Genomic DNA, 144,179 nt, shown 5'->3' with positions numbered 1-144,179 from the left:
GGCAAACGCGTTGGAAATGTTTAGGGTAATAAAAGGGTGAGTTAGGGCAGGCACGGATCACAGGCCACCCACCATCAGGGTGTTCCTGTGGGTTGAGGCATCAGCTAGGGTCCTCATAGGGAAAACTTCTTCCCACGTGCATCCCGATTCTTTTTCCTCCCCTTTTGTAATTGTGATTTTTTTTTTGATTGACAGATTGATACAAGGTTCTGTATCCCATTGTTGGTTTGAAGGACCTGGAAGTGAATTTTTTATCTATAAAGTAGTATTAAAGGTTAAGTTTTATATTCATGATCTCTCCATTTTCATTTCTGTAGTAATTGATATACATTGAGATATAGTCTTGTGACTTTATGTGGTTTTGTTTTTGATTTACAGTAGAACAATGTACCACAACTCCAGAGTCTGCTAAATCTTTATGGTCTTGCCTTTTCATGAGTGTAAACATTTATATACGAGTTTTCTAGCTATAATGGGTATTCATTGCCTTTAAGAGCAATATTGAATTATATTCACTGTAGGCCGAGGTAAGTCCATAGGAAGATTACTGCGCTGTTCAAAGAGCTAGTGTTATTGTAACAATCTATTATACATTTAGACAGTTAGAAGATACACGACACCTGCAGATGTAGAGGCTTCATTGTATTTTTTATCTGAACATGAATTCCACAGTGTAAGAATTGTCTAGATGTTCCTCAAAGTATACATTCATGTATCAAAGTTTATCCCTCGGCTTTGAGACAAAGCCTCCAGATGTCAGAGGTGTGTAGTATAAAAAATGTCAGGCATTATTATTATTATTATTTATTATTTAAGCGCCATTCATTCCATAGCGCTGTACATATGATAAGGGGTGCACATACATAATACAGACAATTGCACTAATCATAAACAAAATGAGTTACAAACTGGTACAGAAGGCGAGAGGGCCCTGCCCGTGAGGGCTTACAATCTACATGGTATGGGAGAAGGACACAGTAGGTGCGGGTTAAGTTGGTCATGGCGGTATAGAGGCAGCAGGGTCACTGGTTGTAGGCTTGTCTGAAGAGGTGGGTTTTCAGGTTTCTTTTGAAGGATTCCACTGTAGGTGAGAGTCTGATATGTTGGGGTAGCGAGTTCCAGAGTATGGGGGATGCACGGGAGAAATCCTGGAGTCGATTGTGGGAAGAGGCAATAAGAGGAGAGGAGAGAAGGAGGTCTTGTGAGGATCGGAGAGTGCGTGTGGGGGTGTATCGGGAAATTAGCTCAGAGATGTAGGGAGGGGACAGGTTATGGACGGCCTTGTATGTATTTGTAAGTACTTTGAAGTGAATTCGTTGGGCAATGGGGAGCCAGTGAAGGGATTGGCAAAGGGGAGAGGCAGAGGAATAATAGGGTGAGAGGTGGCTTAGTCGGGCAGCAGAGTTGAGGATAGATTGGAGGGGTGCGAGAGTGCTAGATGGAAGGCCACAGAGGAGAATGTTGCAGTAGTCTAGGCGGGAGATAATGAGGGCATGTACAAGTATTTTCGCAGATTCAAAGTTAAGGAAAGCGCGGATGCGGGAGATGTTTTTGAGTTGGAGACGGCAGGTGGTGGAAAGGGCTTGGATGTGCGGTCGGAAGGAAAGGGCAGAATCCAAGATCACTCCAAGGCAGCGGGCTTTGTTGACTGGGGATAGTGTGCAGCCATTGATCGTGATAGATAGGACTGTAGGGGGGGTTGAACAAGATGGGGGAAAGATTATGAATTCTGTCTTATCCATGTTAAGTTTAAGAAAGCGAGAGGCGAAGAAGGATGATATAGAAGATAGACATTGTGGGATTCTAGATAGTAAGGTGGTGATGTCTGGACCAGAGAGGTAGATTTGTGTGTCATCAGCGTAGGAGTGATACTGAAAGCCATAGGACTCTATGAGCTGTCCCAGGCCAAAAGTGTAGATAGAGAAGAGCAGGGGTCCTAGGACAGAGCCTTGCGGGACACCAACAGAGAGGGAATGAGACGAAGAGGTGGTGCGGGAGTGGGAGACGCTGAATGTCCGGTCTGTGAGGTATGATGTGATCCAGGAGAGGGCCAGGTCAGTGATGCCAAGAGATGAGAGAGTTTGCAACAGAAGGGAGTGGTCAACAGTGTCAAAGGCAGAGGACAGGTCAAGGAGAAGGAGGACAGAGTATTGTTTCTTGGTTTTGGCTGTGAGTAGGTCATTGGTGACTTTGGTAAGGGCAGTCTCGGTCGAGTGGTGGAGTCGGAAGCCAGATTGTAGGCGGTCAAAGAGGGAGCAGGAGGAGAGGTGGGAGGACAGTTCTGAATGGACATGTTGTTCAAGTAGCTTTGAGGCATACGGAAGAAGTGATATGGGGCGATAACTGGACAAGAAAGATGGGTCAAGTGAAGGTTTTTTGAGGATGGGTGTAATGGTAGCATGTTTAAAAGCAGAGGGGAAGACACCAGAGTTTAGTGATAGGTTGAAGAGATGAGTTAGGGCTGGGATAAACACTGCAGTGAGGTTAGGGATGAGGTGGGATGGGATTGGGTCAAGTGCACAGGTGGTCAGATGAGATTTGGAGAGTAGAGTGGAGAGTTTACCTTCTGTAATGGTAGAGAAGTGGGTTTTGGGAGAAGAGGACCGAGCAGTTGTGTAGAGGGTCTGTGGGGACTGTGTAGTAAAGCTTTCTCTGATGTGGACTATCTTTTGTTTGAAATATTTGGCAAAGTCCTCAGCTCAGAAGAGAGGAGAGGGTGGGGGCGCTGGGGGACGGAGAAGGGAATTAAAAGTGCTAAAAAGTTGTTTAGGGCTGTGGGACAGGGAAGATATGAGAGATGAGAAGTAAGCCTGTTTTGCATCAGCGAGTGAGGATTTGAATATGAGGAGGGATTGCTTGTATGCGGTGAAATGATCTTTAGAATGGGATTTCTTCCATTGCCGCTCAGCAGCCCTGGAAGCTTGTCTGAGTTTTTTGGTCAGGTTGGTGTGCCAGGGTTGTCTGTTGATTTTCCGGATTTTGTTGTGTGTGAGGGGGGCAACAGTGTCCAGAGCTGTACTTAATGTGGTGTTATATAGGGTGGTAGCAGCTTCTGGGTCTTGGAGGCAACAGATGGTAGAGAGTGGGAGAAGAGAGTCAGAAAGCAAGCAAAAGTCAAGCTGTTTGAGGTTCCTGCGGGGGTGTGCTAGTGTGTGGACTGGGGGAGCTGCAGAAGAGACCAATGAAGAGAAGGTGAGTAGATTGTGGTCGGATAGGGGGAGAGGCAAATTAGAAAGGTTAGATAGGGAGCAGAGGCGGGAAAAGATCAGATCCAGAGTGTGACCATCTCTGTGGGTGGGAGCTGAAGACCACTGTGATAAGCCGAAGGAGGAAGAGAGCGACAGGAGTTTAGAGGCGGCCGAGTGGCAGGTGTCAATAGGGATGTTGAAGTCACCCATGATGATAGTGGGGATGTCGGCAGAAAGAAAGTGTAGTAGCCAGGTGTTAAAGTGGTCAAGAAATATGGTGGCTGGGCCTGGGGGGCGGTAAATGACTGCTACTTGAAGGTTGGAGGGAGAGTAGATGCGAACAGAGTGTACTTCAAATGAGGTGAGCGTAATGGAGGGTGGCAGTGGAGTTGGGCTGTAGGAGCAGGTGTCTGATAGGAGAAGACCAACTCCTCCACCATGTTTGCAGCCAGGGCGGGGGGTGTGAGTGAATTGAAATCCACTATAAGAGAGTGCAGCAGGGGAGGTGGTGTCTGAGGGTGTCAGCCATGTCTCTGTGAGACCCAGAAAGGAAAGGTTTTGAGAGATGAACAGTTCATGGATGTATGACAGTTTGTTACAGACGGAGCGCGCGTTCCATAATGCTCCTGCAAGAGGAACTAAAGGCACAGGGGTCAGAGGAATGGTTATTAGGTTTAAGGGGTTGTAGAAATTTGTAGACGGAGATTTGTAGTGGGACATGGAGGTGATAATGGGGATTTGCTGAGGGGGTCCTGGATTTGGAGAGATATCACCAGCAGTAAGGAGAAGCAGAGAAAGTGTTAATAGATGAGAATAGGAGAGGGCATGAGGTGTCTGTGTGTGTTTGGGAAGGAAGTGTTTTATGTTGGCAAACAGGTTTGTGCAAGCGGTCAGATGAGAAGGTAAGATGGACGAAGAGATGAATAGTTCCTTGCTGGGTGAATGGATGTGGGGGTATTTCAGGAGGTTATGGACAAGTAGGAGGAGTACGAGGAAAAATTTAAACATTGTTTGCATTGACTATGTCTGTAATTACCTGTGGTCCAATTCTGGTATAATTCAGTCTGTGCACTTAAAAAGTTGCACTTGAGAGATGTTGCATGTGGAAAGACCAAGGTCTGGAAGACCTAAGACCTTAGATTTATACCACTCAGTGATCAATCAGGTGTGACCAAGAGGGGAGGGGGCTACATATGGCCAAATCAAGATAGCACCAGATACAGGGGTGAAATAGTCAATGTAAACAAATACTCAATAAATCCAGCAGGATAAGAGACATTAATAGTTCAATGCAATCATACCAAGATTTAGAAGGAGAGATGAGAGGGGGTGGACAATATCAGACTGGAAAAGCTGGGTGTAGCAGTAAGCTTCAATGCAATCATACCAAGATTTAGAAGGAGAGATGAGAGGGGGTGGACAATATCAGACTGGAAAAGCTGGGTGTAGCAGTAAGCTTCAATGCAATCATACCAAGATTTAGAAGGAGAGATGAGAGGGGGTGGACAATATCAGACTGGAAAAGCTGGGTGTAGCAGTAAGCTTCAATGCAATCATACCAAGATTTAGAAGGAGAGATGAGAGGGGGTGGACAATATCAGACTGGAAAAGCTGGGTGTAGCAGTAAGCTTCAATGCAATCATACCAAGATTTAGAAGGAGAGATGAGAGGGGGTGGACAATATCAGACTGGAAAAGCTGGGTGTAGCAGTAAGCTTCAATGCAATCATACCAAGATTTAGAAGGAGAGATGAGAGGGGGTGGACAATATCAGACTGGAAAAGCTGGGTGTAGCAGTAAGCTTCAATGCAATCATACCAAGGCATGTATGAGTTAACCCTTAATGGTATGATGTTTATAGCTTATACAACATGAGTAGTATTTTTTGGCACCATATAGAGGTGAATTCTGGGTACTGCATATTATTGTATATTATTGAGATTTACGTTGTCTTATTTTTTATTGTATTCTAAATTATTGTATAATAAATCATGTATATTTTGCATAGATGGTTGTTCCCTGTTTTCTTTTTTACTGATTGCACAAAATAATTAGGTTTTCGATTGAACTCTTGGAGATGTTTATGTCCATCTCACGGATCAATATCATTAGAATAATTTTTCTTTTGATCCATCAATTCTTTAGTATTTTTTTTTTTATATGAAGCATTTGGTCTTTATATAACCCGACATTGCGCAGGCAAGTGGGGGTTCTGATTTTCCTTTCTAAGAATCCTACAAGCAGCTGTCTCTAAAAAAATTCTTGTTCTTCTAGACTCTAGTCTCTTGACCTCCACTGTTCCTGTTAACTGCCATTTCTTAATTACATTTCGAACTGAGAAAATGGCAACCTGAAAACACTTTGCTATCTTCTTATAGCCTTTGCTTGCTTTGTGGGCCTCACAGTGTTAGTCAGGTGCTTAGAAGAACCCATGGCTGCTGTTTTGGGACAAGTTTCGAGATGTCTGAGTATGTATAAAGCTTTGAAATTTTCAACACCTGGCCTTTCCTAATGATGGTTGTGAACAAGCCTTAACCCTAACAGGCTATTAAAGGTCTGAGACCTCGGTCAAAGTTATCTGAGCTCTGAAATCTCCTTGGGTTCCTATACTTTTACAAGGTACTCCTTTTCATTTTTCATTCTCAAATACTACAAAACGAAAATACTACACTGATATTGCTGAAAATGTTGAAAAGTGTGTTTCATCTTGACGTCCGAGTTCTCAGTGTCCTGTAAATTCCGCGCGTGCGCTGTCCCGTTTAGTCTACGGCAAAGGCGCAGTGAGGAAGCCGGCAGCAGTAGCGCATCCTTCACTTACTGCGCCGAATACTAAACAGGACGGCGCAGGCACGGGATTTACGGGACACTGAGGAGAACTCGGACGTCAATCAATTGTACATGGGCATGCCAAAGGGTGAGAAGACAGAACCACTAGCACCTAGAGGCTCATTAGCATATTATAAAAGTCTTTATTTTGAGGGAATGGCGGCAGGCAGGGAGTTAAAAATCATACTGCAGGATTTCAGTGATTGCCGAATATGCAGTTCATACATGAACTTTCTACTTGCTGCCAGCACGTTGCCTTAGTATGAAATGTCAGAGTAGTTAAATTGTCAGGAAGAGAGTAAATAATTAAATCGGCCGATAACAAAGACACAGACAATGCTTGCTTTATCTAAGGAGATCTGAAAGACCCCTCCCAAATATCTTTATTAATATACCTTTTGATAATGGGAATAACTGGGAGTTTCAAGGCGGTTAGAATACTTAAAATCAGACATGGCAGATTACATAATTACACGTGATAACATATTGGCAATATCTCATGGTTTTAAAATAGCTAAAAGTTAATTTGTCTGAAACTGGACACAAATTGAATAAGAATACAGACCATCTGGAATTTCTATTCTAGGAAAGAAGATAAACATTTCCTAGAATCCCTGAGAATATTTGGTACATATTAGGTCACCCTCCGTCTTGAGCAATTTTCACCATTGTACTCCATATCAAGTGAAATACTCTTCCTTTCCTTACAAACTTTTACATATGACCTTCAGAACGTATTCTAGGGCCAAAATGTTGTGCAACAGTGAAATAGATGATAAAGTTCATAAAGGATACAAATAGAACAAAATTAAGGTTCAGCTATACTGATATATATGTATAAACCATAGGTGTATAAGATTAGCATCGACCATTACTCTCACATTACTCCCCTCTTTTTATCATCATTCCACTGGTTTTTTAGATAATCCCTACCTCCCTACTAAAAGAAGCCAATTGTATAGGATCATCTTACACAAAGTACAAGAATACTAATTCTCATAGGTGATTGGGATAACCAGTATCCATCCAGATGATCCTGCTTCCTATACTATCCTTTCTATCTCACCTACTTATACCCATACAACCAGTGGAATCCTATCTTAAAGAAGCATACAATGAGAGCTCATTCACATAGAATTCTGAGGGACCACTCTAGGCTTTTCTGAAAAAAAAAAAAAATTGAATTAATCTACCTAACTAAATGTGTCCCTACAACACTCTGATATTGTTGACTTGTGTCTGTAATTTCTTTTTTCCCCTCCCCATGACAGCACCACAGAGAAAGGGATCCACCCCCAGGGACAGGAAACCTACAGAATAAAAAGGTGGAGCCTCTCTACCCTGTCAGTGGTTTCCTGTCCCTGGAGTGGGAGACCTACAGTTTCTTTTGCAGGTTCTTACCGTTGGTCTTGTATTCCTAGGGGGGCCCTAGAGGGCTGACTGTATACTGCCGTCCATCGCACTGTAATAGCAGGATGGCAGGACCCTAGGATACAGAGGTGCTCCAGGCAAGCTTACTTGAAGGCTGGTCTTTCACCTCCAATCTTGGTGAAGGCTCACTCCACTCGTTCTGCTTCCACTTCTTGGGCTGAAAGGTCGGGTGCTTACATAGAACAAATATGTAGGGCTGCAATCTGGTCTTCTCCCAGTACTTTTTTCCAACACTATTGTTTGGATCTGAACTCTTACTCTGATCTTTCTTTTGGTAGGAAGGTTTTACAAGCGGTGGTCCCTCCCTAAGGAAGGGTGTTCTGCTCTGTAATTCTCTCTGTGGTGCTGTCGTGGGGATGGGAAAAATTATGATTACACTTACTGGTAATCAGATTTTCCAGACCCCACGACAGCACCCTTCATTATTCCCTCCCTGTCTTGAGTTCTGGGTTCTTTCCTTCCTGAGCACAAAAATTAAAATTAAAATTAGTTTTGGTTATATTGATGTTATTGCTTGAATAATTGTTAATATAAGTTGGAGTCCCTCTCTTGCTCTGAAATCCACTGACAGGATAGAGAGGCTCCACCTTTTTATTCTGTAGGTTTTCTGTCCCTGGGGATGGATCCATCTCTCTGTGGTGGGGTCTGGAAATCCGATTACCGGTAAGTGTAGTCATCATTTTTTCATACATATCGAAGACACATGCTCTCAGATCATAAGCCAAGCTCAGAATGGCATCTGACAATCAGGCCAAGCCTTCCCCCCAGGGTCATGTGATCCTCCATCTTCATCCCCTCTGCTGTTTCCCCCAATTTTCACAGTAAAATGACACTGGTGCCGTTTTGCATGATTTGTCCGAAGCAGGTCACCAAAACTTTGGATTCGTTTGGCAGCAGATTTTTTGTGAAATCCGTATTGGATCCAATTTGTTCAGAATCGATTCACTTATCTCTAATACAAGAATCAGCAACCTCTGGCACTCCAGCTGTTCTGAAACTACAACTCCCAGAGTGCTCAATATCACTTCTATGAGATCTAGAAGAACAGCCAAGCATGTTTCCATGCTGGGAGTTGTAGTTTCACAGCAGCTGAAGTGCCGAAGGTTGCTGATCCCTGCTCTAATCTCTAGCAGGTTTATGGTATGAAACAGGGGTGGCCAACTTTACAGACACAAAGAGCCCCCCCCCCAAAAAAAAAATATGACCACCAGGAGCTACAAGCTATACATTTAGAGTCATCGTATTTTTCGCCCTACAAGATGCACCTAGGTTTTAACAAAGAAAAATAAGAGAAAACAAATATTTGTCATCTCATCTGAGGTCTGATAAATATATTTTTTCTTATTTTTTTCATTAGCAGAGAAAAAAAGATAAAATATATTTTTCATCAGACTCCTAAATTAGATCCTTAATCCTTATCTGACCTAAATTAGATCCTTAATCCTTATCTGACCTAAAATAGGATCCCCAAACGTCATCAGACCTCCAAATCAGACCCTCAAAATAAGACCCCCAATGTTCGGATCAGACAACACAAATCAGGCTCCCAGTGTCAGACCCTGAGTGCTCAGATCCCCCCCATGCTCAGATCCCCCCCCCCCATGCTCAGATCTCCCCCCCCATGCTCAGATCTGCCCCACCCATGCTCAGATCTGACCCCCATTGCTCAGATCTGACCCCCATTGCTTAGATTAGGCCCCCTCACATGCTCAGATCAGACCCCCATTGCCCAGATCAGGACTCCCCCATGCTCAGATCATAACCTCCCATGCTTAGATCCGATCCCTATGCTCAATTCTATAATTTAAAAAAATGTCTTTCCTGATCAGGCACTGGGCTCCTGCTCGGGCACCTGCTACTCTGCAGGTCTGACATGCTCTCCACTGTGACCTGATGAGCACAACGTCAGGTCATAGTGTGTGTCTCCATGTACTAAGTTCTTACACTGTGTGCATCAGGACATAGGGGAGAGTGAGATGGAGCTGCAAAGTAGCAACAGTGCCCGATCAGGAAAAGAGATCTGAGCATGGGGTGGAGAGTGAGCCTCCTGACTGCTTCCCGGCTCCACAGCTAGAGCCGCACTTTAAGAAGCAAAGGTTGGCCACCCCTGGTATATAAGAACCACCATAGGCAATGTATATCAAATGTGTTTAAACGACACATGCAGAACCTTAATGTGTAGTCCTACTAATTGCAGGAGGGTAGCAGTATTTTGTCAGAGATGTGGCTGCTCTTTTGTTGTGAGTTCTGTTGGTAACAGTAATGCTGACAAGCTGAACCTAAAGGCTAATGTATTATGTTAAGAAGATTACTACATGTACTGGAAGCTGAAGGTTGAGACTTACATTTGTAATCAGTGGGAAAAGCAAGATGCATGAAAACTACCATCTATTCAAGGTATGGTAAGTTACTAACTTTTCATCATTGTACATGTGTCTGAATATGTAACCAGTGTTCATGTAAGGAAGCAGATATAATACTATTTGTGTTGTGCTTATTTGTTACTTTTTAACAAATGGTAATATGGAGGCCAATATACATTTCATCTCACTATTAAACTAGAAATGATTTAGGACCCAAGCTTTCTTACCATATAAACGTACATGTCTGAGGAGGCAATGTTCACACACTATATAATGTTCATACGTCTATGTGGTATGGCTCCTGCTACTCAATGTAGATCAATAATCATGTTGCCTAATCTGGATTAAATAATCTGCAGCAGTCATTATTATAGCATTAGATTTTTTTGCTTGCTGACTGTAAGGCTACTTTCACAGTAGCGTTTAAGTTTTCCGGTATTGAGTTCCGTCATAGGGGCTCAATACCAGAAAAAAAAAAGGCTTCCGTTTTGTCCCCATTCATTGTCTTTCAATGGAGTTAATGACGGATCCTGCTTGGCAATGTTAAAGATAATACAACCGGATCCGTTCATAATGGATGCAGACGGTTGTATTATCAGTAACGGAAACGTTTTTGCTGAACCCTGCCGGATCCAGTAAAAACGCTAGTGTGAAAGTAGCCTAATTTAGGTGCTTTATTTTTATTTTTGCAACATGCTGTAGATTTTAACTTGAACTTATTTCAAATTCTGAAACTTATCAACATTTAGATCTACTGAATGATCTGAATATCTTCTAATTTTCATATAGTAAGTATGGCAGTAATGCAGTTTAATTTTTTAATGTTTACATGTGTCTGTGCATGAAGCAGTATGCTGCTACTTGTAGTCCTTGCTTGCCTTTGCATTGTAGCATGTACCTGAACTCCGTTTTATACATAGTTTGGAGGTGCTGGTCCAACTCTCTTTTGCATTCTACTCCATATTTACCATTATTATTATTATACTTATTATATTCTCTATGATTTAGAATTGTTGCATTTTCAATTACCCCTCCTGCACTGATTGACAGGGACAGGCATGTGAACAAGGACAGGCCCTGAAATATTGCGCATGAGCCAGCAAAAGTACAATCGACGTATGCAGAGTTTGGATCTCAGAGCGGGGACAGTTCGGATCTAAACTGCATATATGCCAGCTGTGCTCTCACCAGCACACGTGTGAGATTTCAGGATCAGGCATTTGAACAGTGAGGTTGCCCTGCCCTGTCAATCAGTGTGGGAGAGGGGCTGGCAATGGGAGGGAATGTGAAGCAGTGCTCAGAGGGGCTAGACCAGCCCCTTGGTGCTTCAAGATCCTCATTAACATAAAACTAAAAGTACAAATTTCTCTAAAATGACACTCAGCATTACCAACCATACCAGGCAGTATGCCTGGTTTACTAGAGTTGATCATGTTGATAGATGCTTTTCAACCAACAAGAGGATTTTCACATGCGGCAGATTATGTTGCTACTGATCAGTTGAATTAATCTGAATGGAGCTTGCAGCAATCCATAGGCTTCCAACCAATTCAACCTCATTCAGATGAATGAAAATAGATTTTTATTGGCAAAAATTTCTACAACAAAATCTATTTCATGTGGAGGGACCCTGAAGGAACTGTCAGGTTTCCTTTTTTTTGTACCTGGGATAAGGAGGAGGACAGTGCTTTCTGAGTTACATAATGACAAAAAATTAGGCCCTTGAGAGCTTAAAGGGTTTCTGTCATGAGAAATAACGTTATGTAGCTGGCTGACATTAGTGATGTGCTAATGTCAGCTGAACATACCAGTATGCTTTATAACTCCCTGCCTGCCACCGTTCTCTTAAAATAATGACTTTTAAAATATGCTAATGAGCCTCTAGGTGCTATTAGGGCGTTGCTTCAGCACCTAGAGGCTCGGTCTACACACCCTTTGGCATGCCCAGGTCCAGTTGATTGACTTTTCAGTTCTCCTCAGTCTCCCGTAAATCCTGTGCCTGCGCCGTCTCATTTAGTATTCGGCGCAGTGAGTGAAGAACGCGTTCCTGCTGCCGGCTTCCTCACTGCGCCTGCGCCGAAGGAAAGAAGCTGGCAGCAGGAGCGCGTCCTTCACTCACTGCACCTGCGCTGAATACGAAACGAGACGGCGCAGGATTTACGGGACACTGAGGGGAACTCGAAAGTCAATCAACTGGACGTGCCAAAGGGTGAGTAGCCCGAGCCTCTAGGTGCTGAAGCAATGCCCTAATAGCACCTAGAGGCTCATTAGCATATTTTAAAAGTCTTTATTTTAAGAGAATGGCGGCAGGCAGGGAGGTATAAAGCATACTGGTATGTTCAGCTGACATTAGCCCATCGCTCATGTCAGTCAGCTACATAACGTTATTTCTCATGACAGAAACCCTTTAAGGGTATGTTTACATGGAGTTTTTTCTACATAGATTTTGCCCCCCAAAAAACACACAGGAAATACTTGCAATTCATTATATCTAAATGATGAAGTACATGGAAGATATACTATTTTGGACTGTAGTATTCAGGGTAAATTGCCGTGTTGGCACTGTGCGATAAATAAGTGAGGCTTGGGTTGCAGTTTGGGCACTCGGTCTCTAAAAGGTTCACCATCACTGCTATATATTAATATTGCAGTAATCGAATTCAGAGTAATCCATGTTTTCACTGTTTGCATAGGTCGTTGCACATGGAGCAGGATGCTATCACATGTAGTATATGCTTTTACATGTTAGCCATGGTATCATATACCTGTACTTTATTTCATACTAGCAGAAGGACCCGGCTTCGCATGGGTATATTTCATATATTTCATTTAATGTTTGTGTGTGTCGTTAAAAGATAACAACAGTATCCACTATAACAGTGACCTCCACAGCACCCCGCCCCTTTAACAGTGAACTCCACAGTCCTGCACCCCTTAACACTGCCCCCCCCCCCTCCCACAGTGCCCTGGCACTTTAAAATGGGACCTCCACAGCAGCCCATCCCCTTAACTCTGACCTTCACATAAGCCCGCACGTTTAACAGTGATTTTCACAGCACCCCACTCCCTTGACAGTGGCCTGCTCAGGGGCCAGCCCCCTTAACAGTGACCTCCACAGTATCCCGCTCCCTTAACAGTGACCTCACAGTACCCTGCTGCCTTAACAGTGACCTCCACAGCAGTTGCCCCTATATTTCATTTAATGTTTGTGTGTGTCGTTAAAAGATATCGACAGTATCCGCCGTAACAGTGACCTCTACAGCACCCCGCCCCTTTAACAGTGAACTCCAAAGTCCCCCACTCCTTAACACTGAACTCCCCACAATGTCCCGCCACTTTAAAGTGGGACCTCCACAGTAACACATCCCCTTAACTTTGACCTTCACAGCAGCCCACCCCTTTAACAGTGAGTTTCACAGTACCCCACTCCCTTGACAGTGACCTCCTCAGGAGGCCCGCCCCTTAACAGTTCCCTCCACACTACCCCGCTCTCTTAACAGTGACCTCACAGTACCCTGCTGCCTTAATAGTGACCTCCACAGTGTCCGTCTCTTTAACAGTGACCTACACAGCGACCTTCCCTTTAATGCTAGGGCTACACGACGACATGTGTCACGCCACATTTTGTCTGAACAATTTTTATAATATTAGGCTATGGATTTTTCTTTGACTTTCCGTCACAGTCGCAGCATGTCACATGTCGCAGTGCAACACCATTGACTATCATTATAAAAATTGTCGCACGACATCAATGTCGAGCGACACATGTAGCAGTGTAGTTGTGCCATATGTGTCGCGCGACACATGTCGTTGTGTAGCCCTAGCCTAAAGCTGACCTACAGCAGTGAAGAAAAATGGCTGGGTTGTTATGGAAACCTGGAGTAAAACTGTGTTTATAGCAGTGTGGATTTGAAGAGAAAGACTTGCAGGCTTGTATTGGCTAATGTGGGTCATTTTTGGGGAATATCTCAGGTAAAACCTACCCGGACACCTGATTTACCTGTGTGCCAAATTTGGTGAAGATCGGTCCAGTCGTTTGGTCGCGCATAAAGAACACAGAAACTCTTTTTAGACTAGCAGAAGGACCCGGCTTCGCACAGGTATATTTCATCTATTTCATTTAAAGTTTTTGTGTCATTAAAAAATATCCACAGTTTCCCCCATAACAGTGACCTCTACAGCACCCTCCCCTTGAAAAATGACCTCCACATTTCCCGCCCCTTTAACATTGACCTCCACAGTGCCCGCCCCTTTAACAGTGACCGCCCCTTTAGCATTGACCACCCCTTTAACAGTGACCTTTTTAGTGGCCGCCCCTTTAACAGTGACCTTCAAAGTGCTCGCCCCTTTAACAGTGACTTTCACAGTGCCCGCCCCTTTAACAGTGACCGCCCCTTTAACAGTGACTTTCACAGTGACCACCCGTTTAACAGTGGCTTTCACAGTGACCGCCCCTTTAACAGTGACTTTCACAGTGACGCCCTTTTAACAGTAACTTTCATAGCGACGGCCCCTTTAAAAGTGACTTTCACAGTGACCGCCCCTTTAACAGTGACTTTCACAGTGACCGCCCCTTTAACAGTGACTTTCACAGTGACCGCCCCTTTAACAGTGACTTTCACAGTGACCGCCCCTTTAACAGTGACTTTCACAGTGACCACCCGTTTAACAGTGACTTTCACAGTGACCGCCCCTTTAACAGGGACCTTCACAGTGACCTCCCCTTTAATAACAGTGACCCCCCCTCCTGTATTTAACTTATTGGTGGCCAGTGCAGCCCCCCCTCCCCAGTATTAATTATAACCAGTGCGGCCCCCCTCCCTCTATATTCATCGGTGGCCAGTGCGGATTCCCAGTATTAAATATGACCAGTGCGGCCTCCCCCTCCCTCCCTCCCCAGTATTAAATATGACCAGTGCGGCCTCCCCCTCCCTCCCTCCCTAGTATTAAATATGACCAGTGCGGCCCCTCTCCCTCTATATTCATTGGTGGCCGGCCAGTGCGGATTCCAAGTATTGTGACCAGTGCGGCCTCCCCTCTCCCTCCCCCCTAATTAAAATCACCCCCCCATCATTGGTGGCAGCGGAGAGTACCGATCGGAGTCCCAGTTTAAATCGCTGGGGCTCCGATCGGTTACCATGGCAGCCAAGACGCTATTGCAGTCTTGGCTGCCATGGTTACTTGGCAATAAATACAAGCATTATACTTACCTGAAGAGCTGCGGTGTCTGTGTCCGGCCGGGAGCTCCTCCTACTGGTAAGTGAAAGGTCTGTGCGGCGCATTGCCTATCGCACAGACCTGTCACTTACCAGTAGGAGGAGCGCCCGGCCGGTCAGACATCGCAGCTCTTCAGGTAAGTATAATGCTTGTATTTATTGCTAAGTAACCATGGAGCCAAGACTGCAATAGCGTCTTGGTTGCCATGGTAACCGATCGGAGCCCCAGCGATTTAAACTGGGACTCCGATCGGTACTCTCCGCTGCCACCAATGATGGGGAAGGGGGGAGTGATTTTAATTAGGGGGGGGGGAGAGGGGAGGCCGCACTGGTCATAATACTTGGAATCTGCACTGGCCACCAATAAATATAGAGGGAGGGGGAGGCCGCACTGGTCATATTTAATACTGGGGAGGGAGGGAGGGGGAGGCCGCACTGGTCATATTTAATACTGGGAATCCACACTGGCCACCGATGAATATAGAGGGAGGGGGGCCGCACTGGCTACAATTAATACTGGGGAGGGAGGGGGGCCGCACTGGCCACCAATAAGTTAATTACAGGAGGAGGGGGGGTCTGCCCCCTGCTGCCTGGCAGCATCTGCCAGGCAGCAGGGGGCAGTCATGTACACAGTTCTCAGTATATTCTAATATGAAGCGTCCCCATCACCATGGGAACGCCTCTGTGTTAGAATATACTGTCGGATCTGAGTTTTACGATGTAACTCAAATCAGATGGTATATTCTAACATAGAGGCGTTCCCATGGTGATGGGGACGCTTCAAGTTAAAATATACCATCGGATCGGAGAAAACGCCGATCTGATGGTATATTAATAGGGACTCCTGACTTTACATTGAAAGTCAATGGGGGACGGATCCGTTTGAAATTGCACCATATTGTGTCAACGTCAAACGGATCCGTCCCCATTGCCTTGCATTGTAAGTCTGGATGGATCCGTTTGGCTCCACACGGCCAGGCGGACACGAAAACGCTGCAAGCTGCGTTCGGGTGTCCGCCTGCTGAGCGGAGGCTGAACGCTGCCAGACTGATGCATTCTGAGCGGATCCGCATTCACTCAGAATGCATTGGGGCTGTACGGATCCGTTCGGGGCCGCTTGTGAGAGCCTTCAAACGGAACTCACAAGCGGAGCCCCGAACGCTAGTGTGAAAGTAGCCTAATTAGTCTGTCATTGTAATTCATTTTGTAGGACTAGGCCCAAGAGAGGAAATTCTGAGCGTAGGTTCCCATCATAAGAGGCCACCTACCTTGTTTTTGGTGGCTGGACCTTGGCATGTCAACTAAGGTAGCGTGCATGTGTATGTTAATTTTTATTTATTTATTTTTTATGCAAGACTTTAAAAGGACTAACTTCTTCCCACCCTGCACTGTAATACTGCGGTAGGTACTTACTAAGTACATAATTCACACAAGCCACCATTCTATTAATGTGCAGTGATGGGAAGGGCTTCATGGCTGGGCCAAAAGCAGGCTGTTTTCTTAAGGGGTTAAGGTGAATCAGTAGAAACTCACATTATGTACTCACATTATCTATCTTAGGAAAGATTCTAACGTAGAAAAGTTATTTTTAATAAATTAGAGTCCTTGCCCATCTGTTGGACAGTGAGGAACAGCTGAGAGTTCTCATTTCCTTTTTAGTGGTGCCCAGATTTTATTTAAGGGCTCATGCACACGACCGTGGTTTTTGTCCACATCCCATCACCCTTTTTTTGTGGATCGGATGCGGACCCACTAACTTCAATGGAGCCGCAAAAGATGCGGACAGCACGCCGTGTTCTGGCCGCATCTGTATGTCCATTCTAAGGCCAGGCAAAAAAACAATAGAACATGTTCTATTCTTGTCCATATTGCGGAGAAGGATAAGACAGCAATACAGAGGGCAGGATGTATCATTCTGTAAAAAACAGAACACACGGCCAGTATCTGTGTTATGTGGATCTGCGATTTGCAGACTGCAAAAAGAGCAACGGCTATATGCATGGCCCTAACATTCAACTTCCCAACTAACCTGACCTCTCTGTATAAATAGAATTGTAGCCCAATTATCCCTTTTTTACAAGATATTTCTAACTGGAATGCAATGCTCCTGTCTTTCTTAAGACAAAGTTAATTACAATAGTTGCTATATCATATCCAAATGCCACCCTTACTGCTCAGTCAAATATTAGACTACTTCAAAAATTATTTCGAATTTTCATTTGGGAGGTGGTGTGAATGGGGGATAACCTAGCAGCTAATATCCTTTTTGCGATTGATTGCCTCATAGATACCCAATTTTAGGTTGAACATTGAAACGGATTTTACATTTACCCCTACTCTAATCTACTACTCGATCCACAATAATATCATGGAACAACGAGAGGAAAAATAGGTGTATTGGATGGTCCCATTTTTTGGTAATCCAAACTTTCTCCAAGTTAAACCTCATGGTCAAAGGGATATTCATTAATTGTGGACCTTCTGGACCATAAATATGCAGTTGTAAACTTATCTCCTACCCACAGCATAGGTTGGATACCCACCAATCATGAAATCAGGCGTCCCCTGCCCCCTGTATGAATGAGGAAACAGTCGAGCATGCACACTGACACTAAATTCATCTCTACTGGACTGCCAATGAGAAGCATAGGACAGCGCTTGGATGTTTCCCTCTGGGTTGTAATCCAAGCATTTGACGTGTACACCTGCCATGACCATGCTTACATATGGCAGGCATCTTCCCCACCAATAAAAATCCTACTTTAAATGGTTATTGGTATTGTTGGTTATATATATTGCCTGGGCTTTATAGTGCAGTAGGTGGTCTGATCGAGCAGACTGATCTAGCAAAACAGCTGATTGGTGGGGGGTGGGGGGTGTCAGACACCTAATGATCAGCTAGTGATGGCCATCACTTAAAAAACACTGTACAATCCCTTTAACATCCATCTATTAACATTATGTGATACATTTTCTCTTCTCATTTTTCACTTAGTGATTGAATTATAATGCAATTATTTCAAGACTTTAGCATCAGATGAACTTAGACATCTCGGAGTCAAATCCCTGATACCACCTGAAACAGAAATCATTTTGTAAACTTAATGGAACCAAGTAAGTTTTGTGTGTTAGAGGCAGCAATGCTGCTATTGTACAATTGTGAGGTGTAAGAATAAGCATAACTTGAGGCTTTTGGTGCCACAAAGCAAAACCTATAACAGGGCCCTCACCTTCAATGCATCAACTCCCAGGTGTACCTGCTACCACCCAACCCCCCTATATCTATACCCTAAAGGGAAGGCTACGCTACAGCTGCACTATTTGACCTATTATTAGTTCTCCCCTATAGATATACACTCACCTAAAGAACTATTAGGAATACCATACTAATACGGTGTTGGACCCCCTTTTGCTTTCAGAACTGCCTTAATTCTACGTGTCATTGATTCAACAAGGTGCTGATAGCATTCTTTAGAAATGTTGGCCCATATTGATAGGATAGCATCTTGCAGATGGAGATTTGAGGGATGCACATCCAGGGCACGAAGCTCCCGTTCCACCACATCCCAAACATGCTCTATTGGGTTAAGATCTGGTGACTGTGGAGGCCATTTTAGTACAGTGAACTTATTGTCATGTGCAAGAAACCAATTTGAAATGATTTGAGCTTTGTGACATGGTGCATTATCCTGCTGGAAGTAGCCATCAGAGGATGGGTACATGGTGGTCATGAAGGGATGGACATGGTCAGAAACAATGCTCAGGTAGCCCGTGGCATTTAAACGATGGCCAATTGGCACTAAGGGGCCTAAAGTGTGCCCAGAAAACATCCCCTACACCATTACACCACCACCACCAGCCTGCACAGTGGTAACAAGGCATGATGGATACATGTTCTCATTCTGTTTATGCCAAATTTGGACTCTACCATTTGAATGTCTCAATAGAAATCGAGACTCATCAGCCCAGGCAACATTTTTCCAGTCTTCAACAGTCCAACTTTGGTGAGCTTGTGCAAATTGTCGCCTCTTTTTCCTATTTGTAGTGGAGATGAGTGGTACCCAGTGGGGTCTTCTGCTGTTGTAGCCCACCCGCCTCAAGGTTGTGTGTGTTGTGGCTTCACAAATGCTTTGCTGCATACCTCGGTTGTAACGAGTGGTTATTTCAGTCAACGTTGCTCTTCTATCAGCTTGAATCAGTCAGCCCATTCTCCTCTGACCTCTAGCATCAACAAAGCATGTTCGCCCACAGGACTGCCGCATACTGGATGTTTTTCCCTTTTCACACCATTCTTTGTAAACCCTAGAAATGGTTGTGCGTGAAAATCCCAGTAACTGAGCAGATTGTGAAATACTCAGACCGGCCCGTCTGGCACCAACAACCATGCCACGCTCAAAATTGCTTAAAGGGAACCTGTCACAGGGATTTTGTGTATATAGCTGAGGACATGGGTTGCTAGATGGCTGCTAGCACATCCGCAATACCCAGTCCCCATAGCTCTGTGTCCTTTTATTGTGTAAAAAAAACTATTTGATACATATGCAAATTAACCTGAGATGAGTCCTGTCCCTGACTCATCTCAGGGACAGGACTCATCTCAGTTTAATTTGCATATGTATCAAATCGTTTTTTTCTACAATAAAAGCACGCAGAGCTATGGGGACGGGATATTGCGGATGTGCTAGCGGCCATCTAGCAACCCATGTCCTCAGCTCTATACACAAAATCCCGGTGACAGGTTCCCTTTAAATCACCTTTCTTTCCCATTCTGACATTCAGTTTGGAGTTCAGGAGATTGTCTTGACCAGGACCACAACCCTACATGCATTGAAGCGACTGCCATGTGATTGGTTGACTAGATAATCGCATTAATGAGAAATAGAACAGGTATTCCTAATAGTTTTTTTAGGTGAGTGTATGTTTTAAATAAAATGTTCTCTTTGAGTAAATCCTGAGGTTGCTGCCAAATGTTCAGGTTTTGTGATGCCAATTTAGAAAGCCTAAATCAGGTGTGAATCATAAAAGAAAGAAAGTAGAAAGGACACATACTACTTCTCTTCTTTTTGAATCTACCCCTAGTTTTGGCTTTCAAAACGGCATAAAAAAAAACTGAACGTGTGGAGCACCCTTAGTGTTCTCTGAAAGGTAGGATCAGTCACTGATATTATGTGGTTCTTGCAGTAAGTATCCTCTGCTCAAGCCATGAATTCTGCAGGAGAACAACCCCGACCATCTTATTCACAGACCCGTGAGCGACTTGTGCGGGTTGTTCCTTCTCATTTCATATGTTCACTTACATGTGGAGGTCGTGAGTGCCGCTTTGAAGGTCCGGAGGACTGGACTGTGGAACAACAAGCCATTCGAGGATTGTACTCATCATGGTGAGAAACTCCAAAAGAATAAATGTAAAAGTAGTAGTGTTAAAAACATTTATGTACTCTTCGATTAAGGCATGGTGAACTGGCATTTGTAATTTGCATGTGTGGTGCTGTAAGACAGGGGCGTAGCTAAAGGCTTATGGGCCCTGGTGCAAGAGTTCAGCTTGGGCCCCCCTTCCCTCAGTGCTTTGTGGCCAGGGGCAGGGGAGCACATAGTCTTCCTACACCCTTCCCCCTTCCCAGGACAAATTGTTGACCTAACCCCTTCCCTCCAGCAAGAGGACTAACTTGAACATTCTGGGCCCCAGTGCAAAATCTATAACAGAACCCTCCCAGCATGTATTTTCTATAATACAGGTGTTTTCTTATGTGGCATAAGGGTCTTTGGCCCCGTCAGGCTCCTGGGCCCGGTAGCAACTGCTACCTCTGCACCCCTTATAGCTACGCCCCTGGTAAGACTACAGGACTATGGTGATGCTACTATAGATGAAGTCAGGGTTGAAACGTTCATGACTGTAAGTCACCGTGAAGCTCAGGACTACTAAACAAGCTGCTCTGCTTTGATGCATATTACATTCCTTTCTTTACCTATAGTAATATACATAGAAGCAAAGTTTTGCAGCTTCTACTTCTTGAAATGTGAACATTTACTAAACTAAATAATATTCAAGGCTGTCAAACATTACCTAGCAGAAGATGGTCTACAGCAGTGGTCCCCAACCTATTTTGCACCAGGTACCAGTTTCATACAAGACATTTTTTCTGCGGACCGGCAGGGTGGGAGCGGGGGTTTGGTGCGGATGTTAATCATGTACATAATAAAACACAATAAAGTACATATTACAGAATACGTGGCCAACATTGCCAATAATAATATTTTATAAAGGACTTTATAAAGGATATTTTTCCTGCGCAGTAAAGGTTGTAACGGAAAAATAAATAAAAACACACAATTCGCTTTTTTTGGTCACCTTGTCCACCCAAAGAATTAAATAACAGGAATCAAAAAGTCATACCCCAAAAATGGTACCAATAAAAACTGCAGTTCGTCCTGCAACAAAAACAAGCTTTCATACAGCTCTATAGACAAAAATATTAAAGAAAAGTTATAGCTGTCAGAAAATGGCACTGTAAAGAAAAGGATTTTAAAACAAAATAAAAACTGTACACATTTCGTATTGCCGTAATTGTATTAACCCGTAGAATAAGGATGTCATGTCATTTTTAGCACACATTGAAAGCTGTACTATCAAAAACAAAAAACTTTGTTGGAATTGTAGTTTTTTCAATTTCATCCTACATATTTTTTTCCCCATTTTATAATAGAAAACATGGTTAATTAAATAACACCATTAAAAAAATACAACTTGTCATGCATAAAATAATCTCTTATATGGCTATGGGACCGGAAAATTGAAAAAGTTATGGCTCTTGGAATGTAAGAAGGATGAAACAAAAATGGGCTTGGTCTTTTATGTGTGTGTATAAGCACATCTGTATACCTATATTTATGTTATTCCTGTTTTAGGATTACAGATGAGATTCTAGCAACAAGCCGTCCATCAACTCGTCTAATTCAGGATTACAATATCACAGTGCAGTTCCTCAAGTAAGACCATTGTATACAAAAGAAGGCTATTGTAATAACTGGTAATACAGTATTGCATTAGAAATAAATAAAAACTACCTCATTCACAAGTTCCTGTTACAACATACGGTACATTGTTCATAGCCGTATTTTATAAGTTATGCTTGTTGCCCAAGGTCTGTTTGCTAAAGAATGACAACATGTTACATAATAGCTGCTCAGATGTGGCAGTGGCACCTAGCAAAATCTAGACATCCACAGTATTACTGTATTACAATATCTCTTTTAATTAAAGGTATGGCATACGGTCTCTGATCAATGCACAGCTTCCTTGGGAACATGGGCACTGTGGAGATTCTCTTGATCCCCAGAGTGGTTTTTCGTACAGACCGCAAGATTTTATGGACTCTGGCAGTGAGTGCATCTTCAGTTGTAGTATGTTAAAAAAAAACTTGGTCTTTGAGTATAGTTTTATATGCATAGTGCATATTTTTCTTTTGTAGATTTAGGATTTTTTTTTCCATTATTTTAATGACTCATCAAATGTCACTGCTATGATTAAGAGTTTTCCTACCCTAGATACAGTTCCGTTTCCCCATGACTTTGTGCTGACACCCATTTTGGACAAAGTACCGTAATTACAGGAGCACATGTACTGTATGTCATTCTTAGTGCAAAGGGAATACAGGACCAAGAATTTGAAAAGCACCAGTGAGACCACTTCTGTATCATACACCACTGTTCAGCATCTTTTAACGTACATAGGCATAGGTTATAGCTCAAGTCCTACATCAGCCTCTGACTGGCGTACACTTCAGTTTCTGGTGCACTAAGGACCAGAAATGCAAGTAATTTATTAAGAGGCATTTGCTTTATAATAAATTAGGCGCATCTTACTCGGGGTGCACCTAGCCTTTCTGCTGGCGAAAACAGAAATGGCGCCCCACCATGCCAATTTCTTAACCTAACCCCTTTGCCATAATGAAAGCGCTCATTGCCCATGGCCCTTCCGCTGCCCCTCTCCCGCCCCTACCTGGTGCCTCATCTTGCCTCATTGGTGATGCACCCCTGATCTTACTCCAGCACAGGGGGATTAAAATCGGCATATTGGAACTCCAGTCTTGCTAAATCTCCCCCTTTGTGGTGCCTCTAATGCACTTTAAAAAAACATAAGTGAAGTGATAACTTTATTCCGTGGGTCACTATGATTACAGCAAAAATACCTTTTTTTTTTTTTTTTGCTCTATAAGATGCACTTGACCATAAGACACACCTAGTTTTTACAGAAAGAAAATAATTTAAAAAAAAGCTATTTTTCCTCAGACCACAGAGCAGACCCCTAATTAACACCAGACCCCCAGTCTTCATCAGACCTCAGATCAGACCCCCAATCTTCATCAGATCTCATATCAGGCATAAAATAAATAAAAGAACTTACCTCTCCTGCTCTGGATAGCGCCGCCACTCAGGAGATCCACCACGCTCTTCTTACAGTACTGCACTGTGACCTAATGTCACACAATGTCAGGTCATAGTGTGCGATTACAAGCACTACGTCCTGGTGCTGTCTGCAATCAGGACACAGAGCAGCAAAGACAGAAGACCAGGGAGTGGCGAGTAAAGCCAGCACCGGGAGCACTGTATTCACTGCTCCGCGGTCCTATGTGTACTAATGAGCGCTTCCATAATGGAAGCACTCATTAGTATTCGCATTTTAAGACGCACTGACATTTCCCCCCTCGCTTTTGGGGGGAAAACTGCATCTTATGGAGTAAAAAATATGGTATATAGTTTTCTTATGTTTTTCTTCTTTTGCACACTATAAATGTTATTTTTGAAAATGATTTGTTTTTGTTCCTCCGTTTTATTTTTTATCAATGGAGATGTGTGAGGGCTTGTTTTTTTGTGGGATAAGTGCAATTTTGCTGTACATACAACTTTCTCCCATTGAGAGCAGGGTGCCAGCTGTATAATACAGCTAGCACCCGCAAGTGATGGAGCAGGCACAGCAATGCTCCATCACTGCACCATAACAGTACTAGCTGCTGCCACAAAGCTCTATTTACAGGTACAGGGGAGGAAAGGGGTGGATTGCATCTGTATAGTATGTTTCACTTTACGTTTATAAATTGTTTCATGTTGAGTAAACCATATCTTTGTTTATAAACCCCTTTCCACCCTGTGCAATAACAATACATGTAATCTACCTGCAAAGTGACATATTTCCACTGCGCAATGATGACAGCTGTGCCATTACTTAATATTGCCTTCTGTATTATCTAGAGTTCAAAGAAAATATTATGTCAAGAGAGGTGACCGGTTCTTGTTAAAGTCCAAACTTGGCCTATATCTGGAGTTAATCATTGCCCATGCTTCTGAATATCCCTAACTTCTATGTCATTACTACATTGCCTCTTATCACACTGTGTGTACTCTTGTCATTGGCATTGCTAGTGACATTTTCCATGCATGATTTTTCTCCAACATGTCACTCTGTTTCTTACAGTATCCTTTTATAATTTTGGGCTTCCTGATTTTGGTGTGGTCCCTGTGCCAAGAGTTCTGGACGCAGTGAAAGTTATTGCATTTGCTCTACGAGAGGGAAGAGTAGCTGTGCACTGCCATGCAGGCCTAGGCCGCACAGGTATTATTTATGAAATCTCAGAATCTATAGAGAGAAAGTAATATTAAAGGGGTTGTCTGGGCTTCTTCCATTGATGACCTATCGTCAGGATAGATCATCAATATGAGATCGGTGTGGGTCCGACACCTGGCACCCCCGCCGATCATCTGTATGAGGAGACGGCATGCGCAGTGGGCACGTGCCATCTCCCTTCTCGCTTCCTGTTCACCACTGCTGTCTATGGCAAAGACCATAGACAGCAGCAGAGGACACCCTTTTCACTGCAAAGGGTGAAATCTGCACAAACAATTAATATGCTGTGGATTTTAAAATCTGCACGGCAGGTCAATTTCTGCACGGAAAAAAAAAGCTAAGTGTACATGAGATTTTTCAAATTCTCTTTGGTTCTCTGCAGTTTTTCCATGAAAATCCACGTGCAAAAACCACATGTATTCTCTCATACTTTATTCTGAAAAGAAAAGTCACTCCCAGTGTGACAGAGCTCTGTTCTGCTGCAGCCACAAATGTAATACACAATAAATACAGATATCAATGTCACTGCCCATGGAAAGCATCTTGATTTGCTCCAGAATTTGTGGCACCCTCTTGCTGCTTCAAATATATAAAATGTATGTTTCATTTACAACATGCTAGACATAAGATTTGTTTAGACAACTTCTGCACCAACTTTGTGTATAGTCCTATTTTGTGCTTTGTCTTGTCTCAGCGTATGGGACGCAGTGGGCTCTAATTAAACTAATGAGACTGCGCTCCTTGGTTGGTTCACATTGTTAATAGCTTCTCGGCATTGCCGGTGCCGCACAACCATTAACAATGCAGACCAACTAAACAAAACTAGTTTAATTAGAGGCTTCTATGGCCAAGTGGTACCTGACCACAGCACAGCCACGTTGCAACTGCGCCATGTGGTTGTACCCTTAGACAGTTTTTGGCATGTGTTAGACACAAACTATGCCAACTCCAAGGTATTATAAGAACTTTTGTAACATTTGGATAGTATAAAATCTCTATGGCACATTTACACAAATAGGGATATCTGTCTCTTTCCCATAAAATCTTCCAAAAGTTCGGAGGTATGCACCCACTTCCCTCCAACACCCACATCTATTAATAATGTTAAAGCAAAGTTAAATACAGGGGGTCATTTACCATACCCCTTTGCAAGTTTTCTAGGATAAAAAAGTTGTAAACAGTCCTTGCCAGTTTCCAAAAAGGGGGTGTGATGTGGGCGATACATTTACTATAATTTACTCCAGTTTACTCCACCCACATCATAAATTAAGCGCATCCTCTACCAGCACAGAGGGATATCAAGACCGGCATAGAAGTGCTAGTCTTGATGAATGACATCCACAAAGTAGATTCAATGTTAAATCCACCTTTAGATAAACTTCCACATGCCATTAGTTACTAATAGTAACAGCATAGAGCTGAGCTTCAGTTACCCTGCGCGGCCACTACACAGAGGATGGACTGTGCTTCCAGCTCTGTCCTCTGGCTTTTTTTTTTGGCGACTGCTGACAACAGCTGATTGGTGGGTGTTGTACCCCCACCAATCTGATATTGAATCTGATATTAAGGATAGGTCATCAATATCTACAGTGGAACCTACACAACCACTTTAAGCTGTCCTTTAGAAACATGACTAATCATTATAATTGCCAAGGAGGTACTTTTCTTAGGGTGCATACTGCATTCACATAACCTTATGTATTTTGTGGTCTGCAAAAAATATGGCTGACGCCTGTGTGACATCTGTTTTATTTTTGGACAAAACCCATGAAGAATAAAACATACTCTGACTTTTTTGCGGGGCCACAGAATGGACATACGGATGTGGACAGCACACAATCTGCTATCTGCATTTTTATGTGGCCCCATTGAAATGAATGGGTTCGCATCCAATTCGGAAAAAATGCAGAGCAAAAATACAATTGTGTGAGTGGGGCCTTATAGACCGTAAATCAAACAATGCCATCACTGTTGCATGTCTTTAGCTTATAACAGTGCTGCTTGCCTAGAAAGCAATGCTAGTGTTAATAGCTATTATATAGTAATATCTAGTATCCAAAGTTTTGATCGTTAAATTGCCCATTGGTCTTTTCTGTGGCACCTGGTAGCTGGAGTTTTACGATATGCCTTAATTACAAAAGTTTTTCTCTCTTTCTTTCAGGGGTGCTTGTTGCATGTTACTTGATCTATGCATGCCGTGTTAGCGCTGCAGATGCTATTCGTTTCTTGCGTCTTCGTCGTCCTGGGTCTATACAGACTGGATCCCAAGTCTCTCTTGTTTGTGATTTTGCAATGTTTCTAAGTTCACAATGGACGGTTTTTCCAAATGGACCTCCTGGCTATCCCACCTTCACCTTGCCTCAGTATCTGGTCCGCCAACGTCACCTTCTTCATGGACAGGAAGCTAGGAGTTTGCGTCATCTTCCAAAGCCTTTGGTAGTGATATGTCGCAGATTGGCCCAGCTGGCAGGTGGTAGGAGGGCAAGAGGCCCATGGGTGGAATTGGAAAGAGAGACTGCTCATAAACTTCTACGCCAAGTCATTACCAAAGCAGCAAATGACCGTCAGTGTAAGAAGGTTCACTCACCGGTCTGTGAAAGTGAAGACACCGAACAGGAAAGAAAAGGAAAAAGGAGACAAGGGCTCTTACAAAGTCAGATCAGCTGTGACACAGGAATCCTGCATCTCCTGCTGACTAGTGACGTTCCAGTAAGTAAGACCTTATGCACATGGCAGGGCCTTGTGCAAGTACCTGTATGGCGGCGCAGAGAATGCCTTCTCTCTCTACAATATGGAGCCATAGCCACTTTGTGTGTCATTGTATGGGGACCTTAAATAAGAGTCTTCTCCCCAGAATATCTATATGATATGGCGTACAATTGAAACTGGAGGCATGTAGAGGCACAGTATGGCCTCAAAGTCTTGTATGTGTGCTGTATAATGGCTACGTATAACTGGGGGGTTGTCTCCTGCTTTCATGCATAATGCAGAACTCATTATTTACACAGGTGGATATGGTGAACAATGGGCAGTGTGAACCTGATCTTGTGAAAATGTCAGGATATGAAGTATCAGAGCCAAAACCTCCTGAGACTATACAGAACAAAGTGGAAACCAATGGCCCAGTAGTAAGTTATACAAATATACTGTATTTGTGAATAAATCACTTTATACCTTTCTCTGAAAAATATAGCCTTACACGTCCTTCAAAATAATAAAACCTATAATAAAACTTCCATGAATATTCCTTAGTCCGCACACTCGATGACTAGTTATAGCAGCAGTTACAGTGCTACAGAACTAGACATGCTTTTAGGACAGAACGTTACAAGCTCATAGCATGGCCAACGAGAGTGCAACATAACACTGCCAATCATAGTGCCCACATTCCTTGATTGACAGCTAACTGCATGACTAAGCTTACAGGGGAGGCTGTCAGTCACTGAGTAGCACTGTCCACATGACATGTCCGATGCATAAAAATAGACAGTATATATCAATCTGCTTAGCTTCTTCTGCTCTATGCAGGCTCGGACTGACCCACAGGGGTACAGGTGGACCCCCCAATCAGGGACATTTACTGTGCTACATACTCCACTTTGGTGATGAGAAAAGGGGTTGTGGAGAGGGCAGGGAGGGGTTGGCATAGCAGGCCTGGCACATTTATCTTTATTTACTTTAATTTTGTGGCAGAAATAAATACAGAAATCTCCAGCAGCTAGGAGGCTGTCTTAGATTGTAGGATGTGCCAAATCTATGAGAGGTGTATGCCTCTGCATAACTTTGGTGCGTCCTCCGGTGGCATAGGAGGAATTATGACCCGCTAAGAAAACCTGTGTCTTGAGAAATGTCCCCCATCCTGTGTATATTGTTCTTATTATTGCACCTCTGCATTGCCTACTTGAATTAGTACACAAGAATTTCTGCACAACTCCATGCGACAAATGTATACCCCTATTCCTGCATTGTGTGCCAAAAACTATAGAAAAATATTGCAATGATATTTTGGCACCTTAGGGCAAAATTATTTGAACATTGTGTGACTGTATTATTTGGGTCCTGTCTAGTTAACCATAAGGATGGGTGCCAGTATACTATTGCGCACAGGCCACCGATCACCCTTAGGGTATGTTCACACAAAAGATTTTCAAAATGCTCTGAAAAAATCAGCAAGGAATCTGCACTGATTTTCTGTGCTATTTTGGTACAGCTTTCCATTCATTTCAATGGGGGGCTCAGCATGGACCAAGATGGGGCATGCTGCTACTTTCTTCCACGCTGATTTTTTCAGCATAGAAACAAAGCAAGTTCTGCCTACCATTGAAATGAATGAGAGGCTTTTTAGAGGAGTTTTCCAGACAAAAAATACGCATGAAAAAAAAACAGCACCAAAAACATGGAATGGGAATGTACATGAACGTATTTTCTTTCCCTGCCCGTTGCGTTTTTTTTGTGGACCGTATACGGAGCCATCAATTTCAATGGGTCTGCAAAACAAAACGGAAGTTACTCTGTGTGCATTCTGTTTCCATATGTCCATATTTCCGTTACGCAAAAAAAAACATGTCCTATTATTGTCCGCATTACGGACAAGGGTAGGACTGTTCTATCAGGGGACAGTTGCACACTGACGTCATCTGTATTTTTTGCGGACTGCAAAATACATGCGGTCGTGGGCATGAGGCCTAAGCAGAATTTAAAATCCTAGAAAAAGGGAACCTAAGATTTGTTATGTAGCTAAGGATATGAATGGCAGATATTACCAAACACACCTTTCTTTCTGTATTCACAGTGTAGTTCAGGTAATATAAAATTTGGTCTGTAAAATTCACATCATAAACATACGCCAAAGAATTGTGCTTACTGAGAGATAATATATATTTTCCGTATTTACCGTATATGTATGTGACGACTGTTTCTGACTGTTAACAGAGAGACGAGGTTGCAGAGCCATGTCAGCCTATTACTCCACACCATGCTTTGTGCATTGCAGAAGCCATGGCTGAACTGGAAATCCAAGAGTTAATGGTAAAGCAGAGAGTGGATTATCTGCAGGTCAGAGTGCTTATTTATTGATATCTATATACTTTTAGGGTTACATGCACACGGGTTCAGGTTAATGGGCAAAGGATCCGCACGAATTTCCATGCAGATTTCTGTGCATTACCATACCAAAAACGGCAATGCATGACTGTGTTTGTTTGTTAGGATTTGACGCGGCTTTTGTCTCAGCTTTCACCCTTCCATTGAGAAGAGTGAATACCGCACATAAGGTCCGCAAACATAATTGACATGCTGCGGATTTCTAAATCCTCACGGCAGGTCCATTTCTGCATGGAAGAAACGCATTTGTGATTGCATTTGACATGGGTAGAGTTAGGGCTGTTTCACACGAGCGGATGCCGTGCTGGTAATCCGCTGCGTGAAAGAGTGCCAAGCCCCGTTCCGGACAGCAGAGACATGGAGCATTAACATGATTGATAATGCTCCGTGCCTCTCTGTGATCTTTTTACTACAAAATCACGGTGACAACTTTATCTCACTGTGATTTTGTAGTAAAAACGTCACAGAGAGGCACGGAGCATTATCAATCATGTTACTGCTCCGTGTCTCTGCTGTCCGGAACGAAGCTTGGCTCTCTTTCACGCAGTGGATAACCCACACGGCATCCGCTTGTGTAAAAGAGCCCTTAGGGTGTGTCCACATTATATTTGAAAACCTTGTCCTGCACGTGCACCAGGGGGCTTTCCAGTGAATATGCCAAAAGTCTCCATAGGGCCACAATGATATGGTGTATGGTGCAAGTGGCTTTTGGCATACGCACAGTCAGTATGAGTCTGCATACCTGAAATAGGTTAGTAAATTCTGCCATTATTTTACAACGGGAATCCTAAAGCTACACATACCACTGTATACCAATACAGCAGTATATGTTAGGGTCTGCCAATGGAAGGCATACGTTAGGAAATGCTCGGATGGAAGGCTTAAATGCAATGTAGACAGTCTTAAATATATTTATTTTCCTTTACTGCTGAATGCTAGTTGCATGCAATGTATAATTTAATGCTTGAAAAATCACTGAGCTTCTGCTTAAACAAAGCTCTTTAAGTGAATGAGTGGAGCTGCAGTATAAATCATGGAAAAGGGACAAATCAGAAGGCTAATCAACCTTGCTCCACATCAGATCACTATTACGGTGTTCATTTTAGGACATGGTCAGATATCATGAACAATGTACACTATATTAGATTCATTTTTACAATGCAGCTAGGCTGCAGTCACTGATCAAAGCTCTGTGGGTATATACTGTACCATTAAAATCTCATACCATGTATGCCAAATGTATAGCCCTGGCTACACTACAGGATCCTTTAAAAAATAAAGTCATACTGATGCTTGCCGATTGAATGTATTCTGAAAAGAAACTTTTCACAAATAATTAGGCCCATTGGAAGCTATGGACCTACTCTACTTATACATGGAGAGATTTCCAAGCATATATATAGCCAACATACAACACAATCAGGGTGTGAACATAACCTAACAATTCTAAAGAAGATAAATATATCAAATAATATACATTGCTGATATTGCATTCATTCATGATTTTTTTTTTTTTACTCAATTTAAACATGCAGACCCTTGTGAATGAAGAGGGAGCGTGGGCAGAGTTGTCCTCAGAGAGCAACCCCAAAATCCTTAGCACTTTGATGTGGGATTGGCTACAAAAATTATCGGTGGGTTTTCTTCTCGATGAGACCTAGATCTTTCCTTTCCACTAATTTGTATTTCTTATTTTCTATCTCCTTTTCCAAGTGAATGTTCACCTTATTATACCATTCTACACATTTTGAGCTATAAATTATGTTTTTTACGAAAAATTTCCAGCAGTTCGTTCTTGTACCACAGTGTATCTGCATCATCCAGCAGAGCAGCCTGCTCAGTCTGTAGCCCTGTTCTTTGAACTCTTGACTGCTCATAAACAGTCATTACAGGTCAATTCTTGTAAATGCCCCTGAAGGTGTCCACAGCCTTAAAATATCACTGTATAAATCCTGAGGCAATAAACTACCCCTATTGGTGAAATTTGATAATGTGTATGAGTTTTCCAGGACTTACCTATTGGTGACCTATCCCTAGGACAGGTCATCAATATCAGATAGGTGAGGTCCAACTTCTAGCAACCCTGCTGATCAGCTGGTTTTACTAGCTGCCATTTCAGAGCCAGGCAGCAGGACTACTCTGCTCCATACGCTGAGTAGTGGCCATGCCCGGCTGCTGCAGCACATCTCTAATTCAATGAGAGCAGCACTAAAGTAACCAGGCATGGCTTCTACACATTGCACAATTCCTGGTTACAGCACAGCAACTAGTAAAAACAGCCAATTGATAGGGTGCTGGTTGTCAATCTGATATTGATTACCTATGCTAAAGTCATTCATAGATAAGTTCTGGAAAATCCCTTTAATAATTCTATAGCTGTGAGTGGAAACAGGGAATTTGGAAGTCTAGATTAAAGATTATTATAAAGGTATAGAATAACGTTGATTATCACTGAATTTTGAACCTATTTTAAAAAAATGGTGTTGAAGGTTGGACATCCATACAATCTTTGGTTTAGATGACCAGGAAAACGGCTTTCTTGAAGAGGCATCTATGTCTTTGTAATGTGGCAGAAAATGAAAACCTTTCTGCATAAATAGAAATAATTACCAAATTCAATTTGCATCACACAACATATGGATTTAAGTACCCCTCCATCTCCTCACATCAAGTGATGCAAATCTTTGAATCACAAGCTGTAGAATAGTCATTTTTATCTTTTTACTCAATGCTGCATCATACATTATATTCCTGCAATTGGAACTACATACATGACAATACATACCTGCTTTTTTATTTTATTGATTCTGCGTTTGCCTTCAAGGAACCTGTACTGAGTCAAGCTGATGTGAATGTCTTTTGTGATGGGGATTGGAAAGAAAATCTGAAGAAACTGAGCAGGGTAAGACCAGGTTTTGATATTAGTGAATAGCTGATTGCTGCTGGACTAAGATGAATAGTACCCCTTTAGTGTTACTCTAGGACAGAGATGCCCAACCTGCGGGCTGCGGCCCTCCAGCTACTGTACAACTCCCAGCATGCTTGGACAGCCTACAGCTATTAGAGCATGCTGGGAGTTGCAGTTTTGGAACAGCTGGAGGGCCGCAGGTTGAGCGTCCCTGCTTTAGGGTGTGGAGGGACACAGGTAGAATATTCTGTTCAATGTCCCGGGAGTTTCGTACATGGGTTCTGTTCTAATTTTAAATGATGTAAAGAATGGTAATCAGAGATAATATAGTACAGTATATAAGCAATCTGAAAATTAGAAGCTAAATGGCAGTTTCTAATTTTCATAGATAAATATAGCAGTAATGCAATTTACATTTATTCATGTTTCCAGTGTTTGCATGTGTCTTTGTGCATAGCAGTGTGCTGCTACTTGTAGACAGGGGCGGACTGGGAACTTAGAGCAGGCCTCATGTCGTAGGCAGATCCAAATTGAACGAAGGCAGGCCAACACAAGTAGGCAGGGCCTATAATACTGTAGTGCAGCACAAAATACAGCCTCAGCAGAACCAAATAACACAGTGCCACTGGTCAGGTACATAGGTACCTGATGCTCCTAAATTAATTAAAGCTGAGAGGATCAGATTGTTATGTACCTGGCCAGCAGACATGAGGAGGGCTCAGGCAGCCCCCTGGGCATCAGCCCACAGGGAAAATTTTCTGTAGGGTCTATGGCCAGTCTGCCACTGCTTGTAGTCCTTGTTTGCTTTTGCATTGAAGCCATTATATAGTGCTCCTGAACCCTTTTTCACATTGTTTGGAGGTGCCTACAATGACCTACATAAAATTGTCCAGTCCACATAGGTGCTATAAAAGAACGTGGTTGCCTCCTCAGTGGTCCTGAACTACTTTGTAAATTTGAAGGGGTTGTCCAGGACAAGAAAAACATGTCTCCTTTCTTCCAGAAGCAGCACCACCCTTGTCCATGGGTTGTGTACGGTATTGCAGCTGTTAAATTGAAATAAATGGTTTTGAGCAGCAATATCCCATGGAACCAATGGACAGGAGAGACACTGTTTCTGTTTTCTAGGACTGGACAACCACTTTAAGCAGCAAATTTGAGGCACTTACACTGCCTTTCTCTACCCTCAGGGTTCTGCAGTGGAGAATTATTGGCTGAAGCAATTGATGACTGTTGTCTACTAATACCAAATGTAAAAAAACAAAGGCTGCAGCACATTCAAAAATTCCATAGCCCTTGATAAAGACCCATATGCAGGTTAAACGTTGACATTATTTTGCTGGAACAATAAAGTCTTTAGATGTTTTACACCTGCTCTGCATTGCATATGATCACTTCTATTAGGTCAGATATGTTGCCTTCTGGTGTAAAAAATCCAGGACTGTCACTGGGGTTGGGTCCAGGAGAGCTTGTGACCATACTGGTTATACGTAGTTGACACTCTGTTCTAATAGTTTTTAAAGTTAAAGGGGTTTTCCGGGAAACGACCTTTCCCCTAAAATGATTGAAAAAACATTAATATGATTAAATTCCTAAATGCTTTTAATTTATAATGCCTCATTTTTTTTCTAAGGGGCATTCAGTAGAGCAATTAAAATGGCCACTGTCACATTCCTTTACATTGCATCCGTCCTAATGAGTTAGAATACAATGCAGAGCAGAGAACAGGAGTGTATGGAAGCTCCTTCTCTGCTTTATCAGTCCTGTAAAACAGTATATTATCTACAGATCACAGTTGTCATCTGTGCCTGCCACGGAGCTCACCTCACCGGTACTCACTGGACTGATGGACCAGACACACACTGCTGTGGGGGAGGTGTGTCATTACAAATACTTCCCAGTGTGAGCTCTGTGGCAGGCAGAGAGATAATATAGTGTTTTACAGGGGCTGATAAAGCAGAGAAGGAGCTTCCATACACTCCTGTTCTCTGCTCTGCATTGTATTCTAACTCAGGCCATCCTGCTGTCATTAGGACGGATTCAATGTAAAGGAATGTGACAGTGGCCATTTTAGTTTTTGGATTGATTACCCCCTAGACAAAAATGATCCATCATAAATTATTAAAGGCTTTTATGAATTTATTCATATTAACATGTTTTTTCAATATTTTCATTTTTTTCCCCCATAGAACTTTATAATATTTTATAACTTGATTGTATTTTACAGTGTCAAGGGGAGACGCTCTGCTGTCTTCTGCAGTGTGTTAGCAAACTGCCCTCACTACCAATTGATTTGGAAGAGCTGGTTTTATTGAGACTTGTCAAAGCGCTAACAAAAGTAAGTTTAAAATGTTTTAAGAGTTTCATCTAACAGTACATTAAATGTATTCCACTTAGTGGTTCACGTTTATCAACCCATACTTATCTTAAAAGTGGTGTCTGGGAATTTACTATTAATGGCCTATCATCAGGCTGATCAACAGGCCTGCAATAGCTGGTTACTGCAGAGCTGAAGTGAATGGGTCAAATAGAAGTGCAGTGGCACTGTCTAGGTACAGGAGATTGGTGCACGTCCTAATGAACCTTTCTGCCATAGGGTTAGACTTCAAGAACTTCATACAGTAAAAGGATAGCACTTTCAGTTCAATGCAATTATGTTTTTTTATTGGTAATTTTCATCGTCCACCGGTGTGCATTAGTCACATGTGTGTTACTGCAATGTTTTCGGTTTGTGTTCAGTGCCCTTTAAGCTAGTGTAGCTTCCTGAATGGCATGGTGGGATTGTGTCAAGATTCTGATGCTGCAGTACTTCCAGGATCTGATTACATGATTTTTGGCTAGACTTGCTTCTGGCACTGTTTATATAGGATTTCTGGCCCAGTTTCTAGTGGGAACTCATTCTCACCACAGCTGTAATTTTTGTACTAATGTATTTTGCTGTAGTTCTTATACATTTCATATATGTCTGAATTGTGTTTGTCTTTCTTTTATAGCAACCACCAAATTCCCCCCAGTTGTCACCTACTGTTCTATTCCAACTGCGATCCATTGTACAGGAGATAAGAGCTCATGGTGTCACCCGATTAAAGCGCAGAGCTGCAGAATCAACACATTGGAGGCAACTTAATGCAGAGATAAATGAGGAAAAGATCAGTTAATGGATGCATGGAAGGCGACATGTACTTTGGAAAGTAATTCAACATTTTTAATATTATACATAGTAGCGCCAATTACTTAAAGGAGTTTTTTCATAAAGATAATTATTTTCAAATGGAAGCTGTCTCCGTAATCAGGTGTGGTCCAGTTTCTCTACCCCCCTCCCCCCCAATCCATCAGCTGTTAACTCCTGGAGAAGACATGTCTGACCAGAGGAACTTTGTATGGAGGAGAGGAAAGTGGAGAAGCGATGAATTCATTGTGAGAGCCAGAGATATGTTGGGAGTTGTAGTTCTTTCATCTCATACCTTCTCCCTGTAATGTCCACTGATATCACCTAATAACATCCTGGACATGCTGGGTCCTGTGTATGATGTCCTCCTTTTGGGGGTTATGAAAGTGGTCACACTAACTGCGGAGCTTATTGTGAAGCTCATTGGTGAGCAGCAGTGAACAGCAATTGCTTCTCCACCAGACAGCTCCGTCACACACTCCAGCATTGACGGACACCATCCACGCTACCAATGAGGAAGCAGGAACACTGTGACTACTGGACCATTTACCTGTGAGCGCTACCGCCACCTCCTGACCCTGGGCCCTGGCTAGCCTAGAACTGAAGCCTAAGCAGTCAGCACTGACTGCACATGTGCAGGCGGCCTTAATGTGTTTTTCAAGTTTTGTATGACATTCATTTTATTACTCATTGGTGGTCAATTGGGTTGGAAACTTACATAAATGACTGAGGTTACTGCATTAGGATACCTGAACACAGTGTGGATTACGCATGGTTTTTCCACAGGGATTTTCTTGCAGAAAACCCACAGCATAATACAGTGCCAGCAAAATGAATAAGATGTGGCAAATCTCATGTACACTTTGTATATTTTTTACACATGGAAATTGACCTGCCGTGAGGATTTTAAAACTTTTTTTTGTGTTTTTTACAATAGACTTCAATAAGGTTTTTAACATAAACAGAAAATCCACAACAAAAACCACATAAGGCCTAGTTCATAACACTTCAGTTATGTCGGGCGGTAATAATTAAATTAAAATGATTAACCATGAAAAAAATAAAATTTATAACATTTGTCATAAATTCTTAAAATCATCACCTGGTGAATTGTAGACAACCTAATCGATACAATTCACATCTGAGTCCGACTATTTCCTCAGATAATAAGCTCTTTTTGAAATTACGTTAATGATAAAACTGTAGTTCTGCAATATACAATAATACACGGGTATTATAAAAATATGCACATTTATTGGTTACAAGATTATAAACATAAATAAGGAAATAAACACAATGATACATGCAATGAACATATTCAGCGTTGATATAAAGCATTACAAGCTTTACACACAATACAGTGGAAATAACTTGTCACATTATAACCAAGCTATTATTAGGTTAGGATATCTAAATAGGAACATACGTTATATACATTACTTCGGTTCAGAGAAAACCTCATGATATCAGGATGGGCATGTCTAATCATAGACCTTAATATGGAATGCTAAATACATTCCACCCCCCTCTAACCAACTACACATCACATGACTTCCAGAATGGGCAAATCCATCCAAGGATATAACTTAGAAGAGATAACTGTATCCTTCCGCCCCATCCTGGACTATTTTCACACATATGACTTTGGTAAGACTATTAAGACAAATAACAGGGATCTAGGATCTTTCCTAGACCATATCTTAAATGGGAAGGACTTGAAACAAGTCTTTCCTGTGGGAATCCATCACTTATCTTGGCGAAGAATATTACTATCAATATACAATATATATGCAATCATTTAATGCTGTGATACATTATGAGTCTTGATTCTTCTGCAGGTAGAATGAAACCTCACAATATCCTAAGACTACATCTCAATATGGACATGATCAATTCATTTATTTATTCGCCAATCTAGATGGTATAATTTCACCCACACTAACCAATTAGTCTTAATAAAATGAAATATCATTCTTTGTGTCTCTTACCAAGTCCTAGTAGGAATCTGACTTCTGCTCCTAGGAAAGCTGGGTGGTCCATCATAGCGCATCTCACCATGGCTCTTATCTTGATAGAACCCTCTTTCTTTCTTTCTTTTCTTTCCTTTTTTCTTTTCTCTCATGTGTGCTTCCTTATCCAAAAACTTATCAAATGATCACGCCCTTCCAGATTAGGGTTTTCCAATCACATCGGATGGGTGTGCTCATATGGTAATGATCCTATGAGATCATATTTACCCAGAATGCAAAACAGATGATCACTATATAGATCTATGTGTTTTTGATTCATTATAAAAGTATATTATAAGTATATCGCACCCCTCTGTGTATCACACCTATCGATAGCACACCTATACCAGTCCTTAAAAGGACTTGTGGCCCTATTAGCTAGCGTTTGGTGTCCCTAACAGTCTGTCCCTGCTCCACACAGCAACCTCTCCCTACACTGGCAAAACACTGAATGTAAAATGGTGGCCAGATCAGGTTTATTTATAAGGTAGGGGGTATGTCCATGTGCTGAAATGTCTCAATCGGCTGTCCTGTACCACCTGATAGATGTGTCATGGGTCAAAGTTCTTCACAATGTGAAAGAATATGGCGGACGCGAATATCTCCATATGTTCGCATGTTTGGCGAATCGCGAACACGCAAAGTTTGCCGTGAAACGACCACCGGGCGAACAGCAAGGCCATCTCTACATATCATCATAAATCAATATAATGCTATGCGATCCTATCAGTGCTACATAGGTCAGGACAGGAGCTCTCGCAGACACTCTACAAGATCAACACATTGAATTCGCTCGTGTGAAACCAGCCTAAGGGCTCTTTCACACTTGCGTTGTCCGGATCCGTCGTGTACTGCATTTGCCGGAATTACACGCCAGATCCGGAAAAACGCAAGTGAACTGAAAGCATTTGAAGACGGATCAGTCTTAAAAATGCGTTCAGTGTTACTATGGCAGCCAGGACGCTATTAAAGTCCTGGTTGCCATAGTAGTAGTGGGGAGCGGGGGAGCAGTATACTTACCACCCGTGCGGCTCCCGGGGCGCTTCAGCATGACGTCAGAGCGCCCCATGCACATGGATAACGTGAATTATGCGATCACGTCATCCATGCGCGTGGGGCGCCCTGACGTCACTCTGAAGCGCCCGGGAGCCGCACGGACGGTAAGTATACTGCTCCCCCGCTCCCCACTACACTTTACCATGGCAAACAGGACTTTAGCGTCCCGGCAGCCATGGTAACCATTCAGAAAAAGCTAAACGTCGGATCCAGTAATGCGCCGAAACGACGTTTAGCTTAAGGCCGGATCCGGATTAATGCCTTTCAATGGGCATTAATTCCGGATCCGGCCTTGCGGCAAGTGTTCAGGATTTTTGACCGGAGCAAAAAGCGCAGCATGCTGCGGTATTTTCTCCGGCCAAAAAACGTTCCGGTCCTGAACTGAAGACATCCTGATGCATCCTGAACGGATTTCTCTCCATTCAGAATGCATGGGGATAATCCTGATCAGGATTCTTCCGGCATAGAGCCCCGACGACGGAACTCTATGCCGGAAAAGAACAACGCAAGTGTGAAAGAGCCCTTAGGGTCCATTCACAAGTCCCCAGTGTTTTGTGGAACCGCAAAACACCGGGTTGGGGTCAGCACCCTAATATAAATGCCTATTCTTGTCTGCATCTGCGGACAAGAATAGGACATGTACTATTTTTTTGTGGAGCTTCGGACAAGAAGTTCGGAACAGAAATGCGGATGCAGACAGCCCACTGTGTACTGTCCACATCTTTTCCGTCCCCATTGAAAATGAATGGGTCCGCACCCGTCCCGCATAATTTCGGAAAGGATCTGGACCCAAAGTGCGGACGTCTGAATGGAGCCTTATAGTGACTTGTATGGTTCTGGTGTGAGTAGGAGAGAGAATTTCTGATCTCAGTGACATTACCTTGTTAGCAGAACACAATTGGCAGGGCTCATAGCTGGCATTGTTTTGCATTTAGTTGCATGGACTGCTTTATGTAGGTGTACGCCTCTTAATAGATTAGGTGTGCTCCACTGAGCTTCTTAGTAACACTGGCGTAGAAAAACATCAGCCCTAGGGCTCATGCACACGAACTTATTTTCTTTCCGTGTCCGTTTAGTTTTTTTTGCGGACTGTATGTGGAACCATTAATTTCTATGGGTCTGCAAGAAAAACAGAAGTTACTCCGTGTGCATTCTGTTTCAGTTTGTCCGCATGTCCATTACTGCAAAAAAATAGAACGTGTCCTATTATTGTCCAACTTGAATGGGTCAGTGATCTGTCTGCACCACAAAAAATAGAACTGTTCTATTGTTCTATGGTGCGGAGGCATGGACAGAAACCCCACTGAGGCACTCCTTAGTGCTTCCGTGGGGTTCCGTGCCTCTGTTCCGCACCGACCTTCCAGGTTGTGGACTCATTCCCAGACCTATTGCGGGCCGCAATACAGGCACGGCCAAATAATGGCCGTGTGCATGAGCCCTTATGCATAAGATTGCATAGTATCAGTTTTTTTTTACAGGATTCTGTTGCATTAGTTGTCATCCGTTTGAGCCATTTCCATCTGAGATCCGTTTTTTTAGACAGAAAAAAAGTACTGCATGCAGGACTTCTTTCTCATCTTTAAAAAACGGATCTCAGACTCAAACTGATGCAACATTATTATTATAATTTTTTTTTTTTTACAGGATCCTGTTTTTTTTTTCTCTCTCTCTCTCTCTCTCTCTCTCTCTTAGGCTACTTTCACACTAGCATTTTACTGGATCCGGCAGGGTTCAGCAAAAACGCTTCTGTTACTGATAATACAACTATCTGCATCTGTTATGAACTGATCCGGTTGTATTATCTGTAACATTGCCAAGACGGATCCGTCATGAACTCCATTAAAAGTCAGGACAGATCCGTTTTCTATTGTGGCAGAGAACAGATCCGTTTTCTATTGGAGGACAGAAAGCAAACTACAACATCTTGCAGTTTTGCTCTCTGGTATGGGAACACAACTAAACGGAACGAAATTCATTTTGGAGCATTCAGTTTTGTCCCCATTAACAATGAATGGGGACAAAACTGAAGCGTTTTATTTCCAGTATTGAGACCCTATGACGGATCTCAATACCTGAAAACTAAAACGATAGTGTGAAAGTAGCCTTATCCTGATGGATCGGAACAACGGAAAGCATAACGATGATATGTACTCAGCCTAACACATTCTACATAGAACTATATTGGTAACATAATTCCTTTGAACATATGTATAGGTGTCGATAATGCTTTAAACCAAAGTATTTCCTGTAATGTTTAGTAAAACATCAAATAGTAATTATGTGTCCTTTATTACTGTATTTCAAAACATGACATTGAGCATCTCTTGACATGGAAGGAATGGTACAACATAGATTCATAAGAATAGATGCTCCAGAATCATTATTGGGAATGCAAATAGTTACTATAACAGACATGTCAGGAGAGGATACAGCTCCTCTTTAAAGCCAAGCAAGGCATTTTTTGCTGGTGAGTTATATGTTTTACCTAATTGGCTGATCAACAGAATACAACAAATCTTTGTAAATTTTTGAAACAAAACTATTTTAAAAAGTTAAGCTGTTACAATAATTCCACATAAGTTATTATATATCCTTAAGGTGAAACTTGGGGCAAATTTTTAGAAACTGTAAAACTGTCCTAGGGTCATGTAACATCCCTCTTCTATTAATTCCTTTACTCTGGTCTCTTAAATTTAAGCCACACTCATTGCTACGCTATTGGCTAAAGTTACACCTCACCGACTTCCTGCTCCCCAACTATTGGCTGAAGTTACACCTCAGACTTCCTGCTCCGCTGCTATTGGCTGAAGTTACACCTCACAGACTTCCTGCTCCGCAGCTATTGGCTGAAGTTACACCTCAGACTTCCTGCTCCGCTGCTATTGGCTGAAGTTACACCTCACATACTTCCTGCTCCGCTGCTATTGGCTGAAGTTACACCTCACAGACTTCCTGCTCCGCAGCTATTGGCTGAAGTTACACCTCACATACTTCCTCCTCTGCAGCTATTGGCTGAAGTTACACCTCACATACTTCCTGCTCCGCAGCTATTGGCTAAAGATGCAGCTGCCTCCTGTTCTGCAGCTGTTAGCTGAAGATGCACCTCACAGACTGGGTTGAGCAAAGCACTCTTTGGATCATATATCTGAAGTCGCTTTGGTCAAAACTTCGTTTAAATGCTGTATGGAGATTCATCTCTGTACAGCATTCAAATGAAATTCGTTATCTCTGAAGTCGCTCGAGACTTCTTGGAATAATTTCAGCATTCGATTATTCAACTTGAAAATGTTAAAACTGGGATCCGAAGTCAGTTTCGGTACTCGGGTACCTGTAGGTACCGAAGCCTACTTCAGATCCAAGTTTTAAAATTGTTTTCAAGTTATAAAATCGAAGTCCCAAGTTATTGTGAGATTATGAATTTCACCTCAGCGGAGCCCATACATTTGAATGCTGTATGGAGACGGCTCTCCATACAGCAGTCAAACAAACTTTTGACTGAAGCGACTTCATATCTATGATCCGAAGTGTGCTTCACTCAACCCTACTCACAGACTTCCTGCTCTGCAGCTATTGGCTGAAGATTCACCTTACAGACTTCCTGCTTTGCAGCTATTGGCTGAAGAAGCACATCACAGACTTCCTGCTCTGCAGCTATTGGCTGAAGATCCACCTTACAGACTTCCTGCTTTGCAGCTATTGGCTGAAGAAGCACATCACAGACTTCCTGCTCTGCACCTATTGGCTGACGATGCACCTTACAGACTTCCTGCTTTGCAGCTATTGGCTAAGGATGCAACTAACAGACTTCATGATCTGTAGCTATTGGCTGAAGATCAACCTCACACACTTCCTGCTCTGCAGCTATTGGCTGAACAGTCTGCGAGGTGCAACTTCAGCCATCCGCAGCGGAGCAGGAAGCCATGTCAAAGAATGAAGTGGGGTGGGTCACTTTTCCTATGTAGCCATTTTGTTACTTCTTGAGGTATTTAGAACTTATAGGGGGTAATTTACTATGACTCCCTATGCATGTTTTTGGTGTAAAAGTCACATGGCCCTGTTTTCCAATTTTTTTTAAATGCAAATGTAGCTTAATTTAGCATTTTTATGCTGGGATGGCAGAGGTGTGGCTATCAGCCTTGGTAAATTCATTTACATTTATCTTTTTTTTTTTGGCGTGAATGACAATTGAAATCTATTCCATTAAAGGGCTGGATTAGATCAAGCTTGCATGCTTTGGCAGTGCAGGGGATATCAAGAACTGGTGTAAAACGCTGGTGTTTAACCCCTTAGGGACCCATGACGTACCGGTACGGCATGTTTCCCGAGTCCTTAAGGACCCATGACGTACCGGTACGTCATGAGTTTAAATTGAGATTGTGGCGCCCCAGGGGTTAATCCGCACAGGATGCCGGCTGAAATCATTCAGCCGGCATCCTGTCACAACGCCTGGGGGGGTCATATGACCCCCCCGTATCGGCGATCGCAGCAAACCGCAGGTCAATTCAGACCTGCGGTTTGTTGCTATTTCTGCTGTTTCTGATCGCCGCGGTCCCTGACCGCGGCGATCAGAAACTTTAGTGTGGCACAAATCTATAGTGATCACCCCCCCTGCACCCCTGCATGATTTTAGCCTGGTGGGAGGTGCAGGGGGGGGTGTTGCGGGCGGTGTGGGCGGTGCCTCCCGCCGAATAATCGTTGGCACATTGCTGGCACCCTGGTATAAACGGCTGACATCTGTGAATGGATGTCAGCCGTTTAACCCTTTCCATACAGCGGTCCGTACGGACCACTGTATGGAAAGAGTTAACAGTAAGATGCGGCTCCCTCCCTCTCCCATCGGGGGGCTGCTGTGCCTTTGCAGCCCCCCGATGGGAGAGGGAGAGAGCCCCCAGACAGCCCCCCGAAGCCCCAGTCCTTACCCTTCCCCGTCTGCGAAGTTGTGGCAAACGGAAAGCATAGATCTATTCAGTGTAAGTAAAATACAGTGCAGAACCCTATATAGGTTCTGTACTGTATTATGCAGACACCAGACCCACTGGATCTTCAAGAACCAAGTGGGTCTGGGTCAAAAAAAAAGTAAGAAAAAGTGAAAAAAATTTGAAAATCAAAAAACACATTTATCACTAATTAAAAATGAAAAAAATAAAATTCCCTACACATGTTTGGTATCGCCGCGTCCGTAACGACCTGATCTATAAAACGGTCATGTTACTTTCCCCGCACGGTGAACGCCATAAAAATAAAAAAATACAAACTATGAGAAAATTTAAATTTTGCCCACCTTACTTCCCAAAAAAGGTAATAAAAGTGATCAAAAAAGTTGCATGTACGCCAAAATAGTGCCAATCAAACCGGCATCTCATCCCGCAAAAAATGAGACCCTACCCAAGATTATCGCCCAAAAACTGAAAAAACTATGGCTCTTAGACTATGGAAACACTAAAACATCATTTTTTTTGTTTCAAAAATTAAATCATTGTGTAAAACTTACATAAATAAAAAAAAGTATACATATTAGGTATCGCCGTGTCCGTATCGACCGGCTCTATAAAAATATCCCATGAGTTAACCCCTCACGTGACCACCGTAAAAAAATAAAAATAAAAACGGTTTAAAAAAAGCAATTTTTTGTCATCTTACGTCACAAAAAGTGCAATAGCAAGCGATCAAAAAGTCATATGCACCCCAAAATAGTGCCAATAAAACAGCCATCTCATCCCGCAAAAAATGAGACCCTACATAAGATAATCGCCCAAAAACTGAAAAAACTATGGCTCTTAGACTATGGAGAAACTAAAACTTTTTTTGTTTTAACAATGAAATCATTGTGTAAAACTTACATAAATAAAAAAAAAGTATACATATTAGGTATCGCCGCGTCCGTGACAACCTGCTCTATAAAATTACCACATGATCTAACCTTTCAGATGAATGTTGTAAATAACAAAAAAAAAAAACGGTGCCAAAAAAGCTATTTCTTGTTACCTTGCCGCACAAAAAGTATAATATAGAGCAACCAAAAATCGTATGTACCCTAAACTAGTACCAAGAAAACTGCCACCTTATCCCGTAGTTTCTAAAATGGGGTAACTTTTTTGGAGTTTCTACTCTAGGGGTGCATCAGGGGGGGCTTCAAATGGGACATGGTGTAAAAAAAACAGTCCAGCAAAATCTGCCTTCCAAAAACCGTATGGCATTCCTTTCCTTCTGCGCCCTGCCGTGTGCCCGTACAGCAGTTTACGACCACATATGGGGTGTTTCTGTAAACTACAGAATCAGGGCCATAAATAATGAGTTTTGTTTGGCTGTTAACCCTTGCTTTGTTACTTGAAAAAATATATTAAAATGGAAAATCTGCCAAAAAAGTGAAATTTTGAAATTGTATCTCTATTTTCCATTATATCTTGTGCAACACCTAAAGGGTTAACAAAGTTTTAAAAATCAGTTTTGAATACCTTGAGGGGTGTAGTTTCTTAGATGGGGTCACTTTTAGGGAGTTTCTACTCTAGGGGTGCATCAGGGGGCTTCAAATGGGACATGGTGTCAAAAAACCAGTCCAGCAAAATCTGGCTTCCAAAAACCAAACGGCGCACCTTTCACTCTATGCCCCGCTGTGTGGCCGTACAGTAGTTTACGGCCACATATGGGGTGTTTCTGTAAACGGCAGAGTCAGGGCAATAAAGATACAGTCTTGTTTGGCTGTTAACCCTTGCTTTGTTAGTGGAAAAAATGGGTTAAAATGGAAAATTAGGCAAAAAAATGAAATTCTCAAATTTCATCCCCATTTGCCAATAACTCTTGTGCAACACCTAAAGGGTTAACAAAGTTTGTAAAATCAGTTTTGAATACCTTGAGGGGTGTAGTTTATAGAATGGGGTCATTTTTGGGTGGTTTCTATTATGTAAGCCTCGCAAAGTGACTTCAGAGCTGTAGTGGTCCCTAAAAATTGGGTTTTTGTAAATTTCTGAAAAATTTCAATATTTGCTTCTAAAGTTCTAAAACTTGTAACATCCCCAAAAAATAAAATATCATTCCCAAAATAATTCCAACCTGAAGTAGACATATGGGGAATGTAAAGTCATCACAATTTTTGGGGGTATTACTATGTATTACAGAAGTAGAGAAACTGAAACTTTGAAATTTGCAAATTTTTCCAAATTTTTTGTAAATTAGGTATTTTTTTATGCAAAAAAAATAATTTTTTTGACTTCATTTTACCAGTGTCATGAAGTACAATATGTGACGAAAAAACAATCTCAGAATGGCCTGGATAAGTCAGTGTTTTAAAGTTATGAGCACTTAAAGGGACACTGGTCAGATTTGCAAAAAATGGCCAAGTCCTTAAGGTGAAATAGGGCTGAGTCCTTAAGGGGTTAATAAATGACCCCCATGGTGTACAGAACAGTTAGAGACCAAGGTAAAAAGGGTTGATGGCCCTAGTATGTTACATTTCAACCAAATATGGAAATTTACCTGGAGTTTCACTTTAATATAATTTTATATATTAAGCTTCTATTATAAAATGACATGAATAAGATACAGTTGTAAATTGACACTCAGCTGATCTCCCCCTCCCGGAGTACAGTTTCTCCATTCTCTTCCTTCTTAAATTTACCATAAATAACATCCCTAATAAGAGACGGAGGGATAAAGGCAGGTTGGTGTAAAATGCAAAGAGCATTCTGAAGGACCTGTCGTTGTGTGTCTTGAAGAAGTGGTTTCTCATAATGAACCCGTATCCATGGATCGCCTGTCATGAGGAAGAGTGTTAGATAATATACTGTAAGTATTTATTCATTTTATCAGAGTAGGATGGAGGCTTGCATTATTACAATATTATACAAATGCAGACAAATTAAAAGTACAGCAGTTAGTTGCTCTTTAGCTCCTCTCTTTCTCCAACTACCAACTTAATCTCTGAATTAGACCTCATGCACACAACCGTATTTTTGTTCCGCATCTGATTCGCATTTATATGCAGATTGGATGTTGACAACTTAATTTTAAAGAAGCATTAAAAAAATCTGTATGCCCGCATGTCCATCCTGCCAAAAAACAGTCCTTGTCCATTTTGGGCCAGCAGAAATGGCAGGATGCACATGGGCGCTATCTGTATTTTGTGGATTCACAGTGTGCAGATCGCAAAATGCATACAGTGGTGTGCATGAGGCCTCAGAATTAGTAGCACATCATCACGACACACCACTAGCAACAGTCACACCAGAATACGGCATGTTACCACTTTAACACAACTGCTAGTAGCAATAGACTATACATAGCACATGTTTTACCTGTCTTTACTTGCTGTCCGACTCTCACAAGCAGTTCTGCTCCAACATTATGGTTAATTACATCTGTTGCTTTCTTCCTCCCAGCCCCAAGAGCGTTCAGTATTTCGGCAATCGGTCTGGCTTGGATTAACTGCACCGTACCTAGATATATGTATATAATAAAATTAGACAATTCATTTGTCATATCCATATCAAATACTGTAATTTGTACTCAAATTGGAAGATAACATTTGTGCTGTTGTTGCCTCTAACTAATTCTACCTTTGTGGAGGTGTTTTTTATTGTCAGGAGTAGTGTGCATATGAACATTTGTTCTGCCAGGCAGGGTTCCTTAAAGGGGTCATTCCATGATTGATGTAAAAAAACATTAAATCACTGCTCCAATTGCTCTGCTAGATTATCTTCAGCCTGTCAGCTAAGATGGTGTGTCCTTTCTGCTATAGCCCCCCTCCCCTCCCCGCCCCGTAACTACCACAGCTTCTAACAGAAGATATGGCTGGTGGCAGATTGAGCACGTTCAACCAGTTCAGTGAGACAGATAAAAAATAAGGAAAAGAGCAAGCAGCAGGTGGCGCTATACATATACGTTCTATTGAATAGCTCACTGGCTATACAACATTTTTATTACATGGAATTACAAAAGTATTCAGATCCAGATGCTGGTTTGAAAATGTAGAATATGTTGTGACACAATTGTCAGTCTGCACATACTGATGATTTATGCTCAGGATCGGGCATCAATATCAAATTGCGGATGTCTTATTTTTGGTGCAAACAGATGATCGGTGGAGGTGCTAGATGTCAAACAGTGGATAAGGCTGGAAGCAGAAAGTTCCTACATCCTGTAGCCCAGCTCCCACTCACTACACAGTGAAAGAAGCCTTCTTCTTCCAGTGCCATTCACTATTTTGTTCCTGACATGGGCACTTGGGCAGCTGCCAAAAGTAGGTGATCAGTTCGGGGACTGGATGTCAGACACCCACCAATCCCACAAAAACGATATTGATGATCTATTCTGAGCAGAGCCGCACTGCCAACTAGGCAAGGCGAGGCGATCACATCAGGCAGCGTGGCCCTGGTGACAAGTGGGGAGCAGTGGGAGATGAGCGCTTCCATTGTGGAAGCGCTCATCTCAGTCGCCATCCTCAGGACAGCGATACAGATGGCTGTGCTGCGGGGCAGAGGCGTCTCCCTTCCTCATTCCTCTGATAGACTTCAGGCACTATATAGGGGCATTTTATACTGGTATATTATGGGGGCACTATGAGGAAGGGGGGATAGAACCACTATGGGGAAATTTACTGGGGGCACTATATAGAGGCATTTTATTACTGGCACATTGTGGGGGCACTATGGGGAAGGGGGGAGAGGAGAACTATGGGGGCATTGACTTGGAGGCATTATATAGGGGTATTTTATACTGGCACGCATTATAGGGGCACTATGGGGAAGGGGAGAGAGAAGTACTATGGGGGCATCTACTGAGGACAATGTTATACTGCTACATTATGGGGACACTAGGAGGAAGGGGGGAGAGGAGCACCATGGGGGCATTGACTTGGAGGCATTATATAGGGGTATTTTATACTGGCACACATTATGGGGGCACTATGGGAACTGGGAGCATTAAAAGGGGATATTTTTTGCACTGGTACACATCATAAGGGGGCATTTTTCTACTGTCACATAAGGAGAATTATTACTACTAGGGGGCATATTGGTGGGCTTTAATATTACTGGGGGACTATGGGGAACATGATTACTAGTATGGGCACTATGGGAGAATTATTACTTCTGGGGCACAGTGGGGACATGTTGGGGATACTGTAGGAGCACTATTACTACCAGGTGTACTCTAGCAGAGAATTATTGCTATTGGTTGGACTTTCGGGAGAACTATTACTGTGGGGGCGCCCTGGCACAATATCAACTTAGCACAATTGTTTTTGGGGGACATTATGTTTACCCTATAAGTGGCAGGGACACTATTTGCTGGGCGCAGTTATTTTAGGGCACTGCGTGCCAATAATTACTGAAGGCCACTATCTGCATGGTACTAGTATTTTTTAGTGGGTTTATCTGTTTCTGCAGTATAATATTGGGGAACACAGTGGCACAGTATGGGGGGTGGTAGGATGATTTGTCCAGAAGATGGGAGGATGATGGAAAAGTAGGAAACTAAGATATTTTCTTTATCAAACTGCAGAGACGAGAGATAAATGAGAAATCATCATGGTGGTCTGGTCTGAATAGAGAAGATGAAGAAAGAGTACATCTTTATCAAAGGAGACGTCACTGGATGTAAGAGGTATGAGGAACTGTATTACCCTGTATGTTTTGTAGTGATATATGTAAAGTTAGGAGGGAAGGGGTTAGGTTGTTTCAATTTTCACCTCAGGCAGTAGAAAGGCTAGGTACACCCCTGATTCTGAGGATAGGTACTCAATATCTACCAATAGGAAATCCCCACTATAGAGTTCACATTCACACAACTCCTGATTACAAAAAATCTCTTCACAAAAGGATGAGTTAGTTAGAGGCAAAAACAGCACATTATCTTCCAATTTTTCTTTAGGAGTGTGGATCGCCCAAGCCCTTCCCTAATGCTCTTAGTAGTTTAACATGCTCAAAACTACTGACAGATTCCCTTTAAAATTAAAATAATACCTTCACTGATACCCTACCATTGTCCTTTTGATGGTGCTATGGCGTCTCTCCACTTCCTGGTCCCGAGCTTGACACACAGGAAATGGCTTGGACTGCCTGCTATGCCAGCCACTGGCTGCAGAGGTGACTCTGCGATCACCATGAAGTTACTGTACGTACTGGAGTCTTAATGGATACCAATATAGGACGTACATTTACATGGTTAAAATTCAGCTCTGTTTTTCACTTTTGCACTCTTTACTTCCTTGTACAAAGACTGCTACAACAGTATGGCGACCAGAAACTAGCTGTCAAACAGTCAATGTCAGTATGGTACAGGAAGTACCAGAGCAGCAGAGGACTAAATCCAAATTATTTCAGCATAATACAATTTTTTTAAATTTAATTTATAAAGCTTTAGATGGTTTTCTGGTTGTCAGAATCCCATAAAAAGCTTAATTTACATACAGTTGCAACAAAAAGTATGGAGTGTACGAATTCTCTTGTACTGCTGGAATGGTGGTCACAGCAGGCACTGTATTAGCCAGAGCACACATCACTGCTCCTGTCTGTGTCCGCTCTGTGCAAAGCTTCTAGCTGAGAGGACAGATTACTGACTAATATTCTGAACTTTTAGAAGACTCCAAAAGATGCGCCTACAAAGGAGAAATGATCAAGAACAGTTGAAAATTCAGAATGGTTGCTGCTCTCCTAAGGAGTGGACATACTGTTAAGAACGCTCCCAAGAACACAAGAGTAACAGTAAAAAACCTAGAGAAGAGTGCCTCTAAGACCACAATGCTTCTGGGAAATTGTTCTATGGACAGATGAGACCAAAGTGGAACTTTTTTTGGAGGGTAAAAAAACTGCAAACCAGCACCAAAACCTAATTTCAATTGTGAAGGAACCATCGAGGTTTAGGGCTGTTTTGCTCCCTCAAGGTCAAGATACCTTGGGATTATTTAAGGTAAGAATTAGAGATTCGTTTCAGGTCCGGTTCGCAGAATTTCTGAAAAAGTTTGGTTCAGACACCCGAATTGGTTTTGGCTGAACCAAAGTTTCTCCAATTGCCCTGAAAGTTAATATATAACTCCCTCTAGCCTCCCAGGGCTCATCATTTTTAGGAAAACTTGTTATCTCTCTTTTTTCATTTTTGTATGAATTACCAACAAAGTTTTCTAACTAATCGACTTTCGGATCTATGATTTAAAGCTCTATTTGCTCAAGCCTAATTGTTGCTGTAATCACGTACAGTATACATGCAGCTTAATTAACCACTTCAGCCCCGCTAGGTGAAACCCCCTTCATGACCAGAGCACTTTTTACACTTCGGCACTACACTCCTTTCACCGTTTATCGCTCGGTCATGCAACTTACCACCCAAATGAATTTTACCTCCTTTTCTTCTCACTAATGGAGCTTTCATTTGGTGGTATTTTATTGCTGCTGACATTTTTACTTTTTTTGTTATTAATCAAAATGTAACGATTTTTTTGCAAAAAAATGACATTTTTCACTTTCAGCTGTAAAATTTTGCAAAAAAAACGACATCCATATATAAATTTTTCGCCAAATTTATTGTTCTACATGTCTTTGATAAAAAAAAATGTTTGGGCAAAAAAAAAATGGTTTGGGTAAAAGTTATAGCATTTACAAACTATGGTACAAAAATGTGAATTTCCGCTTTTTGAAACAGCTCTGACTTTCTGAGCACCTGTCATGATTCCTGAGGTTCTACAATGCCCAGACAGTAGAAAACCCCCACAAATGACCCCATTTCGGAAAGTAGACACCCTAAGGTATTCGCTGATGGGCATAGTGAGTTCATAGAACTTTTTATTTTTTGTCACAAGTTAGCAGAAAATGATGATGATTTTTATTTTTTTTATTTTTCTTACAAAGTCTCATATTCCACTAACTTGCGACAAAAAATAAAAAATTCTAGGAACTCGCCATGCCCCTCACGGAATACCTTGGGGTGTCTTCTTTCCAAAATGGGGTCACTTGTGGCGTAGTTATACTGCCCTGGCAATTTAGGGGCCCAAATGTGTGAGAAGAACTTTGCAATCAAAATGTGTAAAAAATGACCGGTGAAATCCAAAAGGTGCACTTTGGAATATGTGCCCCTTTGCCCACCTTGGCAGCAAAAAAGTGTGACACATCTGGTATCGCCGTACTCAGGAGAAGTTGGGGAATGTGTTTTGGGGTGTCATTTTACATATACCCATGCTGGGTGAGAAAAATATCTTGGTCAAATGCCAACTTTGTATAAAAAAATGGGAAAAGTTGTCTTTTGCCAAGATATTTCTCTCATCCAGCATGGGTATATGTAAAATGACACCCCAAAACACATTCCCCAACTTCTCCTGAGTACGGCGATACCAGATGTGTCACACTTTTTTGCTGCCAAGGTGGGCAAAGGGGCACATATTCCAAAGTGCACCTTTCAGATTTTGCAGGCCATTTTTTACACATTTTGATTGCAAGGTACTTCTTACACATTTGGGCCCCTAAATTGCCAGGGCAGTATAACTACGCCACAAGTGACCCCATTTTGGAAAGAAGACACCCCAAGGTATTCCGTGAGGGGCATGGCGAGTTCCTAGAATTTTTTATTTTTTGTCACAAGTTAGCGGAAAATGATGATTTTTTTTTTTTTCTCTTTTTTCCTTACAAAGTCTCATATTCCACTAACTTGCGACAAAAAATAAAAAATTCTAGGAACTCGCCATGCCCCTCACGGAATACCTTGGGGTGTCTTCTTTCCAAAATGGGGTCACTTGTGGCGTAGTTATACTGCCCTGGCAATTTAGGGGCCCAAATGTGTGCGAAGAACTTTGCAATCAAAATGTGTAAAAAATGACCGGTGAAATCCGAAAGGTGCACTTTGGAATATGTGCCCCTTTGCCCACCTTGGCAGCAAAAAAGTGTCACACATCTGGTATCGCCGTACTCAGGAGAAGTTGGGCAATGTGTTTTGGGGTGTCATTTTACATATACCCATGCTGGATGAGAGAAATATCTTGGCAAAAGACAACTTTTCCCATTTTTTTATACAAAGTTGGCATTTGACCAAGATATTTTTCTCACCCAGCATGGGTATATGTAAAATGACACCCCAAAACACATTCCCCAACTTCTCCTGAGTACGGCGATACCAGATGTGTGACACTTTTTTGCTGCCAAGGTGGGCAAAGGGGCACATATTCCAAAGTGCACCTTTCGGATTTCACCGGTCATTTTTTACACATTTTGATTGCAAAGTTCTTCGCACACATTTGGGCCCCTAAATTGCCAGGGCAGTATAACTACGCCACAAGTGACCCCATTTTGGAAAGAAGACACCCCAAGGTATTCTGTGAGGGGCATGGCGAGTTCCTAGAATTTTTTTTTTTTTGTCGCAAGTTAGTGGAATATGAGACTTTGTAAGGAAAAAAGAAAAAAAAAGAAAAATCATCATTTTCCGCTAACTTGTGACAAAAAATAAAAAATTCGAGGAACTCGCCGTGCCCCTCACGGAATACCTTGGGGTGTCTTCTTTCCAAAATGGGGTCACTTGTGGCGTAGTTATACTGCCCTGGCAATTTAGGGGCCCAAATGTGTAAGAAGTACCTTGCAATCAAAATCTGTAAAAAATGGCCTGTGAAATCCGAAAGGTGCACTTTGGAATGTGTGCCCCTTTGCCCACCTTGGCTGCAAAAAAGTGTCACACATCTGGTATCGCCGTACTCAGGAGAAGTTGGGGAATGTGTTTTGGGATGTCATTTTACATATACCCATGCTGGGTGAGAGAAATATCTTGGCAAAAGACAACTTTTCCTATTTTTTTATACAAAGTTGGCATTTGACCAAGATATTTCTCTCACCCAGCATGGGTATATGTAAAATGACACCCCAAAACACATTCCCCAACTTCTCCTGAGTACGGCGATACCAGATGTGTCACACTTTTTTGCAGCCTAGATGCGCAAAGGGGCCCAAATTCCTTTTAGGAGGGCATTTTTAGACATTTGGATCCCAGACTTCTTCTCACACTTTCGGGCCCCTAAAAAGCCAGGGCAGTATAAATACCCCACATGTGACCCCACTTTGGAAAGAAGACACCCCAAGGTATTCAATGAGGGGCCTGGCGAGTTCCTAGAAATTTTTTATTTTTTGCATAAGTTAGCGGAAATTGATTTTTTTTGTTTTTTTCTCACAAAGTCTCACTTTCCGCTAACTTAGGACAAAAATTTCAATCTTTCATGGACTCAATATGCCCCTCAGCAAATACCTTGGGGTGTCTTCTTTCCAAAATGGGGTCACATGTGGGGTATTTATACTGCCCTGGCTTTTTAGGGGCCCTAAAGCGTGAGAAGAAGTCTGGAATATAAATGTCTAAAAATGTTTACGCATTTGGATTCCGTGAGGGGTATGGTGCGTCCATGGGAGATTTTATTTTTTGACACAAGTTAGTGGAATATGAGACTTTGTAAGAAAAAACAAAAACCAAAAAAAAATTTCCGCTAACTTGTGCCAAAAAAAATGTCTGAATTTAGCCTTACAGGGGGGGGGGGGGGGTGATCAATGACAGGGGGGGTGATCAATGACAGGGGGGTGATCAATGACAGGGGGGGTGATCAATGACAGGGGGGTGATCACCCATATAGACTCCCGGATCACCCCCCTGTCATTGATCACCCCCCTGGTAAGGCTCCATTCAGACGTCCGTATAATTTTTACGGATCCATGGATCGGATCCGCAAAACACATGCGGACGTCTGAATGGAGCCTTACAGGGGGGTTATCAATGACAGGGGGTGATCAGGGTGATCACCCCCCTGTCACTGATCACACCCCCTGTAAGGCTCCATTCAGACATCCGCATGATTTTTTACGGATCCATGGATACATGGATCGGATCCACAAAAAACATGCGGACGTCTGAATGGAGCCTTACAGGGGGGTTATCAATGACAGGGGGTGATCAGGGTGATCACCCCCCTGTCACTGATCACACCCCCTGTAAGGCTCCATTCAGACATCCGCATGATTTTTTACGGATCCATGGATACATGGATCGGATCCACAAAAAACATGCGGACGTCTGAATGGAGCCTTACAGGGGGGTTATCAATGACAGGGGGTGATCAGGGTGATCACCCCCCTGTCACTGATCACACCCCCTGTAAGGCTCCATTCAGACATCCGCATGATTTTTTACGGATCCATGGATACATGGATCGGATCCACAAAAAACATGCGGACGTCTGAATGGAGCCTTACAGGGGGGTTATCAATGACAGGGGGTGATCAGGGTGATCACCCCCCTGTCACTGATCACACCCCCTGTAAGGCTCCATTCAGACATCCGCATGATTTTTTACGGATCCATGTATACATGGATCGGATCCACAAAAAACATGCGGACGTCTGAATGGAGCCTTACAGGGGGGTTATCAATGACAGGGGGTGATCAGGGTGATCACCCCCCTGTCACTGATCACACCCCCTGTAAGGCTCCATTCAGACATCCGCATGATTTTTTACGGATCCATGGATACATGGATCGGATCCACAAAAAACATGCGGACGTCTAAATGGAGCCTTACAGGGGGGTTATCAATGACAGGGGGTGATCAGGGTGATCAGGGTGATCACCCCCCTGTCACTGATCACACCCCCTGTAAGGCTCCATTCAGACATCCGCATGATTTTTTACGGATCCATGGATACATGGATCGGATCCACAAAAAACATGCGGACGTCTGAATGGAGCCTTACAGGGGGGTTATCAATGACAGGGGGTGATCAGGGTGATCACCCCCCTGTCACTGATCACACCCCCTGTAAGGCTCCATTCAGACATCCGCATGATTTTTTACGGATCCATGGATACATGGATCGGATCCACAAAAAACATGCGGACGTCTGAATGGAGCCTTACAGGGGGGTTATCAATGACAGGGGGTGATCAGGGTGATCAGGGTGATCACCCCCCTGTCACTGATCACCCCCCCTGTAAGGCTCCATTCAGACATCCGCATGATTTTTTAGGGATCCATGGATACATGGATCGGATCCACAAAAAACATGCGGACGTCTGAATGGAGCCTTACAGGGGGGTGATCAATGACAGGGGGGTGATCAGGGAGTGTATATGGGTGATCACCCGCCTGTCATTGATCACCCCCTGTAAGGCTCCATTCAGACGTCCGCATGTGTTTTGTGGATCCGATCCATGTATCCATGGATCCGTAAAAATCATGCGGACGTCTGAATGGAGCCTTACAGGGGGGTGATCAATGACAGGGGGTGATCAGGGAGTGTATATGGGTGATCACCCCCCTGTAAGGCTCCATTCAGACGTCCGCATGTGTTTTTGCGGATCCGATCCATGTATCCATGGATCCGTAAAAATCATGCGGACGTCTGAATGGAGCCTTACAGGGGGGTGATCAATGACAGGGGGGTGATCAATGACAGGGGGTGATCAGGGAGTGTATATGGGTGATCACCCGCCTGTCATTGATCACCCCCCTGTAAGGCTCCATTTAGACGTCCGTATGCGTTTTGCGGATCCGATCCATGTATCCGTGGATCCGTAAAAATCATACGGACGTCTGAACGGAGCCTGACAGGGGGGTGATCAATGACAGGGCGGTGATCAATGACAGGGGGGTGATCAGGGAGTTTATATGGGGTGATCATGGGTGATCAGGGGTTTATAAGGGGTTAATAAGTGACGGGGGGGGGGGGGTGTAGTGTAGTGTAGTGTTTGGTGCGACTGTACTGACCTACCTGAGTCCTCTGGTGGTCGATCCTAACAAAAGGGACCACCAGAGGACCAGGTAGGAGGTATATTAGACGCTGTTATGAAAACAGCGTCTAATATACCTGTTAGGGGTTAAAAAATTCGGATCTCCAGCCTGCCAGTGAACGATCGCCGCTGGCATGCTGGAGATCCACTCGCTTACCTTCCGTTCCTGTGAGCGCGCGCGCCTGTGTGCGCGCGTTCACAGGAAATCTCGCGTCTCGCGAGATGACGCGTATATGCGTCCAGGAGGAGAAAAGCAACCACCTTCCGGACGCATCGGCGTGTTAGGCGGTCCGGAGGTGGTTAAATTGTATCGGCGCTATGATAGCCGTGAAGCAGCCACCGGAACGCCGGTATAAATGGGGGATATAGACACGCCCCCAGGACGGACTGAGCGGATGTGCAGCCAATGGGGAGCCGGCGGGTGAACGAGCGATTGATTCGCCCCGCCGGGCTCCCCATTGGCTGCACATTGGTACAGTCCGCCCGTCGGGACTCAATGATCATATCTCTTATGCGTGTTTCATTGATCAATAAATTGCTCTGGTCTGTTTTTTCTGTAACCAGCACCATACATTATTGTTTGACTGATTATTGGATGCTTTGTATTTTTTACATCAATGTGCAAAATACGATTGTTCTTATCAACTGTCATTAGTGATAATTGGTGCTTTTGTTTGGTGACCCATTTTCTATGTCTTATGGCAATGGGTCACTTGACATATTGGTTTTGACATGCCCCTTACATAATATTTACAACAACAGTTGGCACCTTTTATTCACTATAGGTGACAATTTACATCTTGGCCACCTGGTGTATGTTATTTGTATCAAATAGCACAACGACATTTACAGCCTCTTATATGGGTTTGTTTCCAAATTGTTCCCACACAGGGGCCATAATAACTAATAGTATATTAATTGTTAGTTGTTTCATATTTGCCATCATCGGCAATTCATTATGCCTTGATCACCAGTTTAAATAATTTCTCTCTCCCCCCCTTGTTTGTTCCTTGTTGCCGCATTATATTCACTGCTGGTTCAGTCCCCTGTACTTACTTTAGAATAGGACCTATGTGGATTTACTGTGTGGAGCTATGGGTATCCCGGCAGGTGAACTAGCAGTTGATCCGCTCCGCCGGGCTCCCTATTGGCTGCACATCCGCTCGGTCCCTCCTGGGGGCGTGTCTCTATCCCCCATTTATACCGGCAGCCGCTTAACGGCCGTCATAGTGCCGATATGCTGCCACACATCACCAGTGTGATGAATCCCAGTGAAGAAATGCATCGAGCTCCTCTCAGATACCATATGTGGGAATGATAGGTCTTAGTCTGGGCAGTTAGTTAGGCAGTGGGGCTTTGGTTTTTTTCCCCTGGGCTGTTTACATGTAACAATTGACCAGTAGTTGGTATATATAGCTAGTTTACTCCGTAGCCGATTTAATTTCAGCCAGGTCTAGCTTATTACCATTTTTCTCCCACACCGTTACATACTACTGGCCCAGCTTTTTGTTTTTGTAGACCCGCACACTTGTTTTGACTGCATTTCTGTGGAGATTACTAGCTAACTTTAAAGTGCAGTTTACCAGGTTACACTGGATTCACATGTGGTCCTTCTTTTTGTTTTTTGTTTTATGTATTTATTACTGACATCATTATCCCCCATTTTTTTTATTAAGTAATAAAGTAATTGAAAATAGGGGAAAAATGAAAGTATTTGCTTGTAGGTAGCTGCTTTTGAGGTGCACCAGCACAGTCAGCCACAGGTCCTGTCTCCTCTCTCCCTGTCTGTCAGCTGCCTTGCTTCTCTCTATTGTACACAACACACACAATTCTTCTTTGGAATCCTAGTCTTTCTCTTCACTCTCCCTGGCAATAAGCTTGATTGATTTCTGACTGTCCTCAATAGTTTTTCTTACTCTCCCTGACTCCCTAAGATCATTTTCCTGCCAGACACTGTAAGACCCAACCATCCTCATTCACAGCCCAGCACAGAATGGCGTTCTGCTAGGGCGGAGGTGCTCTGCCTGCTGCAGCACTGATTGGCTCATCCAGGCTGTCTGTCAGCCTGGGAGGCAATAAGCGCAATCCCTCCCCTCACTTCCTCTCAGTGTCATGTGAGAACCCTTCTTTTCCTTCCCTTGTGCTTTTTTCCTGCCGACGTGCACTAAAATGGTGCTATGCCATGAACCTGAAAATATTTGGGTTTGTCTGCTGTCCGAAAAATAGCAAAGTTCAGTCCCAACTGGTTCGCTCATCCTTAGTAAGAATTAATTCTAAAGTCTATCAAAACATTTTACAGGAGAATGTAAGGGTAGCAATCCATGATCTTAAGCTAAAGATACATTGCGCTATGCCGATCAGCTGCTTGAGAAAGCCCCAGTGACCCTGTGAGTACCTCGGCCTTCTTGCACTGTACCTTAAGACAGAGACAGCATGACCATTGGTCACATGGCCTAGGTGCAGCTCATCCACAAGTCTGGAATAGTGGCCTGAAAAAAGGTGGTGAAGCCTCAACTTTAATATAGTTATAAGAAGCATCGGCTCGAGTTTGCAAAAAAAATATGAACAGTGGACAATAGCAGATTGGAAATGGGTGATTTGGAGCAATTAAACAAAAGTCAGTAGACTGGGCTCTGATGAGTGCAAATGGGTCTGGCAAAAACAAGGGGGAAAAAAGGGGGCTAATGGATTGAGAAATTGAAGGAACTGTCAAGTTCAGTGGAGGAAGCCTGATGATATGGGGTTGTTTCACAGGCATTGTATACTTGACCAGGATCAATGGTGGTCTCAATGCTAAGCTATATGTGAGTATCCTACAAGATGAGTTACTTTGTACACAGGAGTACTATGGGTATGAAAATGACGACATAGTGTTCCAGCAGGACAATGACCTGAAGCATACGTCGAGATTGCAGAACAAATAGTTCAATGACAATGAAGTAGAGGTGCTGGATTGCCCCACAGTCCCCAGACCTCAACCCAATTCAACACTTAGAGTGGAAGAAAGAGTGAGTTGATCAGTATGCACCAACATGGGGACATGTAGAAGAGACCTGGAAACAGATTTCAGACGAGACATGCTTGAATCTGATCGAGAGTGTCCTGAACCAGCGGGTGTGAACCCATCGTACCCATGCGCCCTACCTCCTCTAAGGGCGTTGTCAAAGTAAACCACTCATTTCTTACCGTACTCCTGATGGTGGGGATAGACTTTCCCGAGGGGAACACCAGGTCGCTACCTCTTAAGGAAGATTGGCACATGAGGCAGCTGGTCCAGGCGGACCAGGAGATACCTGAGCAAGGTACCAGAGGTACAGGCGTAGTAAGCAGGACAAGTCGTAACCAGGAGCAACAGTGCAGGACCAAAGGATGAGACAGAGGCGAAGTCAAAAAAGCAATAGGTCAGGGCAGGTGGCACAGGTACAGGTCAGGCAATCCGGGAAGGCAGCAGGAGGGTCAAGCCAGCAGGGATCAAACAGGTAGCGGTGCCCAGAAACACAAGCACAGGTCAGGTACACAGGAACACAAGCAAAGAAATCAGCAACCTTTGCAGGACACAAGAACCTTGACACTCAGGCATCTGGAAAGGGGGCTGAGCCACTTATATATGAGCAGGAGGGCTAGGATTAGTCAGCGAGGTCACATGATCTAACCCATAAAGCACTGGAAGTGACGCGCACCAGCCCTTAAGAAAGTGCTGCAGTGAACAAGCAGCAAGCATGCTGTGGCCAGGGCTAAAAGGAAACTGTGGAGCGGATCCCAGAACAAACAGCACCCACAAAGACAGAGCTCAGGACTGCAATGGTGAATGTGGAAGCACTAGCAACAGATCACCGCTGAACACAGCGCCCAGGACCACAGCGGTAAGCAGGGGAACAACGGTGCACAGCATCTGCTGTTACAGAGGGCAGGCCCAGAAAGATTCAGGCAGTGTTGAAAGTCAAAGGTGGATTTACAAAATACTAACAAAATAATACAAATAAAAATTTTGAATTTTAGGAGCAAAACAGTAACAATGCAGTTACATGACAAGAATCTGCATAACTAATCATATGCAAAATAGTTGAAAGTCCAGTTTATGATTGTCTATTAAATGATGGGTAGTCTGATGTTCGAAACTGTAGTGGATGGTGAGAATATAAAGCCTGAAAGTCAAATCTTCTAAACATTGTTACACTTTTGCTTGTCAGTATATATATATATATATATATATGAAATGAAAAAGGAAAAAAGATGAGCAGCACACAAATCAAAGGGGTGCAATTCCTTGAAACAGATCGCGAACTTGATCCAATTTTGTATATGTATAGAAGAATCCAAGGCAGCACACGGATGACGGTGAAAAAAAAGGGTATTTATTCCCCCATATGCAGACAGCAACGTTTCAGCTCTCTCAATGGAGCCTTTGTCAAGCCATTGACAAAGGCTCCATTGAGAGAGCTGAAACGTATACCCTTTTTTTTCACCGTCATCCGTGTGCTGCCTTGGATTCTTCTATACATATATATATATATATATATATATATATATACTGTATATATAGATCCATAAAGAGATTCAGGCAGCACTCCCTTTAGTGCATATAATAATGCAGGTGCACGCGGTGGTCCCTCGATATGGGACAAAATTAGTAGAGAAGGAAAGTCCGCAGCACTCCTTTAAGTAAAAAAAACTTGAAAATGGTCCTGTGAGAGGACCGAAACGTTGTCTGACATGTGTGAATAAATTTCACTTTTTTACTTAAAGGAGTGCTGCGGACTTTCCTTCTCTATATATATATATATATATATGTGTACCGCAGCTTATTGAGCTCATTATGTAATAAGACTAATTGCCGCTTCTACATTTATGTTTCATAGTAACATTTCCTGCAACGTATGTTTTTAATAATATATATATACCTACATTATATATACATCTTGGTATTGAGGTACCATAAGCTTAACTATATGCTGACCTGTTTTGGGAACTTTAAGTTCTTCTACATGAGATGCTTTTCCCAATTCGCTGCTGGAGCTAAGAGTCCTCGCTATGTCAGGTTTCACACCCTGTGCTTCCAGCATCTTTCGGAAACATTGCAGTGCAGATCCATCACGTAAGACTTCGGCAATTTTTTCTGCTCCTTGTGTTTCTGAATCAGTCTTTCCACAAAGCCAGAGGAGACTGCCACCTATACATACAGGAATACAAGAAAATGTTCTTATGTATAGTTTAATCCTTTACCCCTTAGTGACCAGGTTGTTTTGGGCTTTAACGGGGTTATCCAGCCCCTATAATGACCCACCCAATGCCCGGGCACCTCATATAGGTTATGCAATGTATTTTTTTTATCAGTGCTATACTAACATTCACCAGCAGGCTGCTCCAGAGAAGCACAGCCTATTTGGAAATGCTGGAGGCAGACCTCCGGCCTTCACTATCAGGAATAGTGTGAATATTAATTTTATTCTGCCAGGCAGTGCTGCTTAAAGGGGTTATAAAGTCTGTAGATACTGGTGACATATGTTTAGGATAGGTCATCAATATGAAATCAGTGGGGTCTGACACCCAGCACCCCCACCAATCATGAATGGGAGCTGAGCTGCAGAACCTGGCATGGCCACTAAACAGTGGACAGAGTTTTCTGCCTCTAGCTCTATCTGCTGTGTTGTTTATGGAGCCAGCGACTAATGAGAACAGCTGACAGTGGGGGTGACGGATGTTGGACCCCCACAAATTCGATATTGATAACCTATTTTGAGGATAGGTTATCAGAATCTAGAAATTGGAAAACACCTTAAATTTTTTTTTCTTTCCCACATAAGAAATATAAAGTTACTGAAAAATAAATAATAATTTCACTATTTCCTTAAACTGTTAACTCTCCTGACATGTCTGGTTTATTCCCCATGAAATAAAAATGCTGGATCATCTGAGTACATATGTACCTTCATTATTCCTCCTGGACATTTATGAATACAATGATAGCTGGGTGTAACTCCTGGAACATTAATACTATCAGCCAGGGGTGGACTGACAACTCATGGGGCCCCCGGGCAATAGGAGATTATGCGGCCCCTGTGTCCCCGCCCACCCTCAAGCCACACCCACACACAGTCCCACCCACATATCACGCTGCCCACATCACCTACACTTGGTACAGAATTTCTCTTCACTATGTTCAAAATAAGTGTTTACTAATTAAAAAAATAAAATAAATAAATCCCGCCCTCCACCACAGCACAAGCGTATCTCAGACTCAGCGTATCGCATAGCCCCACAGCAATACAACTCACAGTAATGTGCGATGTGCAAGTACATCACAGATCACCTCAGCAATAAAATGCATAGAGAAGTGCAGTGTGTGAGTATGGCAAGCTCTACAGCAATATACGTCACAGGAATGTGCAGTTGTGAGAGTGTATTACAGATCACCTATCATTACAATGCACAGGAATGTGCAGTGTGTGAGTATCGCAAGCTCTACAGCAATATACGTCACAGGAATGTGCAGTTTGTGAGTGTATTACAGATCACCTCATCATTACAATGCACAGGAATGTGCAGTGTGTGAGTATATCATAGCCAACCCACTGCTTTCCCATAGGGAAGGAGGTTATTGCGCATGCGTGGCTTTAATTAAATGCATTTCTATGAGGAGTGTTTAGCGTGAATGACAGTATTACACGTTGTACAACACTGGACTAGGAAGCCCCTCTAGAGGCCGTCTGATGAGTGGTCACTACAGATGTTCCTTGGCAGTAATGTAAATACTGACTTTTTTCTGAAAAGGCAGTGTTTACATTAAAAAGTTTATAGAGACATTCTATAGCCACTAGAACTACTACGTTTAGCTGTTGTGGTTCTGGGGACTATAGTGTCCCTTAATATTGAGAGAGAAAAAAGAATCGGCACAAAAGTATCTAATAAAATGGCTGTATCATTATTCAAAAAATTAAAAAAGCACAACTTCTGACACAAATATATAGTATTTTGCAGATTACTTTTTTTTTTACAATGTGCAGATAGTACAAGCAATTGGTGTGGTAGCTGTTCTTAACTGACTAATTCCATGTATAGTTGTATGCATCATTCATTGACATATTGCAGTTGTGGCAGATGGGAAATAGATTATAGGACCTGCACGCAGCACTAGCTCTCTGAGGTCTTCAGGCCCTCGGCCCTCCAAACACTCTAGGGCTTCTATGACTTCAAGGCTGTTTCCCACACAGCGACCAATGGGAGTATCCATGTTAGTAAGAAGAGCAATTGTAGGGATTCCCAGAGAGACGCCAACATCTACCTGGTAAAAAAGAGGTCCTACATGAAAATCTGAATTTAAGTAGTTGAAAATACTTGAGATACTGTACACCCCTATAGATGTAAGAACACTTACAAGACTATGTGCAAGATGCTTTGCCTCTTCTATGGTTGGACTTTGAGCTGCTGCACCAAACTTTACATCCAGTATTAAAGCAGAAAGACTCTCGGCCACCTTTTTACTCATGATAGAAGCTGCATGAAAAAAGCCAGTGTCAAAGACAATGGTATGTCTATACTGATTTACAAACAGCATGCATTGAAGGCTATAGGGAGGTTGGTATAGTATGAGCTATAATGCTCAGGGGGCTTTTAATCATGTTGTTGACAATAAGTGCATGAGCCGTGGGCTGCATGTTGTGTGCTCCAAGAAATGCATTTTTGCAGATTTTTATCCCAGTAGAGAGAGCTGAAAAAATGAAATATCTTGTTTCCCTTCCCTGTACTAGAGTGAGGGGAAAATAAGTGTACCATATGCATTATTTAACCCTTTCAGGACACAGCCTATTTTTAGATTTTCATTTTCAATTCCTCACTTTCCAAGATCCATAATTTTTTTCTTTTCCATTTACATAGCCGTATGAGGGTTTGGTTTTTGTGGTACAAGTTGTATATTTTTTAATAGCTCTGTTTACTCTCCTGCAGGTAAAATTGAAAATTGGATTAAAATGGCAATTCCACCAAGGTTTTTTGGGTTTTTGGTTTTACAGTGTTTCCTGTATGCTAAAAAATAACATGACAACCTTATTCTGAGGGTACGATTATGGAGATACCAAATTTATTATATTTTTTATTATGTTTTACTACTTAAAAAAAAAATGGCATTCTTTGCATCACTATATTTTGATACTGTTTTATATTTCGGACTATAGAGCTGCGTGAGAGCTTGTTTTTGTGTAAGCTGTAAATTTTATTGGTACCTTTTTGGAGTACATATGACTTTTTAATCACTTTATATAGAATTTTTGTTGGGTGAGATTCACCGCACAGAAAAATATTGTCTAGATTTAATAGTTTGGAAATTTTTAGATGCGGCGATACCCATTAAGTTATTTTTAAATATTTTATATATAAAATTGGGCAATGGTGGAGATTTGACTTTTTTATATCTTCATGTTTTATACATTGAAAAAAACTTTTTTTTACTTTGTAATTGTAATGTTTAGTCCCCTTAGGGGACTTGTACATGCGATAGTATATTTTTGCAGTCTATGGGATTCTGACAGGCTGCCTGTGAGGCAGTGTCTCTGTCATTGCTCTGCAGGCAGCTGACTATGACAGAATTGGGAGCCTTCACAATGCCCTAGACTGTCATGGCAACCAATTGGAGTCCTACAATTTCACTGTGTCTCTCTGTCTGAGCCCTCAGATACCGTGGTCACCATTGACTGCGGGATCTGAGGGGAGAAATGACTGGGCTTAGTGTATGCTTAAAGGGAAATAAAATAATCCTTAAATCCTGCAGTTTTCACTCTGACCACTGAGTCATCTCATTATCATCACTGGCATGATTACAATGAAAGGTATCCTCTATATATAGATAACACTGGGTCCACCATTCACAATAGATAAAAGTCACACATCACAACCTCCTCCTTCCTGCACAATGACCTCTGCACAGACAGAGACAAAAACCTATACTATCAGAAAATAAAAACAGAAAAAAAATGTGTCACTAGTACACTTGCGCACACTTCCAGCTTTCTTCTCCTCTGTTAATTCTATCTAGGAAATATAATCTTGTAAATTGGGACAAGATTATGTGGAAAAACAGAATAGCATTTGTAGGATAACCTGTTATAAGTGGCAGACTGTCCACTGTTCCTGTCACATCTCGCATCTCATAAAAGATCTTATCAGCTGGTACAAGGTTCTTTGATTGTCCAACAATGCAGCAACCCACAGATTTTAGGATTTCCAGCATCTGCAAGCAAAATACAAGCCTCTTACTGACATATTAGTGGAAGTGTACAATGCATATGGATGTCAGTGAGTGGATATAAAACAGTACTATGAATGGATACAAAAAGGTGACTGATTGCAAAAAAATCTCCCAAAATCAAGGCAATATATAAAAACCCGGGCCTCACATGTGCCCCAGAATGCTGCCTGTGGATGGAAATAAAGGCACATTCAGACTTTCTACACCTCAATTCAAAATACAAACTACAAATTGGCGTGGTATTAAAAAGCAGGAAGTGCTGAACCCATATGCAGTGGTGCATCTATACCGGGGGGGGCAGATCCTGCTCAATTTTACGCCAGTACGAGGGTTAGTAAGACCGCAGAGTGCACCTGTCTTTGTTTTTGTTATATTATTTTTACTGTTTATCACATCCACACATTTGCTATCCTGTGTAGGATGTCCATTGTGGTACTTGTGGTCCGCTGCAGGCATCCTCCATTGTATGCATTTTTGCTGGGGATTGCCATTAGCAGCGGACCACAAGTGCAGGATCTGCCCCCCCCTCCCCGGTATAGAGGCACCACTGCATATGGGGTTGAGCACTTCCTGCTTTTTAATACCACGCCAATTTGTAGTTTGTATATAAAAAAAAAACCATAAGAGGGGCAAAAAGAGGGAGTTAAAACATAACCTTTAATATTATATTTTAAGACTACTGGTGAAAAGCACCTTAATGGATAAAAAAACAAAAGCGCACCATGTAGAATGCTTAAATGCTGTGGGACTGTGGTAATACTCCCAAAACGTAAAATTGAACGGTCTTACCGATGGTAACGTGAGACAAATTTGTAAAAAAGACCGTCGGCCACCCAGTTGAACAGTTTAGCTTTCCAGTATTTCTTGTGGTCGACAGGTCGTCGTCTTGTTTGGTCGTCTTTACAAGGCCCTGTGTGGACACAACAGGAACAAATGTCCCTAGATGACCCTGTTAAAAGAGAGGGGGACTATATGCACCCTACCTGTCTACACAGAGCACCCGCCCCGAAAGGGGTGACCCCGTCCGGATCCCTTTCCCTGACCCGGACAGAGTCCCTAGTCAACCCTATAAGGTAATTCCTGACGTGTCACGTTTCATGTGATCAATCATCAGGGGAGATATACCGTAGGGATGGATTTGATAAATAGGTGACACCCTGACAGTCAGTGGACCGAAGAAAAGGAAAAGTATCGGCGTTGCTGCAAGCCCATCAGTGGAGGGGCGCAGACTGGGGAAATAGGCCCCCAGTCAGGTTGCATAGTACAGGTGAACTGTACATTTGTTTCTGCCGTGTCCACACAGGGCCTTGTAAAGACGACTAAGCGAGACGAAGACCTGTCGACCACAAGAAATACTGGAACGCTAAACTGTTCAACTGGGTGGCCGACGGCGTTTTTTACAAATTTGTCTCACACTACCATTGGTAAGACCGTTCAATTTGACGTTTTGGGAGTATTACCACAGTCCCACAGCATTTAAGCATTCTACATGGTGCGCTTTTGTTTTTTTATCCATTAAGGTGCTTTTCACCAGTAGTCTTAAAATATAATATTAAAGGTTATGTTTTAACTCCCTCTTTTTGCCCCTCTTATGTTTTTTTTTCTCTAAAGAAAAAAATGGTACAAACGTAAAATAATAATTGTTGGTACCCTATTGTTGAAGAAAGAAAAACCAACAATGGTCACTGAAATAACTTGCAAAAAAAACAATGAATGAGTCAAACATTGCTTTTGAATTGTGGTTCAACAGAATAATAAATAAATAAAACTGGCCTGAGCAAAAATGATGTACCCCTAGAAAAGAATGAAAATAATTTTACCATAGGGACATTTTAAACTAAGGTGTTAGCATCACAGGTGTCTTCAAACTTTTTATCAGTCAGTCTGCCTATTTCAAGGGTGAAAAGTAGTCACTGGGCTGTTTGGTATCATAGTGTATAGCAACCCGAACATGGACCAATGAAAGCTAAGGAGAGAGTTGTCTCAGGAGATTAGAAAGAAAATTATAGACAAACATGTTATAGGTAAAGGGTATAAGACCATCTCCAGACAGCTTTATGTTCCTGGACTGTAGCCAACCTCCCTGGACGTGACTGCAAGAGGAAAACTGATGACAAATTGAAGAGACGGATAAGGCTACTTTCACACCAGCATTTCTGCTGGATCCGTCAAGGATCAGCAGAAAAGCTTACGTCATTATCATACAACCGTCTGCATCCGTTATGAACGGATCCGATTGTATTATCTCTAAAATAGCCATGACAGATCCATCTCTAAAACCATTGTAAGTCAACGGGGGACAGATATGTTTTGTTTTGTGTCCGGGAAAACGTATCTGTCCCCATTGACTTACATTGTGTGTCATGACGGATCCGTCTTGCTCCGCACCACTTCGCGAACAAAAAAACGCTGCTTGCAGCGTTATTCTGTGCGTGATGGGGACGCAACCAAACGGAATGGAATGCATTCTGGTGCACTCCGTTTCGTAACAATGAATGGGGCCAAAACGGAAACATTTTCCCGCGCTATAGAAATCCTGTGACGGATCTCAATAGGGGAAAGGGAAAGCACAGATGGTAACCAAAGGGCCTAGAACAACTTCCAAAGAGATTAGAGGTGAACTCCAAGGTACATTAGTGTCAGATCACACCATCAGTCAATGTTGTGGCCAAAGTGGACTAAATAGAAAACTACCGTGGAGGAAACCACTGTTGAATTCAAATCATAAAAAAAGTGAGACTGGAATTTATCAAAATGCATATTGACAAGCCACAAAGCTATCAAGTGAATGTACTTTGGACAGATGAGACTGGAATGTTTTGGCAAATCACTTCAGTGTTCACAGATGCAAAAGTGAAGGATACAAAGAAAAGAACATTTTACCTACTGTGAAACATGGAGGAGGCTCATTTATGTTTTGGGGCTGCTTTGCCGCATTTGGCACAGGGTGTCTTGAATCTGGGCAGGGTACAATGGAATCTCATGACTATCAAGGAATTCTGAAGCTAAATGTGTGGCCCAGTGTCAGAAAGCTTGGTCTTAGGCATAGGTTATGGTCCTCCAACAGGATAATGACTCAAAACACACAGTTAAAAACATCCAAGAAAGGGCCCTTGCACACGACCGTATGCCCTCTGAGACATACGGTCTGTGAGTGGGCCATATGTCCCGGAGTGGCATTGATCGTGCGCACGGGAGCACGCAGCATCATAGATTACAATGATGCTGTGGACGTCGGGCCGCCTGCGGGACTATTGTCCCGCACTCATATGATCATATGAGACAAAGGCTAAGAGCAAAGGACTGGACTATTCTGAAGGGGCCTTCTACGAGCCCTAATCTAAATCCTATTGAACATCTGTGAAAAGAGCTGAAGCATACAGTCTGGAGAAGGCATCCTTCATACCTGAGACAGCTGGAGCAGTTTTTGTCAGTTTCAAGTTATTTCAGTGACCCTTGTGGGTTTTTCTTTCGTTAAAGGGGTTCTCTGAGAAAGAGAAGAATGAAAATACTGAAAAAACATGGTATTACAAAAAAAAGCTCTTAAATGCCCTTAATTATATATAATGGCTCGTTTAGTCTAGGGGACAATCAGTGGAGGATCTAAAATGGCAGCTCTTAGATTTATGATCATAAAATCCGTCCTTCTCGTGACACTGCAGGACGGCCGGTGTGAGAAAGCAGAGCACAGAGCCCTACGTAAAGTCTGTTGGTATCAGTACTGTGAAGCTGTATATTATGTGCAGATGACAGCTTAGATAATGCTCCGCTGTGTCCCTGTGCTTCAGAAAGCAGTTTTCCTCAGCCCATACTCGCAGGCTGAAGTGTTTTCTAATGACGCCCCTGCCCCTACAGCAGCGTATCTGGTCCTACCCTTCAGCCTCCGAGTACGGGATGAGGTAAACTCCTTTCGGAGCATTAGCTCAGCTGTCATCTGCACATAATGTACAGCTTCACAGTGCCGAGACCGGCAGACTTTACGTAGGGCTCAGTGCTGTCTCACACCGGCCGTCCTGCAGTGTCAGGAGAAGGACGGATTTTGTGGTCATAAATCTTAGAGCCGCCATTTTAGCTCTTTCACTGATTGTCCCCGAGACTAAACGAGCCCTTCTAAATAAAGGCATTTAAGAGTTTATTTATAATAACATTTTTTTTAAGTATTTAAATTTTTATCTTTAACGGAGAACCCCTGTAACAGAAGGGTACCAACAATTTTTTGTCCACGTCTGTGTATATTTGATTTCTCTACTAAATCTTTTGAATATTTGATTATGTCATTGTAGACGCCTTATTTTTTATCTGTTTACTGACACTTCACATTAACTTGATTTTTTTTCTTCATGTACCTGTTCTGGGCTCTGCTGTGTGCGGAAACCTGGAATAGACTCCAGCTTATCCAAAGTTCCTCCAGTGTGCCCTAGTCCTCGCCCACTGATCATTGGAACCTTACACAAAGACAACAAGACAGTTTAGAAATGGAGGGGCGTAATATGCAATCATCGATCTATGTTGGATCAGGAAGGCCATGGAGATAATCTCTTATTTGTACATGTGACATTGTCTAAGTAAGACAACAAATGACACAACATCATGCTCCAAACTGTTTTCTGATGGAATTCCTATATATGCCAAGTGTCATGGGTGGACTGGGAACTTAAAATGCCCTGGAAAAAAACCTAAAAGTGGCCTCATGTTGTAGGTGGGTCCAAATTGACAGAAGGTAGGGCCAACACAAATAGGCGGGACAACAGAAGTAGGCGGGGCCAGCAATACTGTAGTGCAAAATACCGCCTCAACTGAAGCTAATACCACAGTTCAGAACAGTGCCTCGTCACAGTATTCAACTGTATCACTGTCTTGAGGACAGGAGGGCACCTGTGGCTGCTGGCCTAATTAATGCCGAGAGCATCAGACCATTATGTACCCGGCCAGCAGCCGTGAGGAGAGCTCAGGCAGTCCCATAAGCATTGGTCCGCCAGGAAATTTCCCTGTGAGGTCTATGGCTGCTATGATGTACCAATCATCTTTAAGATATCAGATTTTAAATAAAAATTTGTGAACTGAAATCAGACAATGTTATTGTCTGACTAACACCCAAATGTACAGGTATTAAAGGGAACCTGTCATGTTAAACATGGTATTTGAGCTGCAGGCAGCTTGTTATAGAGCAGGAGGAGCTGAGCAGACTGATATATGGTTTTATGGGAAAATATTCAGTAAATTTTTTAATTTATACATTTTAATTCCTGCTCATTCTGGTCAAGCAGGTGGTCCTTTGAGTGATTGCCAGCTACTGTATACACAGTCATAGAGGGAAGGCTGTCAATCACTGATAGGACCGTCTACTTGACTTCAAAGTCAAGAATGAGCAGGACGTTAAATTGTGAAATACAAGTTATATTGAATCATTTCCCATAAAACTATGTGTCAATCTGCTCAGCTTCTCCTGCTCTCTAACATGCTGCCTGCAGATTGCACTACAGTTTCACAGTGACAGGTTCCTGTTAAGATGATGAAACGCTACAAACGAATGAAATCTTTGCAGCCAGGGGCGTAGCTTAGGCTCATGGGCCCTGGTGCAAGAGTTCAGCTTGGGCCCCCCTTCCTTCAGTACTTTGTGGCAAGGGACAGGGAAACACATAGCCTTCGTTCCACCTGAGGCAAAAATTGAAACGGCACCCCGCCCTCAATCCAAATTCTTGACCTAACCCGTTCCCTTCAGCCAGAGGTGTAACTTGACCAGCATGTACTTTCAATAATACCAGTGTCCTCTTATATGGCACAAGGGTCTTTGGGCCCCCTCAGGCTCCTGGGCCCGGTAGCGACTGCTACCTCTGCACCCCCTATAGCTACGCCCCTGTTTGCAGCGTATTCACCAGTTTCATTGGAGTTTTAACTATAGGCATCTAGGGCTAAGGGCTCATATTTTCTTTCCGTGTCCGTTCCGTTTTTTTGTGGACCGTATGCGTTACCTTTCATTTCAATGGGTCCGCAAAAAAAGCCACAGAAGTTACTCCGTGTGCATTCCGTTTCCATATGTCAATTCCGCAAAAAAATACAACACGTCCTATTATTGTCCGCATCAGGGACAAGGATAGGACTGTTCTATTAGGGGCCAGCTGTTCCGTTACCCAAAATATGGAATGCACACAGGCATCATCCGTATTTTTTTTGGATCCATTTTTTGCAGGCCGCAAAATACATACGGTCGTGTACATGAGCATTAAGAGTGTGGTGCCCCCCCCCCCCCATCATAAAAAGGTAACTTTTGCCCGAGTATTATTTTTTTTTTTCAGTTAATGGTAGTGAGGACATTAAAGCAACAAAAAATTATACTCCGTGTTACACACACACCAAGTTCTAGTACAGCTGCTCCGCCATGAAGTAATGTAGTGACTGCAGAGATGATGTGCCTGCATTCTGCACTCAACTACTGCAGCCAATCTCTGAATTCAGCAGTACACAGCACAAGACCGCTGATGCTATGGATTGGCTGCAGCGGTCACATGCTGTACATAGCTATGTTACCGCTGTAGCCTTGCATGTAAACATCGCGAGAAGGACCAGAGCTGCGACAGGGGAAACAATGTAGAGATAACAATTTAGTTTAGACACATTTTGAGGAGGTTTAGTGTCTTTTGGCAAGCTTTTTAATAACTCGGACAACTCTTTTAACACATTTTAGAAGTGATAATGCAAAGTAACACAAAAAAAAGTGTAAAAATGCATTCACAATTACAGATGCAGGACTACAGCTACAATATGATTGCCATCAATACATACATAGTAGTGTTATATCACAAACATCGATAATACTATTAACTTGTACACATACATAGTACCACTATACCATATATATACACTATACTGCACACATACATTGTTTCCATACCACACACATACTGTATAGTACTGCTATCTGATCCATACGTGCATGCACATTATATAGGAACATGCATAAATATACATGATAAAAACATACACACTAACCCCTTTGGGACCCAGCAGAAGCTATAACTTTCCGTTCACATAGCTGTATGAGGGCTTGTTTTTTTGCAGGACAAGATGCAATTTCTTTCTAACAAAGCTAGAACCAGCCCTGTACCCCACATGGATCCAGAGATCTCCACATTCATTGCTCCCATTAATTCTGCTAGCGGAAAGCTCGGGGGCATGTCCTTCCTGCTGCAGCTCTCTCCCTGTAAGTGCCACAGCTTCTAACAGTACATATGAATGGTGATGGTGAATATTTAAACAGAGTGCAGGTTGGTTTGAAAAATGTAGAATATGTTTTGTAGAACAACCCCTTTAAGGCCCCTTTCACACGGGCGAGTTTTCCGTGCGGGTGCGATCCGTGCGGCGAACGTATGGCACCCGCACTAAATCCTGACCCATTCATTTCTATGGGGCTGTGCACATGAGCGATGTTTTTAACGCATCACTTGTGCGTTCAGTTGAAATCGCAGCATGCTCTATATTTTCCGATTTTGACGTGACGCAGGCCCCATAGAAGTGAATGGGGTGTGTGAAAATTGGATGGCATCCGCAAGCAAGTACGGATGCCGTGCGATTTGCACGCATGGTTGCTAGGAGACCATCGGGATGGAGACCTGATCATTATTATTTTCCCTTATAACATGGTTATAAGGGAAAATAATAGCATTCTGAATACAGAATGCATAGTAAACCAGCGCTAGAGGGGTTAAAAAAAATAAAAAATAATTTAACTCACCTTAGTCCACTTGCTCGCGAAGCCCGGCATCTCCTTGTGTCTCCGCTGCTGATGAACAGGACCTGGGGTGAGCTACTCCATTAAATAGAGCTTAAGGACCTTCGATGACGTCACTCCGGTCATCACATGATCTTTTACCATGGTGAATCACCATGGTAAAAGATCATGTGACGTACCATGTGATGACCGGAGTGACGTCATCGAAGGTCCTTAACCTGTATTTAATGGAGCAGCTCACCCCAGGTCCTGTTCATCAGCAGCGGAGACACAAGGAGATGCCGGGCTTCGCGATCAAGTGGACTAAGGTGAGTTAAATTATTTTTAATTTTTTTTTAACCCCTCTAGCGCTGGTTTACTATGCATTCTGTTTTCAGAATGCTATTATTTTCCCTTATAACCATGTAATAAGGGAAAATAATACAATCTTCAGAACATCAATCCCAAGCCCGAACTTCTATGAAGAAGTTCGGGTTTGGGTACCAAACATGCGCGATTTTTCTCACGCGAGTGCAACGCATGACAATGTTTTGCACTTGCGCAGAAAAAATCGCGCATTTTCCCGCAACGCACCCGGCTCTTATCCGGGCAAAAAAAATGACGCCCGTGTGAAAGAGGCCTAAGAGTTGTTATTAGCAGAATGTTCTGCTTTGGCAGCAGTACTGAATGTCTGGTACTCTGTTGCTATAAATGTGAGGATGTATTGAAGCACATTAGACAATACCTTACAACCACAGGCAGCGAGTGCTGGAGCCAACGGTAGGCTTACTTTGTCCCCAACTCCTCCTGTAGAATGTTTGTCAACTAACAAACCTTTCCATTTCTCTGGCCATTCTAGTACACAGCCAGAGTCCACCATTGCCTTTGTCAGTGTCATGGTTTCTTCTGGGTTCATTCCTTTAAGACGAATTGCCATAAGGAGAGCGCCTAGAGATACAAACAGAGAGTGTGCCATATGTTGTACACAATAAATGAATGCTCCACATTTTGTCAGCATCCACATTTTTTTTTTCTTTTTAAGTTTATTTTATTAACCTTTATCCATTTTCATTTTACAATTTTATCCATTTATGGAGTCCACATCACCTTAAAAGGGCTGCAAGCACTGGTGCCTTCTCAAACAGCTGATCGGTGGAGGTCCAATCAGATACTGAAAACCTATCTTGAGGTTATAATGTCTCGGAAAACTCCTTTATGTATGGGTTGCTCTATAAGCAAGAAATAGTAGAGCATGCAACTTATGATGCTCTATATCACTTTCTCATTGAAAGATACACTACCTTAATATTCTGTAACTTTATAGATTTGCCACAAAGCAGAATAAAAAAAAACTAATTTAGACCAGATGGAAACTAACAGTATCAATTTTACATTCAGGTCTAACAGCATTGTATTTTTTGTATTTTTTCCAGTGGAGTACCTACTCCTTCTTCTGTTCCTGAAAACACTGCAGCCACAACCAGGGGAAGCACAGTACAAAGAGATTTGACAGCTTCCATTGCATTGAAAGGTAACTATAAATTCCTATGAACTGAGCTTTTCCTAGTGGTGGCTTCATCCATATTTAATACACTGCTGTATGAGACAGACTTAGAGCTGTATGGGGGGATTTATCACTTTATTTAAGCCAGTTGTTTAGGGGTAATCATCCCGAAATAGCTGTCTGCAGAAGAAGATTATTATTATCAAGTCACGTCTCAAGGCCTGTTTAAAAAGGTCAGTCATTGACTTATAGGATAGCTGCCTTACATCTGCCTTACTTTACAAATTCCCTCTTCCCAGAATTTCAAAGGAGCATTGCCTGGGATATAAGACTGCACACCGTCCATAATGAGATATCGTATTCTCTAAATCCTGACCTAGGCTTATCACCCTCTGCCAGTTGCAGCTAATGATGGTGAAGGCAGTCACAACAAAAATCCAGCAGGTTGCGACCACATTTAATAACATTAGGTGGTATGTAGTAGCGCAACCCTAAGATCCTATGTCATGTGACTACATGTCACAGTGTAGCCATATCCTAAATTATTTGTACTGTGTGGATGCCTCCAAATTTAACGGGGAATTATTGGGAGTTTTATAAGGTCTTAGGAGAGAACTATATACCACAGATATATTTCCATTAACACTTTGTATTGATCCGTTACCTAGCTGACAATCCTGAGCTTGGCCAGTTGTTGTTGCTTTTACCACATGTCGAATCTCTTGTGGGGACAGTTTCAATCCGTCACGTTTCTTTGCAATTATATCAGCAATGCTAAACATTTCATCTTAGAAAAAGAAAAAACAAAACAAAAGTACATTGCAATATAAAAGGGGTGATTCAAAGTATTTATGGTATGTGATATACTTTGCATGTCATTTCAAATTTTTACTTACAGTTGTCAAGAAATTCTAGCACTGATACACAGAGCAACGTACAGTCATTGCAGCAATTATCCCCTCTGTATGAGGGTGAACGAACGCAACTATGCTACTACCAATTTATTTGACAAAATAGGGCAGCCACGGGAAATCTGAATATTAGACTTCTATTACATCTGCGTTTAACTGATCTGGCAGGGTGTTTGCTGCACAGAAATGAGAGTTTTTGGTGCCAGCAGAATGACATGATGAATGAGCATTTCATTGTTCATCAGATGATCGCTAAAATCTTTTACACAGACCAGACTCATCTCCGATAATCTGCCAATCATTGGACCATGTAAAAGGACCATTACTAGTAATTTTAGTTGACAGTAGCAATCAGTGTCAGGCGGCTTTTGCCAAGACCAGTAAGAAGTGGTAGATGAGGTTTCATACTGATAAATGTAAGGTTATGCACATGGGAAGGAATAATGCAAGTCACCAGTACATACTAAATGGTAAAATACTGGGTAACACTGACATGGAAAAGGATTAAAAATTTTTAGTGAACAGCAAACTAAGCTGTAGAAACCAGTGTCAGGTAGCTGCTGCCAAGGCCAATAAGATAATGGGTTGCATAAAAGGGGCATAGGTACCTGTGATGAGAACATAGTCCTACCACTTTACAAATCACTAGTCAGACCACACATGGAGTACTGTGTACAGTTCTGTGCTCCAGTGAACAAGGCAGACATAGCAGAGCTGGAGAGGGTCCAGAGGAGGGCAACTAAAGTAATAACTGGAATGGATGGACTACAGTACCCTGAAAGATTGTCAAAATTACGGTTATTCACTTTAGAAAAAAGACAACTGAGGGGAGATCTAATAGCTATATATAAATATATCAGGGGTCAGTACAGAGATCTCTCCCATCATCTATTTATCTCCAGGACTGCGACTGGACATCCTCTGCGTCTGGAGGAAAGAAGGTTTGTACACAAATATAGAAGAGGATTCTTTACGGTAAGAGCAGTGAGACTATGGAACTCTCTGCCTGAGGAGGTGGTTATGGTGAGTACAATAAAGGAATTCAAGAGGGGCCTGGATGTATTTCTGGAGTGTAATAATATTACAGACTATAGAGGGGTCGTTGATCCAGGGAGTTATTCTGATTGCCTGATTGGAGTCGGGAAGGAATTTTTTTCTCCTTAAGTGGGGAAAATTGGCTTCTACCTCACAGTTGTTGTTTTTTTTGCCTTCCTCTGGATCAACTTGTAGGATGACAGGCTGAACTGGATGGACAAATGTCTTTTTTAAGCCTTACAAACTACTATATGTTACTGTGTTACTCTCCCATAGCTTTCCTTGTAGCCCATCTCATTTACAAGTTATTAGAAACACCTCAGCAGACACTGGAAATCTGAACATTAAGGAGTTAATGTAACTAATATTTTATTGAGATTAATAGAATAACTAAAATGAAGGCATGACAAAATATAATAACAAAGCAGAGTGAAAAAATTTACCTTTCAACAAGGTGAATTCCTATTCCTTCCAGATCACCTAAGAACCAATCTGGCAAGCAACATAGATAGACTATCCTAATATATATCAGTGCATGGATACTCCTTACTTTATACTGTCCATAAAAGGCTGAAAATGAAAAATCATACCTTCTCTTCCAGGAACTGATATGGACGACATCTGAAAAACAAGAGGAAATAAAAGACGGTTAATACCAATGTCCTTCACTGCATAAATGGTTTATTTTTCCAACGGTGAATAAATATTTATGTTGTAATAGTAGAACATTATATGAGCCCTGTGTAACCTGGGAGCTGAGGTAACACACGGTTAGAAAGATATTCCATTTTACACTTGGGCAAGACTCAGCCAGTATTTCAGAAGCTGCTTGCTGTATTACAGTGGTCCAGTCATTATTGTGTTCAGTAGCTCAGATGAAGGGTCTATGTGTAAATATCTGGAGTGCTGCCCAGGGGCTGCCTAAAAAGAATACTTAAAGGGCTTCTGTCAGCCCACTAAACCGTTTTTTTTGGTTTACAAATAATCCCTATACTGCGAGCTTCCTATACATAAGTTAAATAATCATTTTGGTTCAGTAGAATTTTATAAAAAGCTATTTTTAAAATATGTAAATTACCTTGTTACCAGCAAGTAGGGCGGCTACTTGCTGGTAGCAGCCGCATCCTCCGATCCTAATGACGCCCCCTCCGCATTGTGATTGACAGGGCCAGGGAACGGAATCGTTCTCTGCTGGCCCTGCCTGTTTGCATTCAAAATCCGGCGCCTGCGCCGCGGCCGTACCTATCTTCAATGTGCGCAGGCGCACTGAGAGGCGGCCGCTCGCTCGTCCACTCCATCCTCAATGCGCCTGCGCCGGGTGTAGATGTGACGTCATCGGCGCAGGCGCATTGAGGATGGAGCGCCGAGCGAGCGGCCACCTCTCAGTGCGCCTGCTCACATTGAAGATAGGTACGGCCGTGGCACAGGCGCCAGATTTTGAATGCAAACAGGCAGGGCCAGCAGAGAACGATTCCGTTCCATGGCCCTGTCAATCACAATGCGGAGGGGGCGTCATTAGGATCGGAGGATGCGGCTGCTACCAGCAAGTAGCCGCCCTACTTGCTGGTAACAAGGTAATTTACATATTTTAAAAATAGCTTTTTATAAAATTCTACTGAACCAAAATAATTATTTAACTTATGTATAGGGAGCTCGCAGTATAGGGATTATTAGTAAACCAAAAAAAATTAAATAATGGTTTAGTGGGCTGACAGAAGCCCTTTAAAGAGGACCTTTCACCACTCCTGACATGCCTGGCTTAATAGCTTCATGCATTCCCCATGTAATAACAATTCTGGAGCCTCTATTCCTATGGCTTTATGTTGTGCCGTTCCTTTATTATTTCTACTAGAAGTTATGAATGAATTGCTAACAGTCTGCAGTAAGGGTACAGAGGGGAGGTAACACAGTTTGACAATGGCAGCACTGAATGGATAGAGTAAGACTGTGCAGGTGCACCCCCCTCCAACTGGTTACCTCCCCTCTGTACCCTTACTCCAGACTGCTAGCAATGCATTCATAGCTTCTAGTAAAAATAATAAAGGAATGGCACAGCATAGAGTCATAGTAATAGACGCTCCAGAATTGTTATTACATGGGGAATGCAAGTAGTTACTACAACAGACATGTTACGAGTGGTGACAGGTCCTCCTTAATAATTTTTTGTGCCAATTAAAACCAGATTGTGACAGACATCCTTTTCTTCTAATCTGTTTTTATTTTATTTTTTTATTCTATTTCATGAATATGATGATGAAGTCTGTCCATCTTGCCTGAGCTATTCTTGATAGCAGTTAGAGAGATGCTTTACAGCAGCCACCATAGACCATAAACACAATGGTCAGGAGGGGACCTCATTGACTTCTATGGGGTGTTTTCTAGGCATGCTCTGTGACCTGTGCAGAGGTCAGGAGGCAAAAGATAAACTTTAACAACCACCCATTGTGAATGGGGGATCCTTTATTATCTATACAGTCAGGTCCATAAATATTAGGACAATGACACAATTTTAACATTTTTGGCTCTATACACCACCACGATGGATTTGAAATGAAACGAACAAGATGTGCTTTAACTGCAGACTGTCAGCTTTAATTTTAGGGTATTTACATCAAAATCAGGTGAACGGTGTAGGAATTACAACAGTTTGCATATGTGCCTCCCACTTTTGAAGGAACCAAAAGTAATGGGACAATTGGCTTCTCAGCTGTTCCTTGGCCAGGTGTGTGTTATTCCCTCATTATCCCAATTACAATGAGCAGATAAAAGGTCCAGAGTTCATTTCAAGTGTGTTATTTGCATTTGGAATCTGTTGCTGTCAACTCTCAAGATGAGATCCAAAGAGCTGTCACTATAATGAAGCAAGCCATCATTAGGCTGAAAAAACAAAACAAACCCATCAGAGAGATGGCAAAAACATTAGGCGTGGCCAAAACAACTGTTTGGAACATTCTTAAGAAGGAACACATCGGTGAGCTCAGCAACACCAAAAGACCCGGAAGACCACGGAAAACAACTGTGTTGGATGACCAAAGAATTATTTCCCTGGTGAATAAAACACTCTTCACAACAGTTGGACAGATCAAGAACACTCTCCAGGAGGTAGGTGTATGTGTGTCAAAGTCAACAATCAAGAGAAGACTTCACCAGAGTGAATACAGAGGGTTCACCACAAGATGTAAACCATTGGTGAGCCTCAAAAACAGGAAGGCCAGATTAGAGTTTGCCAAACAACATCTAAAAAAGCCTTCACAGTTCTGGAACAACATCCTATGGACGGATGAGACTAAGATCAACTTGTACCAGAGTGATGGGAAGAGAATAGTATGGCGAAGGAAAGAAACTTCTCATGATCCTAAGCATACCACATCCTCAGTGAAGCATGGTGGTGGTAGTGTCATGGCGTGGGCATGTATGGCTGCCAATGGAACTGGCTCTCTTGCATTTCTTGATGATGTGACTGCTGACAAAAGTAGAAGGATGAATTCTGAAGTGTTTCGGGCAATATTATCTGCTCATATTCAGCAAAATGCTTCAGAACTCATTGAACGGCACTTCACAGTGCAGATGGACAATGACCCAAAGCATACTGCAAAAGCAACCAAAGAGTTTTTTAAGGGAAAGAAGTGGAATATTATGCAATGGCCAAGTCAATCACCTGACCTGAATCCGATTGAGCATGCATTTCACTTGCTGAAGTCAAAACTGAAGGGAAAATGCCCCAAGAACAAGCAGGAACTGAAGACCGTTGCAGTAGAGGCCTGGCAGAGCATCACCAGGGATGAAACCCAACATCTGGTGATGTCTATGTGTTCCAGACTTCAGGCTGTAATTGACTGCAAAGGATTTTCAACCAAGTATTAAAAAGTGAAATTATGTCCCATTACTTTTGGTTCCTTAACAAGTGGGAGGCACATATGCAAACTGTTGTAATTCCTACACTGTTCATCTAATTTGGATGTAAATACCCTCAAATTAAAGCTGACAAATGAAAATGAAAAAAGCCAAAAATGTTAGAATTGCATCGATGTCCCAATATTTATGGATCTGACTGTATATAGGAGGTTATAGCTGTCATTGTAATCCTGCCTCTTATGATAATGAGATGACTGCTAAAAAGTGATCTGCACAGACCAAGAAGTGTTGACTAAATATTAGGCTTAGTGGCCAGTGTGAGGACTGCAGGATTTCAGCATTTTTTTATATATAGGTAGTGACATGGAAAATTAAAAAGTTACATCATCAAAAATTATTTGAAAATATATTTAACATAAAAACTTGATTTAAACAATGTCATTTTCTGATCACACATTCTCTTTAGCATTGTAATGAAATGTTCTATGTATGCATTTGCTGATTTTATAGTCTAAAGAAAACTGGTTTGCCAGGCACATTACTCCCCGTGTTTTAGGGTTATATATTTTGGCTTGGAATTAGTTAGTGTACATAGGATTAGTAACAGTTTATAAGGCTGAAAAAAACATCTGTCCATCCAGTTCAGCCTGTTATCCTGAAAGTTGATCCAGAGGATTGTAAACTACCTCTATAATTATTATTTGGAAAATACTGTATTGAAATCTATTGTCCCAGATGATAGCATGCTGCCAGTCGATACACCAGAGCAAAAGAAGCTGTTCTGCAAAATGCCTTAAATAAACTAAGGTGTTACAGAAACTATGATATTTGCATAGTGCAGCCTGTAGCTGGCCAGCTAAGACTTGTCCTAGGTTGCTAATACGGCTTATATGTGTATACAGCTAAACCTGCTAATAACCTTAATACAGTTTCCATGTTTATATTTTAAAGACAAAAGTTATTTACTGGGACTTCATGTTTTTTTGGATGTCATGTAACAGTTATATATTGTGTTTACAGAAGCAGAAAAGATAATATGCCTTTAAGATTTATTATTGATGAATGTAAGGTAAGCTCAATGACACAGCAGAAACAACAGAAAGCATAGAGTTAAACTGTTGTTACTGCCCAGGAGTCTTGACCAATCATAGCCAGCCTCACACTGAGCAGGAGTCTTGACCAATCAAAGCCAGCCTTACAGACAGTCTGTGTGGGGAATCCCCTAGCTGGAATCATTATTCACCAGAGAGAGGAGCTGAACAGACACACAGTTCCAGTCATAGTTCAGTTTTATGGGAACAAGAGGCCAAAATGGGTATTTAGAACAATTTGGTGTAACTGTAAGTAAACATACATAACTGGTTCAATATACAGTTCTAATCACATATAATGCTCCCATTGTTAGTATTGTGATTAGAACTGAACCAGTTATGTATATTTACTTACAGTTCCACCAAATTGCGACCAAATTGCAATCTACAAACTGCTCAAAACAATTGTATAGAGCAAACTGCAAACCAGGTTGAGCAAGTAGAACTATTGGTTAAACCTCAGATATACCTCTCAGAGAGATCATAACGTGCCTAAATAACTTAAAGTGAGAGTACAGATACTGAACAGAAAAATATATCCACCATGTTATGTTGAATAACAAGATTGAACAGTTGAACCACCATCTTATGCATACTGCCATTTTGGGATGTTTTATTCAACACATGTTATGTACATGGACTATCTGCTGCAGAGGCGGCAGTGTTATATATGAAGAAAAGTTGAAGTTAATAAAGAAGTTATTTCAAGCATTTGGTGTGCTCTTTACACCTACTGTTTCCATAGAACGGCGCTGGTGGAATTACAGAGTAATAGTCTGGTTGGACTAAAAGGTTAGAGATATCCAAATTCATCTAATGCCACAGTACAAAAGGCACTTCATAGTGCTGCGCCTGCCACATTGAAACTATTACTGTCAGAGGGCGAAGCTATAGCACAGTAAAGAGCACATTAGAGCAGCAGAGCTGTTCCCTGAGTGAGCAAGCAAAGACACCTCAGCGGAGCTAACATAGAGGCCATAGAACGTGTGCATTAGTCAAACTGCAGCCGACTCTTAAAGTGGCAGAACGGCAAAGGCAAAATAGTCAGAGAAAGAGCGCCAACCCTTCTGCGATCCCTAGAGAGAAAGAGACGCATGATGGCCAAAGTCCAGAGCTAGAGTGCCCGCACCGTTATCCACGAAGAGGCCATGTACTGCAGCCAGCTAATTTCCCGCCTCTAGGCCCAAAGCCTGCATCAGCATATGCAAGCCAGCGCATTGCAAGTCAGCACAAAGAATTGCAAGTCAGCACAGAACATTGCAAGCAGCGTATCCAATCCAGCGCATTTCAAGTCATCACAAAGCAAAGCATCGCAAGTCTGCACAGAGCATCGCAAGTCTGCACGGAGCATCGCAAGTGATCGCAGAACATCGCAAGTCAGTGCAAGCATCGCAACACAGCAAGAAAAGACACGTCTCCTTTAAGACTGACATTTGTTCCTGCTCTTCAGAATAAGGTCAGGGCTTTCCTTTTATTACTTATTATTGCACATAGGTTTTGGCATAATGAGACATTTTTTGTGTTCAGAAATAAGAGACTTTAAAGTAAAACAAAGGACAGTTTGAAGTAAGTACACGGACTCTAAAGTATTTAAAGTGAAAGTCATGTATTGCCTGTATCTATTGCTATTGCATTTAAAGTGAAAGTAATTTATTTCTGCATTTGTCAATATTGCATTTAAAGTGAAAGGTCCTTTAACCACCTCAGCTCCCCAAGCTTAAACACCCTTAATGACCAGACCACTTTTTACAATTCTGCACTACACTACTTTCACCGTTTATTGCTCGGTCATGCAACTTACCACCCAAATGAATTTTACCTCCTTTTCTTCTCACTAATAGAGCTTTCATTTGGTGGTATTTCATTGCTGCTGACATTTTTTGTTATTAATCTAAATTTACCAACATTTTGGCAAAAAAAGTGACATTTTTCACTTTCAGTTGTAACATTTTTCCAAAATAACGACATCTATATATAAATTTTTCTCTAAATTTATTGTTCTACATGTCTTTGATAAAAAAAAAATGTTAGGGTAAAAGTTATAGCGTTTACAAACTATGGTACAAAAATGTGAATTTCCGCTTTTTGAAGCATCTCTGACTTTCTGAGCACCTGTCATGTTTCCTGAGGTTCTAGAGGTTCTAATGCCCAGACAGTAGAAAAACCCCACAAATAACCCCATTTCGGAAAGTAGACACCCTAAGGTATTCGCTGATGGGCATAGTGAGTTCATAGAACTTTTTATTTTTTGTCACAAGTTAGCGGAAAATGTTTTTTTTTTTTCCTTACAAAGTCTCATATTTCACTAACTTGTGACAAAAAATAAAAACTTCCATGAACACACTATGCCCATCACGAAATACCTTGGGGTTTTGAAATCAAGATGTGTAATGCCCTGTGAAATCCTAAAGGTGCTCTTTGTAATGTGGGATCCTTTGCCCACTTAGGCTGCAAAAAAGTGTCACACATGTGGTATCGCCGTACTCAGGAATAGTTGGGCAATGTGTTTTTGGGTGTCATTTTACATATACCCATGCTGGGTGAGATAAATATCTCGGTCAAATGCTAACTTTGCATAAAAAAATGGGAAAAGTGGTCTTTTGCAGAGATATTTCTCTCACCCAGCATGGGTATATGTAAAATGACACCCAAAACATATTGCCCAACTTCTCCTGAGTACGGCGATACCACATGTGTGACACTTTTTTGCAGCCGAGGTGGGCAAAGGGGCCCACATTCCAAAGAGCACCTTTAGGATTTCACAGGGCATTACACATTTTGATTTCAAACTACTTCTCACACATTAGGGCCCCTAAAATGCCAGGGGAAAGGCGTCTGCCAGGACATAGGAGCTCCGCCCAACAGCCATACCCACTTAGCTCGTATGCCCTGGCAAACCCGATTTCTCCATTCACATCAATCGATGTGGATGAATAAATCATTGCCGGGATTTTATTTTTTATATACAAAGTGTTTGCCAAAGCATATGAACACCGCCGCCCCCTCAGCTCATATGCCTCGGCAAACGTATCTTTTACTGCATAGGAGAAATCTCGTCTTGCAGCGCCGCATACACCGACTTTTGTATAATCTGACAGCAGCGCAATGCTACTGTCAGAATACACATCAGTGCTGCAGCTAGTCGATCGGTTGGTCCACCTGGAAGGTAAAAAAAACAAAAGAAAAAAGAAAAAAACAGGCTGCAACGCAATAAATTTATTAACTTTATAAATAACATTTGAACGGAACATATAAACTTTATTTAACTTTATGTTTTTTTGTTTTTTACCTTTATAGGACAAACCTCTCCTTCCCCATGGGACAATGTGCAAAGCGCAAATCGCCCAGAGATGTGGCGAAGTACATTATGCACTTTGTCCCAGGTGAAAGGAGAGGTTTGCAGCAGCTCTGTGTGAATGGGCCCTAATAGCCCTGTGTGCCTGTCCTGTGAGATGCAATCCCTATGCTAAGTGTACCTGTGTGTGGTACTTGCGGAAACACTCCCCTAAGCATAGGGCAGGGTGGTCAGGGCAGTCAGGACAGAAATAGCGGGTGTCACGCCTTATTCCACTCCTGCTACAGACACAACATCTTTTTCGGGGTGACGGTTGGGTTGAGGTACCAGCAACGACATTGGGGAAATGTCGCTCGTGTAGACGGCTCACTACACTGGTGGTTGGGACCACGGAACCTCCTGGATACAGGAGGTTCTCAATGATCTCTTCCTGAAATTTGAGGAAGGATCCTGTTCTCCCAGCCTTACTGGAGAGGACAAAACTATTATATGCAGCCAATTGAATCAAATATACAGACACCTTCTTATACCAGCGTCTAGTGCGTCGGGAAACTAAATAAGGAGCCAACATCTGGTCATTGAAGTCCACTCCTCCCATGAGCGAATTATAGTCGTGGACACAGAGGGGCTTTTCAATGACACTGGTTGCTCGTTCAATTTGTATTGTCGTGTCTGCGTGAATGGAGGAGAGCATGTAAACGTCACGCTTGTCTCTCCATTTCACCGCGAGCAGTTCTTCATTACACAAGGCAGCCCTCTCCCCCCTTGCAAGACGGGTGGTAATGAGCCGTTGGGGGAAGCCCCGGCGACTAGGTCGCGCGGCGCCACAGCAGCCAATCTGTTCTAGGAACAAATGCCTGAAGAGGGGCACACTTGTGTAGAAATTGTCCACATAAAGATGGTACCCCTTGCCAAATAAGGGTGACACCAAGTCCCAGACTGTCTTCCCACTGCTCCCCAGGTAGTCAGGGCAACCGACCGGCTCCAGGGTCTCATCTTTACCCTCATAGATCCGAAATTTGTGGGTATAGCCTGTGGCCCTTTCACAGAGCTTATACAATTTGACACCATAAGGGGCGCGCTTGCTTGGGATGTATTGTTTGAAGCCAAGGCACCCGGTAAAATGTATAAGGGACTCGTCTAAGCAGATGTTTTGCTCAGGCGTATACAAATCTGCAAATTTCTTGTTGAAGTGGTCTATGAGGGGCCGAATTTTGTGGAGCCGGTCAAAAGCTGGGTGGCCTCTGGGACGGGAGGTGGTGTTGTCGCTAAAGTGCAGGAAACGCAGGATGGCCTCAAATCGTGCCCTGGACATGGCAGCAGAGAACATGGGCATGTGATGAATTGGGTTTGTGGACCAATATGACCGCAATTCATGCTTTTTGGTTAGACCCATATTGAGGAGAAGGCCCAGAAATTTTTTTAATTCGGAAACTTGGACGGGTTTCCACCGGAAAGGCTGGGCATAATAGCTTCCCGGGTTGGCGGCTATAAATTGAGTGGCATACCGATTTGTTTCTGTCACGACTATGTCCAAGAGCTCCGCAGTCAAGAACAGCTAAAAAAATCCCAGTGCCGAACCGATCTGAGCTGTCTCAACACGAACTCCAGACTGGGCGGTGAAAGGGGGAACTAATGGTGCGGCTGAAGTTGGGGACTGCCAATCAGGGTTTGCCAGCACCTCAGGGACTCTAGGGGCTCTACGGGCCTGTCTGTGCGGTGGCTGCGACAGGGTAACTACTGCACGTGCCACCGTACCAGTTTCAACTGCCCTTCTGGTGCTCGCCACTTCACCATGTTTTACGGCAGTGCTGGTACTAGGTCCAGGGTGGGCTGCGCTGCTGGTGTATGCCTCACCACGTAATCCGACAGCGCCACTCTGCTGCCCTTGAAGCGGATCCTGCGCAACCTGTGGTGTAGCAACACAGGGCCGGGTACGCCTGGTGGTATCGGGGACCTCAACCTCCTCGTCCGAACTTTGTGTCAGACTGCCACTGCTTTCTACAGGTTCATATTCTGACCCGCTGGATTCGTCAGATGAGGGTTCCTATTCCTCATCCGACTGGGTCAGAAGCCTGTAGGCCTCTTCAGAAGAATACCCCTTATTTGACATTTGGACTACTAAATTTAGGGGGTATTCCCTGAGACTACCCAAGAAAAAAAGCAAGCCTGTCTTACAAATGGAAAGCTAGCGAAGTACCGGAAGCTGCTGCGATTGATAAAAAATATCAAAACTGATTTTTTTTATCGCCGCAGCGCTTGTGAAGTGATTGTGCAGTGATAAAAAAATAATAATTTTTGTCACTGCGGCGGGGCGGGCGTGGGTGAACGCACGTGTGGGCGACCGATCAGGCCTGATTAGGCAAACACTGCGTTTTGGGTGGAGGGCGAACTAAGGTGACACTAATACTATTATAGATCTGACTGTGATCAGTTTTGATCACTTACAGATACAATAAAAGTACAAATGCTGATTAGCGATACGCTAATCAGCAAATCAGTGACTGCGGTGCGGTGGGCTGGGTGCTAAACGATCGCTAACTACCTAACCAAGGGGCCTAAACTATCCTAAAACCTATCAGTCAATACCAGTGAAAAAAAAAAGTGACAGTTTACACTGATCACTTTTTTCCCTTTCGCTAGGTGATTGACAGGGGCGATCAAGGGGTGATCAAGGGGTTAATTGGGGTGATGGGGGGTGATCTGGGGCTGTGTGTGGTGTTTGGTGTGTACTCACTGTGATGTCTGCTCCTCTGCTGGAACCAACCGACCAAAAGGACCAGCAGAGGAGCAGAGAAGCCATTTAACACCTTATATTTATAAATATAAGGTGTTATATGGCTTGTGATTTGTTTTTTTTTAAATCATCAGCCTGCCAACCACAATCATTGGCTGGCAGGCTGATGATGTAATACTCCTCTAACTTTTGCCGGCCCGCGATGCGCATGCGCTGGCCGGCTGTGAGCGTCATCTTGCGTCTCGCGAGATGCCGCGCCGATGCGTGACTCTGCCTGAGACAGCCGCCTCCGGACCGCGATCCTGCATTAGGCGGTCCGGAGGCAGTTAATATTCGTATTGATTGTTATAGCATTTAAAGTAAAATGTCTGAGCCTAGTATTACCATGCCACTGTTAGAGGATACAAAGATAGATATGGTAGAAAGTGAAGAGCAAGAAGAACGTGTCTGAGTTAGAAGAGTCTAATGCAGCTCTAGTCTTGCATCAAACAAATCTAGTCCAAACAAATGACCTAAGACGTTCATCATGTGCCAGAAAAGCGACCCCAAAAATGCTGGAAGATTTGGAGCAAGAAGCAGCATTAAAAGAGAAAAAGTTTGCCTGAATGTAAGATAAGTGGAAATTATACATTAGAGGCATTTGTGGAAAGCTAAAACAAGAGCTTATGGCAGCATATGTCAACCTGCGGTCGTTTACGACACCTTCCCAGGATATTGTAAGGAACATGGACACATGTATTGCGGTCACTAAAGATTTGGTAAAGCTCATGAGAGAACGATCATCTGCAGAAAACTATGATGAAGTTTAAGCAAGAAGTAGAATCAACAAGCTTTTTATGAGAGACTATGCTAGGTCCTTAGGGGGAACCACAATCTCAAGTGTGACTTCCTTCGCTAGCAGAAATGCCACCCATATATCAGAGTCCTCAAGTACTTCAGCTAAAAGAAAGGAATTAGCTGAACAACTTGCTGTCAAGAGAGCAAATATTGAGATGGAAGCTGCCATCGAGGTGCAGCGACAACTGGTGGCTGAAAAGGAAGCTGAATTGAAAAGTCTGGTAAGTTAAGATCATAGAAGCCAGACTAAGAGTACATGAAGAGGATATGAATCAGAGTAGTCATAGGTTCAAATCTGTACTAAGTGAAGAAGCAGACTCGTATTTTCCACCATATGCCCAGGAGAATGGAAGGAAATATCCAGCACCTAGTGAGGAAATAAGTCATTATCCTTCCATCCCTGCTCAGAAAGACAAAGAGAGGCCTAGTCCAGTGTTAGTAAAAAGGTGTGTGAATTTACCCTCTATATCTACCGGAAAAGATGAAGAAAGAGACTCACCTAATTCAGAACGAAGTGAGAAAATAGAACCGGATGATTCTATCCCTAGATGTCATGGCAACGGTAAGGAGAATGTTACAACCATTGTCCCAGCAAGACAACAGAGAACAGTCCTCGCTAGACTTCCCGTTCTGGAACCTACTGTATTTTCAGGTTATGTACTGAAGTTCATAGAGTGGAAGGCATACTTTGAAATGATCATTGGGCATCATTGCTTCAGTCCAGTTGACAAGTTATTCTACCTTCAGAGATATGTTGGTGGAGAAGCAAAGAAAGTTCTTGAAGGTAACTTCTATAGAAAAGACGAAGAAGCCTACAAGCAAGCTTGAGAAAAATGTAATGCAAGATATGGTCATCCTTTCTTAGTACAAAGAGCCTTTAGAGAGAAACTGAATAACTGGTCTAAAATAGGTCCTAAAGAACACTTCAGACTCCAAAAGTATGGTGACTTCCTGTAAGCATGCAGCAATGCCATCCCACATGTTTAAGAAATGGAAGTACTGAACGACTATCTAGAAAACCACAGGATGCTAACTAAGCTACCTGAAGAAGTGGCTTCTAGATGGAATTGCTATGTGACTGAACAGTTAGATCTAGGCAAGAACTTCCCAAGTTTTAAAGAGTTCTCTGAGTTCATCAATAAGGAAGCACGGATAGCATGTAATCCAGTAACATCATCTTACATCTTAAAATCCTTAGAAGACAGGCCTACAAGAGAGATAACATGTGCAAGAGCAACTAGCTTTGCAACCAACACAGCAGCTAAAGGTCCAGATACCTACGAGAGCAAGTTCAAAGTTACTACTGGGATCAGTAGTGAGACAGAACCGACAAATTTTCAGACTACCTTCAAGTGTATGTTCTGTGGAGAGAACCACTCCACACACAAGTGCCAACAGGTGAAGGAGAAGTCCCCAGATGAAAAGAAAAAATTTGTACTGTATAACCAACTGTGTTTTGGATGTCTAAAAAAAGGCCATGTTACTAAGGAGTGTAAGAAAAAGGCCACATGCAGCGTTTGCAAAGGACGACATCCTACACCACTATATGAAGAACGTCCAAAGAAAGATAAATCCTCAATACCTAAAGATACCGAGGAAGAAAATAAAGTATCGGTATTCTCTTGCAGAGTGAAGGAAGGAGAAAGCAACGGCATGTCAATGGTTGTACCAGTGTGCATTTCAAATCCTAAAAGGAGGAACAAGAAGGTATACGCCTATGCTACTGGATGCCTAGAGTGATGTCACCTTCATTGATCAAGAAATCTGCAAGAAATTACAAGTGGCTACAGAACCAGTGAAATGCAAACTCACCACAATGACGGGGAAAGACACATTAGTGAACAGTCAAAGGGTCAAAGGACTGAGAGTTAGGGGACTTCATTCAAACTTCACATTAGATCTAACTCCAGCTTATACAAAAGATGATATACCTCTAGATCGAGATCGCATACCTACCTGTGAAACAGCCAATGAATGGGAGCACCTATCTGTCATATCTCATTAAATGTCCCCGCTGAAGGAGTTTGGTGTTGGACTGTTGATAGGCTACGATTGTACCGAAGCCTTAGTACCACAAAAGGTAATCACAGGAGGAAAGAGTGAACCCTAAGTTGTTAAAACTGATCTAGGATGGGGTGTTTTTGGAGGAAAACAGCAGATCGCAAACTCAAGACAGGTGACAGGATTGTGTCATCGAATATCTGTCCAAGAGTTACCAACTGTAACGGTGGGTGCTATTCATTCTGAGAAAAGTTAATTTCTTGTTTTGCATAATTTATCTGCTGATGTTGTTTTGGGGTTACCCTGGTTAAAGAACTATTCCCCAAATTTTGATTGGAGTACTGGAGAATTGATTAAATGGGGCTCCCAGTGCTCTAGTCACTGTCTGTCTATTCAGCTTGCTGCCTAGGTATGGAGGAAGGTTCCATTCCAGGGTTTATTAAAGACTATCAGGATGCTTTCTCTGAGGAGGCTTCTGAGGCCTTGCCGCCACATAGAGAATACGACTGTGCCATCGATTTACTCCCTGGAGCTAAACTTCCTAAGGGTCGGATGTTTAATTTCTCTGGGCCGGAGAGATTGTCCATGCGGGGAGTACATTCAAGGCTATGAGCTGTGCGCTGCGATTGGCCAGCAGTGCAGCAAGGGACACGCCTCCTACAAGAAATCAGTCAGAGGGAGCGCAGACACCGGAGCCTATACCGGGCGAACGGAGCGGCGCCCAGACTTACTAGTAAGTGCAGGGGGACCCCTGGGCGCCGCTCTGCCCACTGATCTAGTTAGTTTTTAGTTTGTAGAGTAGTGAAAGGTCCTCTTTAAGCCTTTCAACGGTTCCTGGGCTTTGCAAAATATTATCGGAAATTTATTAAGAATTTCTCAGTCATTGCCAAACCATTGACGTATTTAACCAGGAAGGGGGCTGATGTTCTCCATTGGGGTCTTGAGGCTGTGTCTGCCTTTGAAACTCTGAAGACTAGTTTTACTCAGGCACGTGTTCTGGTGCAACCTGATGTCACACAACCTTTTGTGGTTGAGGTGGATGCTTTCCTTTCCTGAAAATTCTCTCCCGCGGAGAGACACTATGATATCGGTAACCGTGTGTTGTTGGCTATCAAATGGGCATTTGAGGAGTGGCGGCATTTCCTAGAAGAAGCTCAGCACCAGATCGTCATGCTGACTGATTATAAAAACCTTACCTATCTAGATACTGCTAAGCACTTGAATCCCCAGCAGGCAAGGTCGGCTATATTCTTTATGCATTTTAACTTTGTTGTAACCTATCGTCTCGGGTCTGCTAATGTAAAGGCGGATGCCTTATCACAGAGTTTTGATGAGGAGCAGAGTGTTGTTACGGAGCCTGAAAATATTCTGCCTCCTGGGGTTGTGCTTGCCGCTATTAATTCAGATTTGGCCACTAAGATAGCTGGTTGTCAGGATTCAGCTCCCAATGATCTTCCTGCTGGCAAACTGTTTGTACCTCCAAATTTACGTCTTAAAGTACTGGAAGAATTGCATTGTTCTGTGTTGGCAGGTCATCCAGGTATCGCGGTGACTAAGCATCTAATATCTCGGGTATACTGGTGGCCTACCTGGTGTAGGAAGGCGCAAGGTCCATCATTGATGAAAGGTACGTGTCACCGATGTTCCTGGCCTCGGTGAGATAGGATAGCAGCTAGTGCTCGCTGACACAGTTTTTTCTTAGTCTGGCTAAAAAGCCGATCCGGGCCGGTTCCTATTGGGAGCAGCCAAAGAGCAGGGTGGGTGGCTGTTCCCCACGTCCAGGCCAGGTTTTGGGCTGGGGTTTAAATACCAAGCCAGCAGCTCAGCTGGGTGTGAAATGATCCTCCAGGTGTTAGAGCTGTAGAATCTCTGTATTGGGATCTGAGGCTGTGTCTGTGTGTGAGGCTTGTAGCTAGATGCATGCCTGCGACCTGCCTGGAAGGACAAGGGAACGACATCCAGGTCTGGGACTCTTTATGCGGTACCCGCAGCATGGTGTGAAGTGAACGCCAGGACTTGACCTTCTATTGCGGTACCTGCAGCATGTTGTGAATGGAACACCAGGATTTAAAGCAAGGTGACTTTGTTTATATTTTCTTGCCCATTCCTCAGAGGCCCTGGACCCACATTTCTATGGACTTTATCACTGACCTCCCACCCTCCCAGGGTAGGTCGGTCATTTGGGTTGTAATAGACATGTTTTCGAAGATGTGTCATCTAATCCCGTTAAAAAAACTCCTTAATGCTAAAGAGTTGTCTACTTTATTTATTGATAACATCCTTAGGTTGCATGGCATTCCAGACTTCATTGTCTCGGATAGGGGTGTCCAATTTGTCTTAAATTTCTGGAGAGGCTTCAGCACGAAACTAGGAATTAAGCTTTCCTTCTCATCCGCCTTCCACCCTGAGACTAACAGGCAAACGGACAGAGTCAACAAGGTACTGGACCAATTCTTGAGATGCCTTGCGTCTTATCTTTTGCAGAGTTCTCTATTAACAATCATGTGAGTTCCTTTAGCGGCATGTCTCTGTTCTATTGTAACTATGGTTTTAATCCCCGGTTTTCATCAGTCTGTGGTTCTAGTATTGTAACTCCTGCAGTGGATGCTATCGTAGAAGATCTGTGCACAGTTTGGGCCCAGGCTCGCAAGAGAGAGGAAAAAGCCCAAAGCATCCAGTCTAGACAGGCCAATAAAAGACGGTCCAAGGGGCCAAATTTTGTGTTGGGTGAACAAGTTTGGTTGTCTACCAAAAATTTACGTCTCAAGGTGCCTTCAGGTAATCTGGCGCCTAAGTTTATTGGTCCGTACAAGATCATTTCTGTTATCAATCCAGTGTCATTTCGTTTGCAATTACCTAACTCTTTCAGAATTTATAATGTCTTTCACATTTCTTTGCTTAAAAAATTTGTTCCACAGGCAATTCCTCCTCCTAGGCCTCCTGACCCTATTATTATTCTTGATGAACTTGAGTATGGGGTGGTGAGAATTCTTGATTCCCGAATGGCTCAAGGTTCTCTTCAATATCTGGTACATTGGAAAGGGTATGGTCCTGAGGAGAGGACATGGGTACCTTATCGGGATGTCCATGCTCCTTGTCTCATTAAGAAATTCCATTCTAAATTTCCGTCTAAGCCGGCTCCCCGTATTGAGGGTCCGGTGGCCCTTCATAAAAGGGGGGGTAATGTCACCAACTTGCCTGTCCGAGCTCCAGCGCTGCAGTCTGGGGCTCGGACATGGCAGTGCGGTGCCAGACGTGCTGTCATGCCATGCTCCTTGGTGACTCAGTGTTTAGGCCATGCCCTCTCATGATGTTTAGGCCACGCCCCTTGTGATGCCATATAGGCTGCGCCCCTCTCTATTGCCTGCTTTGGTCACACACCCTTAGGTCCCACCTGAGCTACGCCCCCCGGTGATGTCAGCGCTCAGGTGATTAGCTCCTTATTTAAGGCTGCAACTGGCAATCACCTTTGCCAGTTATAGGTTTTCCTTGCTGTGCTCTGCTACCTGTGTGTATTCAGTGTGGGTTCAAGCTAGGACTCACTGTGTGTGTGTGTGCGTGTCCCTGCCTACGGTCATGACAGTAAATCCAGCAAAAGTAATCAAGATCCTTGAATCCGACTTTGCAGACAAAAGTTCTAAAGAAAAGAGTGTATCCCAAGAAGACATAAAGTTCGTACACACTCTAGTATTCAGCAGAATCAACAAGGTCATCTTGAAATGCCCTTACCTTTTAGAGAACGACCTCGTCTGCCAAATAACAGAAATCTTGCCCTAGCAAGATTGAAATGTTTGAAGAAAAGGATGGGAAGAGATCCCAAATTCAAGAATCATTATTTGAAATTCATGGAAGGCATTCTTCAATAAGGACATGCAGAGAAAGTTAATAACCAACCTAAAGAAGGAGAAGTGGGGTACATCCCACATCAAGGTGTCTACCACTCAAAGAAACCAGATAAGAGTGGTGTTTGATCTATTAAAAGGACTAGATCTTACAAACACTCTGCCTGGAGTACTCTATAGATTCAGAAAGTATACCATAGCGGTCATGTGTGACGTTGAAAAGATGTTCCACCAGTTTCATGTGAAGAATGAAGATAGAGACTTCCTGAGGTTTCTATGGTGGGAGGACGGAGATACAGATACAGAGCCAGCAGAATACAGAATGAAAGTACACTTGTTTGGAGCAGCATTGTCTCCAGGTTGCACCAATTATGGTATGAAGTACCTTGCCAATCAGAATGAAAAGGTTTGCCCGTCAGCAGCAAATTTTATGAAGAAAAACTTTTATGTAGATGATGGTCTTATAAGTCTAGAGTCCACAGAATCTGCAATCAAACTAGTGAAAGAAAGCCAAGAGTTATGCGCAAGAGGAAACCTGCGCCTTCACAAATTTAGCTCAAACAGCAGAGAGGTACTGGAATCCATCAGTGACTCTGAACATGCAGCAACAATGAAGAATGTAGATCTCAATTATGATCATCTTCCAGTCCAGAACGTATTTGGATTGAGATGGAATGTAGAGAATGACAAGTTCTTCTTTGAAGTATCTATTGAAGAGAAAATTGCAACTAGACGTACCATTCTTTCCGCAATGGCTTCTATATTTGATCCATTGGGATTCTTGGCCCCAGTAATCCTCAGAGCAAGAGAAATACTACAAGAATTATGCAGACAGAAGTTAGGATGGGATGAGCCCATATCTAAAAAATTTGAGGCTAAGGTGGGAGAATTGGATAAGAGACCTGCAAAACTTGAGAGCAGTTCGGATACCCAGATGCTTTCTACCTCATGATTTCGGAAAGTACAAGAAAATAGAACTTCATCACTTTTCAGATGCCAGTAGGTATGGTTATGGTCAGTGCTCCTACATCAGAGTGATAGGAGAAGAAAAGATACACTGTGCCCTGGTTATGGGGAAGGCCAGAGTTGCACCTACCATGCCAGTATGCCAAGACTTGAACTGACAGCAGCTGTTGTTTCAGCATCAGTAAGCAATTTTCTGAGAGAAGAATTGGAATTAAAAATAGATGAAGAATATTTTTAAACAGACTCACAAGTTGTCCTAGGATGCATAAACAACAAAGCCCGAGGATTCCATATCTTTGTCGCCAACAGAGTTCAGAAAATTCTGGAAATAACAGATCCAGAACATTATAGCTGAAAGATAAATAGGCTGGCACACACTATTCAGTGCTATATGGATTAAACGCAAGATTAATTACTATATAAAAATATTTATTTAAATCTCCCTATAAAAATTATTAAGAACAGTTACAAAATAAAATATATATAAATACCTTTGTTAGATTGCCATATATCTATAATATTACTCACTATCAATCCCTTTAAGGGTCCTCACTGAGTTTTTTTTAAAAACGATTATATTCATTAAAACTCTAATCAGAAAAAAGACCCAAAGTGTAATTATTAAAACTATCTTGGTGAATGCGGGAACAGTATTTGATTATGCTAATGACAGCTGTGATATGGTCAGCACTTGACGTTCTTTTTATTTTCAACAGTGACTGCTTTATTTGAACTACACCCTGCATGGTGCTTATTACGATTGCAAAAGATGTTTTCCCTTGGTGTTTCTTTACTGCAGTACCGTTACCATGTAGGTACACCTTCTCAACAGTTAATTATGACAAAACAGGAGGCTTAACTCATGCTCCTGGGTGGCTACAATCTGTCCTTATGATTCAGAACTGTCTGTATCACCACACAAAAGTTTTAAATGAATATAATAAAGATATAGTTTAAAAAAAACGTTAGTGAGGACCCCTAAAGTGATTGATTGGTCAAATGACCGTTATAGTGAGTATGGTTAAATCCCAAGGGTCCCATAAGGGCACTGCAGTTTAGTATATTTATAATATCACATGTATCTTATATTATAATAGAATCATCAGTGGTTGTAGTACTTATAGACCTCTTATTTTCTATGTGGGATATCGCTGTGCGGCAGATGTGATCTATCCCAACCAGAAAATACTTGTACGTGTTTGTAATAAACACAATTGATATAGTGGTGGTTTAGATATAATGGTCCATTGCTTGAATCTTTCCTATAGCCGCATTGAACAGGTAGTACAGTATACTGAGTATCTGATAGTTTCCTGCAGAGCTTTTTGATCTATAATGCGTATACAGTTTACCACTTATAGAATTGTCATTTGTGGAGTGGTATTTGGTGTAAAATAATTGTTAAAATATGTACTTTACCACCTGTGGGAGACTGCGCTGGAGAGTACACGATTAAGCTGCTGTCTGTGCCGATCAAGCTGGGAGCGCATCCCTTGTGGCGTCCTCCCACATGATCGGGAGGCAATCTCCTGGTAAGTATGCCGGGTCCTAGAGCAGGTTGTATTACTCCTTGTCAGATGTAGCAGTGCTCAGGCGGTATAACTCGATCTTTGCAGCTCAATCTTTCATATTTGCTGCCATAATTGTAAACATATTAAAATAGGACGTTTCTTGAAGTCGCCAAAGTTTTGTATAGATCACCAGACGCGTTTCGAAGACTACATTCTTCTTCCTCAGTGGTAACTCATATGTACAAAAAAACTTTGGCTTTATAAGGAAACATCCATTGAAGTCCAGGTGGAATCTAGGTATTCATTAAGTATGTGCTAAACCATGGTAGAAATCCAGGTATATAAAAGTGTTGCATATAACTTAAAAGAAACAATACCAATAATACATTTACATTCTGACATGTATCACTGCTCTCTATTCAATACATATATGTTGTATAATAATAGGATCAGGTATAATATGATAAAACTGATTCAGAAAAAAAACGCAATTGCATGTTATTTGCGATATTATTGCGTTTTTTTTAAAAGGTTTTTTTTCTTATAAAAATAAAATCATTCATTCAAAATATGGTCTAAAATATTCTGACAAATAAATAAAATTGAAAATAAAATGAAAAATTTGAAAAAAAATGAAGAAAATCCATCTGTATTTTCCATGATATAGGATCTTACTTTTCATTGTCAACAAACAACTGCGCAGCTTTATAAATCCAGAACATTGGCATCACATTGACACAAATCATAATCCAGCAGATCATGCTTCAAGAGGTCTGAATGTAACAGAATTGAAAAATTCAAATTGGTACACAGGTCCAGAGTTCCTTTGGGAAAAGGAAATCACGCCCAGTAAAGGTTACACAGAATTGTCTATGGGTGATCCAGAAGTAAAAGTTGTACAAACATTGAGCACTGCTGCCAAGTGTCAAGATGACTTACTTGAAAGACTAGCTACCGTAGATGATCAAAATAGAATACACTCATAAATGTAGTAGCTTGAATTCAATATTTGGCAAAGGGAATCAGAAAGAAGGAATCATTGAATGTAGAGGAAAGAATAAAATCTGAAGAAACAGTCATAAGACTCATTCAACAGAGATTCTACAGTGAAGTGTTGAAGAGACTTAGTCAAGAACCTAAAAGGCTTCCCAAAAACCACCCATTGTACAAGCTTAATCTTGTTCTGCAGGATGGTATACTGAAGGTGGGAGGGAGACTGGAAAATGTATTGTTACCTAGCAGAGTTAAGCATCCAGCAATTCTACCCAAAAACTCTACCTTCATAAGATTGATTATTGATCACTACCACAAAAAATCCTTGCATCAAGAAAGAAGTTTTACCCAAAGCTGTTTGAGAGAAGGTGGTTACTGGATTGTGAAAGGAAGCAAAATTATAGCAAAGTATATACACTACGTGCAGAATTATTAGGCAAATGAGTATTTTGACCACATCATCCTCTTTATGCATGTTGTCTTACTCCAAGCTGTATAGGCTCGAAAGCCTACTACCAATTAAGCATATTAGGTGATGTGCATCTCTGTAATGAGAAGGGGTGTGGTCTAATGACATCAACACCCTATATCAGGTGTGCATAATTATTAGGCAACTTCCTTTCCTTTGGCAAAATGGGTCAAAAGAAGGACTTGACAGGCTCAGAAAAGTCAAAAATAGTGAGATATCTTGCAGAGGGATGCAGCACTCTTAAAATTGCAAAGCTTCTGAAGCGTGATCATTGAACAATCAAGCGTTTCATTCAAAATAGTCAACAGGGTCGCAAGAAGCGTGTGGAAAAACCAAGGCGCAAAATAACTGCCCATGAACTGAGAAAAGTCAAGCGTGCAGCTGCCAAGATGCCACTTGCCACCAGTTTGGCCATATTTCAGAGCTGCAACATCACTGGAGTGCCCAAAAGCACAAGGTGTGCAATACTCAGAGACATGGCCAAGGTAAGAAAGGCTGAAAGACGACCACCACTGAACAAGACACACAAGCTGAAACGTCAAGACTGGGCCAAGAAATATCTCAAGACTGATTTTTCTAAGGTTTTATGGACTGATGAAATGAGAGTGAGTCTTGATGGGCCAGATGGATGGGCCAGATGGCTGGATTGGTAAAGGGCAGAGAGCTCCAGTCCGACTCAGACGCCAGCAAGGTGGAGGTGGAGTACTGGTTTGGGCTGGTATCATCAAAGATGAGCTTGTGGGGCCTTTTTGGGTTGAAGATGGAGTCAAGCTCAACTCCCAGTCCTACTGCCAGTTTCTGGAAGACACCTTCTTCAAGCAGTGGTACAGGAAGAAGTCTGCAAGGTAAGAAAAACATGATTTTCATGCAGGACAATGCTCCATCACACGCGTCCAAGTACTCCACAACGTGGCTGGCAAGAAAGGGTATAAAAGAAGAAAATCTAATGACATGGCCTCCTTGTTCACCTGATCTGAACCCCATTGAGAACCTGTGGTCCATCATCAAATGTGAGATTTACAAGGAGGGAAAACAGTACACCTCTCTGAACAGTGTCTGGGAGGCTGTGGTTGCTGCTGCACGCAATGTTGATGGTGAACAGATCAAAACACTGACAGAATCCATGGATGGCAGGCTTTTGAGTGTCCTTGCAAAGAAAGGTGGCTATATTGGTCACTGATTTGTTTTTGTTTTGTTTTTGAATGTCAGAAATGTATATTTGTGAATGTTGAGATGTTATATTGGTTTCACTGGGAAAAATAAATAATTGAAATGGGTATATATTTGTTTTTTGTTAAGTTGCCTAATAATTATGTACAGTAATAGTCACCTGCACACACCGATATCCCCCTAAAATAGCTAAAACTAAAAACAAACTAAAAACTACTTCCAAAAATATTCAGCTTTGATATTAATGAGTTTTTTGGGTTCATTGAGAACATGGTTGTTGTTCAATAATAAAATTAATCCTCAAAAATACAACTTGCCTAATAATTCTGCACTCCCTGTAAGTAAATGTGTAGTCTGCAGAAAGGCACGTAGACCTACCAAAGAGCAAAGAATAGCAGATTTCCCGGCAGATCGTGTAAACCAGGCATGTCCAAACTGCGGCCCTCCAGCTGTTGCAAAACTACAACTCCCAGCATGCCCTAATAGCTGTAAGCTACCCAGGCATGCTGGGAGTTGTAGTTTTGCAACAGCTGGAGGGCCGCAGTTTGTACATGCCTGGTGTAAACTCATCACCACCATTTCTTTATAGCGGAATGGATTGTTTTGGCCCATTCATCACCAAACAAAACCGCAATGAGTACAAGAGATATGGTCTAATATTTCCATGTCTAAGCTCCAGAGCAATTCACCTGGAAATGTTAGAAGATATGTCAACTGACGCATTCATCAACGCCTTGAGATGTTTCATAGCCATTAGAGGTGCTGTCAGGGAGCTTAGATCAAGGATCTAATTTTTTCGGAGCAAAGAATGAATTGAAGAAAGCTCTAAAGGAGATTGATAAAAAAAAAAAGTAACTGAGTATTTGTTGGAGAAACAGTGTGACTTTCACATGAATGCTCCACATGCAAGCCATATAGGATGAGTTTGGGAAAGACAAATCAGAACTGTAAGAAATGTGTTAAGTTCAGTGTTGAAAAAGAACGCCAGAAGAATAGATGATGCTTCACTTAGGACCCTGTTCTATGAAGCAATGTCTATTGTTAACAGTTGTCCACTTACAGTGATAACATCAACGACCCAACAAGCTTGGTCCCTTTAACTCCCAAACCTCACTTCACCTTAAGTCTGATTACATACAGCCACCACCTGGCAAGTTCACTAAAGAGGATTTATATGCTAAAAGGAAATGGCAAAAAAAATTGGGAATAGATGGAGGAAAGAGTACTTAGCCAATCCTATGCTAAGAAGTAAATGGCAAACACCCAGAAGAAATGTCCAAGTTGGTGACATAGTGTTATTAAAAGAAGAAGATTTACCTAGAAGTCAATGGAAATTGGCCAAAGTTCTAGAAGTTCAAAAAGATGAAGACAAACTAGTAAGAAGAGTGTTGTTACAAAAAATCTTGAGAAAAAAGGAAAACGTTTCACTACTCCACTCAAGTTGGAACGTCCTATACAGAAGTTACTTGTTCTACTTGAGAGTGATAAAAGACACTTGAGAGTTGGGAACCTGATGGAAAATTCACTAAATTCATGTTTAAGTCCTACCACTAAGAACATAGAATTATAGGTCATTTTGGTGGGAGTGTAGCTGGCCGGCTAAGACCTGTCCTAGGTTTCTAATACGGCTTATATGTGTATACAGCTAAACCTGCTAATAACCTTAATATAGTTTACATGTTTATATGTTTAAGACAAAAGCAGAGTTATTTACTGGGACTTTTGGATGTCATGTAACAGTTATAAATTGTGTTCACAGAAGCAGAAAATATAATATGCCTTTAAAAATCATTATATAAATGTAAGGTAAGCTCAGTGACACAGCAGAAACAACAGAAAGCATAGAGTTAAACTGTTATTACTGCCCAGGACTCTTGACCTGGGCAGCCTCACACTGAGCAGGAGTCTTGACCAATCACAGCCATCCTTACACACAGCCTGTGTGGTAAATCCCCTAGCGGGAATCATTATTCACCAGAGAGAGGAGCTGAACAGACACACAGTTCCAGTCAGAGTTCAGTTTTATGTGAACAAGAGGCCAAAATAGGGATTCAGAACAGTTATATAATGTTCCTATGGTTAGTATTGTGATTAGAACTGTATACTGAACCAGTTATGTATGTTTACTTACAGTTCCACCAAATTGCAAATTGCAATCTGAAAACTGCTCAAAGCAATTATATAAAACAAACTGCTCAAAGCAATTGTATAAAACAAACTGCTCAAAGCAATTGTATAGAGAAAACTGCAAACCAGGTTGAGCAAGTAGAACTATTGGTAAACCTCAGATATACCTCTCAGAGAGATCATAAAGTGCTTAAATAACTTAAAGTTGAGAGTACAGATACTGTACAGAGAAATATATCCACCATTTTACGTTGAATGACAAGATTGAACAGTTGAACCACCATCTTATGCATACCGCCATTTTTTGATACTTTATTCAACACGTGTTATGTACATGGACTATCTGCTGCGGAGGCGGCAGTGTTATATATGACGAAAAGTTGAAGTTAATAAATAAATTATTTCAAGCAATTGGTGTGCTCTTTAACCTGTTACGGACACAGGGCGGGCGGTGATTGGAACAACATGTCTGCTCAAATCATTGAGCAGGCACCTTGGTACAATGCCCACGAGGGTAATTTTGAATTGCCGGAGCTCCTCTCCTTGTTCATACACGTCCGTGGAGCGGGAGAGAGAGGAGCTCGGCTGTAGTGTAAGGTTTTTTGTGCCATCAGGCACAAATCAGTGCATTTGGGTGAGGTAGGGAGAGGTAGATTAGGCAGGGATAGTGAGGGAGAGTTAGGGAAAAAAATAAAATATTTTATTGGGGTCTAGCACCCTGATCGGGTGTCTGGGGTCCACAGGGGCTCGTACTAGTTTTCCGGCCCACCAGATAAGTCCACCTGAGCCCCCTACTGGTGAACTTGTCTGGTGTACCCCAGAGCATTTTGAGCCTGTGATTCCTGATTTTGTTGGCAAAGCAGGAATCCAGATTCCCACAGTGGGACTCACTGAATATGACTATTTTTTATTTTATTTTTGTGACCACTTTGTGAATCTGATGGTGAAGCAAACGAACTTGTACGCCCAACAGTTCATTGCTCAACACCCGGGCTCCTTTTTGGCTAGGGCCGGTGGCTGGACTCCAGTCAGTGCAGCCGAGATGAGGACGTTTTGGGGCCTCGTGCTGCACATGGGCCTAGTAAAAAAAAAACAGTGTCAGGCATTACTGGAGTGGGGACGTCCTCTACCACACCCCACTTTACAGTACGGCCATGACACGTACCAGGTTTGAGGCCATCCAGAAATGCCTGCATTATGCAGATAATGCAGCATGTTCCCCCCAAGGTGATCCTGCCTATGACTGCCTGTACAAAATCAGGCCGGTTATCGATCACTTTGGGGCCAAATATTTGGAGGCCTATGTACCTGGAAGGGAGGTCGCGGTTGATGAGTCTCTCATTGCTTTCAAGGGGAGACTCATTTTCCGCCAGTATGTTCCGTCTAAGCGGGTGAGGTATGGCGTGAAGCTGTACAAACTTTGTGAGAGTACCTCAGGGTACGCTTACAAGTTTCGTGTGTACGATGGGCGAGATTTCCGTATTCAACCCCCAGAATACGCACTGCACCCACTGCTAAAGGTTACCACCTGTATGTGGATAACTTTTATACTAGTATCCCCTTGTTCCAGTCCCTTGCCGCCAGATCCACGTCCTCTTGTGGGACCGTGCGGAAAAATCAACACGGCCTCCCTACCCACCACCTCCAGGTACCTATCCCCAGAGGTGAGACCCGTGCCCTTACCAGTGGAAACCTGTTGCTGGGATGTCCTTGTACTGTCCACAATTCATGGTAACGGCATCACCCCTGTCCATGTGCGAGGTACCGCGGCAACGGTCCTCAAGCCCGGTTGTATCGTCGACTACAATCGGTATATGGGAGGAGTTGATCTCTCTGATCAAGTCCTCAAGCCATATAACGCCATGCGCAAAACCCATGCATGGTACAAAAAAGTTGCTGTCTACTTGGTACAGGTTGCCTTGTACAACTCTTTTGTGCTGTCCCGGAGCGCTGGCAACACAGGGAAATTCCTCCAGTTCTATGAGGCAGTCCTTAAGGCCCTGATCTTTTCTGACCGGGAAAGAGCAGGCCGGAGTACCTCGGGAACTGGAGGCGCCACTTTCCAGGTGTGGTCCCCCATACTGGAAAGAAGGGCCAGTCCCCCAAAAAGTGCAGACTGTGCCACAGGAGGGGGATACGGAAGGACACCACCACTCAGTGTGACCCCTGCCCCGATTATCCGGACCTCTGCATTGACGGTTGCTTCAGGGAGTACCACACTTCCATGGAGTACAAAATTTATAATCCGCTTCCCCAATTTTAATTCCATTTAGCCACTGACAATCAAAAAAAAAACTATGGTTCTCAGACTTAAAACAAAATTATTATATTTTTTTTAACCCCTCAGATGAACACAATCAAAAAAATAAAATAAAAACGGTTCAAAAAAAGGTTTTTTTTTCACCTTACATCACAAAAAGTGTAATAGCAAGCGATCAAAAAGTCATATGCCCCCCAAAATAGTGCCAATAAAACCATCCTCTCATCCCGCAAAAAATTAGCCCCTACCTAAGAAATTTGGCTAAAAACAAAAAAAAAGGACTCAGACTATGGAGATACTAAAATGTTTTTTTTTTTGTTTATAAAAGTATAATATAGTGTAAAACCTAAATAAATTTTAAAAAAAGTAGACATATTAGTTATTGCCATGTCTGTAGGTATCTTCTCTATGAAAATACCCCATTAAATAACCCCTCAGATGAGCATGGTCCAAAAAATGCCAAAACAGCGATTTTTTGGGCAAATTTTCAATTTTAATCATTTTTTTCCAGTAACAAAGCATGGGTTAACAGCCAAACAAAACGTAATATTTATTACCCTGATTCTGCAGTTTACAGAAACACCCCATATTTGGTCGTAAACTGCTGTATGACCAAACGGCAGGGCGCAGAAGAAAAGAAACGCTGTATGGTTTCTGGAAGGCAGATTTTGATGGCCTCTTTTTTTGGCACCATGTCCCATTTGAAAAGTCCCATAAAAGTGACCCCATCTAAGAAACTACACCCCTCAAGGTATTCAAAACTGATTTTACAAACTTTATTAACCCTTTAGGTGTTCTTCAACAGTTTATGGCAAATGGAGATGAAATTTCAGAATTTTATTTTTGGTAACCTTGCCCCACAAAAATGTAATATAGAGCAACCAATAATCATATGTACCCTAAAAATAGTCCCAACAAAACTATCCTGTAGTTTCCAAAATGGGGTCACTTTTATGGAGTTTCTACTCTAGGGGTGCATCAGGGGGGTTTTAAATAGGATATGGTGTAAATAAACCAGTCCAGCAAAATCTGCCTTCCAAAAACCACACGGCGCTCCTTTCCCTCTACGCAATACTGTGTGCCCGTACAATAGTTTACGACCACATATGGGGTGTTTCTGCAAACTACAGAATCAGGTCAATAAATATTTGCTTGGCTGTTAACCCTTGTTTTATTAATGGAAAAATGAATTAAAATAGAAAATTTGCCAAAAAATTCTTAAATTTTATTTCCATTTGCCATTAACTCTTGTGGAACACCTAAAGGGTTAACGATGTTTGTAAAATCAGTTTTGAATACCTTGAGGGGTGTAGTTTCTAGAATGCTTTTTTGGGGGTGGTTTCTATTATGTAAGCCTCACAAAGTGACTTCAGACCTGAACTGGTCCTTAAAAAGTTTCTGATTTGCTTCTAAACTTCTAAGCCTTGTAACGTCCCCAAAAAAAAAAATGTAATTCCCAAAATGATCCAAACATGAAGTAGACATATGGGGAATGTAAAGTAATAACTATTTTTGGAGTTATTACTATGTATTATAGAAGTAGAGAAATTGAAACTTGGAAATTGGTAAATTTGGTATTTTTAAAAATAAAAAATTTTTTTACTCCATTTTACCAGTGTCATGAAGTACAATATGTGACGGAAAAAAACAATCTAAGAACAGCTTGGATAAGTCAAAGCATTTTAAAGTTATCACCACATAAAGTGACACTGGTCAGATTTGCCAAAAATGATCTGTTCCTTAAGGTGAAAATGAGCCCGGTCCATAAGGGGTTAAACCTACCATTTCCAAAGAACGGCGCTAGAGGAATTACAGAGTAATAGACAGTCTGGTTGGACTAAAAGGCTACAGATATCAACATTCTTCTAAAGCCACAGCGCAAAAGACACTTCATAGTGCTGCGCAAGCCACACAGCAATTCTTATACAATGTGAATGTGTCAAGCTATGCAAAGAGCATAGAGCGCCACAGCAGTTTGTTTAATGATTCATCTGTAAATGTCGTATAAAATACCCTATTCACTTGCGCTGAATGTGAAACAAAAGGGGATTTGATGAGGACATATTCACTGTAACCTTTCAAACATGGGGACAATATAAAGCTATGGAATCTTAAAATCTGAACAATGTCCAAATAGGCATTGCATTAAAATGTATGCCTTTGAAGTAATGTAGTAGGTTAACCAGCATTGACTGTTGCATATACATAGAGCAAATCTGTGTCGTAAGCTACCTGTGCTCCACTACCTGCTCTGATATCTATGACCAGTGCAACTAAGGAAGAGGATGATGGATAAGATCAGCGCTCAGCCTCCTGTCAAAGGATAATGCTGGAGCAGTGGTAGCGCAGCATAAAGCCTCCACCTGCTCAGGGAAAGACTCTCTGAGCCCTCCCCAAAACACTCCTAAATCACTCTGCCCCATCATTAGAGACAAAGGTGTGGCTGTACAGTAGCTGCACAATCTTCTCTATTCCTTCCTGTAATTAGCTCTATAATTACTGCAGGAAGGCATAGAAAGTAGTCCATGTAGACGCAAAGTAGTATATATGAGGGCGGCATAAGGCGCAGTGAGAGAGGGCATTGGGAGCAGTCTGTTAGAGAGCAGGCATGGAGATCAATGTGTGTAATAGAGGAGGTAATAGTAGCAATCTGTATAACACAGAGTCATAAAGAGCAGTTTGTGTCAGAGGGGGACTATGGGGAGCAGTCTATGAGAGACGGGGGTATGGGGAGCAGTCTATGAGAGATGGGACTATGAGGAGCAGTCCATGAGAGATGGGGGTATGGGGAGCAGTCTATGAGAGATGGGACTATGGGGAGCAGTCCATGAGAGACGGGGGTATGGGGAGCAGTCTGTAAGACCAATGGAGGCATTAGGAGCAGTCTGTGAGAGGAATTGGGCATGGGGAACAGTCTGTAAGAGAGGGGGCATGGAGATCAATGTGAGAACCAAAATCAGACATGCACCGAATAGACACCAAAGTGAGGCAAAATCAGTCATGCAAAGGCAAAATCCATGGACCAGACCTAGAGGATACTGGGTGGTAGTGGTCAAGACGGTGAGGCGGAAGGAAGCACAAGACGCTCACACTGTTCAGACAGTAGGTACAGGAATACGGACAAAAGTCAACACACAGACAGATGGATAAAGCTACATACATACTCTATCAGATCACACACACATATATATATATATATATATATATATATATATATATACACACATATACAGTACCCTACATTAAAACTTTCTACTATTTGCTATTATATAGGACATACAGTTTTCTTCTGGATCATGCAAATCCACTCACCTTGTATTTCCAGCTACACTATCTGTACGTATATGAGGTCTCTTCTCTGCTGTTGTGCCAGGCTGTGCCCCTAGATGTTTTTCTCTCTTTTTATTGAGCAAGCCTCTGAAGATGCACTTGTCTGTGGTTTTCTCTCCAGTGCAGCACTCTTTGATAGAAGCAGCTCACTGCCCTCCGTCACAGTTTGTTCTAGCTGCTGTGTTAGTTACATAGTTACATAGTTAATACGGTTGAAAAAAAACGTCAGTCCATCAAGTTCAACCAAGGGATAGGTGGGGACGCGAATTACAGAAGGAAGTGAGACTCAGATGACTACACATTTTCATAAGCATTAATGTCATTTACTTTTAAGAATTCCTGAGGAAGTCTATTCCACAGAGTCACAGTTCTTACAGTAAAGAAGCTTTGACGCTTCCAGAGACTGAACTTTTTCTTCTCCAGTTGCAGGCAGTGCCCCCCCTGTGTCTTTTAGGGGCATTTTACATGGAACAGCTCTTCGCCGTATTTTTTGTATGCCCATTTATATATTTGTATAGGTTAATCATGTCCCTCCTTAGACGTCCCTTCTCAAGACTAAATAAACTCAATTCTTTTAATATTTCTTCATAACTAAGACCCTCCATGCCCCTTATCAGTTTAGTCGCTCTCCTCTGTACTATTTCCAGCTGCGGTGCGTCCTTTTTATGGTCTGGTGCCCAGAACTGAACTGCATATTCCAGATGAGGCCGCACCAACGCTTTGTAAAGTGGTAATATTACATCCCTGCCCTGCGAGTCCATTCCTCATTTAATGAGAGCAGTGTGTGAGTGCTCTTTCTGCTCCAGCGGGATCCAACATCCTAAACCACAGTGACCTGCTGGTGGGGCAGAACTGCAGCTGCAGCACCCAGAACATTGTGTGAATTACTGTAACTGTAAAAAGACACACAATGCTACAATGTGGAGGGTAGGGGGCGCAGGTTGGTGGTTGTGCATATGTTTATATATACAACCATACACAACCCCACCCCTACACATATAATTCAAGTTCTGAAGGGGATTCAGTCCCTGCCCCCTATTCGCCTATTTACAGGGAGCGCAGAATTATTAGGCAAGTTGTATTTTTGAGGATTAATTTTATTATTGAACAACAACCATGTTCTCAATGAACCCAAAAAACTCATTAATATCAAAGCTGAATATTTTTGGAAGTAGTTTTTAGTTTGTTTTTAGTTTTAGCTATTTTAGGAGGATATCTGTGTGTGCAGGTGACTATTACTGTGCATAATTATTAGGCAACTTAACAAAAAACAAATATATACCCATTTCAATTATTTATTTTTACCAGTGAAACCAATATAACATCTCAACATTCACAAATATACATTTCTGGCATTCAAAAACAAAACAAAAACAAATCAGTGACCAATATAGCCACCTTTCTTTGCAAGGACACTCAAAAGCCTGCCATCCATGGATTCTGTCAGTGTTTTGATCTGTTCACCATCAACATTGCGTGCAGCAGCAACCACAGCCTCCCAGACACTGTTCAGAGAGGTGTACTGTTTTCCCTCCTTGTAAATCTCACATTTGATGATGGACCACAGGTTCTCAATGGGGTTCAGATCAGGTGAACAAGGAGGCCATGTCATTAGATTTTCTTCTTTTATACCCTTTCTTGCCAGCCACGCTGTGGAGTACTTGGACGCGTGTGATGGAGCATTGTCCTGCATGAAAATCATGTTTTTCTTGAAGGATGCAGACTTCTTCCTGTACCACTGCTTGAAGAAGGTGTCTTCCAGAAACTGGCAGTAGGACTGGGAGTTGAGCTTGACTCCATCCTCAACCCAAAAAGGCCCCACAAGCTCATCTTTGATGATACCAGCCCAAACCAGTACTCCACCTCCACCTTGCTGGCGTCTGAGTCGGACTGGAGCTCTCTGCCCTTTACTAATCCAGCCACGGGCCCATCCATCTGGCCCATCAAGACTCACTCTCATTTCATCAGTCCATAAAACCTTAGAAAAATCAGTCTTGAGATATTTCTTGGCCCAGTCTTGACGTTTCAGCTTGTGTGTCTTGTTCAGTGGTGGCCGTCTTTCAGCCTTTCTTACCTTGGCCATGTCTCTGAGTATTGCACACCTTGTGCTTTTGGGCACTCCAGTGATGTTGCAGCTCTGAAATATGGCCAAACTGGTGGCAAGTGGCATCTTGGCAGCTGCACGCTTGACTTTTCTCAGTTCATGGGCAGTTATTTTGCGCCTTGGTTTTTCCACACGCTTCTTGCGACCCTGTTGACTATTTTGAATGAAATGCTTGATTGTTCGATGATCACGCTTCAGAAGCTTTGCAATTTTAAGAGTGCTGCATCCCTCTGCAAGATATCTCACTATTTTTGACTTTTCTGAGCCTGTCAAGTCCTTCTTTTGACCCATTTTGACCCTAATAATTATGCACACCTGATATAGGGTGTTGATGTCATTAGCCCACACCCCTTCTCATTACAGAGATGCACATCACCTAATATGCTTAATTGGTAGTAGGCTTTTGAGCCTATACAGCTTGGAGTAAGACAACATGCATAAAGAGGATGATGTGGTCAAAATACTCATTTGCCTAATAATTCTGCACTCCCTGTATATTAGAGCAATGAGGGGCAGGGACTTGACCCCCCCCCCCCCCCAATCCCGACCTTGTAGTAAGTAAATACATATATAGAATGTTTTTAATCCTATCTGCTAGTGCTGTATGTACATACATCGTGCAGACACAGGAGTTGAGCTTTCACCATTACATGCGATACATTGCTGCAGCTGGCAGGATAGGAGCTAGTTCCAGTTCTGCCATTTTAACACTTCAGAAGTATAAAAATAAAAAAGACTCACAAAAAACTTTTCATTATGAAAGCATTTTGACAACCAACACCCCACTGCCCAACTGATCAGCTACAATAATTCTATTTTTGATTGCGGGGGAGAGGGTCGGGGCAATTCGAGTTTTGCTATGGGGCCCCATGATTTCTATTAAGGGGTTGAGCAAATCGAAGTCAAACAGATTTATTTTCATCCTAATTTCCAGAAAAATGTGATTTGCTGCAAAGCCTAATTTTCCCGTGCTTTGTGGTAACTAATACATTTTTTCTGAAATGGTGGAAAGAAAAATACATACTCACTTCATCCATTTGCGTGTGAAGGGGCCGCCACGGCCATTTGGATTGAAGATACGTCGTGAAATCTCTCACACGGTGACGTATGACGTCACCATGCCGGCCTGAGTGATATTTCGCGCAGTGTCTTCAATCAAGATGGCTGCGGCGGCCTCTATGCGATCAAATGGATGAGGTGAGTATGTATTTTCCTTTCCGCCATTTCAGGGAAAATTGATTTGTTACCACGAAGCATGAGGAAATTCAGCTGTGCAGCAAATTGAATGGTTGCGGTGGCCTCCACGCAATCAAATGGGTAAGGTGAGTTTTTATTTATTTTTAAACTGGATTAACCCCAGAAAGCCCTCAATGTTAATCTCAGATGCTGTGATCAGTGAAGAACACGGCATCTGAGGGGTTCAATGACAGGGGCAGCGAGATCACCTTTCTCCATTATTGTGCCCACTACATACACAGAAATGTTCCTCGTGACACAGTAATTAGTCACAATTCACAAAGCAAATTTCTTTGTGAAATTGGGCGAAGCAGCCGAATTGAATTTTTGATAACTTCGCTCATCTGACTCTGGTCAGCAGATTATACAAAGAACACAAAAAAGAAAAGCTCAGGAGGGCTTCCAGTTATAATGCAGGTATAAAAAAATAAAAACTTTTACCATTAAAAAAAATCTATTTACACTGTATGCATGGCAGAGCTTTACCACTCACAAGCTGATATGCTACAATCCACTTCGAAACTCCGCTTATAGTGACTCTGTAATTCATATATACATTTATACATACATTCATAATATATACATCAAGACAAAAAATAGAAAACTTTGGAGAGCGAGCAGGACAAATGTTGCTACTCACGTCGGATCCTTGTTCTCTCCTCCCACTCCGGTTTGCTTTTAATACATTTCTTTGGCACCAATCTATATATTTCCAATCACTTGATGATGCACAAAGGTTTATTAATAGAATAAAAAGTACAAAACATATTTGGCATTTCAGGGGAAAGGGGGAATGGCTCTTGAAACATGCCCTATGCCTCATATGTTTTATGCATGTTTTATACTTTCTTGTGTATTTTAATGATGCACATTTGTACAGCTAAGAAGTGATTGGGAGCATACTGAGACTGGTGCCAGTGTACCAGAGCGAGAGGGGAGCACGAGGATCAGCTCACCTCACAGAAGTGAGTAACAACAAGTGTTGGTGTGCAGATCCCACTATGTAGAATGGTAGACTGTAGGAAATTCTTGAAATGCAGACTGTTTGAAAAGTTTCTCCGTTTTTTATTGTAAATGCAATTCAAATAAAGCAAAAGATCCAACATTCGATAAAAGCCAAGAAGACTTTATTGATATGTCTTGTAAAACCCAGAAAAATAAACGGGACACGTAACTCCTGAGCTTTTTGGATTGCTATTCCTAGATCTGAAACGTGTAGGAGTTTTTCTGTGCTTTATAAGACACATTAATAAAGTCTTCTTGGCCTTTATCTGTTGCTGGATCCAAAGTGTTAAGACCTACAGGAGAACCGATAACAATATCATCGGTGCCTAAGGGTCCTTGATATGTAAGAGGAATAAAGACTGGCCTGACTGGTCCGATCCAAGAGAAGAGCTATTGTTGCACAGATTGCTGAAATTGGTACTGCTGGCTATGACAGAAAGGTGTCAGAACAGGCAGTGTACTGGGGGATGTTGCTCTGACATGTACCACATATCTAAACATTGTTGTAGATCAAATAGGCCCCTTCATGGTAATTTCCTAATGGCATCATATCACTGAAAAATGCAGATAAAACACTATTTCACTCCAGAATACAACCAGACCCCAATGGTGTATGATGGAGAATGATGCACAAAATACTGATGTATATCCTCTCACACCCATCCATGATGGGGTGGATGTTTAGTATTCAAAATACAAACCTTAGTGCATTGTGGTTATGTGTAGTGCACCATCCTAAATACACCTGATTGGTTACATCCATACTATTAGATCAGGTGGACTGATCCAATATATATTCCTTAATGGTAGTGAACTATTTCAGCGGGATCATGCACTATGACTGCAAAAATTGTTCAGAACTTGTTTGAGGAACATGACTCAAGGTGTTTTCAAATCGTCTTCTGACCAAAAGACAATTTAGAATACCTTTGGTGCATTCACCTGCCCTGTCTGTTTCAAGACATTATCAATTGTTGCATAACTTGAAAACAGCAGAAGGAATTTCATAAATTTGCTTTCTTGCCTTTTTGGTGTTATAATTATTCCAATGTGCAGTACCCCAGAACTGGGTACTTGCAAACTGTTATGTTATTTAATCCATTGTAATGTACCCAGTGCAGTTCTGTATGGATCTGTTGGGTTAATAATCCTGACTTCCCTGCAGGACGTTATGTGTTGTCTTAAGATTTCTCCTAGCTCAGTAAGTAGCGTATTAGCTGAGGAAATGGAAGCTGCTACATGTGCTCACTCCCCATAGTACTAGGCCTGAGTTCCAGAGAATCACTGTATCTGAGGATATTTGGATCAAGCAAGCCATGTGGCTTTCTTGATCTCTGAAAAGAGAGAGAGAGAGAGAGAAAAAGGAGGAAAGAGAAGGTCCAGAATCTGCATGGATGATCATTGAAGTCAGTCAGTAAGGTATTTGCTCTCTAAGGCTGATAGACTTTACTGCAGTGAGAGGGACATTGCTAAAACACCCTTCTACACCTGGACACAGTCCTGGCCAGTCGTATCTTAATCCTATAACTCTCAGGTAGGAATTACAGCCACCACTGAAAGATTAATATTGCCAGCCCTAGATTCTGCAAAAAGAGTCTTTGGTAAGATAGAGAGAAAGAGTAGTACAACACCCATCCTGGCCTCTATCCATACATTGCTACCTGGGAAGATCTGCACTGTGAACTATTTGGAGCTAAGTATTGATATTGTTGGATGTACTACAACTTCCATTCTGCATTTTAATAAAGAGACATTTATTTTCTACAACTGGCATGCTTTCTGGCTACATATGGTACCAGCACCAAACCCACAACACCAAGGGCAACCCAACTACCATCAGGCAGGAGCCCCAACATCAATGCGTGTCCCGAGGGAAGAAAAGCTGCACCCTCCTGTCACTGCCCTGCCCTAGGGAGCATCAGTGTGAGGACTGCCACGGTGAATAAAAGTGCTTATTAATCTAAAATCGATATGATTAATACTGCTTTATATTCAGTAGTGCTTTATTTCTAGATAATATTTGCATGTGGTACCATTAAGATAAAGATTTAGTAATATTACTATTACATTGTATGTATACAAAAAAAAATACAGATGCCCTTTAAGATTAAATAGATGTTCATGCAGTCTGCTGCCCAATTACTGCTGTTATAGAAAGTCACTCTCAATTATTCTCTGAACTTCACTTTTTCAGATTTTTTATTTCATTTAGTGGGGTGTGAAGAGCTGTGGTTGTAGTTGGCCACAGGGTTTGCTGTCCATGGTACTGACTGTCCGTCCTCTTTTTAAGATTCTTCGCTGTTGTTCCCAATGGATAATTGCATATGGATATTGCAACCCCTTTAAGATCCACATTGCTTTGAGTGATATTAGATTGTATTGGTTTCCATTATGTTGATAACACGAATGCTGCACCATTCTTGCTATCAAAAGTGACAGAACTTCTTCCAGAACCCTGGACATAGCCTTTGGTGCTTACCACCAGTGATTGTGAGCCAAAACCAGGAGTGGAGGCTACACAGAGACAAGGTATAATGGAAAGATTTCCACTTGTTTAGTGTTTTTGACCCGCATCAGGTTTTGGCTCACAATCACTGATGGAATTCACTCACCAAATAACTGAAGTGTGAACTAGTCCTTAGGGCGTGTTCTCAACTGCACTGTTCACATCATGCCACACTATTTATTCGTCAACAGACTCTTCGGTGGAACTCGGCAGATTCCATTTTAGGTAAATAAGGATGATCTGGCGCTGGTGCTATCCATCATAGGACAGATCTGGGACTCTGGCATAGTTTCTGTTTTAAACAGAAACCACAACGTAGATGTGAACAGAGCCTTATCTGCTCACTAGATTACCAGATAGGTAAAGCTGTATGGATGAAGGGTATAGTAACATATATTGCCAGAGCTGTATATCTGGTTCTTTACTGTGGAATTCACTTGAAGCAAGTAAATCTGAGACTAGTAAATACAAAGGATCCCACTGTGGACAACTGGATGATAACACGCCAGAGGGCAGAGGAATACAGATACTGAACTACCTTGCAGAATGGCTACAAAGCTGATGATGGAGAATGAGACCCCTTCCCCGCACAATTGGCCTGTCACATAGGAAGTAGGGCTTTTGCAAGTCAAAATTAAGAGGCAAAGACATAACTTAAAGGAATCTGTCACCACATACCTCAATAGTGATCTAAGTGAAGTGTTAGATGTGGCACAGTTTCCTGATTAAAGTTATTTTGTCCTTATTCAGATCGGTTTCTGCATTGCAGAGAAATCTTAGATTTTGTGATATGAAAATTAACAGTTTTGTGCAATAAGGGTATCTCCACTGCACCAAAAGCTCCCCTCCTTATTGCTGCCTGACCCGCCACCCCCAGCCTTGAGTGACAGGGACAGGCAGTGGTTATGTATCTCGCCTGGCCCTGTTCTCAGGCAAGTGCAGTACAGCTGTGATTCTTTCCAAGTCTAGTCGCCTACACTGTGTAACCCTGGCAAGGCTATACTGTGCATGTGCCAACTACCAATTAGACTGGGCATGTGAAGTACCCAAGAATAATGTGCTTGTAAAGTTGTTTTTGTTCTGTAATATTATTTAATTTTATTTGATGTATTGTATCATCTGTATATTTCTGTATGGATAAGTCAGGGTTAACTGTCCTTACTTTGCCCTTGTAGGAGGCTAGGAGATGGACTTAGGTCCACCCCTAGTTGAGTCTAATGTTAGCTGAGGAAAAGAAAGGAGCTACATCTGCCCACTTTTCAGAGAAACTAGGTCTGAGTGCCAGAGAATCACTATCTCTGAGGATTTAGCCAAGCATTAGAATCAGTCAGTAAGGTATTCACTGTATAAGGCTGAAAACGACTGTACTGCATTGCTAATACACCTTTCAACACATTGACATTGTCTGGCCAGTTGTATCTTAATCCTGTACTCCTCGGTTGGGAATTACAGACATGTTTGCAGGAACCTTATTGCCAGCCTTAAATTCTGCAGAGAGAGAGAGTTCAGATGGATAGAAGGAAGGAGTACTACAACCTCCATCACTGCTGTCGGGGAAGATTTGCATTGTGAATTGTTTGGAAATGTGTTTTGATATCGTTGACAACTCCCATTCTGAACTTCAGTAAAAAGAGACTTGTCTATTTTCTACAGCTGGCCTGGTTACTGACTTTGCTGGCCACTGCACCTACATCTCCTGCCTTGCACCAAACTCATACCACCAAGGGCACCCTCACTATCATCAGGCTGGAGCTCCAACATTAAGGTATTCCCCGAGGGAAGAAAGGGTGCACCCTCCTGTCACTGTCTGGCCCTAGAGGGCATAAGTAGGATTGATGAGTGCTACTGTGATTTACATCACCACTGCCTGGGTCTGTCACTGAAAGCTAGGCGGAGTAGCAATATGGAGTGGAGCTTTCAGTGCAACTGTGATGTCCTCATTGCAGCAAACAGCTTATATCGAAGATTTCGCTGCAATGCAGGCATCGATCTGGATGGGAACAAAAACAGGAAACAATGACAAACCCAATACTTCACTTGGATTACTATTAAGTTATGTGGTGACAGATTCCCTTTAAAGGGGTTATCCCATGAAAAATATCAGACATAGCAGAGCTGGAGAGGGTTCAGAGGAGGGCAACTAAAGTAATAACTGCAACTACAGTACCCTGAAACATTATCAACATTAGGGTTATTCACTTTAGAAAAAAGACAACTGAGGGGAGATCTAATTACTATGTATAAATATATCAGGGGTCAGTACAGAGATCTATCCCATCATCTATTTATCCCCAGGACTGTGACGAGGGGACACCCTCTGCGTCTGGAGGAAAGAAGGTTTGTACACAAACATAGAAAAGGATTCTTTACGGTAAGAGCAGTGAGAATATGGAACTCTCTAGCCTGTGGAGGTGGTGATGGTGAGTACAATAAAGGAATTCAAGAGGGACCTGGATGTATTTCTGGAGCGTAATAATATTACAGGCTATAGCTTCTAGAGAGGGGCCTGTATGTATTTCTGGAGCGTAATAATATTACAGGCTATAGCTTCTAGAGAGGGGTAGTTGATCCAGGGAGTTATTCTGATTGCCTGATTGGAGTCGGGAAGGAATTTTTTATTCCCCTAAAGTGGGGAAATTTGGCTTCTACCTCACAGTATATTTTTTTTGCCTTCCTCTGGATCAACTTGCAGGATAACAGGCCGAACTGGATGGACAAATGTCTTTTTTTGGCCTTATATACTATGTTACTATGCAATGAACAGAACATTTCAAATGGCATATTATTTCAGTATACATGTAATAAAATATTGTACGTTTTTTTTTAACGCACACTACATTTTCCTCTCTAGTATCATTCCCTTGCTATTTCTCCGATGATGGAAATCCTGATCTACCTTCTGCATTCTGTAGTGAACCAGACTCACTCAGTAGTTTTCCTGCTATTATTTCAGCGTCAGTGTCAGGATCTCCCAGTGAGGTGGCCCAGACACCTTTCATTCATTCATCCCTACTTGTAAATTCACAGAAGTATACCTCTATAGCTCTCTGTAGACAGTGGAGAAGAAAATTAGGTGGTAGTGGGGACTACTGGGGCTGTGCATGGGGGATTATTTTTTAAGCGGGGCAGGAAAGCTGACTGCAGTACACTCCTGGGAAATGTAGGCGCTTGATGTAACAAGCTGCTGCACACCCACAGAAGGTGAAGACACCAATGCTGCAGAGGGGGGAGTAAAGAAGTTAAAAACTGTGAAAATTACACTGGAGCATTTTTAGCATTTATACAATTAAAATATATATTTTTTTAATGTGTGGGATAACCCCTTTGAATGGTTGTCTCTTTTTCTCTGTGTACATTACATGTGCTGGGAGCAATGTCTGAGGGGATACAGAGGCATGCAAAAGTTTGAGCACGCCTGGCCAAAATTACTGTTACTGTGAACAGTTGAGCAAGTTGAAGATGGAATCATCTCCAAAAAGCATACCATTAAATATGAAACACACTTTTAATGTTAAGCAATTTCAGTGTATTAATTTGGTTTTGTATAATTTTAGAATGTAAAAAGGAAAAGTATTACCTTGTAAACTGAATATAAGAATGGCTGAGGCTCACAAAGCAGGATAAGGCTATAAGATGATAGGTAAGCATTTTCAAGTTGCAATTTTCTAAGTTTGAAATGTGATTAAGAAATAGCACCGTGCACCGATGAGGTTAAATTAGAACTCTTTGGCCACAATGAGCAAAGGTATGTTTACAGAAAAAAGGGCACAGAAATTCATGAAATGAACACCTCTCCAACCATCAAGCATGGGGTGGATCAATCATGCTTTGGGATTGTGTTTCCGCCAATGGCCCAGGGAACATTTCACAAGTAGAGGGAATAACGGATTCAATGAAATTCCAGCAAATTCTGAAAGCAAACATAACACCATGCATGCAGGATTTTGTTTAACTTCTACAGTAACAGATTTCTGATGGAAATGGCTAAAACGGATGCCAGATGTGCATAAATAAGCATAACAGGTGTTTAAACTACAGGATCATTATTTTTTCATTTTTTTCTGTTCTTCTGATGGATCAGAAGAATGGAATAATAAATGATGATGTGAACTCGGCCTAACAGTAATTTGGACCAGGGGTGCCCAGACTTTTGCATGCCACTGTATACGTGTGACATTATCTGTTCTGGGAGGAATGTCTCTGGGCATATAGGTGCTGGGAGGAATGTCCCTGGGGGTATGGATCCAGTGCACAGGTATTATAAGAGTGTTCTCCATAACATACCCACAGGTCAATGACATTACACATGAACTCAAACACTGCCATCATATGTGTGGATCAACCTTTACCTTTAGTTGCAGAAATAGAAATTGATTTTGTTGTTTGTGTAAGTGGCAAATTGCATGTTCATCCTATGTTAACATGGATTTTCAATGCTTTTGATTTCATAGTCTCAGATATTAAAAGTAAAGAATTGTCTGTCATAAATATTGGTTCTATTTGGATATAGATAGATTAGAATGCATCATTAAATCACTAAATAGACTAATGTAAGTAAGCACAGTGCACATCATTCAAATAAAGAGACCTAAGGACCCATTTACTTATATATAGGGATGAGCGAACTCGAACTGTATAGTTCGGGTTCGTACCGAATTTTGGGGTGTCCGTGACACGGACCCGAACCCGGACATTTTCGTAAAAGTCCGGGTTCGGGTTCGGTGTTCGTCGCTTTCTTGGCGCTTTTGTGACGCTTTCTTGGCGCTTTTTGAAAGGCTGCAAAGCAGCCAATCAACAAGCGTCATACTACTTGCCCCAAGAGGCCATCACAGCCATGCCTACTATTGGCATGGCTGTGATTGGCCAGAGCACCATGTGACCCAGCCTCTATTTAAGCTGGAGTCACATAGCGCCGCCCGTCACTCTGCTCTGATTAGCGTAGGGAGAGGTTGCGGCTGCGACAGTAGGGCGAGATTAGGCAGATTAACTCCTCCAAAGGACTTGATTAACTGATCGATCTGCAGCTGTGGATCATTGAGCTGCTGATCCTCAATTGCTCACTGTTTTTAGGCTGCCCAGACCGTTTGTCAGTCACATTTTTCTGGGGTGATCGGCGGCCATTTTGTGTCTTGTGGTGCGCCAGCACAAGCTGCGACCAAGTGCATTTAACCCTCAATGGTGTGGTTGTTTTTTGGCTAAAGCCTACATCAGGGTGAAGCTGTCACACCAAGTGCATTTAACCAGCAATAGTCTGTTCATTTTTTGGCCATATACAAAATCAGGGGCAAGCTGCGCCTGTCACCAAGTGCATTTAACCCTCAATGGTGTGGTTGTTTTTTGGCTAAAGCCTACATCAGGGTGAAGCTGTCACACCAAGTGCATTTAACCAGCAATAGTCTGTTCATTTTTTGGCCATATACAAAATCAGGGGCAAGCTGCGCCTGTCACCAAGTGCATTTAACCCTCAATGGTGTGGTTGTTTTTTGGCTAAAGCCTACATCAGGGTGAAGCTGTCACACCAAGTGCATTTAACCAGCAATAGTCTGTTCATTTTTTGGCCATATACAAAATCAGGGGCAAGCTGCGCCTGTCACCAAGTGCATTTAACCCTCAATGGTGTGGTTGTTTTTTGGCTAAAGCCTACATCAGGGTGAAGCTGTCACACCAAGTGCATTTAACCAGCAATAGTCTGTTCATTTTTTGGCCATATACAAAATCAGGGGCAAGCTGCGCCTGTCACCAAGTGCATTTAACCCTCAATGGTGTGGTTGTTTTCTGGCTAAAGCCTACATCAGGGTGAAGCTGTCACACCAAGTGCATTTAACCAGCAATAGTCTGTTTATTTTTTGGCCATATACTACATCAGGGGCAAGCTGCGCCCGTCACCAAGTGCATTTAACCCTCAGTAGTGTGGTTGGTCAAGCTGTGACACCAAGTGCATTTAACCAGCAATAGTCTGTTCATTTTTTGGCCATATACTACATCAGGGGCAAGCTGCGCCCGTCACCAAGTGCATTTAACCAGCAATAGTGTGGTTATTTTTTGGCCATATCCCAGTCTAATTCTGTCACTAAATCCATACCGGTCACCCAGCGCCTAAATACTAGGCCTCAAATTTATATCCCGCTAAATCTCTCGTTACCGCTGTCCTGTTGTAGCTGGGAAAGTTATTTAGTGTCCGTCAAAGCACATTTTTTGTTCTGGGTTGAAGTACAATTCCCAATTTAGCAATTTCATAATTTAGTGGTTTCTGCTATATCAGAGCTATTTGAAATCTATCCCTAAAAGGGTATATAATATTCAAGGTGCACATTGGGTCATTCAGAATAACTTCACACACACCCGCTACTGTGTATTTCCAAGTCTAATTCTGTCACTAAACCCATACCTGTCACCCAGCGCCTAAATACTAGGCCTCAAATTTATATCCTGCTAAATCTCTCGTTACCGCTGTCCTGTTGTAGCTGGGAAAGTTATTTAGTGTCCGTCAAAGCACATTTTTTGTTCTGGGTTGAAGTACAATTCCCAATTTAGCAATTTCATAATTTAGTGGTTTCTGCTATATCAGAGCTATTTGAAATCTATCCCTAAAAGGGTATATAATATTCAAGGTGCACATTGGGTCATTCAGAATAACTTCACACACACCCGCTACTGTGTATTTCCAAGTCTAATTCTGTCACTAAACCCATACCTGTCACCCAGCGCCTAAATACTAGGCCTCAAATTTATATCCTGCTAAATCTCTCGTTACCGCTGTCCTGTTGTAGCTGGGAAAGTTATTTAGTGTCCGTCAAAGCACATTTTTTGTTCTGGGTTGAAATACAATTCCCAATTTAGCAATTTCATAATTTAGTGGTTTCTGCTATATCAGAGCTATTTGAAATCTATCCCTAAAAGGGTATATAATATTCAAGGTGCACATTGGGTCATTCAGAATAACTTCACACACACCCGCTACTGTGTATTTCCAAGTCTAATTCTGTCACTAAACCCATACCTGTCACCCAGCGCCTAAATACTAGGCCTCAAATTTATATCCTGCTAAATCTCTCGTTACCGCTGTCCTGTTGTAGCTGGGAAAGTTATTTAGTGTCCGTCAAAGCACATTTTTTGTTCTGGGTTGAAATACAATTCCCAATTTAGCAATTTCATAATTTAGTGGTTTCTGCTATATCAGAGCTATTTGAAATCTATCCCTAAAAGGGTATATAATATTCAAGGTGCACATTGGGTCATTCAGAATAACTTCACACACACCCGCTACTGTGTATTTCCAAGTCTAATTCTGTCACTAAACCCATACCTGTCACCCAGCGCCTAAATACTAGGCCTCAAATTTATATCCTGCTAAATCTCTCGTTACCGCTGTACTGTTGTTGCTTGGAAAGATATTTAGTGTCCGTCAAAGCACATTTTTTGTTCTGGGTTGAAATACAATTCCCAATTTAGCAATTTCATAATTTAGTGGTTCCTGCTATATCAGAGCTATTTGAAATCTATCCCAAAAAGGGTATATAATATTCAAGGTGCACATAGGGTCATTCAGAATAACTTCACACACACCCTCTACTGTGTATTTCCAAGTCTAATTCTGTCACTAAACCCATACCTGTCACCCAGCGCCTAAATACTAGGCCTCAAATTTATATCCTGCTAAATCTCTCGTTACCGCTGTACTGTTGTTGCTGGGCAAGATATTTAGTGTCCGTCAAAGCACATTTTTTGTTCTGGGTTGAAATACAATTCCCAATTTAGCAATTTCATAATTTAGTGGTTCCTGCTATATCAGAGCTATTTGAAATCTATCCCAAAAAGGGTATATAATATTCAAGGTGCACATAGGGTCATTCAGAATAACTTCACACACACGCTTCTGTGCATTTCCAAGTCTAATTCTGTCACTAAATCCATACCGGTCACCCAGCGCCTAAATACTAGGCCTCAAATTTATATCCCGCTGAATTTGAATACAATACATTGGGCCAAATAATATATTTGTTGTTGTGGTGAACCATAACAATGAGAAAAACATCTAGTAAGGGACGCGGACGTGGACATGGTCGTGGTGGTGTTAGTGGACCCTCTGGTGCTGGGAGAGGACGTGGCCGTTCTGCCACATCCACACGTCCTAGTGTACCAACTACCTCAGGTCCCAGTAGCCGCCAGAATTTACAGCGATATATGGTGGGGCCCAATGCCGTTCTAAGGATGGTAAGGCCTGAGCAGGTACAGGCATTAGTCAATTGGGTGGCCGACAGTGGATCCAGCACGTTCACATTATCTCCCACCCAGTCTTCTGCAGAAAGCGCACAGATGGCGCCTGAAAACCAACCCCATCAGTCTGTCACATCACCCCCATGCATACCAGGGAAACTGTCTCAGCCTCAAGTTATGCAGCAGTCTCTTATGCTGTTTGAAGACTCCGCTGGCAGGGTTTCCCAAGGGCATCCACCTAGCCCTTCCCCAGCGGTGAAAGACATAGAATGCACTGACGCACAACCACTTATGTTTCCTGATGATGAGGACATGGGAATACCACCTCAGCATGTCTCTGATGATGACGAAACACAGGTGCCAACTGCTGCGTCTTTCTGCAGTGTGCAGACTGAACAGGAGGTCAGGGATCAAGACTGGGTGGAAGACGATGCAGGGGACGATGAGGTCCTAGACCCCACATGGAATGAAGGTCGTGCCACTGACTTTCACAGTTCGGAGGAAGAGGCAGTGGTGAGACCGAGCCAACAGCGTAGCAAAAGAGGGAGCAGTGGGCAAAAGCAGAACACCCGCCGCCAAGAGACTCCGCCTGCTACTGACCGCCGCCATCTGGGACCGAGCACCCCAAAGGCAGCTTCAAGGAGTTCCCTGGCATGGCACTTCTTCAAACAATGTGCTGACGACAAGACCCGAGTGGTTTGCACGCTGTGCCATCAGAGCCTGAAGCGAGGCATTAACGTTCTGAACCTGAGCACAACCTGCATGACCAGGCACCTGCATGCAAAGCATGAACTGCAGTGGAGTAAACACCTTAAAACCAAGGAAGTCACTCAGGCTCCCCCTGCTACCTCTTCTGCTGCTGCCGCCTCGGCCTATTCTGCTGCTGCCGCCTCGGCCTCTTCCTCCGCCTCTGGAGGAACGTTGGCACCTGCCGCCCAGCAAACAGGGGATGTACCACCAACACCACCACCACCACCTCCGTCACCAAGCGTCTCAACCATGTCACACGCCAGCGTTCAGCTCTCCATCTCACAAACATTTGATAGAAAGCGTAAATTCCCACCTAGCCACCCTCGATCCCTGGCCCTGAATGCCAGCATTTCTAAACTACTGGCCTATGAAATGCTGTCATTTAGGCTGGTGGACACAGACAGCTTCAAACAGCTCATGTCGCTTGCTGTCCCACAGTATGTTGTTCCCAGCCGGCACTACTTCTCCAAGAGAGCCGTGCCTTCCCTGCACAACCAAGTATCCGATAAAATCAAGTGTGCACTGCGCAACGCCATCTGTAGCAAGGTCCACCTAACCACAGATACGTGGACCAGTAAGCACGGCCAGGGACGCTATATCTCCCTAACTGCACACTGGGTAAATGTAGTGGCAGCTGGGCCCCAGGCGGAGAGCTGTTTGGCGCACGTCCTTCCGCCGCCAAGGATCGCAGGGCAACATTCTTTGCCTCCTGTTGCCACCTCCTCCTTCTCGGCTTCCTCCTCCTCTTCTTCCACCTGCTCATCCAGTCAGCCACACACCTTCACCACCAACTTCAGCACAGCCCGGGGTAAACGTCAGCAGGCCATTCTGAAACTCATATGTTTGGGGGACAGGCCCCACACCGCACAGGAGTTGTGGCGGGGTATTGAACAACAGACCGACGAGTGGTTGCTGCCGGTGAGCCTCAAGCCCGGCCTGGTGGTGTGTGATAATGGGCGAAATCTCGTTGCAGCTCTGGGACTAGCCAATTTGACGCACATCCCTTGCTTGGCGCATGTGCTGAATTTGGTGGTGCAGAAGTTCATTCACAACTACCCCGACATGTCAGAGCTGCTGCATAAAGTGCGGGCCGTCTGTTCGCGCTTCCGGCGTTCACATCCTGCCGCTGCTCGCCTGTCTGCGCTACAGCGTAACTTCGGCCTTCCCGCTCACCGCCTCATATGCGACGTGCCCACCAGGTGGAACTCCACCTTGCACATGCTGGACAGACTGTGCGAGCAGCAGCAGGCCATAGTGGAGTTTCAGCTGCAGCACGCACGGGTCAGTCGCACTACAGAACAGCACCACTTCACCACCAATGACTGGGCCTCCATGCGAGACCTGTGTGCCCTGTTGCGCTGTTTCGAGTACTCCACCAACATGGCCAGTGGCGATGACACCGTTATCAGCGTTACAATACCACTTCTATGTCTCCTTGAGAAAACACTTAGGGCGATGATGGAAGAGGAGGTGGCCCAGGAGGAGGAGGAGGAGGAGGAGGAAGAGGGGTCATTTTTAGCACTTTCAGGCCAGTCTCTTCGAAGTGACTCAGAGGGAGGTTTTTGGCAACAGCAGAGGCCAGGTACAAATGTGGCCAGCCAGGGCCCACTACTGGAGGACGAGGAGGACGAGGATGAGGAGGAGGTGGAGGAGGATGAGGATGAAGCATGGTCACAGCGGGGTGGCACCCAACGCAGCTCGGGTCCATCACTGGTGCGTGGCTGGGGGGAAAGGCAGGACGATGACGATACGCCTCCCACAGAGGACAGCTTGTCCTTACCCCTGGGCAGCCTGGCACACATGAGCGACTACATGCTGCAGTGCCTGCGCAACGACAGCAGAGTTGCCCACATTTTAACCTGTGCGGACTACTGGGTTGCCACCCTGCTGGATCCACGCTACAAAGACAATGTGCCCACCTTACTTCCTGCACTGGAGCGTGATAGGAAGATGCGCGAGTACAAGCGCACGTTGGTAGACGCGCTACTGAGAGCATTCCCAAATGTCACAGGGGAACAAGTGGAAGCCCAAGGCCAAGGCAGAGGAGGAGCAAGAGGTCGCCAAGGCAGCTGTGTCACGGCCAGCTCCTCTGAGGGCAGGGTTAGCATGGCAGAGATGTGGAAAACTTTTGTCAACACGCCACAGCTAACTGCACCACCACCTGATACGCAACGTGTTAGCAGGAGGCAACATTTCACTAACATGGTGGAACAGTACGTGTGCACACCCCTCCACGTACTGACTGATGGTTCGGCCCCATTCAACTTCTGGGTCTCTAAATTGTCCACGTGGCCAGAGCTAGCCTTTTATGCCTTGGAGGTGCTGGCCTGCCCGGCAGCCAGCGTTTTGTCTGAACGTGTATTCAGCACGGCAGGGGGCGTCATTACAGACAAACGCAGCCGCCTGTCTACAGCCAATGTGGACAAGCTGACGTTCATAAAAATGAACCAGGCATGGATCCCACAGGACCTGTCCGTCCCTTGTCCAGATTAGACATTAACTACCTCCCCATAACCATATATTATTGGACTCCAGGGCACTTCCTCATTCAATCCTATTTTTATTTTCATTTTACCATTATATTGCAAGGCTACCCAAAGTTGAATGAACCTCTCCTCTGCCTGTGTGCTAGGCCTAAATATATGCCAATGGATTGTTGCAGTGGTGGCTGACGTGAAGCCTCATTCTCTGCTATGACATGCAGACTGATTCTCTGGTGACATGAAGCCAGATTGTCTGTTACGGGACCTCTCTCCTCTGCCTGGGTGCTGGGCCTGAATTTATGACAATGGACTGTTGCAGTGGTGGCTGACGTGAAGCCTGATTCTCTGCTATGACATGCAGACTGATTCTCTGCTGACATGAAGCCAGATCCTCTGTTACGGGACCTCTCTCCTCTGCCTGGGTGCTGGGCCTAAATTTATGAAAATGGACTGTTGCAGTGGTGGGTGACGTGAAGCCTCATTCTCTGCTATGACATGCAGACTGATTCTCTGCTGACATGAAGCCAGATTGTCTGTTACGGGACCTCTCTCCTCTGCCTGGGTGCTGGGCCTAAATATCTGACAATGGACTGTTGCATTGGTGGCTGACGTGAAGCCTGATTCTCTGCTATGATATGAAGACTGATTCTCTGCTGACATGAAGCCAGATTGTCTGTTACGGGACCTCTCTCCTCTGCCTGTGTGCTAGGCCTAAATATATGCCAATGGATTGTTGCAGTGGTGGCTGACGTGAAGCCTGATTCTCTGCTATGACATGCAGACTGATTCTCTGGTGACATGAAGCCAGATCCTCTGTTACGGGACCTCTCTCCTCTGCCTGGGTGCTGGGCCTAAATTTATGAAAATGGACTGTTGCAGTGGTGGGTGACGTGAAGCCTGATTCTCTGCTATGACATGCAGACTGATTCTCTGGTGACATGAAGCCAGATCCTCTGTTACGGGACCTCTCTCCTCTGCCTGGGTGCTGGGCCTAAATTTATGAAAATGGACTGTTGCAGTGGTGGGTGACGTGAAGCCTCATTCTCTGCTATGACATGCAGACTGATTCTCTGCTGACATGAAGCCAGATCGTCTGTTACGGGACCTCTCTCCTCTGCCTGGGTGCTGGGCCTAAATTTATGAAAATGGACTCTTACAGTGGTGGGTGACGTGAAGCCTGATTCTCTGCTATGACATGAAGACTGATTCTCTGCTGACATGAAGCCAGATCCTCTGTTACGGGACCTCTCTCCTCTGCCTGGGTGCTGGGCCTAAATATCTGACAATGGACTGTTGCATTGGTGGCTGACGTGAAGCCTGATTCTCTGCTATGATATGAAGACTGATTCTCTGCTGACATGAAGCCAGATTGTCTGTTACGGGACCTCTCTCCTCTGCCTGTGTGCTAGGCCTAAATATATGCCAATGGATTGTTGCAGTGGTGGCTGACGTGAAGCCTGATTCTCTGCTATGACATGCAGACTGATTCTCTGGTGACATGAAGCCAGATCCTCTGTTACGGGACCTCTCTCCTCTGCCTGGGTGCTGGGCCTAAATTTATGAAAATGGACTGTTGCAGTGGTGGGTGACGTGAAGCCTGATTCTCTGCTATGACATGCAGACTGATTCTCTGGTGACATGAAGCCAGATCCTCTGTTACGGGACCTCTCTCCTCTGCCTGGGTGCTGGGCCTAAATTTATGAAAATGGACTGTTGCAGTGGTGGGTGACGTGAAGCCTCATTCTCTGCTATGACATGCAGACTGATTCTCTGCTGACATGAAGCCAGATTGTCTGTTACGGGACCTCTCTCCTCTGCCTGGGTGCTGGGCCTGAATTTATGACAATGGACTGTTGCAGTGGTGGCTGACGTGAAGCCTGATTCTCTGCTATGATATGAAGACTGATTCTCTGCTGACATGAAGCCAGATTGTCTGTTACGGGACCTCTCTCCTCTGCCTGGGTGCCGGGGCCTAAATATCTGAGAATGGACTGTTCCAGTGGTGGGTAACGGGAAGCCAGATTCTCTGCTATGATATGAAGACTGATTCTCTGCTGACATGAAGCCAGATTGTCTGTTACGGGACCTCTCTCCTCTGCCTGGGTGCTGGGCCTAAATTTATGAAAATGGACTCTTACAGTGGTGGGTGACGTGAAGCCTGATTCTCTGCTATGACATGAAGACTGATTCTCTGCTGACATGAAGCCAGATTGTCTGTTACGGGACCTCTCTCCTCTGCCTGGGTGCCGGGGCCTAAATATCTGAGAATGGACTGTTCCAGTGGTGGGTGACGGGAAGCCAGATTATCTGCTATGGAACCTCTCTCCAATTGATTTTGGTTAATTTTTATTTATTTAATTTTTATTTTAATTAATTTCCCTATCCACATTTGTTTGCAGGGGATTTACCTACATGTTGCTGCCTTTTGCAGCCCTCTAGCCCTTTCCTGGGCTGTTTTACAGCCGTTTTAGTGCCGAAAAGTTCGGGTCCCCATTGACTTCAATGGGGTTCGGGTTCGGGACGAAGTTCGGATCGGGTTCGGATCCCGAACCCGAACATTTCCGGGATGTTCGGCCGAACTTCTCGAACCCGAACATCCAGGTGTTCGCTCAACTCTACTTATATAGTATATTTTTGGTAATTAAAAAAAGGAAAGAGAATGACACTGTAAAGTATATATCCCTATATAGATTTTATAAGATACAATTGTGGCAGTCACCATTTGGGGGAACGTAACGTTTTGGATATTGACAGTCTCTGCACAGCAATGAGAAGCAGGTTGCCTCTATCTGTAGATAAGCAATCAGATATACATCAGGCAGCTGTTACAATGCTAAAGTACTTAGCAAATAATAAATTAAAAGTGAAATACCCATCCATTAACAATGCTTTTTTGGTCAGACTTTGTGCAGGCACTAGTAGAAACCAAAGGGTGTATTAGACGGGCAGATTTTCTGCCCAATAATGATCACTAACAAGCGTTCCTATAAACGCCCATTTGCAACATCTTGCAGTGTAATACTGCTGTTGATTGCCCGTTGAACGAGAATACTGAAAGATCTGGATTTGACACCAACAGAACTTGCTATGTAATCATGATCTGCAGCTGGCACATCGCTGCCCTACATGGGGACGAGCAATATCATAGCGATCGCTCCTCCCCATGCCACGGAGGACATCGCTGCATGTAATAGCAGTGGTGTCCTCTGCTAGCTAACTGGCGACTGCTGGAAGGGAACGCATCCCTCCTGACAATCGCTTGCAGCATCGGGGTCTAATACACCCTTAAGGGCTAAAATTGGTAAAGCAGGTGAAGCAGCAGGATGTAATTATTATGTCTGCAGAGTACTCACTTGTAAGTTTGGATGTGCTAGTCTAAATTTTTTTGCAGTATGTTTGGAGGGTAGCCCTTCTTTAGATTGAGCACTACCCGTCCATCTGTCCACGGCTTCTGAGCAGAGTATAAATATTACTGGTTCCTACGCCGCCCTGAACATTGTAGGCTTAGGTTAGGCCAAGGAGAGGCATTTCTGCAGAAGCCACCTTGACGTTGGTAGATGGGCCAAACACGTTTGATCCAAAATGTGTGCAAAGAGCTTCTATTTTTCATATATAGTAGGTATAGTAGGTATAGTACCACTTTAATCCAGAATAATCCCTAATCTCTAGTTCTATTGTTTGCATGTGTAATGTTGTGCTGCCATACGTATTTTGTTTGCTGTCTGCATGCTAGCTTTATGGAAGTGCACCTGTGACTTTGGAGTTGCTAGTCTAAATTTTTTTGCTGTAGAGTAGTCACTGATAGTGATGAGCGGCAGGGGCAATATTTGAATTTGCGATATTTCGCAAATATTTGGGCGAATATTCATCATATATTCGCGAATTTAAGAATTTGTGATTATTTTCTTGATTTCTAAAATCAGCAATGTAATATTGTGCATTCAATACAGGCGTGGGTCACTGTTGCTACATTTTTCAAGCTGCTAGAAGTCTCCTGATACTGGAGAATATGGTTGGCACGGAAGAGCATCACAATAGCTTTATATGCAGATCGAGTGCCCAATATATTTGCGATTGCGCAAATCAGCAATTAATGATGCGCATATTTTTGCACAATACATTTTAGCAGGTCTGCCTACATATTACTGATTGGTGCACTAAGTATTGTTGTGAACTTGTGAAATCACAGCACTATGTCTGTAGCATGTAAGTATGGACAGCAGCAAAACAGTAATTCCTATCACACAACCTAACACCCTGCACTGGAACAGCTACACTATATCACTATCTAACCTACACGGACTATCTCCCACTAACTATCTGTATTATATATATAAGCTAACTAACTAACTAATGTAATTAAACAGTAAAACACAGAGCACAGCAATGACACTGCTGTCTCTCTCAGAATTCCATAAAACTACAGAAAATGGCTGCTGAGGAGGTTCTTATATAGTAAGGAGTAGGTAACTTTGCTATTGGTTGCTAGGGATTTTGCTAAGCTCAGACAAAGACATTGCAGCCTTCTCATTGGCCCACAAGCAAGATGGGAGGTTACTGATGAAAAAAAAATCTAGAATATTCGCGAATACGAATATATAGCCCTATATTCTAAATCGTAACAAATTCTCAAAGTGGCGATATTTGCAATTAAAATTCGCAATTCGAATATTCGCACCCAACATTAGTCGCTGACTGACAGATCAGCAGAGAGGTACGAGTAAAATTAAAGGGTCTTTCGAGGATTATTATATTGATGGCCTATCCTCAGGATATCATCAATATGAGATCGGAGAGGGTATAACAGCTCAGGCCCATTCACTAGGAAAAGGTCTATGTGCTCGTGGAGCAGGAGTCGGACCCCACTGATCTTATATTGATGACCTACCCTGAGGATAGGCCATGAATATAAAAATCCCAGAAAACCTTCTTAAGGAATGTATGCCATAATCAGGGACAGTAGAATGCTTGCTAGCCGGGTCTTAACCAGTAGTGATTGACGAACATCGGCCGGGATGTTTCGCGAACGCGATCAAATGTTTGCGAACCGGTCAGCCGTTGGGCAAGAGGGTTATCCGAGGGTAATCAACTTTTTACCCTCGAACATTTGGGCCATGGAACGTGTTGATGGCACGGTAAAAGGTGGAGTAGAGGACAAATGGGAGGAGAGAGGAGAAGGAGAAGAGGCAAGACGTGAAACGCCGGGAGTGTGGCTTTGTGTGTTCTGACAGCGCTGCTCCCACTGGGCTTGGTAATGGTGAGTGTTGGGCTTACCGCAACTTATGCGTTGATAGCACAGGTTGCAGATGGCAACACTATTGTCAGCAGCTGACACATTAAAAAAAGCCCACACTACGGAGCCATGTGCCGGAGTCATAGGAGCGCCAGATGTGACCGTGCATGGTGAATGGCTCGCTCCAGATACATTTGCAGTCTGCTTTTTGCCTCCGGTGCACTGCGAGTTCTGCCTGCTTCTCCTCCCTATCTGCTGCTCCATATCTCCCTCTGAACTCCCCTCCTCTTCCTCTCTTGTGGCCACCCACGTGACGTCCATCAAAAAGTAATCATCGTCACCTTCACTACCACTGATATTAGAGATCTCGGAGTAGGCAGCAACAGCGGGGACCACCCTCCTTGGGCTGATCTGGGTACTGTCGTCAGACCACTGAGTGGCAGCCTTTGCTACCTCCTCTTCCTCATCCGATGCCAAGAATGGCTGTGCATCGGTATGGTCTGGGAATAGATGGGAAAATAATTCCTTTAACTCGAGTGGAGGGCTATGGTGGTGGTGGTGTCTTTGGGGGTGCACACAGCAGAGAGTGAGGAGGGTGCAGAAGTGGAAGGCTGAGTGAGACACTCAACCAACTCTGGTGCTGGTATTGTGAAAAAGAGGTGCTTTTTTAAACCAAGAAAATTATTGCAGTCTTTCAAGCTTGTATTTAACAATGACAGATGCAGCAAATGCCGCAAAATTTTGATTTTTTTTTTCCTATCCCTACAATAATCAGAGCAGAGTGACGTGCGGCGCTACGTGACTCCAGCTTATATAGAAGCAGGGTCACATGCTGCACTTGCCAATCACAGCCATGCCATTAGTAGGCATGGCTGTGATGGCTTCTAAGGGCAACCAAGTTAAACGCTTGTTAATTGGCTGCTCTGCAGCCTTTCAAAAAGCGCCATTAAATCGCCAAACACCGAATCCGAACTTTTACTGAAAAGTTTGGGTTCGGGGTCCAAAAATCTTAAACTTCGGTATGCTCAACCCTATATAGAACCCCTTAATCAATATTTGGTGGTAGCAGGTATATCGCACCCATCAATCTGTATTTTGTGGAAACAGGTATATCAAACCCCTTAATCAGTATTTTGTGGAAGCAGTTATATCGCACCCCTCAATCAGTATTTTGTGAAACCAGGTGTATCGCAGGCCTCAATCAATATTTGGTGGAAGCAGGTATATGGCACCCCTCAATCAGTATTTTGTGGAAACAGGAATATTGAACCCCTTAATCAGTATTTGGTGGAAGCAGATATATCGCAACCCTCAATCAGTATTTTGTGGAAGCAGGTATATCAAACCCCTTAATCAGTATTTTGTGGAAGCAGGTGTATCGCAGGCCTCAATCAATATTTGGTGGAAGCGGGTATATGGCGGGTATATGGCACCCCTCAATCAGTATTTTGTAGAAACAGGAATATAAAACCCCTTAATCAATATTTGGTGTAAGCAGGTATATCACACCCCTCAATCTGTATTTTGTCGAAGCAGGTATATCAAACCCCTTAATCAGTATTTTGCAGAAGTATATCACAGGCGTCAATCAATATTTGGTGGAAGCAGGTATATCAATCCCCTTAATCAGGATTTTGTGGAAGCAGGTATATAAAAGCCCTCAATCAATATTCGGTGGAAGCAGGTGTATCAATCCACTCAATCAGTATTTTGTGGAAACAGGTGTATCGCAGGCCTCAATAAATATTTTGTGGAAGCAGGTATATCAATCCCCTAATCAGTATTTTGTGGAAGAAGGTATGTCACACCCTCAATCAGTATTTTGTGGAAACAGGTATATAGAACCCCATAATCAATATTTGGTGGAAGCATGTATATCACACCCCTCAATCAGTATTTTGTGGAAGCAGGTGTATCGCAGGCCTCAATCAATATTTGGTGGAAGCAGGTATATCGCACCCCTCAATCTGTACTTTGTGGAAGCAGGTATATCAAACCCCTTAATCAATATTTTGTGGAAGCAGGTGTATTGCAGGCCTCAATCAATATTTGGTGGAAGCAGGTATATCGCACCCCTCAATCAGTATTTTGTGGAAGCAGGTATATAGAACCCCTTAATCAATATTTGGTGGAAGCAGGTATATTGCACCCTTCAATCTGTATTTTGTGGAAGTAGGTATATCAAACCCCTTAATCAGTATTTAGCGGAAGCAGGTATATCGCAGACCTCAATCAATATTTGGTGGAAGCAGGTATATCACACCCCTCAATCAGTATTTTGTGGAAGCAGGTGTATCGCAGGCCTCAATCAATATTTGGTGGAAGCAGGTATATCGCACCGCTCAATCTGTACTTTGTGGAAGCAGGTATATCAAACCCCTCAATCAGTATTTTGTGGAAGCAGGTGTATCGCAGGCCTCAAGCAATATTTGGTGGAAGCAGTTATATCGCACCCCTCAATCAGTATTTTGTGGAATCAGGTATATAGAACCCCTTAAATCAATATTTGGTGGAAGCAGGTATATCGCACCCCATAATCTGTATTTTGTGGAAGCAGGTATATCAAACCCCTTAATCAGTATTTTGCGTAAGCAGGTATATCACAGGCTTCAATCAATATTTGGTGGAAGCAGGTATATCAATCCCCTTAATCAGTATTTTGTGGAAGCAGGTATATCGCAGGCCTCAATCAAGATTTGGTGAAAGCAGCTGTATCAATCCCCTTAATCAGTATTTTGTGGAAGCAGGTGTATCGCAGGTCTCAATCAATATTTTGTAGAAGCAGGTATATCAATCCCCTTTATTAGTATTTTGTGGAAGAAGGCATATCACACCCCTTAACCCTTTATCAGTATTTTGTGGAAACAGGTATATAGAACCCCTTAATCAATATTTTGTGGAAGCAGGTGTATCGCAGGCCTCAATCAATATTTGGTGGAAGGAGGTATATCGCACCCCTCAATCAGTATTTTGTGGAAGCAGGTATATAGCACCCCTTAATCAATATTTGGTGGAAGCAGGTATATCGCACCCTTCAATCTGTATTTTGTGGAAGCAGGTATATCAAACCCCTTAATCAGTATTTTGCGGAAGCAGGTATATTGCAGGCCTCAATCAATATTTGGTGGAAGCAGGTATATCACACCCCTCAATCAGTATTTCGTGGAAGCAGGTGTATCGCACCCCTCAATCTGTATTTTGGGGAAGCAGGTATATCACAGGCCTCAATCAATATATGGTGGAAGCAGGGATATTGCACCCCTCAATCAGTATTTTGTGGAAGCAGGTATATCAAACCCCTTAATCAGTATTTTGTGGAAGCAGGTATATTGCATCCCTCAATCAGTTTTTTTGGGGGGCAACAGGTATTCACACCCGTTGAAAATAGTTGTTCCAATAGTGCTTGTCCCTCTATATACCTGCGGTATTGCAGCAGAACCGCACACAACTGCTGCACAATACAAATGCACTATATGCCTTTTATGTTAGAAAGTATATTATAAGTATATCACACCCCTCAGTATATCACACCTATCTATAGCACAACTATACCAGTCCTTAAAAGGAGTTTTGTGGCTCTATTAGCTAGCATTTGGTGTCCCTAACAGTCTGTCCCTGCTCCACAAAGCAACCTCTCCCTACACTCGCAAAACACAGAATGTAAAATGACTGCCAAATCGGGTTCTGTTATAGGGTAGGGGTGTGTCCATGTGCTGAAATGTCTCAATTGGCTGTCCTGTCCCACCTGATGGATGTGTCATGGGTCAAAGTTCGGCGCAATGTAAAAGAATATGGCGCATGCGAACATTGCCATATGTTCGCATGTTCTGCGAATCGCAAACGCGTAAAGTTCGCCGTGAAACGACCGCCGGGCGAACCGCAAGGCGATCTCTATTAACCAGAGTAGTATAAAAAGTACAAGAGAAAAAAAATAGAGGCAAATCTGATAAACAGTCCAAGAGTCAGGATACGAGCAGTCACTCCTTTCTAGAAGAAGTGGTCAGGAGCAAAGCCACAGATATCACAGATATCCAGAGTATACTAGCACAACACAGGATCCAGGATGAAAGCTCAATAACTGACAAGGAAATCCTGGAAAAGCTGGGTTATATAACTAGGCCTAGATTACCCAACAACTTCTGCACAGCAGGGATCATAGAACTAAAGTAAACTTAATTAACATAAGTAAGTGTATTCATTCTTATTTGGCCTCTTGATGCACTTTCTGCTTAACGATGGTGTGTTAAAGCAGGGCCATATTTAAAGCTGGTGCTGGGCACCAAATTTGAATACTCCCTATTGGGGCCAGGGGAGTGGCCAACACAAGTAGGCAGGGTCAACTCAAGTAGGTGGATCTAACATAAGTAGATGGGGCCAGCAATACCATAGAGGACCAGTATATGGTACCGCAGAACCAAATACCAAAGTGCAGCACAATATACTGCCCCAGCAGAACCAAAAACCATAGTGCAGCACAATATATTGCCCCAGAAAAACTTCAACTGTGGTATCTGGTTCTGCTGGACCATTATATTGCGGTACACTGTGGTACTTGGTTCTGCTGCAGAACCAAATATCACAGTGCAGGACACTGTCTCTCCAGAAACGGCCCCTCTGTGGTGGTCAGCCCATCTTCCATGCTCCTCCAGTTGTTTCTAATTAAGATATGGAGGAGATCATCAGCTGTCCACGGCGGGATGACGTGAGTACGTCGCGTCTCGATCCTCCCCAGTGCTGATCTCTCCCCTCCAGGCTGATGCCAAACAGCTGAAGCCAAACAGCTGATGCCCCGACTTGTGCTCCGAGACGCCGCACCTCATCTGGTCTGACTGCCGGATCGCTTCTGCTGCTGCTGTTGTGGGTTGCTGCCGTTTCGTTCGTCTTGCTGTGGGTGTCGCTCTCAGGTTCTGCCCCTCGACCGGGCTCCCTCGCTTCCTCGCTGCCCCGCTCCTCCGTTTGCCGTCTGCCGTTCCTCGTCTGCTGTCCTCGCTGCGGCTGCTTTACTTGCTGGGTCCCTCTACTGGCTCCGATTGACTGGCTCTGCTGGTGCTGCCCTGCCTGCTGTCTTCCTCTCCTTGTGGCCGGACCGCTTCCTTTGCCTGATTTCACCCTGCTGCTCTCTCCTGATACTGGACTGCTACTCTTCTGGATATCTTGCTGCCACTTTACCCGATATTGCTGTCGCCCCTTTCCTCCGTTAGTTACGGCGTGCACTGGGACTAAGTCTCTGGACATCACATTCTGGACACGTGAGAATAGAAAACTCTACCTTATTTATTCTACATTTGCCGTACTGTTGGTCTTTCCGCTATTGGTGCAGAGAGGGGTTAGTAGTGTATACGGCAGCAAAGAGGGCATAGTTTTTTGTTGAAACTTCGCGTTACGCAAAGAAAAAAAAAAGGGGGGGAAAAAGGAAAGGAGAGGATAGAAAAAAGGGGACAGGGAAGGGTTAAAAGGTGAAAGAACAGTAGGAGAGAAAGGAAATAGAAGAAATATAAAGGAGAGTATAAAGCATAAGAAAAGACAAAGGCGAGGACATAGGGGAGGCGGGGGGAGGGGAAAAAGCTGTGGAAAACTAAAAATAAAAAAAATAACAATAATAAAATAAAAATAGAAACCTAGCAGGGGAAAAAGGGAAAGGAAAACTCAAGAAGAAACCCAAGTAGAAGGGAAAAAAAAGAAAAATAAGGGAAGAGGAAAAGGAAAGAAAAATGGGAAAAAAAAGGGGAAATTTGGGGAGAATGGCCCCAAAACTACGCTCAGTTGATTCTTCTGCAATTAAGCCTGGGGCTAAGACCCCAGAGAACAAAATCGATATGTTTCTGAAATCGCCCTTTTTAAATGATAAGAACCCTGCCAAAACCAAACCCCCTGCTAAGGTGAAAAAATTCGCTAAAATTTCCCAAAATTACGAACTTTGCCAGGATGGACTAGAGGACGCGGATCAGGAGGTAGGCGAGGAAAGCCTCTCTGCACAAATGCGAACTGAATACGACCCAGCCATCTTGGACAAAATCCTAAGCGCTGTGGAAAATAATGGCACTTTAGTGCAAGGAATGTCCACTCAATTGGGATCAGTGCAGAGTGATATTTCATTAATAAGAGAAGATCTAGTAAAGATTCGGGATCGGGTCCATAGTGTGGAAAAATCTGTTGACTCTTTGCAAACTGACATGGGCATATTAAAATCTAAAACTTTGCTTCTTGCCTCAGAAAATCAAGCACTTCAAAACAAGTAAGAGGACTTAGAAAATAGATCAAGGCGCAACAACGTTCGTATAATCGGTTTCCCAGAAGGAGTTGAAGGCCGACATCTAGAGGAACAACTTAAAGATGTGGTTATGAACAGCTTTGGCAGCGATAACTTTTCCTCTATGTTTCAAATAGAAAGAGCCCACCGAATTCCGGGAGGGAAACCTATCCCAGGGAGACCGCTGCGTGCAGTCTTAATTAAATTATTACTGTCCGCGGATAGAGATAGGATCTTGAGAAGAGCAAGAGAATGTACACCTATTGAATATCAGGGCACTAAACTGCTCTTCTTTCCTGACTTTGCGCGGCAGACTCAGGAAAGAAGAAGAAACTTTATAGAGATAAAGAAACGCTTGGCGGCCAAGGAGATTAAATACTCCTTACAATATCCAGCGAAATTAAGAGTAATTCATAACGGGACTTCCCTTTTCTTTGAGACACCACAACAAGCATCAGACTGGATGGATCAAATGGGCATCTGAAATTGTGCATCATTATGATTGAAGGGATAGGAGGGGGGGCCAGGCTGGGGGAGAACGGCCGGAGGTTAGAGGTTCGCTGACTAGTTCGGGCGGATCAAGATATGGAGGAGATCGCTGAAGAGATGAGTTGCCTGCCACAGCACACAGTCAGCCCTACTGTCAAGCTTGGACTGGCCCACAGGGGTAAAGGAGAATTACCCTGGTGGGCCCCTGGACAAGGGGGGAACACTTGTCTTCCATCCCTTGCAGAAATTGCATATAATACAGTAGACTCACTGCACTACACATAGATAGGCAGTGTACAGCACCTCAACCAGCCTAAGTTCATATAAAAAACTGGATTGAATATTTAACAAACTAACCAGTTTATTATTATAGACATGTTCATGTGGCTGTGATGACTTATAGGTACAGAGGCAGGACAGCCAGTGTCCTCCTTTCCCTGAGACCAGCTTCTCAAAGTTGCTGCAGGGACCCCATAATCAATCATCTGTAGCATCTTGCTGCTGTGTGAGCAGGTAATATTTGGATGTTTCTGTATGGTGGGCCCCCAAAATAAATTATACTGGTGGGCCCTAGACTACCCAGTCTAACACTGCGTACTGTCAGCATGCTGCCCAGTCATGCAGGAGAATACAGCACCACATACCTCTTACATTAGTGATGTCTCCTCTGAACTAGACGTTCTCTTTCTTAATTTTTCTCCATTCAGATCAAACCGCCACAACAGATTCTTTCAATGACGTCTCTTCTGATATAAATGTTTTCTTTTCTCATCTTCTCTGTCTGACCCAGACCACCATGACAAATTCTTTCAGCCACCTCTCTCTGCAGAGTTTGCCACACAGACATGTTAGATACCTCACTTTTCCATCATCCTCTCTACCTCCTCAGCACAAACTGTCTCATCTTGCTGCGACTCCCAATACTGCACCCCCTGTGCTCCCCAATGCCCCAAACACTATTCCGCTGAGAAAATAGTGCCCCTACTAGTAATAATGCCCCAACCATACATCCAGCAATAATAATGACTCCTATAGTGTCCCCCGGTAATAATAGTGTCCCCTAAAATGACCCCAGTAATAATAATACCCCCTCAATTGTGCTCCCAGTAATAATGCCTGTAAAGTGTCCCCTGAAATAATATCCCCTAAAATACTCCTAGTAATAAAAATGCCCCATGGGGAACATTCTTAACCTTTTGGGGACACATGATGTACCGGTACGTCATGATGTCCCAGTACTTAAGGACACATGACGTACCGGTACGTCATGTGTATTTCCGATCACTGCTGTGCGGCAGGCGGTGATCGGAACTGAGTGCCTGCTGAAAATCAATCCGCAGGCACCCTGGGGCAATGCCGAGTGGGGTCCTGTGACCCCCCCCCCCCCCGCCCCCCGTATCGGCGATTGCTGCAAACCGCAAGTCAATTCAGACCTGCAGTTTACAGCGCTGTCGGAAGTTTCATATCCCCGTGGTCCGTGACTGCGGGGATCAGAAACTTCAAAATTACCGAATTTTTTGCTTTATAAGACGCACTTTTTTCCCCCCAAAAGAGGGGGGGAAATGGCAGTGCGTCTTATAAAACAATAATTGACTTTTTTTACAGGGCTGACACTGATATATCGCCGGCCGCTATGATGCACAGCGTGGCCATCGATACATAATTTACAGTGCGGAGAGGGAGGAGGGGCTGGAGGCAACTCACAGCGGGGCCCAGTGCAGTCACTGTATTACAATAGGCTCCGCGCACAGAAATCTCTTTGTATGTAAAATCTTTCTTTAATCCTGAATTAATCGCTCTCCTATTGATAAACTAGCCTAATCGCCTGCATCAGTACTCACTATGAATGCAGAATGCGGTCCCTCCAGCGCATGACTTCATCCGGCTCCTGCTTCATTAATGAAGTGGGAGGAGCGTGAATGACTGAGTGACGTCAGTCACACGCCGGCCGGACCGCACGCTGCACTTATAGTGAGTACTGATGCAGGCGATTAGGCTAGTTTATCAAAAGGAGAGCGATTGATTCAGGATTAAATAAAGACTTTACATACAAAAAATAAAGTACTGTAATGCTGTGAAACATAGGGCCATGAGGGGGACCCGCATAAGATGCTATATGTGAGTCATCCACACATATAGCATCTTATGCTGGCCCCCCTCATGGCCCTATGTGTCATAGCACACATCCCCCATAACAGTGCATCATCTACAGATCCCCCACATAACAGTGCATCATCCACAGATTTCCCCCTCATAACAGTGTGTCATCCACAGATCCCCCATAACAGTGTCATCCCCAGACCATTAGTTAAAAATCCACCAAAAGCACACCTTTTGGTTCAAAATATATATATTTTTATTTTCCTTCTCAAAAACCTAGTTGCGTCTTATAAAGCGAAAAATACGGTACCTAATTTTTTTTTTTTAACTACTACCCCCTGCAGCCCTCATTATTTGCCGGCGGGCTGTGCAGGGGGGGGGAGGTGCGGGCGGTGCTGGGGGGGGGGGGTGGCGGGCACACAATCATTCTGCCCGCCCCCTCTCATTGCTGACACTCTGCTTGAAACGGCTGACATCTGTGCTGTGATGTCAGCCGTTTAACCCCTTCCATGCCGTGGTCCATAGGGACCACTGTATGGAAGAGGTTAACAGGGAGGGAGCTCCCTCCCTCTCCCATCGGGGGCTGCTGTGCATTTTAGTCCCCTATTCTTGGCGGGATCACACTGATTAAAATTGAAAAAATAAAATGCACTACACATATAAGGTCTGTAATAACCTACTCTATAAAAATATTACATGACCTAACCCCTCAGGTGAATACCGTAATAATAAAAACGGTGTAAAAAAAGCAATTTTTTATCACCTTACATCACAAAAAGTATAATAGCAAGCGATCAAAAAGTCAAACGCACCCCAAAATAGTGCCAATCAAACCGTCATCTCATCCCGCAAATATCATACCCTACCCAAGATAATAGCCTAAACACTAAAAAAAAACTATGGAGACACTAAAACATGATTTTTTTTGTTTCAAAAACGAAATAATTGTGTAACAAAAGTTGACATTTTAGGTCTCGCTGCTTCTTTAATAACCTGCTATATAAAAATATCACATGACCTAACCCCTCAGGTGAATACCGTAAAAAATAAATAAAAAGGGTGTAAAAAAGCCATTTTTTGTCACCTTACATCACAGAAAGTGTAATAGCAAGCGATCAAAAAGTCATACGCACCCAAAATAGTGCCAATCAAACCCATCATCTCATCCCGCAAAAATCATACCCTACCCAAAATAATCGCCCACAAACTGAAAAAACTATGGCTCTCGGACTATGGAGACACTAAAACATGATTTTTTTGCTTCAAAAATGAAATAATTGTGTAAAACGTACATTAAAAAACAAATTAGGTATTGCCGCATCCGTAATAACCTGCTCTATAAGAATACCACATGATCTAACCTGTCAGATGAATGTTGTAAATAACAAAAAATAAAATAGGTGCCAAAACAGCTATTTCTTGTTACCTTGCCTCACAAAAAGTGTAATATAGAGCAACCAAAAATCATATGTACCCTAAAATAGTACCAACAAAACTGCCACCCTATCCCGTAGTTTCCAAAATGGGTTACTTTTTTGGAGTTTCTACTCTAGGGGTGCATCAGGGGGGCTTCAAATGGGACATGGTTTCAAAAAACCAGTCCAGCAAAATTTGCCCTCGAAAAACCATATGGCATTCCTTTCTTTCTGCACCCTGCCATGTGCCCGTACAGCAGTTTACAACAACATATGGGGTGTTTCTGTAAACTACAGAATCAGGGCCATAAATATTGAGTTTTGTTTGGCTGTTAACCCTTGCTTTGTAACTGGAAAAAAGTTCTTAAAATGGAAAATCTGCCAAAAAAGTGAAATTTTGAAATGTTATCTCTATTTTCAATTAATTCTTGTGGAACACCTAAAGGGTTAACAAAGTTTGTGAAATCAGTTTTTTATACCTTGAGCGATGTAGTTTTTAAAATGGGGTCACTTTTTTGGTGTTTCTACTCTAGGGGTGCATCAGGGGGGTTTCAAATGGGACATACCCTAAAATAGTACCAACAAAACTACCACCCTATTCCGTAGTTTCCAAAATGAGGTCACTTTTTTGGAGATTCTACTCTAGGGGTGCATCCGGGGGACTTCAAATGGGACATGGTTTCAAAAAACCAGTCCAGCAAAATCTGCCTTCCAAAAACCGTATGGCATTCCTTTCCTTCTGCCCCCTGCCGTGTGCCCGTACAGCAGTTTACGACCACATATGGGGTGTTTCTGTAAACTACAGAATCAGGGCCATAAATATTGAGTTTTGTTTGGCTGTTAACCCTTGCTTTGTAACTGGAAAAAATGGATTCAAATGGAAAATCTGCCCAAAAAGTGAAATTTTTAAATTTTATCTCTATTTTCCATAAATTCTTGTGGAACACCTAAAGGGTTAACAAAGTTTGTAAAATTAGTTTTGAATACTTTGAGGGGTGTAGTTAGTAAAATGGGGTAATTTTTGGGTGGTTTCTATTATGTAAGTCTCAAAAAGTGACTTCAGACCTGAACTGGTCCTGAAAAAGTGGGTTTTAGAAATTTTCTGAAAAATTTCAAGATTTGCTTCTAAACTTCTAAGCCTTGTAACGTCCCCAAAAACTAAAATGTAATTCCCAAAATGATCCAAACATGAAGTAGACATATGGGGAATGTAAAGTAATAACTATTTTTGTAGGTATTACTATGTATTATAGAAGTAGAGAAATTGAAACTTTGAAATTTGAATTTATTAATTATTATTATTTTTTTACTTCATTTTACCACTGTTATTAAGTACAATATATGATGAGAAAACAATCTCAGAATGGCTCAGATAAGTAAAAGCGTTTTAAAGTTATCACAACATAATAGTGACATGTCAGATTTTCAAAAAATGGCCTGGTCCTTAAGGTGAAAAATAGCAGGGTCCTGAAGGGGTTAACCTCGCTTCTCAGCGCAATATTCAGTGTACTTCCCCCTATACAGAGGCATACTTCTAAAGCTTGTAACGTCCCCAAAAAATAAAATGGCATTCCCAAAATGATCCAAACATAAAGTAAGCATATGGGGAATGTAAATTAATAACTATTTTTGGAGGTATTACTATGTATTATAGAAGTAGAGAAATAGAAACTTGGAAATTTGCTAATTTTTTTAAATTTTTGGTAAATTTGGTATTTTTGTATAAATAAAAATAAATTTTTTGACTCCATTTTACCAGTGTCATGAAGTACAATATGTGACGAAAAAACAATATCAGAATGGCCTGGATAAGTCAAAGTATTTTAAAGTTATTTACACATAAAGTGACACTGGTCAGATTTGCAAAAAAAAAGGCCTGGTCCTTAAGGTGAAATATGGCCGTGTCCTTAAGGGGCTAAGGAAGAGGGGTGTTATAGTCACATTCAATATGAAGACTTAAACCAATTAGACTTCCTGGGTAGTGTTTATATTAAATGTGACTATTACCCTCCTCATCCTTAAGAATGCACCCAGGGCCTGCTGCAGTACAGCTGTGGTAAAGTCTGCTTCTTCCCCTTACCATGGCGGGCAGTGGCAGACTAAGCTGCCTGGTGGAAACGGAGCAACAGGTATGACACTCACCAATAAGCTGAACATCTATTGCTGCAGTGTAGAGGAGGTGGAGGAGAGGTGCGTCCTCCTGTGCCTAGTGGGAGATACAGCCCTGTGTCTAAGGACCTACACTACTCTATCAGGGGGTCCATGCTCCAATAATACATGTTATCATGCATATTAATAAAATAATTCTGTAATGTAGACTCTCTCAATGACCAAACAATACAGTAATATATATTAACCAGCAGGAGCAGTAACTATTGGGGGTCCGGATGTACCTAGGCGAATATTTAAAAAAAGGTGTCTAAAAATTATAGCAGTATTATAAATTAATAGTACAATGTTAGATACAATAATCTAATAAGTACAGTAAATGAACAGATACTTTAGATGCCAGTATATTATGTAGGCACAATAATGAAGCAGTAAATTCCTGGGTTGCAGCTGTGTATATGTAGTTTCAGAGATGGGTGATTGTTTTAGCATTAAGTGTATATTTTGGCCTGGTACACTTCCTCATGATGTCAGCGAGATTAGTGCAATACATATAAACCACAGCTAGTTACAACACAAGCATATACCTTTCTTTTGACACATTTCTTGGACCTAAGGATGATTGCAAATCCGGTACAAATGTTACTGGTTTACGATAAATTGTGACATAAATATGAAGCACATATGGGGGTCATTTATCAAACTGGTGTAAAGTAGAACTGGCTTAGTTGTCCATAGCAACCAATCAGATTCCACTTTTCATTTTCCAAAGG

At 42.8% G+C, this 144,179-nt stretch overlaps 2 protein-coding genes across 2 annotated transcripts; one reads left to right on the top strand and one right to left on the bottom strand.

Moving 5' to 3' along the window:
- The first annotated feature begins 20,225 nt into the window (after positions 1-20,225).
- LOC122925779 (protein tyrosine phosphatase domain-containing protein 1-like) lies at positions 20,226-35,814 on the top strand. Its single transcript, XM_044277125.1, has 11 exons — positions 20,226-20,404; positions 21,930-22,010; positions 22,285-22,403; positions 24,496-24,633; positions 26,807-27,354; positions 27,654-27,773; positions 29,578-29,700; positions 31,284-31,382; positions 32,573-32,650; positions 34,884-34,994; positions 35,650-35,814. The coding sequence occupies exons 1-11, from the start codon at positions 20,226-20,228 to the stop codon at positions 35,812-35,814; spliced, it is 1,761 nt and encodes a 586-aa protein (XP_044133060.1).
- A 10,350-nt stretch (positions 35,815-46,164) lies between these two features.
- On the bottom strand, positions 46,165-107,698 carry LOC122929741 (thymidine phosphorylase). Its single transcript, XM_044283414.1, has 11 exons — positions 107,492-107,698; positions 77,616-77,646; positions 75,744-75,866; positions 74,321-74,523; positions 70,214-70,312; positions 65,720-65,849; positions 64,002-64,120; positions 63,746-63,908; positions 61,584-61,796; positions 47,182-47,322; positions 46,165-46,640 (listed from the first exon to the last, which is right to left on the bottom strand). Exons 2-11 carry the CDS (start codon positions 77,644-77,646, stop codon positions 46,447-46,449), a joined length of 1,416 nt encoding a protein of 471 aa, XP_044139349.1. The 5' UTR covers positions 107,492-107,698; the 3' UTR covers positions 46,165-46,446.
- Between the last annotated feature and the right edge of the window lie 36,481 nt (positions 107,699-144,179).

This window comes from Bufo gargarizans, chromosome 2 (assembly GCF_014858855.1).
Source record: "Bufo gargarizans isolate SCDJY-AF-19 chromosome 2, ASM1485885v1, whole genome shotgun sequence".
In the NCBI taxonomy this organism is placed as follows: domain Eukaryota; kingdom Metazoa; phylum Chordata; class Amphibia; order Anura; family Bufonidae; genus Bufo; species Bufo gargarizans.
The sequence above is the reverse complement of the archived record's forward strand: the minus strand, read 5'-3'. Positions and strand labels throughout refer to the sequence as shown.

What these genes read in the sequence shown, in the direction of transcription:
- LOC122929741 (XM_044283414.1), bottom strand. Translation starts at nt 77,646, where the DNA reads ATGTCGTCCATATCAGTTCCTGGAAGAGAAG. An exon ending in TCGCTGCCTGTGGTTGTAAG is followed by an intron (nt 70,313 to 74,320) that starts GTATTGTCTAAT and finishes TCTTTGTGTAAG; the next exon opens with GTTCCAATGATCAGTGGGCG. An exon ending in CAGTCTGCCACTTATAACAG is followed by an intron (nt 64,121 to 65,719) that starts GTTATCCTACAA and finishes TTTTTCATGCAG; the next exon opens with CTTCTATCATGAGTAAAAAG.
- LOC122925779 (XM_044277125.1), top strand. Translation starts at nt 20,226, where the DNA reads ATGAATTCTGCAGGAGAACAACCCCGACCATCTTATTCACAGACCCGT. An exon ending in ATCACAGTGCAGTTCCTCAA is followed by an intron (nt 22,011 to 22,284) that starts GTAAGACCATTG and finishes TTTTAATTAAAG; the next exon opens with GTATGGCATACGGTCTCTGA. An exon ending in TGCTGACTAGTGACGTTCCA is followed by an intron (nt 27,355 to 27,653) that starts GTAAGTAAGACC and finishes TTATTTACACAG; the next exon opens with GTGGATATGGTGAACAATGG.